Here is a 105,901-nt window from a genome sequence, read left to right as displayed (position 1 = left end):
GCTACAGGCCTGAGCTACCACACGCAGCTTATTTTTTAATATATCCACCAGTGGAATACCCTTCTTTGAAGGTCACTACTCCTAACCCAACCATACTGGCAGCTCCCTCATTTGCTGGCTCCTCACCTCCCCAAATCTAAACATAAGCATGTGTCAGTGCTCGGTCCTTGTACCTCTTCTCTGTCTGCATTCAATGCACAGTACTCTCCTGTCTCAGGATGATGCCGCCCCTGTGTAGCTCTCAGGCTGGGCCTTTCTCCTGAACTCGAGTCTGATACATGCTAATGCCTATGTGACACCCCCACTTGGAAGTCTAAAAGACATTTAAAACAATGTCTAAAACCAAAATTCCTCTGCACACAGCACCCCACCCCCAATCTATTCTTAAGTCTTTCCCAACTCAGCCAGTGGCCATTCCATTGTTCTGTCATTACTCAGCCAAAAACTTTGCAGGCATCCTTGACTCCTCACTTACCACACTACATCCAACCCATTCACAAGTCCTGTCCATTCTACCTTCAGCATGTCTCGAATCCAACTGCTTTCACCACCTCCACCAGCTTCAATCAGGTTCAGATCTCTACCACATCTCACCTGAATTATTCCAAGAGCCTTCTGGCTGGTAGCCTGCTTCCACCCCTGCCCTCTTATAGTCTATTCCCAACAAAGGAGTCTGAGAGATATTTTAGGTCACATTATGTGACTTTTCTGCCTCACTGGCTTCTCATTTAGAATAAAAATCAAATGCCTACACCCCCAACCTCTTTCCTTACCACTTTCTTCCCTCTTATCCCTCTCCAGCCACAGTGATCTACTCGGTGTTCCTTGAACCTGGCAGGAGAATCCTTTGTATATAGCATTTTCTCTTCTTACATCATTTTTTCTCACGGATAAATGTCCTTCTCTAACTTTCTGTAGGTTTCTGCTCAAATGCTTCCTTATCCCTGAGGCTTTCCCTGATCACCCTCTATAAAAATGGGGTGGGTGCACACACCTTCACTTTTTGTACATTACAAAAACTGTAACAGGATTCTTGACTGATTTTGTATATTCATAACAGTGTGCAGTACATAAAAATCATTTTTTTAAATTGCTGAACTAATCCATATTTATCACCATCTGACATACTCTAGATTTCTCTTCCTGCTGGAATGAAAACTTCAAGAACATAGAATAGCGCCTGGCGCCCAGTAATTGCTCAGTAAATACTCAGTGAATATAAATGATCTACTCTGAACTTTTAGTGTGTTCCTTTTTACTAAAAGCTTAATAGTAAAAGACCACATCTTAATCAAAGGTTGTTACTTACCACCCTCTTTTGGCAGTTCTATTAGCAAATGTCCAAGGTGATTTTTTAAAGACATGTAAATAAATCGTTTTACCTCTTTTCATGCAAATAGCGTAATTTTTCTTGCCAAAAAAAAAAAAAAATCACTTTTGAAAGTGAGCTGAAATGAAATCAGTTTTCTGTGGACCTGCAGCTTTCACTGACAAATGGGGGCGCTAAACCATTGCTGGTGGTATGAACATCCTGCCGTCAATCCAGCATCTATCTACTCTTCTATTGCTCCTTGCTTGCAAAGTGTAGAAATGCTTTGTAACCTGAGAGAAGCATTATAATTATTACCTTTTTGGGGCTCCCTGTGCCAGGCATATCGGCCTACACTGCGTAGGGCAGCAGTGAAGAGGGAGGACTGTTACAGATATAATTAAAGGCCAAACCACACATTGTCATATAGATTTTAATAGATTTTCTGATTAACTCATCACAGTAATAATTTTTACTGTAATGATATGCAGCTTTACTACACTAGTATAAATAAAAACAGATAAATACAGCTCTAGGCAACATTACAGATTAACTAAGCATTCTTCGTGAACCAAAACTGAAAACAATTATTAAGAAGAAGAGATGCTGACACCCTTGCCCATTCTCATCATACCTTCTCAAAAAGGGTATTCAAACAAGGCGCTACACTTATTATATTGGTAAATTAATTTGCCAATTAGCCAGGCACAACAATTTCATGGTCTCCACTATTTCATTATTTTGGTTGAAAAGGAGACACACTTCAATGTATGAAAAAGAAAAATGGAACAGATAACACCAAAGAAAACCACTAAATGCATTAAAAATACGGCACTTTTCCTGTATTTTAGCAGTAAGATAGAAACACTAGGGATAGAAATATACCAAAAAACAAAATTAATGCTTTAATTAATATCCACCCTGAAATGTCAGTCTCTGAAGCAAGATGGGCAATTAAAGGAGGAGCAGAAAAAAAGGGAAATATGATAAAATAAACTCCATGTGAAGTTTTACGAAGCTATCTGCAAAGAAACCGATTTGTCCTTTGAAGGCTATTAACTCAGGACAATTAAGTTATCCAGCAGCCATGCTGAGGAGTTCATAGTCTAGCAATACGTTGCACACAGGCAAATACACTTAAGACAAGTTGGAGACATACAGAACTATCATTTAGAAATGATTTTACTCTGGATGGCCCAAAAAACTTTGAAAGGGCTATGAAGAAAACTTGAAGTCTGTCAAAGGAGAGAAGTAATAAGGAATAATTTTAGGCAGATAGCACAGCTAAGAATGTTTCCCAAAATCCCGAAAATTTTGCTCAACTTTCAATCCTCATTCTTATATGGCTTCATGATCTTATAAGTCTTCAGGATCTTACAGATCTTAATAGGTATAGTATAATTAAGAACTAGGAAGTGAAGAATCACTTTCAAAATGTAAAAACAGCTCATTGCCAGTTGTGTTTCAGAAAATGTCTGTCTGGGCAAGGCGCAGTGGCCCACGCCTGTAATTCCACCACTTTGGGAGGCTCACGCAGGCAGATTGCTTGAGCTGAGGAGTTGAGACCAGCCTGGGCAGCATGGCAAAACCCCATCTCTACTAAAAATACAAAAAAATTAGCTGGGCATGGTGGCGTGTGCCCGTAGTGCCAGCTACTTGGGTGGCTGAGGCGGGACTATCACTTGAGCCCAGGTGGTCAACGCTGCAGTGAGCCAAGACCATGCCCCACTGCACTCCAGCCAAAAAAAAAGAAAATGTCTGTTTGCAAAAATTTCATTTTCCTATCAAAAATGCATAATTACAGAATATTTAGCCCAGTCCTTTGAGTAAACTGCCTTTGCCAATTGTGAATTAAGACTGTGATTAAAACAGACAATTCCAAAAACAAAAATCCCAAATATAATCCAGTGCATTTTAACTCATCCTGCAAAAAATGTTCAAACCATCATTGACCACTTCAAATATGGACGTAATCTAGCCCGAGATTCAAAGGTTATTTTCAGATTAAAATTTTAACTGCTATCTTTGCAATTCTATTGTTTTCAAATTTTTGGTTTGATTTTTTTTTTAAGAAGGTAAACACGAACTTTCGGTTTTATTCTCCAAAGTAATGTAGTTTTTCAACTTTCCAGTTAATGTAGTTTTTCAACTTTCCAGTTAATGGGTCAAAATGGACAGGTCAGAAGACATAATCCAGAGGATGGCAGTGAAAGATCAGAGAAAGGTTTATGTACACACTGGATCACAGAGAGAGAACCACAACCTTTTTTTAAACCTTTGTTCCCACTGTAAACTTTGTTCATATCTCTGTATTTGTAAGTCTGAATTATTCTATAAAAATCACATTAAAAAGGTAAAATTACTTAAGTGCAATATTAACTGATCTGTATTTTATAAATTTTAATCCATAAAAATATAAATAAGAATGGTAAATTTTTAAGAAAAAAAATATACATTTAGTGCAAGTTATGAATTACATTTCTTCTTCAGTGTCAGCCATGAGATATCTTGAGAAAAGAAAAGAATGACTGATCTAATTTCAATTTTAAAAATTCCAGTGTTTTAACATGCAATTAATACCAGATACAGCTACTCAGAATACTTCCTTCTCTTTACTGTCAAAGCAGCAGCATTTTATTTAATTATGCTGAACAGCACTTGTATATCATAGTAGTAGTTTTAGAAATAGAAAATTTGCATAAGACCCGGTCACATTATCCATAAAGTCTGAGAGGAAAACAAAAAAGAAAACTTTATCCTTTAAAACCAAGCTTCATTGTTTTCGGTTTTGAGCCACACGGCACACAATGAGAGATTTCGTTCTCGCTTCCTTCGAGATTTTACCTGTTTGATCAGCCTTTGTTGTGGTGCATGTGTACTGTTCCAAGCATTTAGTGATGGTACAAACTACATGGTTAATGGCACAAGAAACACTCCCTTCTTGTGATGAAACCTCAGTAAAATCACAGTACATCTCAATATGAGAAAGGACTGCTTCAAAAGGATACACCGATTTAAAGAGGCTTTGTTACAGCTCAGGGGAGAGAGAGAGAGAGAGAGAGAGAGAAATAAAGGCTCTTCTGGAATGTAGAAAGGTAATGCTTAACTATACAATTCATGAATTAAACAGAACAGTTTTGATTAAAAAAAAAGGGCAAGACCTTGCAGTTTTATAGATGGCTCAATTCAAAGTAATCCCTCTAGAAATAGGGACTGATAATGTGTCTTTGCAATGTTGGAGCAACAGGCCAGGTGCTCGAGGACTCTGCTGTCATCTCCGTTGAGGCGCAAGCCTGCACTATCAGGCACATCCTCAGCTGAATGCATCCAGTGCAGAACAATAGGAGTTGATACGCTGCTTTCTGTTAGACGGGAAATACCTCACTCCTTTCCTTCTCTCTCCTTTCCCTCCCCAAACAACTCCTCCATTCCACCAGCATTATTTGCAAATCACGTTGCAAAAACCCGGCTTTTATATTTCCTTTCTTTTTTTGTAAAGGAGGAAAAAAAAGTAGATGACTCCCTCAGGTTAAAGAGTTGTGCTATTCAACAAATAAACTTCCTCTTCCGTTTCTTCTCTCTCCTCATCTGTGAGATTCAGTTGAACATTATTGAAGCGGGGTCTTGGTTTGCCGTCTGGGCCATATGCCGGAGGATATCTTTTTTTGTTATAATGCCAAGGAGGCGCCTGAAAGGAATAAACAGAAGACTCCTATGAAATAAAAGGGAAAATAAAAGGAGAAGCTAAATCTATAGCTAAATCCTTTTTGTTGACAGGAATAGAGCAAAGCAAGCAGCCTGATTTGGTATTTCCAAAAAGTACTTTATTGGTAAAGATATTAAAATTATCCAGCAACCATCCTTTGGTATAAAAAGTTACTATGGTCACTAATAGTATGACAGCCTTTCCACCGAGAGTCTGAGGACTGCATGCCTCAATGAAGCAGAGCTATTTTGATTAATGTATGCCAACAAAAAAGTAACAAAAACTGGATGGATGTATGACTAGGAAATGATACTGATCCCATTTGAGAAGGAAAATTGATTTCCATCACATGAAGAGAGCAGTAAAATGATGACCAAATCCTCTCAATACTTTCTCTTTTTCATTTATTTATTTTTTTATTTTTTGAGACAGAGTCTCGCTCTGTAGCCCAGGCTGGAGTGCAGTGGCACGATCTCAGCTCACTGCAACCTCCGCCTCCTGGGTCCCCGGTTCAAGCAATTCTCCTGCCTCAGCTTCCCAAGTAGCTGGGATTACAGGCATGTGCCACCATGCCCCAATTATTTTCAGTAGAGACAGGGTTTCACCATGTTGGCCAGACTGGGCTTCAACTCCTGACCTTGTGATCCACCCGTCCCGGCCTCCCAAAGTGCTGGGGATTACAGGCGTGAGCCACTGCACCCAGCCACTTTCCCTTTTTTAACCAAAATTAACCAATTTTTCAAAGATAATTTAAGGATTGCCCACTTGTATCAGAATCTTCATGAAAGCACATACTATTAAGATAAAATGCATATAAAATGGTCAGCACAGAACGTCAATCCCAAACATCAGAGCCCCAAGAACAAATCTATAAAAGAATCCAAGTTTCTAGGACACTTATCAATGTTTTCCTTTTTTTGATTTAGGCCAGGAAAGTTAAGATACAGTGCTTTTATGAAAGTCTTAGTTGTTAATGCTTACATTAAAAGATAGGTGAAAAATCAGAAGGCAGTCCTAAAAGATTATTATAGGTGAAGCAGAAAGCAGAATGAATGAGTAGCTACGATAATATTCTGGTTAGTAGTTTTTTAAAAAAGGATGCATGAAACACTTGTGAAATATTAGCATACAACAGGAATACATAATCAGTTGTGCACTTAAGCAAACTGGGACAGGTTTCATACAGGTATGACAACTGCAGGGCAAAATAATTTCAGGCATTAATTGCTAAAGCCAGACATTTTTTATGTTATGCAGTAAGATAATTCAAATTTGTAGTCATGAAACCACTAGGACATAAAGCCAGTTAAAATGAATGCATTTGACTCTAAAAGCTGCTTATAGCATTCTAGAAACATCATACAAAAGGGGCACACACATAATCTAGGTACAATTCACTAATGAGATGGCAGGACACACACTGTGACTTTGAAGATATGCAGGGTATAGCAGAAAAAGAACTAATGCTATGATCACAAATAATATACACATTACACTCTAGTTAGTGTGCCCATTAAAAAATCCATTTAACTGTAAGCAGTTCTAATTGCTAAGCTCCTTTAAAATCCTTTAGGAGCTTAGATTTACCATAAGACTACCACAAGATCAGGAAACATTAAAAAAAAAAAAAAAAAAAAAAGGGCTTGCGGGGATGGGTCAGACATTTTTAACCAGTCAGGTGTCTTCTGAGACCGGTGTATCCACTGAGGTAGACAGATTTGCCATATTCACTTTAAGAATGTCCAATAATATTCACTTATTCCACTACCAAACTGTTTACAGTTCTGAAATTGTAATGAATGATTTGATGAGAGATGCTAACTTTTGCTTACTTTCTATAAATGGGATTTTACACATATCTAAATTTATCTTACAGACACATTTTATCAGATACAAATGTAATTGGCAGCATAGTAGGATATTTTTGTTCAGCAGATATCTGGGAAAGACAGAACTCAACAGTTCACAAGTTTCATGCTTCCTGACTTCTAAGGTGTCTAATGAGGAGATCTGATATATCTAATCACCAAGGGTTCGACGTGCTGCTTTAGTTGCTCGAGATGCTCTAATATGTTCTTCTTTGTGATGATCCCCAAGACAATCCTGAAACAGATTATTATGCTAATAACTGTGTGAGAAATTAAATTAAAAGAGGTTCCAATCATAATGATAAAGAATGAGAGAAAAAATAAAAACATGAACCATAAGAATGAGTCTCATGAACTTTAGAAAATAAAAAGAAAAATGATTTAAAGTTCCAGGTTCCTTTTGCATAAATTCTACTGACTTTCAAAAGTGACACAATACTAATCTTCAATATTGGTGGGTTATTTTTCTTTTTAAAGTAAAAATAATAATTATGAAACTTTGGAATGAAGATGACTACAAAGCAAAGTACAAAAGAAACTTAATATTGATACATACTATAGACCTCTGATATGTAGAGTTTCATTTCCAATGTTCTTTCCTCAGAGGAAAATATTTTTCTAATTTCTATGATGTCACAACACAGCAGTTATCATCTGGATCTACCTTGGTGAAAAGGTAGCAAAAGGCTGTGAGGAGACTTAAAAACTCCCGTGGATTTTACTATAATTTCAAATTCAAATTAAAGGCAATGTGCACTAAATACATAATGCTGACCAAAAGAAACACTCCCTAATGTTCAGGAGCTGTGACTGCCACTTCTTAAAGTAAGCTAATAAAATGTATTTATGATTAGGGATTAAAAGGACTTTCACTTTGTGCATTTTTTTCTAAATAACAATTGTTTCTCATTTAGCATGTCACTGTTATCACATCAAGCAAAGTGATGGACATAAATTCTCATAATGAGGATACATGAAAATAATTAGATTGCTAATTAAAACAAAACTATGGTTACTGGTTTTATAATGGAAATTAATGTGGCAATATAAACAGTGAAAATAAAAAAACCTTAAAAAAACTTTAATCTTTAAATTCTGGAAGCCCATCCAAAATACCCTTCAGGATGACTGGACATTTCCTTGATGATCTCATTAAGTCAACCTCCCTGTTAAACTGCCTTTGAACATTCAGACTTGAAGGATGTCACTAGGAGACTTCAAAGTAGCCTGTTCCTATAGCTATGTCCAGGTGTAAAATAGTTACTTAGCTTGATGGCTGGGGTGGGAGGTGGGGGAGCAGGAGGATAGAGAATGGGAATGACAGAAATGGGTTCTCTGCTCATGTTTTCTCATTATTATGTTAAAAATAATGTATTGATCCTTAAAAGTTCTCAGAGCATGGGAGCAACTTCCCCCTCCAAAAAAGCTCAGAAAATGCACTATATATAATGAACATTCACTCATTCAATAGATGTTCTTCATTGACTAAACATTTGAGATTTCTTTTTTTTAAGCCATCAATCCATTTGATTTTATTGTTGTAGTCAGGAAATGTGAAAATCTTGGCAATTAATTAAATATAATACCAATTGAATTCTTACTCATACTTTTCTATCCAATTATACAGAATGATTAATTTCAGTTAGTATCATCTATATTGGTAAACTCTGCCAAATCACAAAATATACTGTGAGGAAGGTTACAAATGTATAACGACCCAGTGGCAAATTTAGAATTTTACACAGTAATCTCTGTATTTATAAAGTAAAAACCCTAAAAGATGGAGAAACACACATTAATGGAGAAGAGCGATTTGAGCATAATAAGATCAGAGTGCTGCTTTAGTAATTTTACAGAGTGGAAGGAAAATCAACGCAAAATGTGGCTCATATAAAACATTATTTGCTGTTTCCTTTTGGGCTAAAAACTAATGATGTAAGAGTTAACAGGGCATAACCCAGCATTTCCAAAGCATGTTCCAAGAAACACCAGTTCCCATGAGTTCTTCTATATCCTTCCCTGCAACCCAAAAATAGTTGCATTTTCAAACAAGTCTAGAAAACCATGTATCCTATTACCCATCCCCTCATCTGGGAATCAAAGAATATCAACATATTATAAGTTCTGAGGAGTTCCATAGTAAAGAAACCTCAATTGTATTTAATCCAATACTTTCCAAACTTAGATAGTCACAAAATGTTTTTTTCTGAGTCACTCCTATTAACATCCTGCTAATTCCACCAAGATTAACTGATTTTGAAAAATTCTGCAGTTAAAATATAAAGTGCAGAAAACCAATAGCTAATTGAAATTTTTATAATTTACAAACATCTTTCCCTTTCATCTATTCTTTTTCTCCTTGCACCTAAGGTTCCAGATTTGTTATCTCTCTTCCTCCAAATAACTATTTTCCACTTCTAAAAATGCAGTATGAACTACACATCAATGATAGCTATGCAGAACTTCAGGGTCTCCTTTAAAAACCAGAAGATATCATTTCTTTTCTGGGTTTTAAATAATTTAAGTGAGAAAAAAAACACCCGACTTCCTAATACACTTCAAACAAAACAAAAAGTCCCATGAGCCACTTCCCTAAATGATCTCTTTTCTCCCCATATATGTATCAATTTATGTTCCTTGACAGACAGAAATAAGGAAAATATGATGAAAGCAATTAAATATATTCCCTTAGAAGAAAGTCCAACCCCTTTTTTCATATGAACAGGCAGGACCAGACAAAATTTTAATTAGCTATCCACCCCTCGCTCTATACACTTCGCTATTTTTACACTTTCTTTTAAATATTTTCCTTTCTAATATCTATGCTGCCAAATACCTGGGAATTAATCAACAAACTGAAATATGAAAATTAATCCCTAACAGTTCTGTGTTCATAGTTAACCATAACTCAATAGAATAACATTTATATTTGTCAGTACACAAAAGAAAAAGCCATGCCAGGAACAGAAAACAACTTGAAGCAAATAATAGTTTGTAACAACTCAGCTTAGGTTCCAGTTGAGCCATTTAACAAATAAAAGGGCTCAAGGACTAGCAAAGCTTTATGAAAAGTTGCCCCATTTAACTAGTACTGAGTTTTTAAACTTAATGAAGTCGGTGCCATCATTTAATCAAACAATATTACTCAAAGACAAATAGTAACAATAATAACTTATGAATACATCTCTTCTCCAATCAGTATCTAAATTATTAGAATTTAATAATTCTAAACTCCCTGCCTTTAAGGGCTTTATCTCTTTAATGATTTACTTCATATTCCTAAAGAGTTATTTTAATTAGCGCAGTGAAAAACACTAAACATAGATCTAATTCTCTAGTTTCATATTTCCATTCTTAACTCAATCTAATATATTGGCCAAGAAAACGTTTTAGTAGTTTAAGAAATCACAAAGAGGATTTCTATCAGTCACTTACAGTGCAAAATAGTAGCAAGAGGCTGGGTTTTAAAGTAGGAAAGACAGTCTGATTCCTTGAACCATGACTTGTTCACCACATGACTTTGGGCAAATTATTAAAGCTTCTTGAGCTTTAATTACTACATCTGTAAAGTAGGGCTATAACTACCTACTTTGCAGAGGTCCTGCAAAGTTAAATGAGAAAATATGAAGGTGTTCAATAAACAAATTTCCCTCCTTTCTGTTCTTTTTCTCTCCTTTCTCTGGACAGGAGTCATGTATTCTGTCACCAATGTGTTCTCTACAACATGTTAAAAAAAAAAAAACAAAAAAAAACTGCTATGATTCTCTGTTTAGAATTTCAACCAGCTTTACGCTGTTCAGGATTAGCCATCCAGTTTATGCATAATCCAAGAATACCCTCTGTTTTTTGGTATTTGCCTTCGGATAAAACAACATTCTTAAGTTCAACAAGAAAGAATATATAGTGGAAATGAAGGGTCCTAAAGAAAGAAGTGTGGAGAAACAGATCCCAGGTCCAGGAAAAGAGAGCAGTGGTGACGAAGTAGTGTATTTGCTAAATCAATTCTGTGCATTAAGGTCTCCACAACCCCCGTGACATCTGTTTCTTTCCTATATTCCTGTCAATGGAGAAACACTGGCAGTTCACGTGTAAAAGGTGGAAAAATAAATTATCAATGTATACATTTTAAATACATGAGTATTTATTTGTCCTTAGCAGTTATATAAATATAAAAGATTTGTGTATAGAGAAAGGTAGACAAAAGGAAACAAAGCATTTGTTAAAGGAGATTTTTAGCTCACTTACAAATTTCATTTAAGTATATATTCTTTCCTTCATTACATGATAAATCAAATATTGGCTGAAAGAGTAAATAGCAAAATATCTATAAACTTATTATTGTACTAGAAATTTATATACTAAAAATGAAACATTTACAAAAATAAAACAGGTTTTTGCAGTGCTCCATGCAGGTTAGGTCCACTCTTCCCTAGGAAAAGAAGCACTCTAAGCTCAACATGCTTTCATGCTGGAGATCTTTCAGCACCTCTTTTCCAACTTTGAGGTATTATTTACAAATGTCACTGTTTGGCAAAGAGCAGGCAGATGACATCTTTCTTATTCCTTAGTAAATGTGAAATTTGATTGACGGATCCTATATTTGTGACTATACCATAGGACAGACTTGCCCACCTGGGAGCTGACTCACATGCTCCCCTAATAACTATATAGATTCCACTAAAAAGGATCCTATATTCTAGCAAGTGAACTGATTCCTGTGGTACCAGACTTACCCATTGTGAGTTACAAGGCACTGCCTCAGTCCCAGCTTTCGGAAAATATCCACCACAATCTCCATTGGGGTGTGGTCTGTCACTGTAAAAGGGCTCATGTCAAGAATGCTTCGAAGCTTCAATGGCCGAGGACTTTCTGCTGGAAGAGATGGGGTGTGCTGTGCAAAACACACCCGAGAACTGCCAACGATACCTTCTTGTTTTTTCCTGGCACTTTCTGAAAAGAGAGAGAAGAGACCAACACTTTTAAACTGATAGATTTTTAAGTAGGCAACCTGTTTATTCAGAGATAAAAAAAAATTAATGTATCCTATGACTTCTGATCCCTTCATTTTTTCCTATCTTCTCCTTAACCAACAAAGGAGTCAACTGAAAAGCCATTTAGCAATTGTTTATATTTGATTGAATTAGAAGTCAACAATAATATATCGTCTTCATGGAAAGAAATTATTTTTTGGTAAAGTTGTATCATTGTACAATTTTCTTTACTGAAGCTGTTTTCTAACTTGGGGGCTAAGGAAGTGGGTTTGGAATATGGGATTTTAAAACCTGCACAAATTCTGAGTGCAGTTTATTATAGGAATCCATTATCAAATGAAACCTGCCTCTGCTGAATGTTACTTATTCTGCACTGGAGGTGGCACTAAAGAGAGTTTCATTCTTGCTTTGACTATGCTGTGTCCTCCATCCCTATGAATTAGCTGGTTCTTTTTCTTTTCTCATGTTAAAGTATAATTTTCTAGAAAAGTCATGAACATTACAGATGAGATGAAAGTACAATTATGCTCATAATGCACACACACAGACTGATATTGGGGGGTTGTTTTCTTCATAAAGGCTTTGTTAATTTCTCCTCTCCAGTGTGCTCTGCTTGAAGTTCTTCTGTCCTCTGCCTACTTCCACTCCACCACTGAAAGAACTAAAAAAAAATCTGAATGAAACTGCTGATAAAAAAAAATGCTGGACAAGAAGTGGCAAAGATGGAGAAAAGTTCAGAGATCACACAAGACGGAGAAGGAAACTCAATGGAGAGAATCTGAAAATAAAATAGTCATTCAGCTTTATGTTTCTACTTTAAGTTAGTATTAAAACTGAGTATATACAGATATGATATTTGTTATAGTGAAAATATTTTGGCCGGCCATGGTGGCTCAGGCTTGTAATCCTAACACTTTGGGAGGCCAAGGCAGGAGTATCACATGAGCCCTAAAGTTCAAGACCAGCCTGGGCAACATAGGGAAACCTTGTTTCTACAAAAAAAAAAAAAAAAAAAAAAATTCGGCCAAGCATGATGGTGGTCCCAACTAATTGGGAGGCTGAGGTGGAAAGATCACTTGAGCCCGGAAGGTCAGGGCTGCAGTCAGCCATGATCATACCACCGCACTCCAGCCTGGGTGAAAAAGCAAGACTCTGTCGCAAAAAGAAAAAAATATATATATTTTGAATACAAATTTTACTACAAAAACATTTAAGCCATAATAAGCATCAGTCCTAAATTGAGAAGCAGATATTACTACAAACACTGCACTGCTTTTTACTCCTTTTGAACACTACAGCCTTCTTAACTATGTTCTAACACATTTGAGTAGGAGGGCACTAAGTAAAGCCCCAGCAACTAGTACTTACTCAACCACCTTAAAAGCATGATCAGGCCAGGTGCAGTGGCTCACTTCTGTAATCCCAGCACTTTGGGAGGCCAAGGTGGGCAGATCAACTGAGGTCAGGAGTTCGAGACCAGCCTGGCCAACGTGGTGAAACCCTGTCTCTACTAAAAATACAAAATTAGCCGGCACGGTGGCACATGCCTGTAATCCCAGCTGAGGCAGGAGAATCGCTTGAACCCGGGAGGCGGAGGCTGCAGTGAGCCGAGGCCACGCCATTGCACTCCAGCCCAGGCAACAAGAGTGAAACTCTGTCTCAAAAATAAAAAAAGCATGATCATGGCATAGAAAAGAAGTCCATTAGCAATTGACATAAATGATTTTTGAAAAATACCCATTAAGTTGCTTTTAGCTCATAACAATCTAACAACTGAATGGTGTCTGACAACTGAATAGTGGAGTGTAAAAACTACTAGAAGTATCATTAATGGATTCACAAAATAAAAAGATGTAAAGTGTGACATCAATAGTATAAAATGTGGACGGGGGAGTAAAACTATGTAGTTTTTGTAAGCAACTGAAGTTAGGTTGTTATAAGAAATATATAGTCAAATTCATAATGCTCTAAAACTGCAATAGGGTTTGTAAATCATTTCTAACTCTAGTATAAAAGTTGAAAGACAAAAGAATTAAAAATAACTACAGCAGGCCAGGTACAGTGGCACACGTCTCTAATCCCATCTGCTCCGGAGGTTGAGGAGGGGATTGCTGAAGCCCAGGAGTTCAAGTCTACCCTGGGCAACATAGAAGACCTCATCTCTAAAACAGTAATAACTATAGCTTAAAGAATTCGTTAATAGATAAACAAAATAAAAAGACATGAAGTGTGACATTAAATAGAATAACATTCTGAATTAAAACTAACCCCAATTATCAATCTTAAACACCGACAAAATAACAAACACTGTATCAATGAAATTATACTGATTGTTTAAACATTTAATGACAAAATATGTAATTTTAGAAATTTTAAAAAAATTATTTAATGGAATGTTTCTCTTATATACAAAGTACCAGAAGTGAACATTCAATCTCTTTGACTTAAATTTGTCATTTAAAAAAATAACACTTTTCGCCAGGTATGGTGGCTCACACTTGTAATCCCAGCACTTCAGGAGGCTGAGGCAGGTGGATCGTTTGAGCCCAGGAGCTTGAAACCAGCCTGGGCAACATGGCAAAACCTTGCCTATACAAGAAATACAAAAATTAGCCAGTCATGGTGGTGCATGCCTGTAGTCCTAGCTAATTAGGAAAGTGAAGTGGGAGGATCACCGGATGCCAGGGAAGTCGAGGATCAAGTAAGCCAAGATCGTGCCACTGCATTCCAGCCTGAGAAACAGGGTGAGATGCTGTCTCAAAAAAATAAATCACTTTTATTCTTTCATTTCATTTGGAAACTGCTAAGGAGAGGGATTTTAGATATTCTCCCCACACACACAAAAAATCTGAGTTAATTAGCCTGATTTAACCATTCCACAATATATACATCACATACACATACATACAATTTTTATCAATTAAAAATAAAATTTAAAAAACAAGTATTACTTTTACATAAATACAGTTTTTGTTTGTTTGTTTGTTTTAGAGACAGGGTCTCACTCTGGACTCTAGAGTCCCAGGGATCCTCCTGCATCAGCGTTCCCAGTAGCTAGGAATACAGGTGGCACCACCACACCCAGCCAATTTTTTTTTTTTTTGGTAGAGACAAAGGTCTTGCTATGTTACCCAAGCTGGTCTTGATCTCCTGGTGCCAAACAAACCTCCCACCCTGGCCTCCCATTTAAAAATATTTTTGATGCTACTCATTCAAGGGCCTTTGAAATAAGGAACATTACAATTTTCATTTTCTTCATTTTTTAAAAAATATTTTTAGTGCTATTCATTCAAGGGCCTCTGAAACAGAGAACAACATTACAGTTTTCATTTGCTGATACAATTCAGGCTTTTTTTTTTTTTTTGAGACAGGGTTTTGCTCTTCGCCCAGGCTGGAGTGCAGTGGTGGGGCTTACTGCAATCTCCACCTCCCAGGTTCAAGTGATTCTCCTGCGTCAGCCTCCCAAGTAGCTGGAATCATAGGCATGCGTCACCACACCCATGTATTTTTTTTGTATTTTAGTAGAGGCGGGATTTCACCACATTGGCCAGGCTGGTCTCAAACTCCTGGCCTCAAGTGATCCACCTGCTTCAGCTTCCCAAAGTGCTGGGATTACAGGCATGAGCCACCATGCCCAGCCTCAGACTTTTTTTTTTTTTTTAAGTCTCAGCATTCCTGTTGAAATGGCCCTAATCTGAGACATCTCATTTGGATTTAATATTTTACAACATTCTGCTTTAGTATGAAACAGGAGAATCTATCTAGTTTAGCATATGTCAACCATCTTATTTTATGAGACAGCATGGAAATTTTTTCATCCTTCAATAAAGTATTTATCATTATATATATCAATTATATGTATTATATGATGTAACTATATATAACACATACATTTTTAATTTATATACAGATCTGTACACTAGGTTTTCTATATATATAATGTAATTATGTTAATATTTATATAATTAATTATAAATTAACATTTACATATATAATTTTCATATATAGATATGTATTTTTTATAGAGGATATAGAAATATATATCTCTCCCATATAAAAGTTACATATATAAACATATATATGTAATTTTAAATTTATATATATATATATAAAACCTAATATACAGGTCTGTTTTTCCCAGTTAAAAATTTAAAACTTTACAAAAACATACACGGTAAAACATTTAAGGTGTGCTTAAAAAGTCATGTGACTAACATTTCTGATGACATGGCTTGGCACCTCACCTACAGAAAGTACCCTCATTCCCTTAAACCAACATTATCTCCTATCTCAATATTCTCTCTCTCAAGACAGTAACAAAACTTTAAAAAACACATCCACACAATCAGTGGGATAATGAATAGTTCTTAATTTCCACACTTTAAAAACATGCCTGGCCTTTTCCCCTTAAATTTCTATGTAAATACCGAAATTCTGACCTCCTTTTTCTTTTCTTTGGCTGGCTACTAGTAAAAACTAGAGAATGGGAATCTTAAACAATGAAATTCTTTTCTGACTAGGTCTAGCCATGGTAATGGCTAAAAAACTAAAATGCTTGAATGGAACCAAGCATGACAGAATACTTTGTCATCAGCTCTGGCAACTACTATTGTATTAGCTAAGTAAAATTTAGAATGATGGGAATGCTAGGCCTTGAAAAATCCAAAGCTGTAGCCTGTTCCCAAACTGAACAGGGTGTTCTCTGTAGGATCTTTTTTCTTTTCCTTTCTTTTTTCTCTCTCTGCTTAACGGTTCTTACAAATTAAAGAGTTTCCAGTTTGATTTGAGAAACACTCCCCCACATACACTGTCTGGTCTTGTGCCATTCAAATGGCACAAAAATTATTTTTAAATCCTTTTGCAATGGCCACAGAGGTAAGCTGGAAGGGAGATGATATGTTCACAGGAATGACCTTTCAGACAGGCCAAAGGCTTGACACTTCCATTCAGGGTCTGGTACTAAAAACTGGGGAGTAACAAAGCAATGGCTTGATGTACCTATCCTCAGTCACTTTTTAGGGGTTGGAGGAAGAGATATAAGATTGTGTCAAAAAAATATTAAGTCTTAATGGTCTCCTCATCAATATTGCGGGACTATAAGGTAAAGAGAAAAACAAATTTTAGAGAAACAGAACTATAGAAAGTTTAATTTATCTCCAAGAAATACACTATGGCTAATACCTTTAAACAGTATTTTCAGGAAAGTCTGCATAAAACACAACAGGACTGATACGTTATACTTTTTCAACCTGGCATTTGATCAGAAATAAAAATCTCAGTGATTGTCACTTTAAATCAGGTATTATAAATTAATATTATAATTCTAACTCCAAAGACTTTTGATAAAGCAAAGCAGTGTTATTCTAATATGAAAGAGACTGATGAAGATGAGATTTTCAATAACTTGTATTCCAATAAGCCAACTTTATTAAATACAAGAATGTATTTGGCTGAATGCATTTAGCTAAGGTCTTATATTACATGCTGTTTTGAATAACCAAGATCAACTTATCAAGGCTTATCTGAGTGGGAAAATAATCTGACTCCAATTTCTGGTACAATGCCAGACCAAAAGACAAAACTGTATTTAGCAGAAAATCATCCACTGAAGCATACCTTCCTTTCCTAAAGAACAGAAGATTTTAAGGGACATAAAATAACGTCCCTTGCCCCCACAAATCCAACCCATTAAATGTTACTGCTTATTGCTTTCCTTTCTTCCAGAAATCCATCTCATATATACATATATATATTTTTGAAAGGGTACCTATTGCAATTGTCAGGTCTCTTCTGAGGGCAAATCCCACTAATCTCTGAGATTCTTTTGACATTATGACAGGAAATCCATTGTAGCTGGTTTCATTAATCATGTTTTCTATATCATCCACTGTCATATTGTCCTGTGTCAGGACAGCTAAGGGAGGATCATTCCTTCGAGGTCTCATAACGTCAGCAGCCAGGGTGGTATGAGTGAATTCTTCTTTTGCATCCAAGAAAGGGTATCCATTTAATCGGATGTGTGCTTCATAAATGCCTTCCCTGCCAAAGGCATCTCCAACCCATTTACTGGTCATGACTGCAGCCATAAGGGGAACAATATATTCCAAGCCTCCAGTAAGCTCAAAAACAATAACCACCAGGGAGACAGTCATTCTTGTCACACCACCTGAAAAAAGTAAGCACCCACTGGTCAGGAAGGACAGGATCCTCATCATTACATTTTATTAGAATTTTTGCACTAGGCAGTTAAAACTAAATGGCAAATAGAACTCAGGGAAAAGCATTAGCACCTAAAACTGCTACTCCTCTTTTAGGACAATAATCACTACTTTTAATAAGCTCTAGAGAAACACCAATTTTCTTTGTTTATAACAGAGAAGACTATTAAAATAACATTTTAAAAACCTGTTTATTTCATATTTAAAAAAATCAAAGCTTACCGACTAAAACAATTTTGCCATTTTGGTTTAGTGCTGTAGCAAAGACACACTTTCACCCTTATAAAAGCTTATTCTAATTATAAAGGAATTTAGTAAAGCACATCATGCTTTGCTACAATTTGCAAATTAAACTCATATATGGGTAGAATATTAATATAATAAATTTCTCCTCTAAATTTTTTTCAAAAAGAGTAAAATACTTTGATGCCTTTGATTTACATTAACGATGCAAGTAATATGCACTCACAGAAAACTATTTGGGCCAGGCACTGTGGCTCATGCCTGTAATCTCAGCACTTTGGGAGGCCAAGGCAGGAAGATCACTTAAGTCAAGGAGTTTGAGACCAGCCTGGGCAATACAGTGAGACCCTGTCTCTACAAAACTAAAAACTAAAAAAAGTAGTCATGCATGGTGGTGTATGTCTGTGTTCCCAGCTACTTGGGAGGCTGAGGTGGGAGGCTCGTTTGGGCGGGGGTTTGAGGCTGCAATGAGCTGCGTTCACAGTGCCTATGGTCCCTTTCTCGGTACTCTCACTGTTATCAACCCAGTCCAAGCCCTCATGACTTTATTCCTTTTTTACTTTGTATTTTTTAGGATTTGGGGTCTCACTTATTTGCCCAGGCTGGTCTCAAACTCCTGGACTCCCATGATCCTCCCACCTCAGCCTCTCCAGTAGCTGGCATTACACGCATGTGCCATCGTGCCTGGCTATTCCTTAATTATAATACCATTTTATCTTACCTCCTTGACTCCAGGCCCCATTACCACTGTATAAGCCATGTTCTCTTGTTAATCTTTCCTAAGTACTACTTTTACTGTGTTGCTCTTTTGCTCAAAAACCTACCAGGGCTTGTCAGTTCATACTGTATTAAGCTCAAGCTCTTCCTTTTGTTTTTCACCTAAAAATAGCAAGGAGACAGATCCTACCTACTATGTATTACATACCTACCCTATACCAGGCATGTCCTAAGCAGTTTACAAAGACTTGTTTTTAAAACTAGGCACTTATTTTACCAGGCACTATTATAACAGTTTTGCATGCATTTTATCTCATATAATCCTCAAAACAATCCTAGCAGATCACCAGCTGTTATTCCTTTTTATACACAGAAAATTAAAACTTCAAGAAGGAACTTTCTCAAAGTCATCAAACTAAAAATGGCAAAGCCAGGACTGCCATAAATCTGACCAACTTCAAATATAAAATCATCCTGACATTAATCAGGTTTCTTGTCTTTTCATAATCTGTTCCTTCTCACTAATCCAACTTCATTTCCCAAAAGTATCCAAAATGTACTCTCTAGAGTCAATTTCTTCAAAGCCTCATGAATACAAAATTTATTCCCATCCTCGTTCCTTTGTCTTCACATTATAATCTTCAACAAAGTCACCTTTTCCTTAAATTCTGCTAATCTTTTAAATAAAGCTCATGTTCTGCTCTTCCTGAAGTACTTCAGCTCTTTCTTCCCCTATATTCCTACCATACTTAGACTCTTTTAACCTTGTATATATTTGTTAGTATTCCTCACTATTGTATTCTCAGTGTTCATCTTGTCTCCTCAACTTGATTAGAGTTGAGATTGGGTCCATGTTCTTTTTGTATTATTCACTGTATCTAGCACAATGCTAAAAACAAAGTGGACATTTAATAAATACTTGCTACTTTGGTGAAAATGATTCTGTCCTTTCCTTTTAATTGATATTACATTTTTAAAGATCAATAATCACATAATTTTTATTCACTAAACAAAACTGGTCAAAATGGCAACCATTAATATTATAACCAGAGTGTAGCTGATATTTTAAATATGAAAAGCAATAACCATTTTTTCCTGCCCTAACAGACATTAAATAGACTCAAGTATTTAATGTAGGTATTTTGCTTTTCTTCTCATTAAAATGAATAGTTACCTTTTCTCATTTTGTTACAAATATACCTTAGATGATGGAGCATGGGTAAATACATCTTTTACTAAGGCTAACAATAAATCATTTCAGAACCAAAGTAAACCTACTCTGAAACTCTGTTGCAATGCTAATCTTGGGTATTATGCTATAGTTGTTATAGGTAAGCCAAGATCCTTAACAATGAAAGAATCAAAGACCTCTTTGGTCAGGATTCAAATTAAGCTTATGTTGTACTTAGATGGCTTCTGCCATAGTGTATTAAGTTATATTACAATATGCTAATGCCATTAAATTCTTGTATTAACAAATGTTGTAAGACAGAAAACCGGTACTGTATAATACCCTAATAGTACTACTGTTTCTTATCTGTTAATACATCTCCTCCCGGCACCCTCCTTTACTCAACCAATTTGCCCACCAATTAAGCAAGAATGTGTCCCACTTTCTCTTGGCTCTCTCAGACTTGCAAACATCCACACACAGGCAGACACAGCCATATTACCTAAGCATGCAGCAGCACCAACCATGGCATAAAGGCCAGGTGTAATGCAATCAGCCCCGACCTCACACCACTCCTTAAAGATAAACCAGTCGTGGTGATAGTAGGCAAGCTGCTCCACCGCAATCCCCACAATCCTTCCTGCGATCGCTCCAATGGCCATGCTGGGGATGAACAAGCCTGATGGAACCTATAACAACAACAGAACTCTTTATGGAGCAGAGATCCTCTACTCACATGCTGGAAACTTACATTCTATGCATTTATTTCTAACACTTTTGATTCTTTTCACATTGTATTAATATAGCAAAATCCTAGTACAAATAAAACTAAAGCAAAATCTTGTACCTTAACAATCCCATGAATTCAGTTACAAAACAAACCGCATTCTCTAGGCCAAACAGAAAAAAATTCAAGGGTTATTTCCTTTAGCTCAAGGTAGCTCAAGGGTGCCCTAATGTCAGTCCCTAATAAAATTTTCATTAGTCCATGGTGAAATGAAAAAAAAAAAAAAAAAAAGGACAATATGCTGGATACAATATATACTACTTGGGTGACAGTTGCAATAAAATCTTAGACTTCACCATTATAGAATTCATCCACGTAACCAAAACCACTTGTAACCCAAAAGCTATTGAAATTAAAAAATATATTTTTTTAAAAGTACAATATGAAGTATTTTTCATAAAACTTAACTGATTCAGTTTTAAGCATTGTCTTTTACTTCAAGATTATGTGATTATGTCCTCCTATATATTTACAAATGACGGAAATGGTAGATGCTATTCATCTTAAGTGGTACAATGTTAAGTGGACAGACTTATCAGAGTTGCCCAATATTTTGACTGATATACAGACATATCTTGTTTTACTATGCTTTGTGTTACTGTGCTTCACACATGTTGCAGTTTTCACAAATTGAGGTTTATTGACATCCCTGCATCAAGCTGGTCCATCAGCACTACTTTTCCAACAGCATGTGCTCACTTTGTGTCTCTGTATCATATTTTGCTAATTCTCTCAATGCTTTGAAAATTTTCACTATTATTATATGTTACAGTGCTCTGTGATTAATGATCTTTGATGTTCCTGTTACAATTGTTTTACTGCACCATGAACCATGCCCATAGAAGAAAGTGAACTTAATAAGTGTTGTATGTGGTCTGACTGCTCCACTAACTGGCTGTTCCCCTGTCTCTCCCTCTCCTCAGGCTTCCCTATTCCCTGAGACCCAATTATATTGAAATTAGTCCAACTAAGAACCCTACAATGGTCTCTAAGTGTACAACTGAAAGCAGAAGTCACGTCTCTTGGCTGGGCGTGATCCTGCCAACTCAGCCTCGTGAGTAGCTGGGACTACAGGCGTGCACCACCACACCTGGCTTTTTTTTTTTTTTTGTAGAGATGGGTCTTACTATGTTGCCCAGGTTAGTCTCTAACTCCTGACCTCAAGTGATCCTTCTGCCTTGGCCTCCCAAAGCATGGAGATTACAGGCGTGAGCCACAATACCTGGCCATTTTTAGCTGTTGATATAAAGTGAGAGACGTGACTTTTTTTTGAGAGTAATCAAAGACTTTTTTTTAAGTAATCCTTAAATTATGCCAATCTACTCTCTCTGTGCTCTATAAATGGAATAACAAAGCCTGGATAACAGTATATCTGTTTACAGCATGGTTTACTAACTATTTTAAGCCCACTGTTGAGACCTACTGCTCAGACAAAAAGATTCCTTTTAAAACATTACTCATCACTAATAATGCACCTGGTCTTCCAAGAGCTGTGATGGAGATGTACAAGGAGATTCATGTTGTTTTAAAGACTAATTTTGACTTTTAAGTTTTACTGAAGAAATGCATTTCCTATGGCTACAGCTACCATAGATAGTACTTTTGTTACAGCAGGTAGCTAGTCAGGCATGAGCAGGGCAGGACAGGCACCCTCCCAACCCCACCAGGAATGTCAGGCAACCATCAGATGATGATGGTGAGATAGCTCTCATGCTCTCTCTCTAAAGTAATAATTGGTTGCAGCCAGCATCAGGGAAAGGCCGTCTTCCAACAGATAGAAACACCTGAAACCAGCGATCGGCAGCTTTCCAATAAGATCCCAGGAGTTGGGTGAGTGGGCTCAAGCACGCACATTTAGAGGCAAAATCGCGGAGTTTATGAATATGACCTCCTAGGGACATTTGGCTGGTAAGCGACAAACACCTCAGGTAAGCATGCATACAACTCCAGTAAATACACTGTGCACACTCCCCTCCCAAGTGCTAGCAGGCCACTGAGCATGTGGGCAACTCACCCCAAAACAAGAATCAGTGGAATAGGGATGCAAGATGCCAGAAGTATGCCAACATATAAAACCCTAAGTCCAAGGTCAAATGGGGCACTTGTCTTCCAAGATGCCCACTTGGCCCTCTTTCAAGTGTATTTTAATTTCTTTTCATTCCCACTCTAAAGCTTTTTAATAATAAACTTTCACTCCTGCTCTAAAACTTGCCTCAGTCTCTTTTTCTGCCTTATGTCCCTCCGTAGAATTCTTTCCTCTGAGAAGGCAAGAGTTGAGGTTGCTGAAGATCTGTATGGTTCGCCCCTGACAACTTGGAAACCCACCACTGATAACAGCTTCTCTGATTGATCCGGGCAAAATAAATTGAAAATGTTCAAAAAGTAGTCACCATTCTAGATGCCATCCAGAACATTCATGTTTCATGGGAGGAGGTCAAAATATCAATATTAACAGGAGTTTGGAAGAAGTTGATTCCAACTCTCATGAATGACTCTGAGGGGTTCAAGACTTCAGTTGAAGAAGTAACTACAGACTGGTGGAAATAGCAAGAGAACTAGAATGATAAGTGTAGCCTAAAGATGTGACTGAATTGCTAGAATCTCATTTAAAAAACCTGAATGTATAAGGAGTTATTACTTCTTATGGATGAGCAAAGAAAGTGGTTTCTTGAGGTAGAATCCAGTCCTGGTAAAGATGTTGTGAACATTGTTAAAAGGACAAAAGATTTTGAATTTTCCTTAAACTTAGTTGATAAAGCAGTAGCAGGGTTTGAGAGGATGACTCTAATTTTGAAAAGAAGGTCTACTGTAGGTAAAATGGTATCAAACAGCATCACATGCTACAGAGAAATCTTTCATGAAAGGCAGTGTCAATCAATGCGGCAAATTTCACTGTTACCTTATTTTAAGAATTGCTACAGCCAGTCCTACCTCTAGCAACCACCAATATCAAGGCAAGACCCTACAGAAGCAAAACAGATTACAACTCACTGAAGACTCAGATTACTATTAGCATTTTTTAGCAATCAAGTATTTTTAAATTAAAGTATTACTTTTTTAAAAGACATAATGCTATTGTACACATAAGACTACAGCATAGTGTAAACAGAACTTTTATATGCACTAAGAAACTAAGACTTTTATGTGACTTGCCTTATTATGATATTCACTTTGTTGTGGTGCTCTGAACTGAACCTATATCTCTCAGGTAAGTCTATTTATATGAATCAATTAAAAAGAGAAAAATATTTATTGATTAAATTTAATAAGGATAATAAATAGGGATAAGAAGCACCATAAGCAAGATCATTTAAAGACTACTGAAAGAGGCCAGGTTCAGTGGCTCACGCCTATAATCCTAGCACTCTGGGAGGCCAAGGCCTCCCAAAGGATCACCTGAGTCAGGAGTTCCAGACCAGCCTGGCCAACATGGCAAAACCACATCTCTACTAAAAATACAAAAATTAGCCGGGTGTGATGGCCCACACCTGTAATCCCAGCTACTTGGGAGGCTGAGGCAGGAGAATCACTTGAACCTGGGAGGTGGAGGTTGCAGTGAGCCAAGACTGCAACACTGCCCTCTAGTCTGGGCAAAAAGGCGAGATCCTGTTTCAAAAAACAAACAAACGAACAAACAAACTACTGAAAGAGTAATAAACTCCTTTGAATATGAAATGAGCCAAACACAAAATGATGGCATGTACTCTTGAGTGTATTAGGATCATTAAAAGGATAAACAATAGAAGAAATCAAAGTGTGTTTTACACTCTCTTGCCAGGTATGATCCTTCAGCCAGAGCTGAGTCAAAGGTGGGACTTAACAAAGGCCTGCCAATTGCCTCCAGCTTCTTGTAGTTCAACCGACTATGAGAAAGTTGGGATTTACCCAACACTTACTGTAGGAAAAAGAGCTTTAACAGCTCTTTTAACTTGATTCCCTAAGAAAAAAGGTAAAACGTTAAGGCTTTTCTATTACTATTATTATTTTCTTCTTATTATTATTTTTTGAGACAGTGTCTTGCCCTGTTGCCTGGGCTGGAGTGCAGTGGTGTGATCTTGGCTCACTGCAACCTCCACCTCCTGGGTTTAAGTGATTCTCTTGCCTCAGCCTCCCGAGTAGCCAGGATTACAGACACTTGCCACCACACCTGGCTAATTTTTGTATTTTTAGTAAAGACGGGGTTTCACCGCGTTAGCCAGGATGGTCTCGATCTCCTGACATCGTGATCTGCCCGCCTCGGCCTCCCAAAGAGCTGGGATTACAGGTGTGAGCCACTGCGCCTGGCCAGGCTTTTCTATTATTTAACTCTTCATACTCAGTGGACTACAGACTTAGGACAAGAGAAAAGAGACCTTATTTCAAAAACTAAAACCACTCTAATTTTGTAGAAACAAAGCTGTTATTCCACATTAATTTATATCTGTAAAAGCACATCATCACTAGCAAATACTATTACATGAAGTACAGGGGTAGTAATTTAAAGAACAAGAATAAGCTGATATGTGCTTCCCCATATATATCACTGATAGTCACATAAGAAATTATATTTACTGATAGACCATTAATCAACAAATTTTGTTATTTTATAAATCCAAAAGAAGCAATGTCCCAGGGCATAAGGCCCAGCTGCCTTAATTTCTTGATGGAAAAAGGCATGTATTTATAGATCTAGTAATTTAACTGAGTCTGCAGTGTCCTTTAAAGCTAACACCCTATACTGGTATGAGGCAGAATAATGGCTCATCAAAGATGTCCATAACTTAATTCCCAGAACCTGTGATTACATTACGTTGCATGGCAAGGAGGAATCAAGGTGGCAGAAAGAAAGTTTCGAAGCAACTGACCTTGAAAAAGGAGATTATTTTCTGATTTATCCGGGTGGGCCTAAAGTAATCACAAAGGTTTTTCAAATGTGGAAGGGAGATTTAGCAGAGTTTGGGTCAGAGTGATGAGACAAGAGAAAGACTCGACCAGCCATTGCTGGCTTTGAAGATGCAAATAGACAGCCAGGAGCCAAGGAATGCTGGCAGCTTTTAATAGCCAGAAAAGGCAAAAAACAAGACTCTCTCCTACAGCCTCCAGAATGCCCTACGAACACCTTAATTTTAGCACAGTGAGATCCATTTCAGACTTTTGATTTGCAGAACTGTAAGATATTAAATTTGTGTGGCTTTTAAGCCATTAAGTTGTGGTAATTTATTACAGCAGCAATAGGAAACTAATAAAAGTGGTTTTAAAACATGATCATGAATTCTCTTACACTTGTCCCAGCAAGTGTATGTCCCTTCTCTGAATGTGGTCGGGCCTCTGTGACTGCCTCAATGAATAGAATAAAACAAGTCACGCTGCAAGACTTCTTTGGCTACATTAAAAACAGCCCTCTTGGGAATCCTGAGCTATAATATAAGAAATCCAATTCCCTGAGGCCACCACCCTAGAAAACCACAGAGAGAGAGGAAAAAGGAAGCGAGAGAAGGAGAGAGAGACAGCGGGAGTGAGCACAAGAGACAGAGTATGCGTGATTGATCCCAGGAGCCCAGGTGTCTGAATCTTTTTAGCCTAGGTGCTAGTCATGAATGAAGAAGTCTTTGAACTATATTCAATAATTTAATTGTACACTTAAAAATAATTTAGAGTATAATTGGATTGTTTGTAACACAAGGGATAAATGCTTGAGGTGATGGATACTCCATTTACCCTGAGATTATTATGCACTCCATGCCTCTATCAAAATACTTCATATACCCCAAAACTATATATAGCTACTGTGTACCCACAAAAACAGTTTTCTAAAAAGGAAATGAAAAAAAGAAGCTTTGAGATGATTAGCCCTCGCCACGTCTAATAACAACGATATGAAAGACCACAAGCAAAAATTGCCCAGTTGAGCCCTTCCCAAGTCGTTGACCCAATATCAAGAACAAAATAAGTAGTTACCTTAAGCTGCTAAGTTTTGGGGGGTAATTTGTTAAATAGCAACAGATAATATGGTCAACAATATATGCTAAGGAATTATCTTTTTCATTACTTAAAATTAAACTCAAAAGATAAGTACTTTTTTCAGTCATTTATGAAACAACAACCTCTCTCATTCCACATATAAGTTTTGAACATGCCAAAATTACCCAAATATCACCTCACATTAGCACTTACCTTGATGCCAAAAGTGAATACTGTCATTATGATTTTAAATATGAGTGCCAGGCATAACTGCCATATAGCTGAATATACTCCAATGCCTGCTGGACGATCAGGAATGTCATCGACAATTTTACTGGCATTCATGTCATTTCTGTAGTCACAAAGAGAAGAGGATTCCAGGGGACCACAGTCTGTAAAAAGCTCTTTGATCAGTTCACTGGTGTTTAGCCTAGTGTATGGATTAGGGAAGGCTATCACAGCAGTAATGGCTGCAACAATAATGACTTCCAGAACGGGATACTTTCCAAATTTCGTGGACTTGCGTCGACGACACCAGGCAATATTTGCCCTAATGAAAAAGGCTCCCCAAAGCCCTCCAAATACCCCTAGGAGAATAAAAGGAAACAGTTCAAAAAGGTACCATGGTGTATGATACTCCACATAAAAAAGGACCAGACGGCTGTTACCAAATGGATTGATGGACCTCAAAACAAATGCAGCCACTAAAGCAGCAAAAAATGATCTCCATAAAGTTTTGAGAGGAAAATAATAGCTAACCTAAAAAAAAGAAAAGGAAAAGAAAAATTAATGCTATAATTTTATAAGATGTTTCTGATATATTATAACTTCAATGGTAAATATCCTAGCTCTAAATTTTGCTGTAGTTAGAATTTACATGTAATGGATTTTACTGTAATAAGAAAAATTGATGTTATTATTATTTTTGGAGATGGTGATCATCATTACAAATTGACAGTATCAATTGATCATAAATGTCTAATAAATACTAATAGAATACCTAGCGCTGTTTTATATTCAAAGTGAGTTTCACATTCAATTCAATCATGGTAGTTAAAAATAAATGTACCATCACCAACTCCTGTTAACTTATAATGCATTTAATTTGCCTCTTCTACATTAAAAAAAGAAAAAAGAATACAAACAACTAAAAGAAAAAAGTAAATTTAAAAACATTCTTGAACTAAAAGAGTTAAATTCATAGAAGTAGAGAGTAGAATAGGGGTTACCAGAGGCTGGGGGTTGGGGAGGTGAACAGGGAAAGGGGAGACATTAGTCAACGGGTATGAACTTACAGAGGAGGAATAAGTTCTGGTGTTCTATTGCACAGTAAGATGACCACAGTTAATAATATGTATTATATATTTCAAAATAGCTAAAAGAGGATTTTAAATGTTCTCACCACAAGGATATAATAAATATTTGAGGGATTTGCTAATCACTCTGATTTGATTATTCCGCAATGTATACATGTATAGACACATCACATTATACCCCATAAACAAAAACAATTATTATTTGTCAAAAAAAGTTAAAAAAAAATCCCTGGTTACATTTTTATGTAAAAAGAAAAGTCTTAAACACCTATTAAGAAAACAAAAACAAAATAATCCACTGAAGTCACTAAAATTATTTTCTTAAACATCAGTAACTGTATCAGAAATAATCACATGGGAAAAACTTTAAAACACAACATAGGAATTGATTAAAATTTTTTAAACAAAAACTACTTGGGAGGCTGAGGCAGGAGAATCACTTGAACCCTGGAGGCAGAGGTTGCAGTGAGCCAAGATCACGCCATTGCACTCCAGCCTGGGCAACAAGAGTGAAACTCCGTCTCAAAAACAAAAACAAAACAAAACAAAACAAAAAAACCCCACAAAAAAACAGCCTGGCCAACATGGTGAAATTCCATCTCTACTAAAAATACAGAATTTAGCCAATGGAAATAGATTGTTTCACATGTCCTCTATTAAGTCAAATTCGCATCTTCTTACTTTTAAATATGTCAACAAAGTAAAGTTAGATTTTAAATAATTACTAACATTCATACATTAATAAATTTTTAAAAAGTTTCCTCCAGGTATGGAGCATGAAGAACATTTACTTTTTATTAAGAATGAGTGGAAAACAACTTTAGAAAAATAAATTTGAAAACAAAGTCTCTACCTATTACATCACCTATAAAACTGAAATGTGTGAAATATATTTGTAATGGTAATTATATATAATTTTAATTGTTGCATTCTTTTCACCTACCTCCTCCAGGCTAAAAAGAACTCCTCCAATTGGTGCACCAAAAGCTACAGAAACCCCTGCAGCTGAGGCAGCTGATAGCACCTAGAAAGAGGATATGGCTTATTTCATAATTTCATAGAAATTCAAACATACCAAATAAAAAGTCTTCATGTTACTTGAATTTTCCAAATGGATTTTCTGAACTTAACTTGCATGTTTCCTTGCTCCCTAAGCAAAGGGTAACTATTCATTTCTTCTATTAAGATTTGTTTCTTTCTCCTGTGCTTTAATTGAAAGGTCAGTCATGCATTTACTATTCAGTTAAAAAAACATTTTTGCCAGATACACTAATGTGAATAGGGTGTAAAGAAGAGGAGGAAATGAATATAGACAATTTTCAAGATGTATGTTTGTGTAGATAAGAGGGGAGGGCAGTAACTGGGATGGGGAGCTATTTTTAAATAGGATATCATTTCTTCAAATTTTAGAGCTAACTGCTCCACCATAAATACTCTATTCCAAATCCTAGCAAGATATGCAGGGAACCGAAGACCTTGTAAGATTCCCTATATTTTCACTACCCTATGCATTCTGAAATACTGCTAAAATACTATCAATCTAGAGAGCCTCATTCTGAAAGCACACACAACAGCTCCTCAAGTTACAGTCTCACCAACCAACACCTCTACAAAAAAATTAAAGGAAAAGAAAAATCCAAGGACACTCTTCCGTGTCCTCTCTCCAGCTCCCCAGTCTATCAGTTGGTAATGGTCTACTTCCCACCAGTAAGCAAACTACACCTATAATTTCACTAGGGTTTTATTTGTAATTATTTTTCTAAGAGTCTGTATTCCTTTATTTTTTTTGAGACAGAGTTTCTCTCTTGTCTCTCAGGCTGGAGTGCAATGGCGTGGTCTCAGCTCACTGCAACCTCCACCTCCTGGGTTCAAGTGATTCTCCTGCCTCAGCCTCCCGAGTAGCTGGGATTACAGGCGCCTGCCACCACGCCCGGCTAATTTTTGTATTTTTAGTAGAGACGGGGTTTCACCATGTTGGCCACACCGGTCTCGAATTCCTGACCTTAGGTGATCTGCCTGCCTCAACCTACCAAAATGCTGGGATTACAGGCGTGAGCCACCGCGCCCAGCCAAGTGTCTGTATTCCTTTCACTACTTTAATACAGCAAATATCCAAGGCTACCTAAAGTATTTCTTCAAATGGTCAATTGTTACATTTCCAGAAGAGAAATTATAAATAATAAAAATTAAGCTGTAAATGGTTAAGATCATGAACTCCATAGTCAGGCTGCTGTGTTGAAATCATGGCTCTGCTACTTACTAGCTGTATGGCTATGGGTAGATAACCTAACCTATATGTGCCTCAGTTTTCTCTAAAATGGAAATGTGATAATATTACTTAGCTCTTAAGGACTGAGTAAATATATAGAGAGTGCTTTAGAACAGTGCCTGGCACCAGTAAATACTTTATAAAAGTTTGGTGAATTAAAAATAAATAAATATTTGTTTTAATCAAATTGTTGGCATTAGAATGTAGACTCTGCTTATTTGGGGAGGAAAGGGAGCAAATTTAGCTTCTTTTTTTTTTTCCTCCACTAAAAGGAATGCAAACATATTTATTTGAATGTCCTGATCCTGAATTTACAACCAAACTAACACCTAGGTATCTATAACTCATATACATGTTTTAATCCATTTCACACGTATCTAAGAAGCATTTAATTTAAAAATATCAACGCTCTCCCCTCTTGTCTACACAAAACTATGGGACCTTAATGCTTTCAACTAACCGTGAATTCTTGCCATTTATATATACACTAAGGTGACAGAATAACAACGTATTAAACATTAACTAATCATTACAGTATGAACATTAAAATTTAGGTAAACTTAATTTCTCAAACATCTAATAAATTACATTTTTTGAACTTAGAATAAGTAAAAGTCTTACCAAAAAATATAAAGGTACAACAGAAAGTAATGGAATTGAATTGAGGAGGCAAATCCTCTAGCTTCATCTTAGCTCCTAACTTGCTACGCTACAGGATGGTTTTGAGTTTGTTTTGAACACACACAAATATATACCCACATAGTCGTAAAGGCAGTAATGTAAGTAGATAAGACCACAGACTTTGAAGTCAAAGAAAAATGAATTTTAACCCACGTTCCACCACTTACTAGGTATGTAGTCTCGGGCAAGTTAGTTAGCTGTTTTCAGCCCTAGTTTCCTAATCACTAAATGAGGATAACAGGGCCATATTACTAAATTACTGTGAAATTAAGTATTAAAATCCAAGTAAAGTATCTGCCACAGTACCAGATACACAGAAAGTAATCAATAATGCTAGCTATTTTTGTTATAAAGTACTGGAATCACAATTATCCAGAAATGAAACTATGACAATCTGAAGTATTCCACTTTTGGGATATCTACGTCCAATGCAAGGACAATATTTTAATGCGAACATTAAAATGTACTAGAATTATTTCAATTGAAGATTAAACAGTTTGATAAAATATTCTATTTTTTTGGTTACAGTACATTAAAAAACTCAACAAGATGAAAAGGTTCTGCCAGTATTTAATGAGATGTTTTTCAAAAAATCATATCTTAAAAACTCAAAGATCTCCGTACCATCTAGGGCTGTAGATTTAGATTTGGAAAATAGGAAGGGACTGGGCTCCCAAAGTCTAGAGCTAATATAAAGGATTCAGGAAAATGCCCAGAGCAATATGGAAACATCAGAGGAAATCCATAATATATATAAGGTTTCAAGGTCTTGTAGAAGATCTCAGGCTGGCCTAAAGAAATGGTAAAGGAAATTGCCTTAAACAATCAAATGAAAAGGATTTCCTGTTATCTCTTTAATGTGAATTTCTGATTTAAACTTCAAGAGCTTCTAAAGGCCCTCAGAACTTCCCCATAGCACTGGATAGCATTTTTCATATCACACACCACTTACACTGGCACCAGACACTGCCTCCAGGAGGAAAACACAGCTATTAAGATTTCCCAACCTCTTAATGTTGAAAGTAAGAGTGAAAAACAAAGCTAAGCTTAGAAAACACTTCAGAAGAGGAAAGATGTAAGGTAAAGTGGTAACAGGAAGATCTTCGTGAAATGCAGCTGAAACCCAATGGACACCAGCTGTGTATCTAAAGCTTCTCTAAAATGTAAGATGAACTGAGCAGCACTGCGAATGGATTCTAGAAAGATGTTATAGATTATTCAGGAAAAACAGAAACACAAATCTCAAAATTTTTTATCTGAATACAGAATTTATTATTTTACACTAAGAAATTCTTTACTTAAATAAATACTATATAATATATATTTTTCAGTCAAATTAACTACAAAAGACACTTACCTCCCTTTTTTTAGCTTCGTTTGTGCTATACTTTGGAAAGAGGTAGGAAAAGATATTTCCGCAGCAACAGGCAACATGTACCAGGGGACCTTCTTTTCCTAAACTCAAACCTGATGCCACAGCCAGGACTAATGTGATGGTTTTAATCATTAAAGTCCATTTTCCCAAGTAACCTCTGATGATGAATCCACTTAAAATAGTTTTAATCTACAAGGCAAAGATTAAGGCAGCTTAATGTCCTTTAAGAAACATGAGAATGTAACAAATCCAAGTTATTTTCTTGTTTTATGCACAAAAACAACCTTGCAAATTTTAGCAGCCTACAGAAAAATTTATAGTTAATTTTTCGAAAACTTTACCTATTATGCTACATATAATAAATTGATATTATAATCTAATTCTCTACCCAAGAAAGGAGAGAGGGCAACACTATCTCAGGAACAAAATCAAAATATCAGGCCATGTTAAAATGAATACAGACCTTAATTATAAGGATTATAATTACATAACCAAAAAAAGGGCGAATTTGAATGTTTCTGTTGTAAAAATAAGCATAATATTTTAAATATATTTTGGACATTATGTTAGAAATAAGAATATTATGTTTTCTCTGAGTACTGTAATTATGTGCAATAGTTTTTTATGTATCAAGAATGAATAACAACTGTTATATACTGCATGATATTGCTTTTTATGAAAGATATTCTTAATACAAACTTAAAGATCACAATTCCATTTTAAAAAGAAATGTATTAGGAAAAAGTTGGTAACTTATTTAACTACAGAAAAATAAAAGAGAAAAGAGATAAGTTCAAATCAAGTTCAATCAATCCTATGTATAACTCTACTTTATTGTGATGAAAAATAAAACCCAAAAGTTTGTACTGTTGACCCACTGTGATTAACTACTTTCTCAAAGCATAAAATGGCCAAATTCAAGAATAATTAACTTATCTAATCAAAAGGTAATTATAAAAAGTGAATGAATCAAAATCAGGGTCATAGCCAGGTGTGGTGGCTCACACCTGTAATCCCAGCACTTTGGGAGGCTGAGGCGTGTGATCACTTGAGGTTAGGAGTTTGAGACCAGCCTGGCCAACATGGTGAAACCCCATCTCTACTAAAAAAAAAAAACAAACAAAAAAATACAAAAATTAGCGGGGCATGGTGACACGTGCCTGTAATCGCAACTCCTCAGGAGGCTGAGACACAAGAATTGCTTGAGCCTGGGACACAGAGGTTGCAGTGAGCTGAGATTGCGCCACTGCACTCCAGTCTGGGCGACAGCACAAGACTCAGTCTCAAAAAAAAAAAATTCAGGGTCATAACAGCAAAGTAACAACTAACCCGTCAAAGAACATTAGGTCACAAGATACTTCTTCCAGGCTCTTGATGTTTAACTAAATAGTCTGAAAATTTGCCTACTCATGTGTTAAATTAGTGGTGAGAGAAAAAAAAAATCAGCCTTCACAGTAAATGACCAAATGACTATGGGGAACAATATTTTTCAATGATGTCTACCATCAGCTTATACTTAAAAAATTTTTTTTTTCATATTATGAACTATCCCCTCCCTCCAGAAAAGCCAACTTTTATTATCACTAAGGTCAAAAAGATAAGCATCATAATAATGTTTAATGACACTAAATATTACTTGGCTTACCTCTGGAATTCCAGAGCCACAGGCATATGGAGCAAATACCTTTACCAGGGAAACTGCAAGAAAGGCAAAACTCAAGGCCCAGAAGATGTACATTATGTAGTTCATGATATAAGAACCAGGACCCTAAAAAGAAAATAGTTCGAGAGTATGAATTTAATTTACATTGCACCTCTAATGCAAATGCTTGTCATAAGAAACTTCAGTAAACGGCCAGGCATGGTGGCTCACGCCTGTAATCCCAGCACTGGGAGGTTGAGGCGGGTGGATCACCTGAGGTCAGGAGTTCGAGACTAGCTTGGCCAACGTGGTGAAACCCTGTTGCTATTAAAAATACAAAAATTAGCTGGGCATGGTGACGCACACCTGTAATACCAGCTACTCGGGAGGCTGAGGTAGAAGAATCGCTTAAACCCCGGAAGCGGAGGTTGCAGGGAGCCGAGATCGTGCCACTGCACTCCAGCCTGGGCAACAGAGTGAGACTCCATCCCACTGGCCAAAAAAAAAAAAGAAAGAAAGAAAGAAAAGAAACTTCAGTAAAATGTGTAAAAGTCTCCTGGTTTATTTCCACAATAATAAAAACTTTATATAAACAAAATATTTAAGTAGAGTCCAAAAATTAATGCCTACATATACCAAGGAACCCTGAGCACATTTAATCTTTTTCCTAATCCCTAAAGTCTTGTTACCAACACATCTCAGCTATACTTCAATCTCTGCCTACAAACCACTTTTTGGAAACAGTGGAAACAAATTGCATCACCACTCAGATTTCACTCTGCTGCAACTTTCCAGATCATTAAACTCAATTCAATTAAGCCAGGTGAGAAACAGCATACTACTCATCTTACCGCAAATGTATACCTTTTAGTTCTAAAGTTCAGCTAAAACAAAATTTAAAAAATATATCCATGTCATCATGTAAAAAATATACATGTAACATCCTAAGTTCTAAAATGTTCTTTGTAGATCATAGTAAATCAATCATTTAAATGCTGTAATGCCACAAATAAAAATGTCTGATTATCTTCAATGTATCTCTACGTAGGTTGATTTTACTAAATTATTTGATAATACTTTCATAATTCAAACTTCCCAATCTTAGTAATATATTAGTTTTAATAACTTGACTTCTTAGTAACTTTACACAGATCTTACTGCAATAACTATCACTTCTTTTCTACTACAGCTCAAATATATTTGCACCACACTCCAGAGGATTTGTTATATGACTGACTATGCAGTTAACTAATAAAAAAGCTACTTGAAACAATATTGCACTTAATTCTTTCTTGCTGCAATGTGTTGAGGGTGGATCCATTTGATGTGTATGCAATCATCTAATATGTGATTAGTTCTATAATTAAATGAATTGGAAACATTTTGCTATATCAATTAGTAATTCATCTTGAGACAAAGCAAGACTTACCTCTGCTTGACCTATGATTAATTCTGCCCATGTTTTCCACTGTGGACATTTATCCCTCTCTTCAAATGTTGTTTCATTAGATCCCCAACAGCACTGTTCGTGGTTGTACCACAACGCACTAAGGCAAATGCCCTCCTTTAGGTCAGTCATCCAATCGGCAGCAATGTCTATTAATCCGGCCAGTGCCCCTATAAAAACATGTTGGAGATGGTAAAAAAAAAAAAAGTCAATTTTTTGGGAGTCGAGAACAATCTAGTTAAAAGGCAAGTGGAAAGCAGGAGACTCCTAAATAAAGGGTCATTTATGAACTACATATAAATTTAAGATTTTCAAATTTTAGTTATAAACTGTAAAGAGTTATTTTTTACAATAAAAGTGCTATTTTTGTTTGGAATTTTAAAAAGTCACATCATTCAAATTAATTGTGATCTGAAAAACAGTGTTTAAAAGATACTAAAATATCTTCAAAAGACAGCTACTTGGCAGGAGGTTCACAAATCTAATTTTCAATCGATAACTTAATTAACAGACTTATAAATGATGTCAATTTCATTAAAATTTAATGTCCATTAGAAATAATTATTGAAACTCATAGGAATAATATTTTCTTAAATTACAGAAAACCATATATCAAGATTACTTTATTGTGAGAATATAAAAAATACACAAATTTATGGTCAAATCTGGGTCCTTCTTATATAAAGAGATCAGTGGGTTACATACACAGAGGCCGTAAAATTACTATGCATGCCAATTAGAATTATCAGTACTTTATTCTCCACAAAAATTTTAATTTTTGTGGTCTTCTGAACATAATCTTCCGTCATGGAAGCTGAAAGTGATTATAACAGTGCTTAATATTTGTTTTCAGGTCCTCAACAGCTCTTTCTTAAAATCTCACACATTGGGACTTTGTGGCCACGCTGTATAGCAGGGTGATGAAGGGGATAGGTCTTGAGCTAGAAGGCTTTAATTCAAATCCTGGTTTAGCCATTTACTAAACTGTATGACCTCAGTCAAACTAAGTTACTTTTCTTCTGCTTCAGTCTCCTCATCTGCAAAATGGTGATAATGACAACACTGGTACCACAGGATTGCGGTGAGGTTTAAATACATGTCAAGTTTTTAGAACAGTGTACAACACATAGGAAGCACTCAATAAATATTAGCTATTTATTACGATGTTAATATCAAAAGATACTTTATTGATCATCTGATCCAAACCACTTATTTTACAGATATAGAAACTGAGTCCAGAAAGATCAACCAAGCTGGATAAACAAGTAAAGTGATAGAGCCAAGACTAGACTTGGAAGCCTCCTGCCTCCTAGTCTTATATTTAAGGAGATTTTTTGAAGAAGAGAAACAAATGCTTTTTAAAATCCAATGGTACCTGAAAAAAAATTGAGGGAAGGAGGGAAGAACAGTTTATACTTCTGTTAACTAAAAAAGGATTGCTTGAAAAATTTTCTTTACCTGATGCCAATCCTGTTAGTGTTACTACTAGCCATCCTGACCACGCATCATACAAACTTTTTGTCATTTCCCATGCTGATTCTTTCTTTTTACTGTTGATCTGAAATTAGAAATGTTTATGCTTCATTTTTCCAACTATGAATAGAAGCCACAGTTCTAGAATCTAGCAATTTTTCTCATTTACCATACATAGAACAGTAATTTCAGAACTAAATAATGGAAAAGGTAATTCTGGAGCAAAATCACTACATTACAGACAGTTGTTAATACCTGTAAACCAGACTACATGTCTTTACCCAAGATCTGCTTTTATTTTTTATTAAAAAAGTTTTTTTCTTTCAATGAGACTGGGCCTCGCTATGTTGGCCAGACTGGTCTTGAACTTCTGAGCTCAAATGATCTACCTGCCTTGGGCTCCCAAAGTGCTGGGATTACAGGTGTGAGCCACCGTGCCCAGCCAAGATCTGCATTTCAATAAGAACCTTGAGATTTGAGTGCAAAGGGTCCACAAACTATATAAAATCTGGCCTAGATTGTTTTAAATTGAATCAAATTTGAACCTCAATTGGTACACATAACTAACTATCTTTTATATATGTCTTCTGTAAGACAATATGGTTTGAATTATCGGTCATTCTCTGGTCCTAGCAGTTAAGTGGATTATAATGTTCTTTAAAAGACAGGATCTGTGTATAATAATACCATGTCCATAAATACAATGTATTACAGAACAATCATGTGGACAAAGGGACCCCCCAAAACTTATAGGCCTTTTAATACGCAGGTTTGGAGAGCTCTGATCCCATTGGTAGAGTCCAGAGGCTCTTTCTTTACTGTGTAAGGCAAAAGTGTCCTCTACTGGATATAGTGTAGGAAGTTAGGAGATTAATAAGAGTAATAGATTTGATCCAGATCTCACTATACTAAAACACAAGAAGGTAAGTCTCACCTCTCTTACTAAGAATGTACTTCTAAACCTAAATCCCTAACTAGTCAACACCTCTCTTCTGTTCTACTAGGATTGTTGCTTTAGAAACCCATATTTTTGGCCAGGTGTGGTGGCTCACGCTTGTAATCCCAGCACTTTGGGAGTCCAAAGCGGGTGGATCACGAGGTCAGAAGTTCAAGACCAGTCTGGCCAACACAGTGAAACCCCTTCTCTACTAAAAATACAAAAATTAGCTGGGTGTGGTGGCGGACGCCTGTAATCCCAGCTACTTGGGAAGCTGAGGAAGGAGAATCACTTGAACCCGGGAGGCGGAGGTGGCAGTGAGCAGAGATTGTGCCACTGCACTTCAGCCTGGGTGACAGAGCTAGACTCCATCTCAAAAAAAAAAAAAAAGTCAATTTTCAGCCCAGGACTTCAGTGCTCAACTGTTCTGAAGGAGGGCTACAGCTGGAATTCAATGACCCAGTCTATTTCTTTTTTTTTTTTTTATTATAAGTTTTAGGGTACATGTGCACAACGTGCAGGTTTGTTACATATGTATACATGTGCCATGATGGTGTGCTGCATCCATTAACTCGTCATTTAGCATTAGGTATATCTCCTAATGCTATCCCTCCCCATTCCCCCACCCCACAACAGTCCCCGGTGTGTGATGTTCCCCTTCCAGTGTCCATGTGTTCTCATTGTTCAATTCCCACCTATGAGTGAGAACATGCGATGTTTGGTTTTTTGTCCTTGTGACAGTTTGCTGAGAATGATGGTTTCCAGCTTCATCCATGTCCCTACAAAAGACATGGACCCAGTCTATTTCAAGAATCGGGTCTATTTGAAGTCACAACGCTCCACTAAAATGACACGGTAAGTTCTAAGTTGAATGAGGCAATTTTACCCCTTCTACCCTATAAGCAACCAAACACAGATATTAACCATTCTTTAGAATTAGAAATAGGTTATTTCTTTAAAAAATAATCACTAAACTCCATGTTGCTTTTCCTCAATAAAAATAATGTGTAAGAAAACATGATAATATTAAGCCGTTTTCAGGCTGAGTCACTGCTGTTTTCTTTATATAACTGCTTGCATAGCATCATAGTCAGTCACTTAAGTAGTTGCTTGATGGAGTGTGCCAAGTAAAAAAGATATATGTACAGAGAGTTCAATCATCACCGTTCCTAAAATCTGGAAATCATTTAAATGTTCATCAACATAGCATCAGATAAATTGCAGTATACCTATGTAATGAGAAATTCTGCAGCAATTAAAAAGAATGAGATATATTTAGCATTATACGGGAAAAAAGCAAGATGGCTAAAAGCATGCTAAAAGACAGGAATATAAATATTTATGCTTATATTTTTAAAAATCAGAAGATAAACCATAAGTTAAAAATGTAAATTATTACTTATAAGGGGAAGAAGACAATGGATTGGATGGGACAGAGATGGAAACTAGACTTCTTTGAACATGCCTGTTTTGTTCATTTAACTTTGGAACCGTGGAAATACTTCATATATGTATAATAAAACAAAACTAAATCTAAAAAGCAAACCTTAAAAATTGAAGTAAAGTTAAATGAATCAAAGGTGCATCTAACTGGTAACATAATGCCACAGAAGAAACTATTCCAAGGGACTTTACAACAAAGTAATTTGTATAAATAACTTTGGTGGAATAAATAAAGGATAGGCCAGACATGGTGGCTCAGTTCTGTAATCTCTGCACTTTGGAAGGCAAAGGCAGGAGGACTGTTAGAGGCCAGAAGTTTCAGACCAGCCTGAGTAACATAGCAAGACCCAGTCTCTTAAAAAAAAAAAAAAAAATTAGCCAGGCATGGTGGTGTGCACCTGCAGTCCCAGCTACCTGGGAGGCTGGAGACAGATTACCTAAAATTTTTCAGTAGGCATATTGTTGGAGATGGTGTTGGTACTGTTATACTGACAATGTTGTATGTGTGTATTGTGGGCTAAATGAAATGACTATGTTTGTGATGTTCAGATTTTTGGCATGACTTAAAGGAAATGCAGATTTAAGAACTAGAAGTTTAGTCCCATAGTTATGAATTCAAATTAGTAGAGTCATATAAACTTAGGAGGCTAGAAACAATAGCCAACCCAGAAGTAACAAGTATCACCTAGTGCCTAGATTGTACCTATATTATATTTTCCTTCAATGGAATCAGAGAGCTCCTTGAGAAATGGCTGATTCCAGGCTTGCTGCGGGAAATGTCTACGATGAATCAGGATTAGGATTAGGATTATCTAAGGACATGACGAAGGACACAGATAGCAAACCAAAAAAGCTCCCACTAATTTAAATAACATGAACATCAATAAGAATAATAACAGTGATGATTAAACCACAAATATACTTAAATCCATGAGTCCATGAAGACACAGAAAAAAACAACCAAACAAGCAAAAAATCTCATTGGTCAACTTTGAGGATGCTAAGGAACCTAGTATTTCAAGATTTCTCCCTTTCCTGTACCACCTTTACTTCAGGGAATCCAAATGGTTGATGTGGGGTAAACTCTCTATAGAAATATGCAAGCTAATAAATAAAAAAGGAACAACAATTAAACTGCAACCATTTTGTAAAATACTGAAATAGTAATATTTGAAATTACAGAATGACAATTTGCTTCGAAATAATCTGGGGTAGGAAGGCTACAAGTATAACAAAAAAGTTCATGGAAAAAAAGAATTAGGTTGGGTATATGCACTGACATAGAAAGGCTTTAAAAGTTAATGAAGGCCGGACGCAGTGGCTCCTACCTGTAATCCCAACATTTTGGGAGGCTGAGACAGGTGGATCACTTGAGGCCGGGAGTTTGAGACCAGCCTGGCCAACATGGCGAAACCACATCTCTACTTAAACTACAAAAATTAGCCAGTGTGGTGGCGTACGCCTGTAATCCCAGTTACTTGGGGTGCTGAAGCACGAGAATTGCTTGAGCCTGGAAGGCAGAGGTTGCAGGGAGTCGAGATCGCACCACTGAACTTCGGCCTGGGCAAAAGAGCAAGACTCTGCTTAAAAAAAAAAAAAAAAAATTAATTTTAAGAACAATAGTAAGTATATAAATGTGTGGAATTTTCCAGCTTTAAAAAATTTTGTTTATATAAGCATGGATCAAAATATTGAAAAATATTTTATTGGTCTAGGAAGAGATGATTGATAAAATTAGCTAGGACACATACTGGCTACTTCATATATTGCTATACCATTTGCAATGTTTTCAAGGACTGTACACTAACCATTTACATACTCAGAGAAAAAAGTGTTTTTTGTTTGTTTTGGAGGGTGACAGGGTCTTGCTCTATCACCTAGGTTGGAGGGCAGTGGTGCAATCATAATTCACTGTTACTTAGAACTCCCAGGCTCAAGGGATCCTCCCACCTCAGCTTTCCGAGTAGCTAGGACTACAGGCGCAAGACACTATACCCAGCTAATTTTTGTTTTGTTGTGTAGAGATAGTCTCCATATTTGCCCAGGCTGGTCTCAACCTGGGATCCAGCGATCCTCTGCCTCAACCTTCCAAAGCACTGGGATTACAGGCATGAGCCACTATGACCAGCCTGTTTTGGTTTCCTTTGATCTCAGTTTTCTCTAAAATTTTATGAACATAGTGTCACGGATACTCTCTAGGTACCACACTTTAAAATATACTTAAATCCCAACCTGAATACTGTTAATGTCTCTGAATGTATACTTCTAAGTACAAATGTATTTACCTAATGATCATACAAGACACAGGATTTATAGTGTGTCTGATCTAGGCACTTTGGATTAAAATAGTGATTTTCAAAGTACGGTCTACAGGCACCTTGGAGGATCCCCGAGACCTTTTCAAGGGTTCTGCAAGATAAAACTGTTTACAAAATAATACAAGACATTATGTGCCTTTTTCACTGTGTTGACATTTTTACTGAAAATGCAAAACCAGTGGCAAAATTGCTGACTCCTTAGCAAAAATCAGGCAGTGGCACTCAAATGTACTGGCAGTCATTACATTCTTGACTGCCATGCTTCCCAGTAAAATCAAATAAATAAATAATATTATGCCAGTTTCAAATAAGAGCATCTTTGATGAAGCAGTAAAAACTGCTACGTCTCAATCAGAGTCTTTTTAATATTTTGTGTGATGAAATAAGAACCATGCATAAGGAACTATGCATAACTACACACATCTGCTGCATGTGGAAGTATGTATGAAGTTATGTCCTAAAGAAAAGCACTTGCGTAATTTATTTGAGTTGCATAATAAACTAGACACTTCTTACATGGAATGCCATTTTTACTTGAAAGAGTGACATCAAACTATGGTTTTCCAGACTTGGGAATTTGACAGGTATTTTCTTAATAATGAAACCAAGTAATCCTGTCATTTTTAAGTTAAATAAATGTGTATTTGTTTCCAATGATAGAATTTGAGCTCTCCAGTAAAAATCAGAATTTTAGGAAACTTGTATCTATCACTGTAAGGATGATAGGTTCCCAATACTTAGAGTCTTTTCTGAATAGATCAAAGGTAAAATTAACAAATGTGATTTTTAAAATATTGTATTATATTATATAAGTGTCAACATTTAAAAGATCCACATAAATCAGTGAATCAATATTTTCTAAATGATCACTGCATAATGTTACAAAATCATATATTCAAAATCAATGGATTTTAATGTAACAGAAGACAAAGTTCATTGATGCAGTTTCAAAGTACACATTACAACTAATCTTTAAGAAACTAACAATTGTCACTTTAGTGTAGTATCAAAGAAGAATATTTGCAATAATCTTAAAGACTATTAAAATACTCATAGCTTTTCCAACTATATTATCTGTGTATGAGGTTGAATTTCTTCACATACTTCCATAAAAACAACATACAACATATTGACTGCAAAAGCAGATATGAGAATCCAGCAGTGTTTTATTAAGCCAGACAATAATGAGATTTATAACAAATGTAGCACAATGTCATTCTCTCACTAAATTTTTTTTGAAAATATAGTTTCGTAAAAATGTTATTTATGTTAACATGTAATGGGTTTTGTTACTGTTATTTTTAAATGAATTATTTTTTTTTAAATCCTCAGTTTCAGTGTCTAATATGGTAAATATCCATTGATAAAAACCACGTAAACAAAGCCTCCTTGGAGCTCTTCAGTATCTTTTAAGAGTTTAAAGGGGATCTGAGAGCAAAAAGTTTAAGAATCACTGGATTAAAGCACTGGATTTCATGTACTGTATTTTATTTTTAGATATGCCCTAAAGGTAAATATCATCTGATGAATCTCAGAAGCTGTACCTTTCATAAACAATATAATATAATTTGAATTTCAGGTTCACACACATATACATTAATATGGAAGCTTATAATTTGTGTAAATAGTCATTTTCATTGACAAGTAAATTTCCAACACCAAAATTATATAGGGCCTTTTGAGATTTGGAATTTTATTTTTCAAAAAGATTTTCTACTTTGGGAGGCTGAGGTCAGCCAATCACTTGAGGCCAGGAGTCCGAGACTAGCCTCGCCAACATGGCGAAACTTCATCTCTACTAAAAATACAAAAATTAGCTTGGCATGATGGCACACACCTATAATTCCAGCTACTCAGGAGGCTGAGTACAAGAATCGCTTGAACCTGGGAGGCAGAGGTTGCAGTGAGCCAAGATTGCACCACTGCACTCCAGTTTGGGCAACAGATTGGGCGACAGTCCCCCCACCTCCAAAAAAAAAAATTGTTTTTTAAAAAACGTATTTTGTATAAAAACTAGCCAGGCATGGTAGCATACGTTTGTAGTCCCAGCTACTCAGGAGGCTAACGCAGGAGCATCGCTTGAATCCATGAGGCGGAGGGTGCAGTGAGCCAATATCACACCACTATACTCCAGCATGGGCAGAAGACTGAGACTCCGTCTCAAAAATAAATAAATAAATACAAAATAAAAAATGTATTTTGGATTACATTATCAGTAAGTCACGACCACAAACAAAAAGGATCCATAAGTTGTACTTTTATATGTTAAAGCCATTTTTAAAAAAACAGTAAACCATTACAACACTCAATAAGCTTTATTTGGGAGCCAAATTGAGAAATATCTCAGAATCAAATACTGGGAAAGGAGATAAAAGAAAACAGCAAAATCCCACAAGACCATCTGCCCCCAGTAGATTTCTTCTTTTTCCATAGGTAAGAGCTATGCAATGAGTTTCCTTTTTTGCCTTAGCTGGTGGGCTGCTCAAAGCCCAAAATCATGCTGACCTCCATATCTGGAACTTAGCTTGTTCTTCCCCCCAACTCCTGTGCTGTATTTTTCCCTTTCCTTCTTATTTTGTCTTCTTATTGTATTTCCTTGTTTTTTAGCTACCTGAAATCCTTTCTGGAAAGTTACAGGGTATAAGTAAACTAAAAAAATTTAACATAGAAAAAGAAAAAAACATGTACCACATATGAAATGTAGACATTTACTTATATTAAATGTAAACATATTTTGGCAGCCTGAGATCATTGGCAGAAATATATTATTAAAGGATCTAATTATGCACTATGTTTTTAAAAATTTTTACTAAAAATACTTACCCGTCTATGCCTTTCTCTGTCTTTACATTTTTCTCGCACCCAATCAATAGTATGGAAATCATCATATGTACCAACACCTGGAATTGGTTCATCCAAAAGATCCAGTAAATGTGTAGAACTGTTAATGCTGCCTCCATTTGTCATTGTATAATGAGTTCCTACAGAAGAGAAAAGGAAAGATGAGTATGTTTTAGAAGAGACAACAGTGAGCTAAGTGACCTTCTTAGAAATTCATTATTAAGTCATACAGAAATAATCCCTCTCCCTCTCCCTCGTCTCCCCCTCTCCCTGGTCTCTGACTCCCGCCTTCCACGGTCTCCCTCTGTTGCCAAGGCTGGACTGTACTGCCGCGATCTCAGCTCACTGCAACCTCCCTGCCTGATTCTCCTGCCTCAGCCTTTGGAGTGCCTGGGATTGCAGGCACGCGCCGCCACGCCTGACTGATTTTTGTATTTTTTGGTGGAGATGGGGTTTCGCAGTGTTGGCCGGGCTGGTCTCCAGCTCCTGACCTCGAGTGATCTGCCCGCCTTGGCCTCCCGAGGTGCCGGGATTGCAGACGGAGTCTCACTCACTCAGTGCTCAATGTTGCCCAGGCTGGAGTGCAGTGGTGTGATCTCGGCTCGCTACAACCTCCACCTGCCAGCCGCCTGCCTTGGCCTCCCGAAGTGCTGAGATTGCAGCCTCTGCCCGGCCGCCACCCCGTCTAGGAAGTGAGGAGCGTCTCTGCCTGACCGCCCATCGTCTGGGATGTGAGGAGCCCCTCTGCCCCGCCGCCCAGTCTGGGAAGTGAGGAGCGCCTCTTCCCGGCCGCCATCCCCTCTAGGAAGTGAGGAGCATCTCTGCCCGGCCACCCATCGTCTGGGAGGTGAGGAGCGTCTCTGCCCGGCCGCCACCCCGTCTGGGAGGTGAGGAGCGTCTCTGCCCGGCCGCCACCCAGTCTGGGAGGTGAGGAACACCTCCGCCCGGCAGCCCAGTCTGGGAGGTGGGGGGCGCCCCCACCCGGCAGCCGCCCCATCTGGGATGTGAGGAGCCCCTCTGCCCGGCCGCCACCCTGTCTGGGAGGTGTACCCAACAGCTCATTGAGAACGGGCCATGACGACGATGGCAGTTTTGTCAAATAGAAAAGGGGGAAATATGGGGGAAAGAAAGAGAGATCAGATTGTTACTGTGTCTGTGTAGAAAGAAGTAGACATAGGAGACTCCATTTTGTTCTGTACTAAGAAAAATTCTTCTGCCTTGGGATGCTGTTATCTATAACCTTACCCCCAACCCCCTGCTCTCTGAAACATGTGCTGTGTCAACTCAGGGTTAAACGGATTAAGGGCGGTGCAAGATGTGCTTTGTTAAACAGATGCTTGAAGGCAGCATGCTCCTTAAGAGTCATCACCCCTCCCTAATCTCAAGTACCCAGGGACACAAACACTGCGGAAGGCCGTAGGGTCCTCTGCCTAGGAAAACCAGAGACCTTTGTTCACATATTTATCTGCTGACCTTCCCTCCACTATTGTCCTATGACCCTGCCAAATCCCCCTCTCCGAGAAACACCCAAGAATGATCAATAAATACTAAAAAAATTAAAAAAAAATCACTTGAAATCACTGCAATTAGAGAAAAATGTGTTAAGAAAAATTATCCAAAACTTGGAAATAAGGCCAAAAAATTATGGCATGTCCTCTTAAAGTCAAACCCGAGTGTCAACAATTAGCCTGCATAATAGTCACCTGATGCTCTGGAGAATTTTGAAGACTATTTACTACTGATTAGGGAATAGACTCTGTAAAATTAGAAAATGATTTGTAAAAGATAAATTGAAAATAGTAATTTTTATCTGGTAAAATGCAAATGAATTCTGTCCAGTAGAAACAATAACCCTTAGAGTTGTGGTTTTGTTTTTGCCCTGTAAGAATTTGCTTTCTTTCACTGATGATATACACTTCATCTCACACATCCTCTTCTCAATCAGCCTTGTCATCAGGCGGGTTCCCTCATTAGAGTCAAATAAATCTTTGACACATGTTCACCATATATCTTATATGAGTATCACAGACTTCAGAAATGTATCAGGAAGGACATTAAAAGATAGCTCAAGAAAAAGAAATACAAGTGGCTTTTAAATATGAAAATAAGCTCAACCTAACACATAAAAAGAAATGCAAATCAAATCCACAATATCATTTCCCTCTATCAGATTAGTAAAGATGAAGTGTGTGAATGCACTAATTTAGCAAAGCTATGGAGAAAGAAGTCCTATCACAAAATTAGTAGTTTAAGTATGAAATGGAATAATCCCTTTGGGAAGGCGAAAGCTAACAAAATTTAACATACACAGATGCTCTTCAACCTAGCAAGTTCACTTCTAGGTTTTTTTCTTGCAGCTACACTTGCATAAATCCTTGAATAAACCCATAAATTATGCACAATGTGGGCAGAACATCTTACTATGTGCTATAGAAAGAAAACAAAAACATAATAATGCCAAAATGCTCATAATCTAAAACGGGTTGGCAAAGAGCCAAAGAGTAAATATTTTAGGCTTTGGATGCCACGCAGTTGCAACAACTCAATTCTGCCATAGTAGCAGAAAAGAAATCATAGACAATATGTTCATGAATGAGTCTGAATGTGTTCTGATAAAACTTTATTTACAAAACAGATGAAGGGCAGGATTTGGCACATGGCTCATAGTTTGCCAATCCCTGATCTAAAGTCTGTACAGCAGACTTTACGACTGAAGACTTCTATAAAGAATTTTTTACATAAATAGCACTTTACAGTGTAGCAGATACAAAGATAATTAAAAAAAAAAACTGCCCCTAACTTCCAGGTGCAATATATTATAATATTGTTATAATATAACAAATTATATTTCAAAATAAAGTTCAAATACTGAAGTTCCAAGGTTCCAATATTCTTTGACTACAATTCTAGTCATGTTACCTATATTTAATTTGTTAAAAAGAAAGAAATCTTGGGACTGTAGCACCTGGAACTAGGTGGATTAATCTAAGAAAACTTCCTAAAAAACATGAATTTTAAATTGTAATATGAAATAAATTAGGCTATGGTTTCACAATGAGAATTATAGCTATACATTCCATGTTAGATACACTTAACACCTATTTCTGAAAGAAGAAACATATTATGAGTATAGTCTGTAAAAGACAATTTATATTGCTATTAGAAAAAGAGCTTTTGGGCCAGGTGCAGTGGCTCACGCTTGTAATCCCAGCATTTTGGGAGGCTGAGATGGGTGGATTGCTTGAGCTCAGGAATTTGAGACCAGCTTGGGCAACATGGCAAAACCTCATCTCTACTAAAAATACAAAAAAAAAAAAAAAAAAAATGCTGGGCATGGTGATATGTGTCTGTAGTCCCAGCTACTCAGTAGGCTAAGTTGAGAGAATTGCTTGAGCCCAGGTTGGTCGTCGTGCCACTGCATTTCAACCGGGCCACAGAGCAAGATGCTGTCTCAAAAAAAAAAAAAAAGAAAAGAAAAAGAGTTTAGAGTGTAAAAAACAGGCTGGGTAAGAAATATGATAATCCGAGTGAAAATTATTAGACCTGACAGTGGAAGTAAAGAGATACAAACATTTTGGGAAGAAATTTGGAAATACCTATCAAAATATAAGGGTTCTACGTCTAGGAATTAATTCTACAAGTGCACAAAAGCTTAAATATTTAATTGAACCATTATCTGTAATACTGAAAAGTTCAAACCAATGGAAATGTCTCATCTATTGGTAATGAATGAAATTATGTAATTTATATATAATGCAGCAGTTAAAAAGAATAAGGTTGATTAATATATACTGGTATAAAAAATTGGCCATAATAAATTGCAGTTTTTAAAAAAGGGCCAGGTGTAGATCAGCATTTTTCATATGCAAATTACTGTGTAAAATTTATACAGTAATACACAGAATACAGAGAAAACAGTATGACCAAACATGAGACAACATATTAATAACGGTTATCTCTGGGGATTACAATTGTCAAAAGCAGAAAATGAACTTTCATTTTCTACTTTGTACTTACAGATATACATATATGTATAAGCACACACACAGTATTTTCATAGAACCATAGAGACAGCTATGAAAATAGAGAAATTCTAACGAATCCAATAATCATTTAAGTAAACAGAGCAATGAACTGTTACCAAAAGGCCCAGATTCTAGTCCTCGACAGCTAACTTTAGACAAGTCTCCTTTAAATATTAAGTATCTATCAGCATCCTTGACAACTACATGATATATGCTACAGCTTATAATAAAGATACATAAACAAAGAAACATTTAAATTTTTTCCAAAGCACTATAAACTTTGAAAACCTCATACATAATTTCAAATAGGTGATTTTAGCATAAGTGATTATAAATTATATCCTCAAATTATTTTGTAATGCAGATTTTAATGCCAAAAATTACTGAGAGGTTATTATTGAAAATGTAGCTCATTATTTGATATAGAATATAAGAAGTGGCACTCTATACTAATGTTTAAAAAAATTGTAAAAATTAAACACAAGATATGTTTATTTTATTATAGGGCTTTTAAGGAATGGAGCAAAATTCCCAGACTACTCTTGCCATCTTTCTGGTTTAAACAAACTCATTCTCTTTGGTTTACAGATTAAAAAACAATTATATATGTTAAAGCCAGAATCTGAACTTCTCGTAATCACTATAAACATTCTTAGACTAGATCAAGAGATCATGTGAAATCAACTTGGGTTGGGATAAGGGAGGAATGCACAAAGAACCACGATGCCAATACTATTAACTAATTTTATTACTGCTGAGATATAAGCCAAATAAACTATAGAGTAGGTTTTTTGATAATTCTGAGAGGACATGAATATAGAAGGTGCTAATATTTTAAACAACGTAATAGTACTAATAAATGTTTGCTTCTACCAGGTCCAACAGGGTTCTTGCTTATCTCCCTATTTATTACATTTAAATGCCTGCCTTGGAAGCCGGGAGTGGTGGCCCACGCCTGTAATCCCAGTACTTTGGCAGGCTGAGGAGGATGGATAGATTGAGCTCAGGAGTTGGAGACCAGCCTGGGCAACATGGCAAAACCCCATCTCTACAAAAACTAGCTGGGCATGGTGGTGTGCACCTGTAATCCCAGCTACTCGGGAGGCTGAAGTGGAAGGACTGCTGGAGTCTGGGAAATAGAAGCTGAAGTGGGCTGTGATTGCGCCAATGCACTCCAGCCTGGGTGACAGAGCAAAACTCGTCTCCAAAAAAAAAAAAAGTGTACCTTGGAAAGGTGTAAAACTTCTAAAAGGAGAGTGGCACACTGATTTCAGTGTTTTAGCAGAAGTACTCCAAAAAATAAGAATAATAATAATTGATACCATTCTGGGCCAAAGGTTTAAAGGCCCAATCCCTGCATCAATGCCCACGTTCATTTACATACAACACATACTCAAAAGCTCAATCTTAAAGCTTTAATAAAGCTCTTCCCCACCCTCCCATCCTAAGTTATGTAGGAACTTCCACTTTGAAAAGCTAGCTGAAAGGCCACACATTTTCTTGAGAAAAAGCAATTGGAGAATAAATATAACAGGAATACTTATAATATCTTGACATATGTGAGAATCTCTGACTCTGCTTTCCATATAATATTAAAATTGATCATTTAGAAAATGCAAATGCCACTTATGGCTTTCTGGTAATATATACAGTACTTCTGTGGTATTCTGGCCAGAAATGCATAAAATGAATCTTATAAGGAAAAACCAGACACACCCAAACTAAGGGAAATTCTGCAAAATATATGGATTGTACTCTCCAAAAATGTCAAGGTTATAAAAGATAAAGAACTGAGGAACTGTTCTAGATTAAAACAACAAGATGTAACATGTGCTCCAGGATTAGCTCCTAGACCAGGAAAAAAAACTTTTTTCTTTTGTACTAAAGGACACAGTGGGACAACTGGCATATTGGAAAATGGTCTGCAGATCATGTCATAGTATGGTATCAGTGTAAATGTTCTGATTTTGAAAAGTGTAGAAGTGTACGGTAGCTATACAGAAGAAAATGCCCTTTCTTGAGGGAATACACACACTGAAGTATTTAGGAGTAAAAGCACGTCATGTCTGCGTTTTACTCTTTATGTGGCTCAGAAAAAAATATATAGTGCATACATGCCCTATGTCTATATAAAATGCTACATATTACATATAATGGCATATATCGTACTTGGAGAATACAGACATAATGAACAAATGTGGTAAAATATTAATATTTCAGGAATTGGGGTGACAGGTATATGGGATTCTTTGTACTATTTTTAAACTTCTGTAAGTCTGAAGTTACTTTAAGAAAAAGCCTACTATGAAATATTTTGCAAACTTCATTTTCCCTCCTACGTTGCCCTTCTCTGGGTAGAGCTGAAGAAATATGGACTACTGGTCTTGTTACTCTTTATGCAAAAAAAAAAAGCGAAATTTCTATACCACTTAACATGTATCCATAATACATCGCTAGCCCCACTTAAAGAATTTTCAAGCTATTTACAGCATGAAGATAATAAGCAAACAAAATATACATTTCTGCAATGGACTTACGAATGACGAAGTGGAAAAGTACAGACTGCTATTCTCATTTTTATGAGGTAGAAAAAGGTACAGTAGTGCAATAAACATTTACATTAGGCATGTGTCTTGCTTTCAGTGACTTTCAAATAATTACTCTGTGGAAACTACTCAACATCTTAATTTACACAACGATTCAGCAATTCAAAATCTCTGAAAACCAGAAAATTTTCAAACATTCAAACATTTACTTTAGTATGTGACATTTCAAATATTTTCTCTTATAATTTGTTCTGCCAAACATGCAAATCTGAATAGTATAAAGAAGGAGAAGAAAAGGAAAATTTCTATCCTAAACTGGGGAGAAGACACTATATTTCTAATGTGAAAAGGAATTTTAAAGGTATTATGTTTTCCGACAATAACAATGGTTTTAAAATAATCCTATTGCACTGTTTCTTTGCATATAATTCTCTGAATGAAACCTAGATTTGTGTAAGATATAACTTACAGCCGGGCGCGGTGGCTCCCGCTTGTAATCCTAGCACTTTGGGAGGCTAAGGCGCGTGGATCACAAGGTCAGGAGTTCAAGACCAGCTTAGCCAAGATGGTGAAACCCTGTCTCTACCAAAAATAAAAAAATTAGCTGGGCGCGGTGGCAGGCGCCTGTAATCCCAGCTATTCAGGAGGCTGAGGCAGGAGAATCGCTTGAATCCAGGAGGCGAAGGTTGCAGTGAGCCGAGATTGCACCACTGCACTCTAGCCTGGGTGACAGAGCAAGACTCTGTCTCAAACAAAACAAACAAACAAACAAAAAATATATATATAACTTATATAGGCTAAAATGAGATAAGTACAAAAAATTACATATACGTTAAAATTTTTTAAAAGCAACAGTATATCCAATTTTACCTCTCAATTTCATCTTACACATGAATAAAGGATGTATCTTTTAGGTACCGTCACAGCATAAATTAAAGTTCTCTTCTACATAAAGTACATCTCCTCTTTTTTCCTATAATAATATATCAAAGGCTGGGCGTGGTGACTCACACCTGTAATCCCAGCACTTCGGGAGGATGAGGCAGGCAGCTCACTTGAGACCAGGGGTTTGAGACTAAACTGGCTAACATGGTGAAACCCCGACTTCATTAAAAATACAAAAATTATCTGGGTGTGGTGGTGCACGACTGTAGTCCCAGATCCTCATTTTATCTATCTATCTATCTATCTATCTATCTATCTATCTATCTATCAATCATTTATTTTGAGATGGAGACTTGCTCTGTCACCCAGGCTGGAGTGCAGTGGTGAGATCTCGGCTCACTGCAAGCTCTGCCTCCCGGGTTCAGGCCATTCTCCTGCCTCAGCCTCCCGAGTAGCTGGGACTATAGGCGCCCACCACCACGCCCGGCTAATTTTTTTAATTTTTAGTAGAGACGGGGTTTCACGGTGTTAGCCAGGATGGTCTCAATCTCCTGACCTCGTGATCTGCCCGCCTCGGCCTCCCAAAGTGTCGAGATTACAGGCGTGAGCCACTGTGCCCACAGTTAGATTTTATTAACCTAAAATGACAGGATTTGCCTTGGATCAGCCATTTCTCAAAGCATATGCAGTTCTCACTTACCTGTGAAGACAGTAGTAGAGCTGTAGTGGAATACCTCCAGGAAAGACTAAGCAAGTTCCTTAGTCCATGCTATTTTCTTGACCTCTCCACACACCTTCCCCACACCAATTCAGTCAGAGACATCCATTGCCATAGGAAAAGAAATACACAGCAGAGCATGCAGAACACGATTCGATATTACGGTATCCCAGTTTCAAATGTAGGCTTCTGAAACCCACAGAGGAGAAAAATTCTTTTTTTAAAAATTTAAGTTCTGGGATACATGTCCAGAATGTGCAGGTTTGTTACATAGGTGCACATGTGCCATGGTGGTTTGCTGCACTTACCAACCCATCGTCTAGGTTTTAAACCCCAAATGCATTATGTATTTGTCCTAATGCTCTCCCTCCCCTTGTCCCCCACCCTCCGACAGGCCTTGGTGTGTGATGTTCCCCTCCCTGTGTCCATGTGCTCTCATTGTTCAACTCCCACTTATAAGTGAGAACATGCAGTGTTTGGCTTTCTATTTCTGTGTTAGTTTGCTGAGAATGATGGCTTCCAGCTTCATCCATGTCCCTGCAAAGGACATGATCTCATTCTTTTCTATGGCTGCATAGTATTCCATGGTATATATGTGCCACATTTTCTTTATCCAGTCTACCATTGATGGGTATTTGGGTTGGTTTCAAGTCTTTGCTATTGTAAATAGTGCTATAATAAACATACGTGTGCATGTGTCTTTATAGCAGAATGATTTATAATCCTTTGGGTATACACCCAGTAATGGGACTGCTGGGTCAAATGGTATTTCTGGTTCTAGATCCTTGAGGAATTGCCACACTGTCTTCCACAATGGTTGAACTAATTTACACTCCCACCAACAGTGTAAAAGCATTCCTATTTCTCCACAGCCTTACCCACATCTATTCTTTTTTGACTTTTTGTAATAATCACCATTTGACTGGCATGAGATGACATCTCATTGTGGTTTTGATTTTCATTTCTCTAATGATCAGTGATGATGAGTACAACTTAAAAGGAACGTGAAGGACCTGTTCAAGGAGAACTACAAACCACTGCCCAAGGAAATAAGAAACGACACAAACAAATGGAAAAACATTCCATGCTCATGGATAGGAAGAATCAATATCATGAAAATGGCCATACTGCCCAAAGTAATTTATAGATTCAATGCTATTCCCATCAAGCTACCATTGACTTTCCTCGCAAAATTAGAAAAACCTACTTTAAATTTCATATGGAACCAAAAAAGAGCCCGTATGGCCAAGACAATCCTAAGCAAAAATAACAAAGCTGGAGGCATCATACTACCTGACTTCAAACTATACTACAAGGCTCAGTAACCAAAACAGCATAGTACTGATACCAAAACACATATACAGACCAACGGAACAGAACAAAGACCTCAGAAATAACACCACACATCTACAATCATCTGATCTTCAGCAAACTAGACAAAAACAAGTAATGGGGAAAGGATTCCCTATTTAATATTAATAAATGGTGCTGGGAAAACTGGCTATCCATATGCAGAAAACTGGAACTGGACCCCTTCCTTACACCTTATACAAAAATTAACTCAAGATCGATTTGAGGCTTAAATGTAAAACCCAAAACCATGAAAACCTAGGCAATACCATTCAGGACATAGGCACTGGCAAAGACTTCATGACTGAAACACCAAAAGCAATGGCGACAAAAGCCAAAATTGACAAATAGGATCTAATTAAACTAAAGAGCTTCTGCACAGTAAAAGAAACTATCATCAGAATGAACAAGCAACCTACAGAATGGGAGAAAATTTTTGCAATCTATCCATCTGACATAGGTCTAATATCCAGAATCTACAAGGAACTTAAACAAATGTACAAGAAAAAAACAACCCCATCAAAAAGCGGGCAAAGTATATTAACAGACACTTCTCTGTTCATAAAAAGGAGACATTTATGCGGCCAACAAACATACAAAAAGACTAATTCTTAACAGTCAAAACTTTTGAATTCAAAAGATGGGTCTCTGGGTTTCAAAAAGCTTTAAGTAAAAAGGCTTAGGGGTTTCTGCAATAAGCCTGATGAAGAACCAACTTTACCTAACTATATGAGGATTGCTGGGGAGGAGAAAAAAGGGAATCAAGTAAACAAGAGGTTAGAACTATTAAACTGGTGACTGGCTTCAGCCTTTTATATTTTCTATAAGTGAGATACAGGTAAGATCATACTAGCCACACTTAAAAGTTGATTTTTTTCATTCATACTTCCTAAAAATTATTTCACATCATTAAATGCACACGCACATTTTCTGTGACTTCAGATAACTATATTTGTCATAACATATTATAATTTATTCATTTTACTTTATGTTTTTAGAGATGGGGTCTTGCTCTGCCACCTAGGCTGGAAAGCAGTGGTGGAAACATAGCTCACTGTAGCCTCAAACCTAGGCTCAAGCAATCATCCTGCCTCAGCCTCCCAAGTAGTTGGGACTGCAGGCAAGCACCACCACACCTGGCTACATACTACAATTTAAACAAATCTTCAGGTTGGTTTGCCATTATGAACATTATCTAACATATATGTATCTGCTCAGCCATCCTCTTTTCCAGTTAATTTTTACGATTTTAAGTCTTTTTTTATTCTCGACTTTTTCTCCAACCCCACTACCAGATATTCAATACTAATAACCAGGTATATTTCCAAACTTAAAATAATCATATTATCCATTTATTATCCTCACATTAGGGTTATTATTTATGTAATAGAACCTGATTGTTTTGCCCACTTGGTATCTCCTTCCCCTTCTTCCTATAACAGAACCCAATTATTTTAAGGAAACTTCTGTCCCTCACTGCATGCAGTCCTGGTGAAGGTATCAATCAAGGTACCTTCTCCTCCCCAGCTAAAGAAAACACACAGATCCAAGTTAGACCAATCAAACTGTGGCTCCTAGAAATGTAAATCTTGAGCACAGTGTTAATCAGAACCAATTAATTTTAACAGCTGAACCTTCAAGAGGACTTAGGATAATTCCATAGTTTCTGCTACCTAAATATCCAGCTCTTGGATGATAAGAAAGTATGACCTGAAAGTTAGTAGCTTCCAAGTTTAAGACAAAAAAAAAAAAAAAAAAAAATCAAAAACTTTTTTGGAGGGCTGACTACCGGATGCCAGTGACTACTATTCTACTACCTAACTCTACTATCTCCTGGCTGAAAAACAGTAACAAAAAAGTCTGGAAAAAAGATCACTTTTCTTCCAGGTAGCCTAGAAGAGAAATTCCATGACTTTACTGCACTTTGAGGTCAGAAAGACCTAGAGTCAAATTCCAGCCCTGCCTCCCGTTAGTTCTGTGATCCAGCACAAGTTACTTATTAACCTCTTTGAGTACCTTGGTTTTGTTACCCACTTCTACTAGAGTATTGTATGTGGACTGGAGACAAATTATGTAAAACATTTAATACTATACTTGACAGATAGTAGAAAAACAATAAACACAAGCTATTATTTCTGCTCAAATATTTGGGTATTTAAAATTTCATCAGGAAAGCCACGTGTAGTGGTGCACACCTGTAGTCCCAGCTAATCAGGACGCTGTGGCAGGAGGCTATATCGTTTGAGTCCAGGAGTTCAAGGGAGCCTGGGAAACACAGTGAGATCTCATCTCTATTTAAAAAATAAATAACAAACAAAAAACAACCCCCTCCCACACACACAATTCAGCATGTTGCATTATATTACTCATATGACTAAGTTATAATATCGCTTAACCAGAAGACTAACAATATGATAAAGACAGCAAAAAAAAAAAAAAAAAAAAAAAGTCTGGCCAGGCGTGGTGGCTCACGCCTGTAATCTCAGAACTTTGGGAGGCTGAGGCGGGTGGATCACGAGGTCAGGAGTTCAAGAGCAGCCTGGCCAATATGGTGAAACCCCATCTCTACTAAAAAAAATCAGGCGGGCATAGTGGCATACGCCTGTAGTCCCAGCTACTCGGCAAGCTGAGGCAGCAGAATCACTTGAACCCTGGAGGTGGAGGTTGCAGTGAGCGGAGATTGTGCCACTGCACTCCAACCTGAGTGACAGAGCAAGATCCATCTCAAAAAAAAAAAAAAGAAAAAAAGTCTTAAAAATTTTGACAATGAGTTCTTCTACAACTGTATATTGAGCAAAAATCCTGTATTTTTAACAGATAACTTAATTCATTATGCCTGGTATGGACACAGAAACAAATTCCTAAAATGCATCATTCATGCATCTCATAGTTCAGGTATTACCAATACTGAAATACCTCCAGCAAGCAGGAAAAATTATCCAATTGATGAACTAAAACTGGCTTGCAACTTTCTTGTAAAAATAACTCTACTAAGAAGATTGTTTTGCCTTATTTTATTTTTTCCAGAGACAGGGAACTTTATAAAGATCAAGCAAACCTATGGAATACAAATCCATTATTTCCTAATATGTGTAATCTAAACATAAAGACTTAATTTACCTGTAGGAAAATTACTTAAAATTATTCATTATTCTTTTTCCAAGTGAGTAACAGTGGTTAAAAAGAAAAAAAAGTATTCATTATTCTTTAAAGAAATATTTTTTCTAGTGAGGAAAGAATAGTGTTTTGAATAAATGATGCTGGGACAACTGGCTATTCACATGCAAAAGAATAAAACTGTACCCCTACCTCACACCATATATAAAAATTAACTAAAAATGGATCCTAGATCTAAAGAGCTAAAACTATAAAATACAGCAGTAAATTTTTGTGATCTTGAGTTAGGCAGGTTTTTTAGATATGACATCAATGCACAAGGGACAAAAATAAAAAAAATAGATAAACTGAACTACATCAGAATTAAAATAATCTTTCCCATGTAGAGGCCACTGTTATCTAGCTCGTGTCTAATAATAACAGTAAGAACAGCTAATTTTAATTAACTTAATGTGTGCCAGACATTGTTCTCAGGACATTACATATATTAGTTCATATAATCCTCACAACAACACAATGTGACAGATATTATTATCTCTACTTTATAAATTTGGAAAACAAGGTGTCAAGAGTTAAACAGGCCCAAGGTCACACTGCTAGCAAGTAGTAGAACAGGGATTCAAACTCTAGCACTTTGATTCTCAAGTCACTAAAATAATTTCATTGTTGGTTTACATGTATACTTTAAGAAATGTGGACAACCTTCTCTCAGAGTAGGTTAAGAACTATTACGTGATGCCTTCTCCCAAACACATATGTATATGCACTTAGCCTTTGGACAATAAATACAATCTTACCCTTCACCATCACCATCCCTCTTTGCCTTTGGTTGCAGTCCACTTTTTCCCATATTATTTAAAATGCTGCAATACAGCACTGCTTTGCTCCCAGCACTCACATCCTTATGCTTTAGCAGAAGTTTATGATAGTAGTGCATCCCCATTCTTACCCTCAGTTGTTCCCGACATCTTATGCCACAGGGTGTACCTTTACCCCAGGTGTACTTACAAACAGGTTTTCAAACTTTTTCTTAGCTTTTAAAATGTTTTTCAAACACGAAGCGGAGAAATGTTTCTCACTGACATAGTATATAGATATGTACTTAAATAAAACCAAAGTTTAGTAAACAATGCTTACTCTTACTAGTTGGTATATACTGATATTTTATTTTGTTTTTTTAATCTTTCCTTTTAAAATACTGGTCACAATTCAACTGGTTTCATGATCAACATGTTAAAACTTGAAGTCTGACAAACACTGAACTAGAAAAATATAGGCATTAATAAAATTGTCTGCTTTCCCATAAATACAAATATAATTTTACCCACAAGCTTTCCACATATATTTGCTGAACTGAACTTAAAAAAAAAAAACAAAACACAACCTTAATTGCTGCGTCTTAAACTGAGCTTATTAGTAAATATCACAGTGACACTGGCAGGAGCCTAAGCCTTTTCTCAAAGGGGTTTATCCAAATAATAGTTTTACATGAAAAATGATGCATATAGTTATTTAATAAGAGTTACTTATTAGCTCTGTGATCAATCTCCAAAGATGTGAAATGGTGATCCTTGTCATTTAAGTTCATAATGCAGATTACTGTTACATAAGACACACATAAAACATATGAACCTTTTTAAAAAAATTATGGAAGGAAGAGGCAGAAATCCAAAATACTATGTATTCCTTCACAACCTATTTGCTTCTGTATGTTAAGAGCAGGAAGTCTAGCCCCAGATGGTTTTTTTTTTTTCTCTCTCTGTGACTCTACTGATAAGAAATGGCCATCCTGGTAAGGGAGGGGAAAGTAAACGTTCTAAGTTGATAGTGGAAGTTCCAGACTGTTAGCAGACTCCAAATCAAAGATTAAAAAGGTAATGGCAAGAATAGTGCCTCACATTTAGCAGGTGGTCAATTAAATGTCTACTGGGTAAATAAATAGCAAAAAAGAAGCATATGCTATTAAAATTTGTTCGGCCATTCAGTCATATTTAACTGTCTAAACTGCAAAGACTTGCAAGTTAATGCCAAATCCCAAAGAAGTTTACCAAAGATACACAACCAGGCAGCAGCAATACTAAGCCCATTACTCAATTCACTGTTTTCTTTTCTGTTCTGTTGCCACCTCAAAGTAAAAAACCACATCCTTAGTTAGAGATGATAAGGTGGATATTAAGACATCTGTGTAATTGGAAACAAGTTCCACATTCAATTATTATGTCTGCATATATGATGAGCTGTACAATACATGAATAAAAAGATTTATAAAATTTGCTAAATTTCATATTTCATAAATTTATAACATTTGTTAGAGAAACTAGAGTAAATCCATTTTATGACCTAATTAAAGTTGCAAAGGGCTACAAAGAAACTAGAAATTAAACGTATGTTAACTTAAAAACAAGAAACAAAACCTTAAAGTACAATTTAAGCTACCAGTCTCCTGCATAAACACAAAGCAGAAACCTCGATGCTGGGAAAATAGCCAAAATTACAAACTTAATCAATGCGGCAGGAAATCCGTTCACACTTTGAAATCTTGATACAAAGCATTTCTGACAAGCCATGAGATGGCATAAAATTAACCATACTAAAGTGTCAGCTATTTTTAGAAAATCAAGCTAGAGGTAGTAATATGAACCAGATTTTATTGAAGATTTGAAATTCAGATACTGTGGGAAAAGTACATTTAAAAACAGGCTTTGTTTTATACTACTGTTGTAGAAACAAGGAGTTTCTGACACCAAATAAAGAATCTTTAGTTGTTCCTTTAATTTACAGACACTTAGATGGATTAATTTTTAAGAAGAGGTTTAATTTTCTAGTTGGATAAAATATTAGGGCCAATAAAAATATAATAAGTATCTGAATCCTAAAATCATTTTACAAAGAGCCTGCAGAATGTCCCTCTGGCAATAAGAATATCATATAACACCTGGATTTTCAAATAATGTGCAAAAAATGATACTTTTCAGAGGGAAGAAAAAGGAACAAACCTCTATTATAATAGAAACCCAAAAAAGCTTTATTTAGATACACTGCTGAGCTAATGAATGTCAAGAAATAATTTCAGGGAGAAACTTGAAAAAATAAGACCCCAGACTTTTATTTCAATGGCAAAGCTACACTTTTTGTGGTTTAAGCCCATCATTAGTCCTCCAGGATCTGCCACTCTTCCAACTTCCACCTTTCTACACTACCCTCTCTACTGACTCACAACAAAACTGCCTTTGTTATACCAAAACTAATCCAAGAGCAACACACTAGGCATTTCCTCCTGTCATCGCATTTACTCATTTTATTATATCCACCAGCAATGCCCTATTGAGTCCCCTTGTGTATGTGAGAACAGTCTACTTTGATAACACTTGTCAAAAGGAGACTAATCTGTTCTTCCCGCAAAGTCCCAATTTGGGACTTTGGGGGAAGAAGAGATTTCTATCATTTCTATCATTCACTAGAAATTTACTAACTTCCACAGGATTTTGTCTGTGTTTAAACTTCTTATGCTTCTACCAGACTTAAAACACAAGTTACTATGAAGATACGTGTAGTGAGAAGCAGTTTAGCCTCATGATTAAAGTATGAGCCAAATATCTGGATGGAATTCTGACTTTTCCTTAACAATTCCTTACCTCAGTCTTGTCAACTAGAAAATGGGGATTATGACAGTACCTACTTCATAAACTTGTGATGAGGATTTAAATAATTTCATACACATAAAGCACTTAGAACAAGCCAGGCACAGTGGCTCGCACCTGTAATCTCAGCTACTTGGGAGGCCAAGGAAGGAGGGTTGCTTGAGCCCAGGAGTTGGAGACCAGCCTGGACAACATAGTGAGACTCTCCCTAAAAAAAAAAAAATTTTTGTTTTTTAAATTAGCCAGGCAAGGTGTTGCAAGCCTGCAGTCCCAGGTACCAAGGAGGGTGAGACGGAGGATCTAAGCCCAGTAGTTCAAGGCTGCATTTGCTATAATCACTCCACTGCACTCCAGCCTGGGTGAAAGAGTGATACCTCTCTCTTAAGAAAACAACAACAACAACAACAAAAACCCACTTAGGACAGTATCCAGCTAACAGGAAATTCTAATAAATATTAACTATTATTAATATTACTATTTTTATAATTCTCCACAGCACCTAGGAGTGCCATATGTGTGTGTATATGTATATATATACACATATACACACACACACATATATATACACACACACACACACACACACACATATGCTCACTCTGAATGAAACAATTAAATATTTAAATAATTGGTAAAGGCCCCTCATGGAGTAAATGGAGGCTCAGGCCCAAAAGATCAAATCCATTATAAAGGGTTGGTAGAAGAAAGAAATTTGACCTCTAAAACTACTTAAACATCTTGAACAAATTAAGAAGAAAAAGTGTAAAACTAACAGTCCAGATAAGCCCAGTCTTTTTTCCTGATAAAAAAGGAAGAGACATTTTGAGAGAGCTTGATTGTTTCTACATAGGAAATCTACCCCTAAAGATGGCTATTTCTGAAATGTCATCTTATTTTCTAATCTATCAATAGTATATCAAACTAATTCTAATTTGAATCTACTTATACTTCCAGACTTGACATTATTTACTTAAATAGGAAGCTTCACCATTTACCATCTCACCTTGAAAAGTAGTATTAAATTCAATTTACTCAACAAAGGTAATCCTTGGCTATAGCACTCAGGGATTTACTAAACAGATCCATGTTTACTTTACTGATATCCTTCACAATTTTATACTTTATCTGCCTCTTCACTATCAGGCTGAAGATCAATTTTAATCATTATAGTTTTGTTCTTCCTCACAGGGAGGCTGACTCAGTTTTTTCTATTTGTTAGCTGCCTGTCTCCATCAATTCCATTGTGTTGACCCATGGCTACAACAGGTCATAAATTACGGACAACAAATAACATCTTATGCATAGACACTAGGATACTACAGTATGTTTGAGGTAATATAGTACAGTCACGCAAGCCTAATAACTGACTTATCTCTACTACACATACACAATGTTACTTTCAAATAACAATGACTTATATTAATAGAATAAGTCTCATCAAGGGATAAAGAACCTATTTGAGCTGCCAAGAGTGGGACTGATTTAGATCCTAAGCAAGATTCTTAAAGGATTATTTATGAAAGTATAATAGAAATAAAAAGCTTATGTTTAGGTAATATCAGTAACCATGCCTACTCTCACATAAGTTTTGACTTATTTCTTATTATTTGCATATTTTACACTAAGACAGTCCATAAGTAAGTTCTGTCAAAGACTGTTAAGATTCACAAAAGGAATTTAAATTTCTGAAGCCCAGGTATTCTGATTTATCATCATTAACAACCAAATGTTGTAATAGCATGAGGAAAATACAGTCTGTCTTGTTTTACAGTTTAATTACTGATTAGCAAATAATGTGACATTTGAACAGTCACTATTCATTCACCTTGCTTCCTGTTTAAAGAACTCCTTACCAGAAAACTGATAATCAGAACATAGGAAATAGAAGAATTTATGATCGTAACATTAAGAAAAAAAATTTAAAAAGCTCTGGGTGGTGTGATTACAAGAAATTATTTTCTTCTTTATGCTTTTAGATATTTCTTCCAAATGTTCTAACATATACATATACACATATATCAAAATTTTATTAAGAAGGTAACTCTGTAAGAGAAAGCACAATGTATGTAACATGATCCTTACACAGCTTTTCTCAAAATGTAAAAAGCAAGTTTTTACTAACTACAGAATACTACAAGATAAATAATGCTACAACTGTTCAGACCCTAAAATAGTGTGTAGCAGACACAACGCAACCAACAGACATTTGTTGAATACATTATGATGTTTAAATTATAGTGGAACTTAATACTAAAAAAAAAAGTGTTATCAGAACACAAAGTATATTTTAAATAAAGCAGGCTAATTATATTAGAAAAACATTATTAATTCCTTATATACTTACAAATAAAATTTGGGTTAAATCATAATGTGAGTTTATAATATCATGCAGTAATTCAAACTAATGTGGCTCAAAAATGAAGTAACATAAGCTAAGAGATTTTTCTTGAAGTTCAATTTTTTTCTAGGACAACAAATGTCAACCAGTCTGTTTTTCGAATAAGCAATTTAGCAAAAATGAAAAAAAGGGTAGTAATTAACACGCAATTAATTTTAAGGAGACTGAGGAAGTGCCTGCCAAAAGATTTACAGGCATGCTGGGTGCTCTTCTGCTTTTCACAAACCAATATTATTTTTTCTGACATTTAGTCAAATGTGTTTTATCATATCAAATTTCACAAGATACCTGTGGAAGACAATGTAGTATGTTACTCAGCCGAAATACATATTAAATAAAAAGTATTAATATAGAAATTATTCATCTTTACTGTCATTTTAAAATGTTCTAAAATGTAGGTAGAGCTTTTGCTATAAATTTACTTTGTGGTGTAAAATCTACATGGTAATTGGCAGCAGCTAAAATATAATGGTACATAGGCACCTGATTTCTCTGTGTAAATTAAAGGAAATGTAAATTTTCTGAAGGAAGAAAAACATTACTTTTTAGATGCCAACCAACACGACTTTAGTTGGCTGTAAAAGCAGATTAATTCATTTTCAGAGTTAGAAAGAAGATTTTCATGCAGAAGATGGAGTCGGAGCCCGACGTGATCTGAAGCAGTACTAATCTGCACAGAGAAAACAATCAGGGATGGCTACATAACCATTCAGAAGGTTGCATTTTCCCCTTACTAACAACCCAGGGCAACTAAACAACGTACTGCAGTATTTAAAGGACAAACGAGAACCAGTTTAAGCTAGAGGACCGCCCAGCCGCATGCAAAACATACCAACAGAGAATTCACAGCAAGGGGATGGTATTACCTCTTTTATGTAATTCCCTCAGGGGAATATTGTCTCCTCCCCCGTCATAAGGCAAATAAGGGTCGGAAGAAGCATCCATGATTAGAATTTTTAAAAAGAAGAAGAAAAAGAAAAAGAAAAGCTTGCTAGCTTAAAAAGAAAGTGACATTTCTTCCATCCCTGCTGCAGCAAGCAAGGGAGATGCCATATTTGATGAGGTTAGAACTGTAGTTCGACTCGCTGAAGCAACTGGGTTCTTCCACAGTGGATGATGTCATCAAAGGGAAATTATTGCAGCCTGGTTGCTAGTGGCTACAATCTAGCAAGGCTTAGAGGCGGCACAGCCTTCTTAATCAGGTCCTGCTACGTATGACGATGACTAAGCTCCAAGTATAACACACAAAACTGGTTTGAGAATTTTGAAACACTCACAATACAGCTTCGGTAGCATCAGTGGTAACTACAGTAAAACAATAGAAACATTATTTCTTTTGGTTTTAAGATAAATATAAAGGGGAAAAAGTAATACAGAGATGTAAAAAGGAAATTTTGAATGCAGACAATGCCCTTTTTCATTTCTAATGTAGAAAAATGAGAGCAGCACTCTAGTAAGTTTGTGTGGTTTTACGAGAGAATGTACTAGTTTTATACAGTAATGTCATGTGAGTCATAGCCATAAAAAAACTACAATATGCCAAAGGTTTCTCAAGAAACTTGGTTCTAAGTCTATTAAAAATAAAAAAATACTCTATAATACAGCAGCCTTTCATTGAGGATTTAAAAACCGAATAACTGAAGAGTTGAATAGTGTTTTATCCCACTCACCAATCTCTTCCAGCAGCTTCTTGTTTCCTTTCTTGAAGGAACTAGCTAGTAAGACATTGTAGCTTTTGAGGAGAAAGAAAACTATCAACGTACTAAGTAACTTTACTATTGTGTGTGTCTAAACTACGCAAAAAAGAGGTTTACTAAGCAGAGGACTTTCCTATCTCTACTAGCTTCCTATTTTATCTCATAAGGGTTTTGTGTTTTTAACTTTTAGCAAAAATGTGTCTCAAAGTGAGGTACTCAACTGTTCTAGAAATTGTTATAAAATTCAGAAATTGTCTCTTTAATAGAAATTTTTATGAAGTTCAGAAATAAAGCAACTTTCTTGTTTAAAACTGTCATTAAAAAAAAAAACAAAAACCGCACAATGCTTATTGAAGATCAGAGTTCAATATTTTATAGCTACCTCTGAGAGGATTCCTCTAGACTGGGAGATTCTCCTCCTGAAATGCCTGTTACACAGTGTCACTAAACAACAACAACAACAAAAGGTGTTGTTCATTAGAAGCAATTCCACAGAACTCAAGGGTTCTATAAAATTTGTTTTCCTAAAGTATCGAATGAGACAATCTCTAAGGTCCACTCGAACTGAAAGTGTTTACATGAAAATTGGAGGTGAGAGAAGGAAAGAGAAAACTCAGAGGGCAGTAAAGAGAAGAGAGAAATTCTCTTCAATTTGTGGAGTACTAAGTTTTACTTATTTGGGGTCTTTTTAAAAAACTGTATAGGTTAAGTCAAGTTTTTATATTTTAAATCTCAGATAAACAGAGCTTCTTATAAAAATCTCACCTGAAATTTGGGAGACAGGGTTCCAGGAAAGGAATATAGACTAGAATTACTGCCACAGGAATATTCTATCTTATCCTGATTCTAGCTATTAAAATTTTTGATAGGATAGTAGGTGATTTTTTCCTTTATTTTCTGTATTTTTCAAATATTCTTGGCAATTTTTTCTCCTATGCTCCTTCCTGCACACTGAGCCAATAGGTTTTTAAACAAGGAAAGCTTTGACAAAGGCTAACTGTACTAAATTAGCTCAATGTACATATAATTTTTCTAAATATATAATTGTATGGCATTTATAAAGGATTTTGTTTTTATACCATTCATGTTCTTATATGTCTTTACATAAAAAATGAAAATCTATCCACAAGTTTTCCCAGTATTTGTGGGCACTCTCTTAACTTGTTTTTCCTGATCTACAACTTGATCATAAAGAATGAAAATGACAGTCAGCACTCACTGATGGGGGAAATCCTCCCGGTAAAATAAATACTGACAATGCTTCATATTGTAAAAGTTTTGTAGCCATATTTGAATTATTTTTAAAGATAAACAATTGTGTGTATATATAATATATATCTATATAATTATATTTGTATAGAATTAAGTTTAGAATAAAACACATCAAGCCCTTAGCAATTGTTATCACTGAGACATAAGGTAGAGAGGTTGAGGAGTACATTCAGTGTTTATATAATTCCACACTGTTTAAACAAATATATTACTTTTGTAATAATAAACCTAAAAATCTTTAAAACTTCAGAAGTAAACACATCTCTTGTGTTTATGGGGTCCACAACTGCCACTTTCTTAAAGTAAAAGAATCAGTACACAGGTTAAGTCCAATCACAATTTAGAAAAGCACAAGGTAGACTGGAAGGTGTGGCAAAAGAGGACTTTGACACATAAGAGGACTTTGATAGAGACTTTTTATTACCATATTAACAAACTGAATTACAGTCAGGGTGGAGCCCAGATAGAGAGAGAGCAGAAGACAAATTCAAGAATTCCTAGGCATAGCTCTGGAAAAATGCTCAGGATGAATTCTAAAGAACCAAAATCACAAGTAGCACACATGAAGCCATCAAAATTCAAAAGAAGTTATTTTTACTTTCGAACGCACCCTCAACTGTAATCTCAACTTGATGTGGAAATCTGGATAAATCACAACCTCTCTGGGATGTCTCTGTATCTACAAACCAGGAAGGCAGAATAGATGACAATAATATTTTAAGAGTTCTACCTTTAAGCCCCTTGTAACAGTAATGATCTGAGTACTTAAATTTTAAAACAATAAAAATAAATTTTAAACAATTTTTTGCCTTTAAATCTACCAACTTATAGAAAATACAGGAGGAGAGAAACATGTTAAATGATAGCTCAAAAATGTAATCAGGAAAAAACCAAACTAGGAAACAAATGACCTGTTTTCTTCAACAAATACAATTTAGTAAGGAAAAAGGGAGAGAGGGAAACCTACAGAATTTTTTTAAAAAGACTTAAAAGATACAGCAATACAATTTTTTAAGAAACAATTGGGGAAATGGGAAACACAAGATATTTGATTTTAAGGAATTATTCATATTTTAAAATAATGACCTTTAAAAGAATCTTAATCTTTTAGAAATACACAATATACATGTATATCTACCTACCTATATAAATGACACAATGTTTCAGATTACAACATAATTGAGGGAGTAGAAATGAAACAAAATTGGCTATGAATTGATAATTAATTAAAGTAAGTGACCAGGATGAAAAGGTACACAATATTCTTCTCCATATGTTTCCATGTTTTAAAATTTCTTCCATAATGAAAAGATTTTTTATTTGTATTTATTATTTTAGAGACAGGGTCTCACTCCAACGTCCAGGCTGGAGTACAGTGGCATGATCATAGCTCACTGAAGCTTCGACCTCCTAGCTCAAGCGATCCTCTCACCTCAGCCTCCCCAATAGCAGGGAATACACACGTGTGTGCCACCATGCCTGGCTAATTTTTTAATTTCTTTTTTTGTAGAGATAGGTCTTACAACGTTGTCCAGGCCCACCCAACACTGTCCACTGCACCAAGCCAAAAAGATTTTTAGAAGAATGCTTATAAATAAAATCACTTACATGAGATAAACATTAATAAAAAATTACAACCTTTACCCCTCTAATTAATAGAAGCAGGTTAAAAACTGTAGTTTACAATCCATCAGTATGGTTGTAATATGGTTTGGATCTGTATCCTCACCCAAATCTCATGTTGCATTGTAATCCACAATGTTGGAGGCGGGGCCTGGAGGGAGGTAACTGGATCATGGTGTGGAGCCTACATGAAAGGTTTAGCACCATCCACTTGGTGCTATCTCATTATAGAGTACTCATGAGATCTGGTTCTTTAAAAGTGTGTAGCACCTCCCTCACTGCCCTCCTTGCTCTTGCTCTGGCCATGTAAGACATGCTAGCTTCTCCTTCATCTTCCGCCATGAATGTAAGTTTCCTGAGGCCTCCCCAGAAGACGCTATGCTTCGCGTACAGCGTGCAGAACTGTGAGCCAATTACATCTCTTTTCTTTATAAATTACCCAGTCTCACGTATTTCTTTATAGCATCATGAGAAGGGACTAATACAGGCTGCTTTAAGTTTACATTTGGACACACTATATGGCACTAAACCTTAACTTGCATTGTCAGTCATTCTCCGAATCAAAATGCATCAGAGAAAAAAAAAAAGATACAGCAAAGCTTTTCTGGGGGACAATCAATAAACTACACAATTAGTTGTAAAGTTATTGAAGCCCTAAAGAAAGAAGAGGTGGAAATTCTTAAAACTGACAAGCCAGAAAATAAATGGAAAAAACAAAATGGTTTTATAATATTCATACCTCATAAACATAAGAAGTTTTAGTTTCCAATATAGCTATCCGGTTACCCAAATAACATATCACAGGAATAAAAATATGAAGAGTTTGCTTTCACAGACATCACACAATTGGCCCAGGCATGGCGGCTCATGCCTATAATCCCTGCACTCTGGAGGCTGAGGCAGGAGGATCACTTGAAGCCAGGAGTTCAAGACCAGACTGGGTAACATAGGGAGATTCCCAGATTCCCGTCTCTACAAAAAATTTTTAAAAATTAGCTGGACATAGTGGCACATGCCTGCGGTCCTAGCTACGCAGGAGGCTGAAGTAGGAGGATCACTTGGGCCCTGGAGGTCAAGGCTGCAATGAGTCATGATTGCACTACTGCACTTTGGCCTGGGCAATAGAGCAAGACCCCATCTTAGAAACAAAAACAAAAAACATCACACGATGAACAATTTTTCAAAATCAGAACCAAAACCGGCAAACCTGTTTTAATGCCTAAACAATTCCTTTTGAAGGAGTTTCTCAAATATTCAGGCATGAACATAAGCTAATATAAAGACTAAGCAAAAAAAGATTTTAAGAGTTCTAAATTTTAGAAATATTTAAATCCAAATATGCCACTATTTACCTTAAGTGGAACCAAACTAAATGCTCCAATTAGAAAATAAATGCTACCTAATTGGATTTGAAAGTTCAACTATACAGTTCAAGAGTTTCAACAAAACAAACAGATGCAGAAAGACTGAAAGTAAAGAGGATAAAAACAGTATAGTATGCAAACTCTAATCCAAAGAATATTGGGAGTTATATTAATATCAAAGTAGATTGTAAGATAAAAAACTATAATTAGAAATAGAGTTATTTAAAAAATAAAAGTGGTTCAATTCACCAGGAAGATATAACCTAATAACATAAGATCAAAGTATATAAAGCAAAAATTGACAGAATGACAAGAAGCAGTAGATAAATGTGCAAATACAGTGAAAATTTTTTAAATACTTAATAGAAACAAGCAAGGAGAATAATCAGTAAAGAAACAGAGTATTTTAATAGATTAACAAACTTTACCTAATGGACATGGAGAGAACACCATAACCGAAAACTTCACATTATGTATTCTTATAGCATACATGGAACATTTACAAAAGTTGACTTTTTTTCTGGGCCACAATGCAAGTTGCAAAAAATTTCAACACACTGTAATTACATAATGCATATTCCCGGACCGCAATGCAATAATGTTATAAATAATTAAAAACAGCCAGAAATTCCTCATGTGTTGGAAATTATAAACTGAACTTCTAAATAACCTATAGCCCAAAGTAGACTCATTATAAACGTTAAAAATGATTTTTAAATAGTGATAATAAAAAAGGCATATGGCATAGAAATAAAACAGTATCTGAAAAAAAATTTATAGCTTTAAATGCACTTAAAGGAAAAGGCAAGTTAACTGAAGAGCTAACCATCCAGTTCAAGAAATTAGAAAAAAAACTCATCAAAATAAACTCAAAGAAAGTAGAAGGAAATAAGATCAGAAATTAATGAAACAGAAAAGAAATACATAATAGAAAAGAACAAAAAAGGCAAACCAATTCATTGGAAAACCTAACTATTGATAAATCTACAGTGACACAGATTAAGATGGGGGAGGGCAAGGGGAGAGAAAGGAGAACAAGAGAGAGGAAGAAGGGAAAGGAGGAGGGAAGGAGAGGAGGGAAGGAGAGGAGGGAATAGGAGAAAGGAAAGGAGACGGATAAGAAGAATTGGGAAAAAGAGAAGAAAAAGACACATAACCATTATCAGGATGAAAAACCAATAGTACAAAATGGGGAGTCTAGAAATAGGCCCTCCTATATATAATGAGCCCTTCATATATATATCAGAGGTGGCACTGTACAAGAGTGGGTAAAAAATTGTTTTCTAGTAATTGATGTTGGGACAACTGGCTATCTGATATGGTTTGGTTGTTTTGTCCCCTCCAAATCTCATGTTGAAATGCGATTTCCAGTGTTAGAAGTGGGCTTAGTGGGTGTTTGTTTCATGGAGGTGGACCCTTCATGAATGGCTTGGTGCCCTCACCATGATAATGAGTGACTTCTTGCTCTGTTAGTTCACAACAAAGCTGGTTGTTTAAAGGAGCCCGGCATCTCTCTCATGCTGCCTCTCTCACCATGTGACACGCCTGCTTCCACTTCAGCTTCTATCATGATTGGAAGCTTCCTGAGGCCCTCACCAGACAGAAGCAAATGCCAGCACTATGCTTCCTATACAGCCTGCACGACCTCTTTTCTTTCCTTTTTTTTTTTTTTTTTTTTGAGATGGAGTCTCACTCTGTCACCCAGCCTGGAATGCGGTGGCATGATCTAGGCTCACTGCAACCTCCACCCTCCGGGTTCAAGTGATTCTCCTGCCTCAGCCTCCTGAGTAGGTGGGATTACAGGCGCCCACCACCACGCCTGACTAATTTTTTGTATTTTTAGTAGAGACAGGGTTTTATCATATTGGCCAGGCTGGTTTCTAATTCTTGACCTCAGGTGATCCACCCACATGGGCCTCCCAAAGTGCAGGGATTACAGGCTTGAGCCACCACACCCGGCCAACCTCTTTTCTTTATAAATTGTCTGGCCTCAAGTATTCCTTTACAGCAATGCAAAACAGACTAACACACTATCTACATGAGAAAAAAATGAATACACTCACACATACACACACACACACATATACAAATCAGATGACTACACAACTAAATGTAAACAGCAAAGCTCTTACAAAATAATATAGAAAAATGTCTTCATAACATCAGGGTAGGGACGTTTTTTAAAATTAAGATACAAAAAGCCTTGGCCATAAAGCAAAAGATTAACACATAGGACCACATTACAACTAAGAATATTTGTTCATAATTTGTCCATTAGAAGAGTGAAATGCACTCCATAGAAGATAGCTGTAACACATTTATCCAACAAAAAGTTTGTGTCTAGAAAATAAAGAACTTCTACAAATCTGTAAGATAGGCACTCCAATAGAAAAATGAGTAAATGACCCAAACTGGTACTCTGAAAAGGATTTCCAAATAGACATGAAAAGATGCTACATCTCTTTGACTACAAAGAAAATGCAAATTAAAACCACAATCAAAATCCATACATAGCTAGCACACTGACAAAATTAAAAGTGTGACAATATCAAGTGGTTAGTGAACGTGAAGCAATGGAAGCTCTCATACATTCTTGGTCTGAATGTATACTGAAACACTACTGTGGAAAACATGACCTATGACCCAACAAGTTCACATCTAGGACAAATAAAATTTGTGCACCTAAGGACCTAAGTACCACACAAGTACATGCATAATATTCAAAGTAGCATTGTTAGTAACCACCAAAACCTGTTAGGAGCTTCAAGATCCATCAAAAGTAAAATGAATAGGTAAACTGTAGTAAATTCATTTTTTAAAAAATGATATATAATAGTTTAGAGCAACCACACAGCTACTACCTGCAACAACATGCCTGATTCTTGAAAGCCACATTGTGTGAAACCAAGAAACAAAGACATATACACTATATGATTCCATTTACTTAACTTTCAAAAACAGGCAATGCTAAATTATATACTTCTTTTTTCAACACACCATTTCTGGCTTGAATGAATTATATTCTTAAGGATGCATACCTAGATGAGCAAACCACAAAGTAAAGCAAGAAAGTGATAGACAAAGAGAAAATAGTATTTACCTTCAGAGGGAAAGGAAGGGTTGTGATTAGGAACGTACGCAGGAGGCTTCTGGAATATGGTTATGCTTTATTTTCTTAACCTGAGTGGGCTACAAAGATGCTTGCTTTGTAATAACTAATTAAACTACACAATTACGTTTTATGCATTTTCTGATGTGTTATGTCACAATTCAAAAGTCTTTAAGTTAAAAACATATCCTAAGTATCTCTAATTCTATTAATATCTAATGTGGATTTCTTCTTTTTTTCCCTACCTAAACCCTTCTAGTTTAATCTTATTTACAGTCTCAATCAGTTGTAGGTAACAAATTTCATAAGCATCTAAACTGACTTCAATGTGTTCTAAGGTGCTGCTTTTTCCAAGGAATTTCCTCTGTATTTCAGAACTGTGTAAAATAGGTCCATAGACTTATTATTTTATGTATAATCAATCTTCTGTATCCAGGGATTCTACATCTGTGGTTTCCACATATGTGGATTCAACCAACTATGGCTTGAAAATATTTGGGAAACAAATGGATGGTTGTTCTGTACTGAACATGAACAGGCTTCTTCTTCTTGTCATGATTCCCTGAGCAATACAGTAGCACAACTATTTACACATTTACATTTTATCAGGTATCATAAGTAATCTACAGACAATTTAAAGCATATAAGAGGATGTGTGTAGGTGATATGCAATTACTATGTCATTTTATATAGGGGACTTGAAAATCCATGCATTTTGGTACCTGAGGGGCTCCTGGAGCCAAACTCTCACAAATACCAAGAAACGACTATATTTACTTCAGCTTATGATTTTACAGGCTTAGCACGTAACTCCTCCAGCCCTTTTCAACTGAAATTCTTCACCAGGACCACAACACAAAACATGAAGCTTGAAAATTTTCTCAATTCTCCCAAGGACAGTTCATAGGTAATATTCTACATGCACAGAAGAAAAGTTAATTTGTCACATCATGATATTAGGGTGAGAAAGGTAGAGTGAAGAGGTAATCATTTTAGTTAACTTTCTTTGAAATTTTTTTAAGAAGAAAAATTTTTTTTGCAGTGCAATGACAATAATTAAGGTGGTAAGTGAGGTATAAACCACCAGTTTCTGTATATTATAAAATTAAGCTGATTTCTTTCCAATGACCTTTCTGATGATATCTATCCAGTACTTGATTGACTTTCCACTGGCATCTTAGGCTAATTTTATCAAGGCACCAGTTTATTATTAATACCAACTTCTTTCCTAGTTCATTAGTAACATCTGAATTACAGCATTTCATAAACCTAGTATGAGTTTGTCTTCCCTAAATGCATTACCTTACTCTTATATAAACCCACAAATTTGGGCAGTCTCCTACTCCCTCATATAAGTATAATAGGTTAACTAAGTTGCTCTGGCTGAAGCAGTCTGGGGACACAGGTGTAGAAATGTTTACAAAGTAGTTGGCAACAGAATGTGAAGTGTCAAATGTATTAAGAACATGACCCTGCTTAGAATAAATATCAGATGAACTTTAGAATTATTTGTTTATTTCTAAAAATAATTCAGAGTAGAGCATTTAAAAGAGCTCTGACCTTTTCCCAACAGACAGACATTAAATGGTAGCAGTGTTGTGTTAACTTCATTTAAGAATTTCTTAGAAAAACTCTGCCAAAGATTTACAATGTAACCACCATTCTATACTTTCTAAACTGGCTTAAGAATATATGTTGTCAAATTTGACTTTAGAGTCAAATGTCTTACTCATTAGAATACTACCAATGTTATTGGAAAATGCCAGATAAAACAATAAAACTAAAATCAACTTGTCATCTACTGAAGACAATATGCGCACACATAACCTTTGAAACTCTGTAGCAAAGCCAAATTCTTCTAACTAAGAATACTTTTCTTGGAGCTATACCACAACTTTATACTGTTGGAAATTTTTCTGTGCTTATAAATCTACATACGAGAATACTGTGTTTCCTAAAACACCTTTCTTGGATTGTTTTATTAATGTTTTCTACCAGCAGTTAATATCAAACAAAGAGCTTCATTATTCTTAGTCACAGAAAGAACCAACTCAACTGTTTTATCAGCACTCAGACTATCTTTAGCAACAATTCCACCACTCATTTTTTTTTTTTCTCTTAGATAGGGTCTCGCTCTGTCACCCAGGCTGGATGGAGTCCAGAGGCATGATCATGGCTCACTGCAGCCTTAACTTCCCAGGCTCCAGTAATGGTCACGTCCCAGCCTCCCAAGTAGCTGGGACTACAGCCGTGCACCACCATGCCCCAGCTAATTTTTATATTTTTTGTAGAGACAAGGCCTTGCCATGTTGCCCAGACTGGTCTCAAGCTCTTGGGCTCAAGCAGTCTGCCCGCTTCGGCCTCCCAAAGTGCTGGGATTATAGGCATGAGCCACCGCGCCCAGCCTTTCACCACTAATTTTCAAAACATCATATTCACTACACATTAACAGATGTTTTATTTCTGGGAACTGAAAATACATTTGTGTATCTGATTATTATGCAACCATTAAAAATGATTAAGCTCTTGCACCATAAGGCAGTGCTTTATATATTAAAAACTCTCTGCCTTATAAATGGCACTACCAACTGCATGTGCTAGAAATACAGAACATTTATCCTTATACTGCCTCATTCTACACCAAAACAATCAGTATATCTGGCTGATTTTACTCCTAAATCTATTTTGAATCTCTCTACTCTCTATCACTACCTATAGTCCTAGACACTATAATTTCTTTTCTGAACTATTATATTTACCTCCATACTCTCACCACCTAACAGTCCATTTGCCCACATGGCCTCTGAATGATCTTTTTAAATTACAAAGTTCGTATGATTCCCTTGATTCAAAAATCTTCAGTGGTTTCCCACCACTCTTGGGGAAAAGTACCAAAAACTTTACATGTATTATTTAGACCTTGCTTAGCTACGTCTTCAGCCTCAGTCCCTTGCTTTCTAGTTATCATTCTCTGCACTCCAGACATTTTACCTCTAACGCTCCAAGCTCCTTCCCTCTGCCTGCAACTGCACCTGTACAAGCTCCTAGCACCTCCAATGCCCTGCTTCCTTCTTTCACATGCCTGACTTGTATTCATTTTTCAGTTCTCATCTTAAATAATACATATTCAATTTTGATTTCCCCACTTATATGTTCTCACATTCATACTTTTTTTTTTTTTTTAAGATATTCTCACTTTATCACCCAGGCTGGAATACAGTGGCACCATCTCAGCTTACTGCAACCTCTGCCTCCTGGATTCAAGCGACTCTCGTGCCTCAGTCTCCCGAGTAGCTGGGATTACAGGTGTGCACCACCACACCTGGCTAATTTTTGTATTTTTAGTAGAGACAGGGTTTAGTCACATTGCCTGGGCTGGTCTCGAACTCCTGGCTTCAAGTGATCCATCTATCTTGGCTTCCCAAAGTGCTGGGATTATAGGCATAAGCCACTGTGCCTGGCTGACATTCATACTTCTTTACAGCCCTTATCGTATCACAGTTGTAACTTTTTTTGTGAGATTGTTTAATAGTACTCTCTATCACTAGAGTATAAGCTCCATAAGAGAAGGACACATCATTCTTCTTCACTGCTCTATCATTAGCACCTACCAAGATGTCTGGTCCACAAAGGAGTCTAATAATTATTTGCTGAGTGAAATACACATAGAATTAAGTCTAGAAAAAGACATATCCAAATAATCAGTTATCTCTGGGTGGTAGGATTATGGGTAGTTTTCATTTTCTACCTTATATTTTTCATCATTTATATTTTCTACAATAAGCACATTTTGCTTTTATTATTTAAAAGTTAACTCCAGTCCATTTTTAAAAATAAACTTCATTTTGGAATAATTTTAGATTTATGAAAGTTGCAAAGATAGTACAGAGATGTCCCAAATACCTCTCATTCATAGTTTCCCCAATTGTTAACACGTTACATTTCCATGATACATTTGTCAAAACGAAGAAACTTGACATTTGTATATTAAGTAAACTCCAGACTTTACATAGATTTCAGCACCTTTTCCATGAGTGTCCTCTTTCTATTCCAGGTCCCAATACAGGATCCACATTGCATTTAGCTATCTTGTCTCCCTGAACTCCTTTGGTCTTAGTTTTTCAGTCTTTCCTAGTTTTCATGATCTTGACTAGTCAGGTATCCTGTAAAATGTCATTCAGTCTAAGCTCATCAGTTGCTTTTCTTATGATTAGACTAGGATTATGGGTCTTTGGAAACACTATCGCAAAGGTGACATGCTCTTCTTGTCACATATCAAGAGTACATGATATCTATGATTTATCTCTGGTGATATTAATGTTCACTATTTGGCTAAGATAGTGTTTTCCAGGTTTTTCCCTACTCTATTCTTTGGAAGTAAGTCACTAAGTCCAGTCCACCCTCAAGGGAGGTAGGAATTGAGCTTCTCCTCCATAGAATGGAATGGGTACATAAATTATTTGATGGGAGATTTGTCTCTTTTGCCTCATATTTATTCAATCCTTTATGTCAACTTATATCCTTTATATCATATATATGGGATTATTTTATACTTTGAGTTATAATTCACGCTACATTATTTTTGTTGCTCAAATTATTCCAGCTTTGACCCTTGGGAGCTTCTTCAGGTAAGTTCCTGTGTTCCTCTGATGTGCCCCCATCCTTTGTTTTATGAGTACTTCTTCACTCCTGGTACTACAAGACACTCTGGCCACATCTTGTATTTCTACTCTCTCAGTCCTAGACTCTGCCATTTCTCCTAGGCAATCCAAGTCATTACTAAGACCTAAAGTTAACTATATAAGATTTTTTTTTCTTGAGATGGGGTCTTGCTCTGTCACCCAGGCTGGAGTGCAGTGGCTGATCTCGGCTAACTGCAGCCTTGACCTCCCCAGGCTCAAGTGATCTTCCCATCTCAGCCTCCTGCATATTGAGGACCACAGACAAGCACCATCATGTCCAGCTAATTTTTCTATTTTTTGTAGAGACAGGGTTTCGCCATATTGCCCAGGCTGGTCTCGAATTCCTGGGATCAAGAGATCCATCCACCCACCTCAGCCTCCCAAAGTGTTGGCATTACAGGCATGAGCCACCACGCCCAGCCAACCATATAAGATTTTTATGAACCCAGGATAATCTATCTGAATGTCATGATGTAGGTAGTCTGTTTGATAGCTGCAGAAAGTATAAGTAAGTTTAAACTTTGGGCACTCAGGCTAAAATTATCATAAAGGACTCTCACATATAATATTAAATAGCAACACTTCCATCATTTCTTCTACCGTATTCTTTTGTTTCCAAAACTAATCTGAATCAGGTAGGTAGAATAGATATGTTTCCCTTCATTTTTTAGATGAGAAAATCTAAAAGGGTGTGATGACACTGACTAATGTCAGGCAGGTAGCCATTTTCCTCTGTGGTTTTCTCCTGGCTTTCTATTCTATCCCTATTTCCTTCTGGATTACACTACCATTTTGGTGGGCCCTTATGCAATACAGTTTAACAATATAGATAAGTGGCTTATATCCTGCTACTCTACTGAATAACCCACCAGTTTAGTGTCCAGCTAAACCAAAACTTTATATAACTGTATTAGTTCGATAATTTAAAAGGTCTGAGTGCTGTGGCTCACGCCTGTAATCCCAGCATTTTGGAAGGCCGAGGGGGGCAGATCATTTGAGGTCAAGAATTCGAGACCAGCCTGGCCAACATAGCAAAACCCATCTCTACTGAAAAAAAAAAGTATAAAAACTTAGCTGGGCATGGTGGCACATGCCTGTAGTCCCAGCTACTCGGAAGGCTGAGGCACGAGAATCACTTCAACACTCCACCTGGGAGGCAGAGGTTGTAGTGAGCCAAAGTATCACCAGGGCACTCTAGCCTGAATGACAGAGTGAGACTCTGTCTCAAAAATAATAATTAAAAAGGAAAAAAGACTCCTAAAAGGTATAAAATATGAGCAGTGAATATGTTGAATAGACGACTATTTTACAAAGAAGTAAACTCTTAACGAGCTCCTACTCTATGCATGCCAATATATTAGACATTTGTAAGAAGGAAGGATAAAATAAACAGTATATATGGCTGCCCATTATATATGAATATCCCTTCCCCACAAAACTTGGAAATAGAAAAAAATAAGAATGCTCATCAAGTGTTAAACTATGTAATCAAAACGTAATGAATCAGCTCTAAACAGAACTATGTACATAGGAAAATAAATTACTTACAAACTAACAGAAATTACTAGGATAATTTTACTGAAAAAAATGTGTTGCTCAATTTAGGAGGAGGGCAGGCTATAAACAAGTAAGACAAATACAGATAAAGTCAAGAATGCAAGCACAATAGAAGCAACACCCAATTTACTACATACGAGGGGCCCTTAACTTTAACTGAGTAGTAAGGTAAGGCTTACTAAAGGGACTGAGGGCTAATTTAAGAAGCAAAGTGAAAGTAGTACTTTAGCACTACTTGGTATTGGAATACTATTAGTATTCTAGACAAAGGACCATGTATAAAGACCTGGAAAAATGACAGCCAGGCACAAGCTCAAACCTAACATTTACAAGGGCCAGGGCAATAGTACAACAGAAGGCCCAATTACCATATGGACAAAATATTTAGTTATACATCAAGTTTAAACTATTAATATGTTCTATCCTATATACAAATATACCTCGGAATGACCTGGAAGTTTAAATTCAGTTTTATAATTCTGCAGCCAAATTGCTGACAATTTGGAAAATACTGAAAGTATAAAGAAAAATTATAAATCCCCAAATTCCATCATGAAGAAAAAGCACATTATTTTGGTGTATTTTCCTCCAATGTTTTTTCTGTGTGTGTATATAATATTTGAAGAGAATTGGGAAATCATATATGTAGATTTTACCCTTTTTATATAAACCCTTCACTCTTAAAGTTTTTAATACAATATAACAAGTCACCTTATTCGTGTACCCAGTGTGCATTTGGCAGCTAGCTTATCTTAGAATTCTCAAAGTGTGGTCAAGAATTGTCGAGAGACCCCAAAAATCTTTCTCAGGGGTCCATAAGGTTAAAAACAACGCTTTCGATAATACTAAGATATCCGTGTCCGATTCCTACTGCTATCGTAACACACTGCCGTAAACTTAGTAGCTTAAAACAACACAAATTTATTTTCTTATAGTTCTGGAGACCAGAAGTCTAAGATCAAGGTGTGTCAGCAGGGCAGTGTTCCTTTTGGAGGCTTCAGGGGAGAATCTGTTTCCTCGCCTTTTCTAGCTTCCAAAGGCCACTTTCATTCCTCGGATTATGGCCTTTTTCTCACATCACTTCTTGTTTCCATTATCATGTCTGCTACCACTAACTCTGATCCTCCTGCCTCCCTCTTTTAAGGACCCTTGTGATTACATCAGAGATACCCAGATAATCCAGGATAATCACTCCATCTCTAGATATTTAATCACAAAGTCCATTTTAAAATGAAAGGTAACATATTTACAGGTTTTGGGAATTCGGGTGTGGGGATGGCCATTATTAAGCAGACCATAACATTCTTTGTCTTGTTCATTGTATTGGCCTTTCATTTATAGTACAAAAGCAATAGTGACGAAGACAGCTTGATATCTAGCATAAATCAAAACAGTGGCACCAAAATTTACTAGAACTTGTTGTATTGGCCAGGCACGGTGGCTCACGCCTGTAATCCCAACACTTTGGGAGGCTGAGGCGGGCGGATCACTTGAAATCAGGAGTTCAAGACTAGCCTGGCCATCTCTACTAAAAAGACAAAAATCAGCCAGGCGTGGTGGTGTACATCTGTAATCCCAGCTACTCAGAAGGCCAAAGCACGAGAATTGCTTGAACCCGGGAGGCGGAGGTTGCAGTGAGCCAAGATCGTGCTCCGGCCTGGGCAACAGAGGGAGACTCCGTCTCAAAAAAAAAAAAAAAAAGAAAAAAAAAAGCAGTTGTTATATTTTTCACCAACATGAATTTGCAGAAAACAAAAGTCTGTTTCACTTCCAAATGTTCTTGATAAAACAGTAAGTATTCATTTTATTAAATCACAACTCTTGAGTACACATCTTTTTAATATTCTGTGTAACAAAGTAGAAAGAACGAACAGAACACTTTCGCTCATACTGTTGTACAATGTTCCGTCCTGAGGAAAAGCACTTATCTGAATATTTGAGTTGTGGGCCGAACGTTTTTCATGGTACACCATTTTTCTTTGAAAGAAAAACTGACACACTCACTTTAGTTATTTAGGCTAAAGATTTTGCCAGACATTTTCTCAACCTGTCTTTTCAAGTAAAACAACTGACAGTATATTGTTGCCAATAAAAAAAATTTGAGCTCTCAAGCAAAAACCAAATTTTGGAAAACTTGTATTCACCACTGTGAGCCAGACAGCTTCCCAACACTTTGGAAGGCCGAGATGGGAGGATCACTTGAGCCCAGGAGTTCGACATCAGCCTGAGCAACATAGTGAGATACCCCATCTCTACAAAAAAATTAAAAATTAGCTGGGTGTGGTAGTATATGCCTATAGTCCCAGCTACTTGGGAGGCTGAGGTGAGAGGATCACTCAAGTCCACGGAGGTCGAGGCTGCAGTGAGCTGTGATCATGCCACTGCACCCCAGCCTGGATGACAGAATGAGACCCTGAATTTTTTTTAAAAAATTATTTTGAGGCCAGGCGCAGTGGTGCACGCCTGTAATCCTAACACTTTGGGAGGCCGAGGCGGGTGGATAACCTGAGGTCAGGAGTTTGAGACCAGCTTGACTAACATGGTGAAACCCCGTCTCTACTAAATACAAAAAATTAGCCAGGCATGGTGGTGTGTGCCTGTAATCCCAGCTACTTGGGAGGCTGAAGCAGAAGAATTGCTTGAACCTAGGAGGCAGAGGTTGCAGTGAGCAGAGATTGTGCCATTGCACTCCAGCTTGGGCAACAAGAGCAAAACTCTGTCTCAAAAATATATATATATTTTATTTTGAATGAAGACTCCTGACTTTGCCCATTGGCATAGCCTTTACTTTTCATTAGGATGACTTCTGGTGGCTTCTATTCAGTCTTACATTCAGCTGGGTTGTGTTCTGTTGCTAAAGAAAAACTAGCTAAATGTAAATAATACACTCTTTTATAATATAGCTCTGTTATAATTCTAAAATCACTGTTACCTAATATATATCAAACCTCAGAAAAAATATACATTGATGACCTCCTGAAACTCTCTATACAGTCCATCTATTCGAAGATAGTCTAAAATACACCTATGAATCCTGCCAGAACATCACAAATAATCAATGTTTATACTATATAATAATGGTGTCATTGTGGAATCTTGTGATTCAAGTAGGAGATATTGAAGAATGTTAATAATAAAAGCCCTGTGAGGACGGGCACGGTGGCTTACGCCTGTAATCCCAGCACTTTGAAAGGCCAAGGCAGGTAGATTGCTTGAGCCCAGGAGTTGCAGACCAGCCTGAGCAACATGGAGAAACCCCGTCTCTACAAACAAAATACAAAACAATTAGCCAGGTGTGGTGGTGCACACCTGTAGTCCCAGCTACTCAGGAGGCTGAGGTGGGAGGATGGCTTGAGCCTGCGAGGCAGAGGTTGCAATGAGCTGAGATCGTGCCACTGGGTGTGACAGAGTCAGACCCCTGTCTGGCAAGAGAGCCTGGGCAACAGAGCCAGATCCCATCTCAAAAACAAAAAACAAAAAACAAATCCCTGTGAAATTTTACTGCTTACTCCAAGCATATTCCTAAAAATCACTGTTTCATACACTAGCTAGTAAACACTTCATAATGTCACCGGAGATTTATCTTAATATTAGTAATAGGGTGTCTGCTGAACAATTGGTTAGGTTTTTGTTTTATAAACACTTTGAATCATTTAACTAAACAGGTTCTTTTATTTACTTGCTGCTATGAAGTTTAGAGGCAAATTTGTAGTCTCCTCTCAAGAAGTATATTGGTAAATCGGGCGTGGTGGATCACACTTATAATCCCACCACTTTGGGAGGCTGAGGCAGGAGGAGAGCTTGCGGCCAGGAGTTTGAGACTAGCCTGGTCAACATAGTGAGATCCCATCTCTACAAAACATTTTTTAAAGTTAAAAAAAAAATACATTTTAAAATGTATATTGGTAACTTTTATTGGTCTCATATCTACATTTTACGTCACCTCAAGTTGTTTTCCCTTTGCTTCATCTGTGTCAAATACTTATGTAAATGATTGAATTCTGTTTATCCTTTTAAGTTGCTTTATATCCTTTTTTGGAATGAAGTAGATTATTAGTATATTTCTCACTATAAATACATTTGTATTATGGTTTTACCTAATGAGATCTAAAACCCTAGTTAATATGAATCCGCCTCTTAGAGACAGCTAGTTTCATGTTGATGCCATGTTTCTGCGTTTACAGGAGGAAAGGCTGGACCCTGTATTTGTGTTGTGTACCCTCACTCTAGGAGGTGTCTTCACACTAAGAGATGGCCACTCAGCTTCTGGCATTATCACTCTGCATCTACTTTGCCAAGCTTCTTCTTTTGAAATGTCTTGTGTAGGCAGTAGTTATGAATATGCCACCCAGAAGAATATCAGATGAATAAACTTACAAATATTTTGAATAAAGCTCAATCTAACAATAGATATTTGAATGAAAATACTGGAATCTCTTGTAATAGCTCAGAAGGTAGCTTAAGTTTTAGCACAGGTGGTAGGATCACAACACCTTGACCAGGACAGTCCACCTCTGAGCCTCGTCTACTATGTGGTTTCTGAGTTCTGAAGCTCAGAATGTTACATATATGGGAAGTAGAATACAATAATCTATGTAATTTCTCTGGATTCCATTCCCAGTTATCACATGCCCCAAGATTTCCAATAAATCAGAAAACCTCACATTTGCATTTTAGTATTTCCAAAGGTTTTTTATTTTTATTTAGAGACTGGGTTTCACTGTTGCCTAGGCCAGAGTGCAGGGGCTATTCACAGGTGCGATCATAGCACCCCACAGCCTTGAATACCTGGGCTCAAGCAATCCTCTTGCCTCAGCCTCCCAAGCAGCTGGGACTACAGGCACCCAGCTTCCAAGGCTGTTTTTATTTTTATTTTTTTAAAGTTATGTATAGATAGGAAATCAAACACTTAGGAGTGAGCCCTCTCAACTCTTACTCCTCTCACATTTCCCTCTCAGTCTATACATAATCAGAAACCTGGGAGACCCTTGATGTTGTCAAGTAAACATTTCAGGTGTGATAAAAAAGGATATAGGCGCCTAAATTTTAAACTTACTAGCATAATCACGTTATCAACATAAATTAACTACTGAAAGTTAATTTGCTTAAACATGGCTGATTACAGTTTTTACCCCATCAGTCAATCTCAATAACTTCTCTTACTTCAAGTGAAGATAGTACCATCTATTATAAGAATAATTCTAAAGCTGCACTCATGAACAGTCATGTGCTTCATTTTCAATGAGTCAAGAGCCATATGGTTCTCTTTAATGAATACAACTCTGGCAACAAAATCTTGGCTCTCCCTTCCTGTTACTTGCATTAAAAAAATTTTGCATTTTCCATGGAATCTGAATTATTGACCAAAATGACTCATTCAAATTAGATATACCTAATATAAACACATTTCAGGCCTACTTTTTCAGCTTTTTGCTAGCTGAAATTTCTGACTGATACTACTAGTCATCATTATACAGAATAACTTCTATTTTTTAATCAGTGTACTCTAGATTGTTTAGCACTCACTCTGAGCAGATTGATTACATTTTTGAGATTATTAAGTACACATAGTTACTTTCAAAGCAAGGGCTATGCAACAGATATCTACTGAAGTCAGTAGATTCCAAAGCAGTTTATCTCTGACAAGCTAAATCCTAATCCAGATGTCATATTTGAGTTCTAGAGCTACAGCTTTTCATTAATACTAGTAGAGATGTTACTGACATCTCATTTGAACATGAACATAAAAGAAAACTGCTTATGTTGGGGGTACAGAGTCTAACATATCCAAAGGGAAAGTAATCTAGAAGAAAACAGAAACAGCTACTATTTAGTGAGTCCTTACCATAAGCCAGTCACACTGCTAAGGATTCTATATGCATTATTTGTTAAGATCTCTATATGCATTTAATTCTCAGAGCAATCATTTAAAGACTTTATTATTTAGGAGTTTACTACTATGTTGTACATGGGAATAAACTGAAGTATAAACAGGCTATGTGACTTGCCAAAAGTTAGAGAGAGAATAACTGACAGAACCAGGATGTAAATTCAGGTCACCAACTTGAAAGCCACTGAACATCATGGATTTTCATTCAACACATATTCAAAAAAACACTATCAGTACCTTCTGGTAATAGTTATTTTTTGGTATGCTAAAAAGATATGGAGTCACGAAGAATTACTGCTTGACTTACTAACCACTTCCATACTCCCCAGATACTGAGCAGAAACAGAAATAAGTTTTTTTCCTCTGAAATCTGCCTTAACCCACAGTGAGAGACCTAATGTGAGGCTCCAACTTCTTCCAAGACATTCCCCTCCCTGCTACTGTTAACAGAAGAATATCAGCTATGTTGAAAGAAAGAATATTCACTGTCTTAAAAAAGGACATTCACTGTTTCACATATATAATAATTATCCCTATTGCTGGATCTTCATGCATTATCTTCCCTTTACAACCTTCCCAATTCTAAAGGGATATCAAAATGATATCTTTTTTTGGTGAGATGTAACATTTGGAACTGTACCACCGAATTTAAAACTCACACAGTTATTTTTGACTGCTACTCCATAACTTATACCTTCAACTACACTAACTTTGAGGACAGAATCTTTATATAAACTACCAATAGACTGGGCACAGTGGCTCATGCCTGTAATCCCAGCACTTTGGGAGGCCAAGGCAAGAGGATCGTTCGAACCTAAAAGTTCAAAACCAGCCTGGGCAACACAGTGAGACCCCATTGTTACAAAAAATTTTTAAAAATTAGCTGGGTCTAGTGGTGTGCAACTGTGGTCCTAGCTACTCAGAAGGCTGAGGCACAAGTATCTCTTGAGCCCAGGAGGTAAAGGCTGTAGTTAGCCATCATTGTGCCACCGCACTCCAGACTAGGCAAAAGAGCGAGACTCTGTCTCCAAAAAAAGAAAAGAAAACACCAATGGTTGCCTACGCTATAGTCATTCCAACTTTATACTTGCTAATTGGGCCTTCCTCTTGTTTGCATGTTAAAGTGCCTAATTTCAGAGAAGGAATCATAATTGTCCTAACCAATCAGTAATTTCATTCCCCTTTGCCAGTTATCAGTCTTGGGGTGGGCATGTGACCCAATTATGGCCAGTGACACATAAGGAAGTCTAATGATAAGGTTCTAGAAAAATTATCCTCCCTGATAAAAGAGCAACACAAATAGATCCTTTTTATGCCCTTGCCCCATCCTTACTGCTTGGCACTCTCTCCTGTTGAAGACCATGAGTAAAGACATCACCAGCACTTGATGGCAACGTGGGAAGGTGGAAGGAGTCAGCTCTTTCTATATCTTTCTACTTCCTGGAGTTAATTTTCTGCCTCACATAAAGGGCTAAAGAGCTATTTAAACACAGAAAAAATGGGTATGCTATTAATTTCACCTAATGTTTCAAATTATGAATATATGTATTTTTCTTGTTTATAATTTTGTCATTAAAATTAGAAAAAAAAATCTGTGATAAAGACAGCAAATGACGAATAACAGCAAAATATTGTATTTTAAACCAGTAAATATCCAAGGGAGCCAGAACTTGAAGTGTCAATATTCTGAAAAGAAGTGAAACAAAGAAAGGTAAAACCCAATAGTCTCAACCATTTTCATTCTTGACCTATTTCCTGGTGAGAAAATGGTAAGGAAGCAGAAAGGGGTAAAAAGAGGTAAAGTATTCTGAAGTCCCTGCATTTTCCATGAAGTGGTAAAAGTACCAATGCCTAGAACTAATAAATCAAGGATACATGTAATAATCTCTAGGGTAGCCTACTGAACAAAAAATAAGAGAACATATAACAAGGTTTTGAAGGTAACAGAAATAAGGGGAGAGGAAAGAACAGATGTGACAAACAGAAAACAAATAGAGGATGGTCTGAAACCAAACATATTGGTGATTATGTTAAATGCAAACAGACTATAAATCAATAAAAGACAAAAACAAATTTAAAAAACAAAACTCATATATATCCTGGGCATTGGCATACGGATAAGACAATTATTTCAATGTAACACAGTAGAAAGTCCAGAAACAGATCTACAAAAATATAGCCACTTGATACATGACAAAGATGTCACTATAGTACATTAGAAAAAGCAAAGTTTTTTCCAACAAATGGTGTGGGGTCAACTAGTTATTCATATGGGAAAAAAATGAATCTGAACTCTTAACCCACATCATATTTAAAAAATTAACTGCAGGTAGGTAGATCTAAATGTGAATACACAAAAATAAAACTTCTAGAACAAAACAGGAGAATATCTTTGTGACCTTGAGGTATGGGAAGACTTGTTAAACAGAACAAAAAAAAACACTAAGAATAAAGGAAAAGAAAAAGTTTTTGTTGTTGGTGGTGGTGGTGGTGGTGGTGTTTGTTTGGTTTTTGAGACGGGGTTTTGCTCTGGTGCCTAGCAGGAGTGCAGTGGTGCAATCAAAGCTAATTTTTTTTCTTTTCCATTTTTATTGTAGAGACAGAGTCTCACTTTGTTGCCCAGGTTGGTCTCAAACTCCTGGCCTCGAGCAATCCTCCTGCCTCAGCCTTCCAAAGTGCTGGGATTGCAGGCATAAGTGACTGAGACTGGCTTAGAATAAAGGAAAAGATTAGCTGGATTTCATTAGAATTGATGATATCTTCACCAAAAGATTCCTTTAAGAGAGTAAAAAAAATACCACAGAATGAGAGAAGATAACTGCAATACTGTACATGTATCTGAAAAAGGATTCATAATCCGAATGCATAATGAACTCCTATAAAACAGGGAAAAGGACTGAATAGGTGCTTTAAAAGAGGCAATCTAAAAAGCCAATAAACACACAAAAAGGCATTTAAACTCATAAATCATCAAGTAAACATAAATTGAAACCAAAATGAGACTACTGCAACCACACTGGAATAGCCAATTTTTTAAAAACTGTTATCATGTATAGGTGAAGATGTGGAGTAACTAGTATTCTCACACATTGCTAGTAGAAATGTACATGCTATATCCACTTTGGTAGTATCTTTGAATAGGGTAACTGACAAAAAAAAAAGAAATGGAAATATCTCTGATAGTATCTGATAATGCTGAGATATACATATTCTATGATCTAAGCATTCCATTCTGTGATATAAATCATACAGAACTGTGTACATAATGTGCACTAAAACATATGCACATGACAATTCATAGTGGCACTGTTAGCAATAGCCAAAATATGAAAAAAAAAACAACTAAATAATGAAATATCAGTGTAGAATAACTAAATAAATTGAAGCATGTTCACACAATGGGGCACTACACCAACAATGAAAATACGTTAACTATTGCTATACACAACAATATAGATGATTTTGAAACGTAAGTAAAAGCCACAGACATAAAAGAGTACACAGTATGAATTCCACATACATAAAGTTTAAATACTTGCAAAATTAATCTAGATAGAAATCAAAATAATATTGAAACTGAAGGTGGAACAAGGAAGGATTCTGAAACTACTGGTAATGTTTTACTTCTTGATTGAGGAGTAGTTATATAATAAATGTTCACTTTGTAGGAATTCATCAATTTCCACACTAAGATGTGATGACTGCACACCTCTCTGTATTACATTATATTTAAAAGCTTACCCTTAAATGTAGTAGTTTCTTTTGGGGTGGTGAGAATGTTTGGAACGAGATAGAAACGGTAGTTGCACAACACTGTGAATGTGCTAAATGCCACTCAATTCCACACTTTACAATGGTTAAGTTTATGTTATGTAAATTTGATCTCAAATTTTTAAAGTTACTGAAAAATTCAACCTCAATAAAATAGTGTACATATTTATTAGTGGATATTCATGAATACAAACATTAGGCTGTCATGCTGAACTTACCAACTGCAGTGTCACCATCTAATAAATTGTCATCTTCAGATGTTTGAAAGTCCATAATAACACCTGCTCCATCTAAAAGTTCCTCATCACTACTTGCACTTGTTATACTGTTGTAGCTGTTTCTATAGTAGCCTCTATGGAACAGCTGCTCAGACTCCATTTAGCTGTCTGATTATCTGTGGGGGGGAAAAAGTAGTTTTAACATTTTTCAAACATACAATAAAAATCATCTAGTTTAACATCACAAAAGGAAAGTTATGATCTATGTGCTAAAAAAAATTAAGCGTATTCACTGTAACAATAGTTACCTTTATTAAGTATTTTGGGGTGAGGTAATAATTTTATTCTCATTATACAGTTGTAAAAAAGAATGAAGAATTTCTCCAGGTAGATCTCCAATTGTTAAGTTGAAAAATGTAACGTATATTTACATTTTTGCTTGTGTATGTATAGATTTGTCTCAGGAGAGAGTTCCAAGTAAGTTGCCCAAAGGGTAGGGAACAAGATGGCTGAAGTACAAGGTTTGAAAGACAGACTGCCCCTTTTGAATATTTTATCAGGTGTAAGAGGTGTAAGTACAACCTGATTTTAAAAATAAATACTACAATTAAAAATTTTAAAATATTTATTTCATTCTCCTTTCATCATTTTAAAATTTAAATCTTCAGAGCCTATGGTCAAACATTAGCCACTGATAAAATGGTAACATGCAACAAATCAAAAAAGGGTATGTTTTCATTGTTCTTACTCTCCATATTCTTAAATCTGTATTACTCCTAACTAGTTTGATTTTTAAATACATCCACTTACTTACTCAACACCAAAATAAGAGTTCAACATAAGTATGGGGACATTAGTAATAGACTTTTAAGCTGCATGTGTGGGATTTGAAAGATGCAGTCATAAAAGCAGTCAAACCAGTAAGCCTTGTAAAACAAGACTTAGCAGATATGGCCTAGTAAGTACACACAGAAAATGACAGATGAAGACTAAAGTAAGCACAGTTCAATTCCAGTGCTGAATTCTAGCAGTGAATTCTAATACTGAAGACGGGGAGTGTTTTAAGACAATCTCTTCTACTCAGTAAATTTTCCTTCTGCAAATGGAAAAATAACCTCAAAGAGCTTTAATAACAAAAAGGTATTTATGAAGTTTTAGAAAACTAGACTATTACTGACAATAAATATCTTTTAAACAGATTATATAAATTTCCTAACTTAAAGATCACTTTGAAAAAGGTGAAGTTTTGAGAGCTCCTTGAGAGCATGCCTCTGCTCTCCACATCTGGCATAATGACTGGCACAGTGTAAGAACAACAAATGTCAAACTATTCAATTAATGAGGTCAAAAAGAGAAATGTATTCAGTTTTCAATTTAAAAAAAATCCTCTCTCCAAGAGTATTAAACTGTTCTTGGAGGAATAACCAAAATTAGCAAATTAAAAAAGAAAAATGTAAATACTTGCTGCTTTGCAACTTTATGAATGTTTTATAGTTATCGCTACCAAAGATGGCATATTATACTGAGATGAGATTTGTTAGAGTATATTAATTAAAACAATAGGAAAGTATGAAAGTAGTTGTTCATACTAAGAAATCTGCAGTTCCATAGAAGCAAACAAATTAAATATTATGTGGCTTTTGAGAAAATTACCAAAAGGCTTTTAAAAACATAAACATTAATAGCTTAAGAATCATTTAATTTTGATGTATCAAAGCATGTATGCTAAGATTTTTGTGAAGAACACAGACACTCTGTTTTTATTTCTTTACAGAATAGAAGGGCTTAATACATATGATAACATTTCAGTGAACATTAGCTAGAGGCTACACAGCACTGAGAAATCTCTGTAAAATCATTAAACCTTTTTATGTGTTAATACTTCAATCAGCAAATTCCAATATATCTCCTCCATTTTATTCCTAAAAGTCTCTCAAAAATCGTAAGTGGTAACTGGAAATTTAACTATTTCCGTTAAAAAAATTAATTTCATAATACCTTTGAGACACCTAGCCTGCAGATCATTCTTTATAACACGAGCATGCAACTCTGCTCCAAATAAACCAATTAAACCCAGGCCTGCATGGGTTTCTATTTCTATAAATTTGATAACTTAAGATAAAAAAAAAAACTATTCCACGTATTAACCCAGAAACCTATAGAGCTGTACTGACTGATGCAGCAGCCAGCATACATACGGCTATCGAGCCATTGAAACATGGCTGGTCCAAACTGAAATGTGCTCTAAGTGTAAAATACCTACCAGATTTCTAAGACTTAATATTTAAAAAGGATGTCAAATATTTGACTAGAAATTTTATACTGATTACATGTTGAAATATTTTAGATCCATTGGGTTAAATAAAATATATTTGAAATGAATCTCACAACTTTCTTTTTACCTTTTTAATGTGGCTACTGAAAAATTAAAAATTACCTATGTGGCTTGCATTTGCAGCACTAACACTTTTATTGAACAGCACTGCTATAAAATATTCAAATTTCTATAGTAGCATAAAGGACATATAACAGAAGGAAATCTGAACACTAGTGTTAAATATTTTCAGGTTCTAAACCCAATTCCCAGGCTTGGGCACAAAAGGCTATTTAGACTCTAACACAGCAGATGAAATTTTACATATTTAAAAAAAAATAATGCAAAGTCACCTTTTCCATTTTAATCACCAAAAAATATACTTATAATCATTTCAAAACATTGTAATAGATACACAGTAGCTTGTAAATATATTCTTACAAAATTATAAAAATTAGAGATAAGCTGGGTGTGGTGGCGCATGCCTGTAGTTCCAGCACTTCGGGAGGCCGAGGCAGCTGGATCGCTCGAGGTCAAGAGCTCAAGACCCACCTGGCCATGGTGGTGAACCCCATCTCTATTAAAAATAAAAAATTAGCCGGGCGTGGTGGCAGCCGCCTGTAACCCCAGCTACTAAGGAGCCTGAGGCATGAAAATCGCTTGAGCCAGAGAGGCGGCAGTTGCAGTGAGCTGAGATTATGCCACTGCACTCCAGCCTGGGAAACAGAGTGAGACTCTGTCTCAAAGAAAGTAATAATCATAATCAGAGATAAACTATGAAAACTTCCAGTAATAAGGCCTCGTTTACCTCATAAATTCCTATATTATCTACGTGCAATTATTTTGCTTCCTTCGAATCTGATGACACTGCAGCCAGCACAGTTTTTTTTTTCCAAAAAGTAAGTTTGCTCATAATCTCTCTCCATTCCATGTTAACATCTCTTAATCATTTCCTGCTACCCTTAAGAAACAAACTCTTTAATATAGCAGAAAAAGTTCTATGCAGCCCAACCCCTGCTAGTTCCCCAGCATTTTTTTTTTTTTTTTTTTTTTGAGATGGAGTCTCGCTCTGTCACCCAGGCTGGAGTGCAGTGGCGCGATCGCTGCTCACTGCAAACTCCGCCTCCTGGGTTCAGGCCATTCTCCTGCCTCAGCCTCCCGAGTACCTGGGACTACAGGCGCCCGCCACTGCGCCCGGCTAATTTTTTGTGTTTTTAGTAGAGACGGGGTTTCACCATGGTCTCAATCTCCTGACCTCGTGATCCGCCCGCCTCGGCCTCCCAAATTGCTGGGATTACAGGCCTGAGCCACCGCGCCTGGCCCCAGCTTCTTTTAATAGCCATTCTGACTGGCGTGAGATGGTGTCTCACTGTGGTTTTGATTTCCATTTCGCTAATCATTAGTGATGTTGAGCATTTTTTCACATGCTTGTTGGCCAGTTGTATATCTTACTTTGAGAAGTATGTACTTCCTGAAGTACTCTAGACTCACTGATCTTTCAATCTCTCAGTCCTATCAAGCTCTTTCCTGACTCCTGCCCCAAGGCCTTTGTTGCTCCCTCTGCCTGGATCATACCCTCTTCTCTTTAACAACTCACTCTCTTAATATTTTGTTGAAGGTTTTTACATCTATGTTCATCAGGGATATTGACCTGTACTTTTCCTTTTTCATTGTGTCTTTGCCAGGTTTTGGTATTGGGGTGAAGCTGGAATGAGTTAAGGAGGAGCCCCTCCTCATTTTTTGGAGTCGTTTCAGTAGAATTGGTACCAGCTTTCTTTGTACATCTGATAGAATTCAGCTATGAATACATCTGGTCCAGGGCTTTTCTGGTTGGTAGATTTTTTATTACCGATTCCATTTTGGAACTCGATATTGGTCTGTTCAGGATTTCAATTTCATCCTGATTTAATCTTGGGAGGTTGTTTCCAGAATTTATCCATTTCCTCTAGATTTTCTAGTTCGTGTTTACAGATGTGTTCATAATAGTCTCTGGGGATCTTTTGTATTTCCATGGGATTGGTTGTAATGTCACCTTTGTTGTTTCTGATTGTGTGGTGATTTGGATCTTGTCTCTTTCTCTGTTAATCTAGCTAACGTCTGACAAAGGTCTAATATCTACAATCTACAAGAAGCAAACAATTCAACAAGCAAAAAACAACATTATTAAAAAGTGGGCAAAGACGGCCGGGCGCGGTGGCTCACGCCTGTAACCCCAGCACTTTGGGAGGCCTAGGTGCGCGGATCACGAGGTCAGGAGATCAAGACCATCCTGGCTAACATGGTGAAACCCCGTCTCTACTAAAAATACAAAAAAAATTAGCCGGGCGTGGTGGCGGGCGCCTGTAGTCCCAGCTACTCGGGAGGCTGGGGCAGGAGAATGGCGTGAAACCAGGAGGCGGAGCTTGCAGTGAGCCGAGATTGCGCCACTGCACTCCAGCCTGGGCGACAACAGAGCAAGACTCCGTCTCCAACAAACAAACAAAAAAAGTAGGCAAGGACATGAACAGATACTTCTCAAATTAAGATATACAACTGTCCAACAAGCAGATGAAAAAATGCCCAACATCACTAATCATTAGAGAAATGGAAATCAAAACCACAATGAGACACCATCTCACACCAGTCAGGATGGCTATTATTAAAAAGCCAAAAAACAACAGATGCTGGCAAGGCTATGGAATGCTTATACACTGTCAGTGGGAATGTAAATTGGCTCAGCCCCTGTGGAAAGCAGTTTGGAGATTTATCAAAGAACTTAAAACAGAAATACCATTTGACCCAGCAATGCCATTACTGGGTATATACCCAAAAGAAAATAAATTGTTCTACATAAAAGACACATGTGCTTATATGTTCATCACAGCACTACCCACAATAGCAAAAACACAGAATCAACCTAGGTGCTCATCAATAGTGGACTGGATAAAGAAAATATGGTACAGGCTGGGTGCGGTGGCTCACGCCTGTAATCCCAGCACTTTGGGAGGTCAAGGCGGGCGGATCACCTGAAGTCAGAAGTTCAAGACCAACCTGGCCAACATGGTGAAACCCTGTACTAAAAAAATACAAAAATTAGCCGGGAGTGATGGCAGGTGTCTGTAATTCCAGCTACTCGGGAGGCTGAGGCAGGAGAATTGCTTGAACCTGGAAGGCAGAGTTTGCAGTGAGCCAAGATCGTGCCACTGCACTCCAGCCTGGGCGACAGAACAAGACTCTGTCTCAAAAAAAAATAAAAATAAAAAAAGGAAAGAAAAGAAAATATGGTACATATACACCATGGAACACTACACAGCCATAAAAAGAATAAAATCAAGTCCTTTGCAGCAATGGGGATGCTGCTGGAGACCATTATCCTGAGTGAATTAACACAGTAACAGAAAACCAAATACAGCATGTTCTCATTTTAAGTGGGAGCTTTAACATCAGGTACTCACAGACATACAGATGGCAACAATAGTCACTGAGGACTACTAGAGCGGGAAATGTAGGGAAGGAAGCAAGGGCTGAAAAACTGTTGAGCACTATACCCACTTCCTGGGTAACGGGTACAACTGTACCCCAAACCGCAGCATCATGCTATATACCCATGGAATAAACCTGCACATCTAAAATAAAAGTAGAAATTGTAAAAATAAAAAAGAATTAACTCTCCTACTCATTTTTCAGGTCTTACAAGTATCCCTTTATTTAACAAACTCTTAACCAGAGCTTACTACATGCTAGGCAATATCTTAAGCCCTTTACAAATTCATTCATTTAATATTCATATTAAATATATGACAACCTTAAAGAATAGGTGCTATTATTGTCCCCACTAAAAATGAGGAACTGAGGCACAAAGCATGTAAATAACTCGCCCAAAGTCATGCAGTTAGTAAGCAAATCTTCGCTGACCCACTTACTATCTGGATCAAATTTTCTCATTATTAGTTCTTATAGCTCTCTTTTACAGCACTTACCACAGTTGAATATTAAATTTATTTATGTGATTATTTAATATGTCTGCCATTGTAGAACGTGTCATGAGGTCTGACACTCAATTTTTGCTCAACACTGCATACTCAATGGTTAGCAAAATATGTCACATTAGACCAGGCGCAGTGGCTCACAGCTGTAATCTCGGCACTTTAAGAGGCCCAGGAGGGCAGATCACCTGAGGTCAGGAGTTCAAGACCAGCATAGCCAACATGGTGAAACCCCGTCTCTACTAAAAATACAAAAATTAGGCGGGCATAGTGGTGAGTGCCTGTAATCCCAGCTACTCAGGAGGCCGAGGCAGAAGAATCACTTGAGCCCAGGAGGCAGAAGAATCACTTGAGCCCAGGAGGCAGAGGTTGCAGTGAGCTGAGATCACACCACTCACTGCACTCCAGCCTGGGCAACTGAGCAAGATCTGCCTCAAAAAAAAAAATGTGTCACAGTAGATGTTCAATTTTTTTAATTAAATTTTTATTTTGAGATAATTGTGGTTCCACATGTAGTTACAATAAATAATACAGAAAAAAATCCTGTATATCTTTTACCCAGTTTCCATTAATGGGAACATCTCGCAAAACTATAGTACAATATCACAATCAAGATAACGACATTGATACAGTCAAGATACAGAATATTCCATCACCACAGGTATCTCTCATGTTGCCGTTTTACAGCCATCCCTCCTTAACCCCTAGCAACCCATAGTCTGTTTTCTACTTCAATAATTTTGCCAGTTCAAGAATGTTATATAAATGATATGATATGGGGATTAACTCTTTGTTCTCAGCACAATTCTCTGGAGATTCATCCAGGGTGTTACATGTGTCAATAGTTCCTTCCTTTTTATCAGAGTAGTCTATGATAACAGATATGCCACAGTTTGTTTAACCATTCACCCACTGAAGAACATCTGGCTTGTTTCTATGTTTTGGTGACTATGAATAAAGCTGCTACAAACATGCATGTACAGGTTTTTGAAAATGAATAGCCTTCATTTCTTTGGGCTAAATGTCAGAGTACAATAGTTGAGTCATACAGTAGTCACATATTTGGTTTTTAAAGAAACTGCCAAATTGTTTTCCAGAGTGGCTGTACCATTGTACATTTCTACCAACAATGTATGAGTGATCCAGTTTCTTGACCTCGTTGCCAGCATTTGGTGTTGTCACTATTTCTTATTTTAGCTATTCTGATAGATGTACGGTAGTATCTTGTTGCTTTAATCTGCATCTCCCTAATGGGTAATGATGCTGAACATTTTTTATGTGCTCATTTGCTATATGTGTAATCCTCTTCAGTGAAATGACTATGTCTTTTGTCCGTTTTCTAGCTGGACTGCTTTCATACTGTTGACTTTTAAGAGTTCTTTATATATTACAGATACTAGTTATTTGTCAGTTGTGTTGTCTGCAAATATTTTCTCCCCTCTCTAGTTTATCTTTTCATCTTTTTAACAGGGTCTATAACAGAGCAAAAATACTTAATTTTGATGAAGTTTAATTTATCAATTTTGCCTTTAAGGAGTATTCTTTTGGTGGCAAGTCAAAGAAACATATGCCTAACCCTACCTCCCCAAAATTTTCTTCTATTTTTCCTAAAGTTTTATAGTTTAATATTTTTATATTTCAGTCTGTGATCCATTTTAATTTGTGCATGCACAGGGTATGAGACATAGGTTGAGGTTCCTTTATTGGGGGGTTGGGAATGGGACAGTGTATGGATGTCTAATTGCTCCAGTACCAACTGTTGAAAAAGTTATCTACCTCCGTTGAACTGTTTCATACTTTTGACAAAAACTAGGTATATTTATGTGGATCTATTTCAGAGTTCTCTGTTCTGTTCCACGGATCTGTGTCTTTATCTATGCCCATACCACACAGTCTTGATTACTGTAACTACATAATAAGTCTTGAAATTGAGTAGATTGATCTTTCACACCTTATTCTTCTTTTTCATTGCCTTTTCATGTAAATTTTAGAATAATCTTGTCCATATCTAAAAAAAATCTTGTTGGGTTAATTATATTGTATGAATAAATAACAAATGTATAAGAAATAAATGGTACATGTCTTCCTTGATGTTGTAAAAGAGCTAAAATTCAACAAGACCTAAACTAAATAAATATTTGCCCCAAAAGTCCTTGTCCTCCTACTTTTCCTATCTCAGTTTACAGGATCACCATTTATCTAGTATTCAAAGCTAGTTTTTGGAGTCATTTATTAATTTATTTGATAATCATTGACTGCACACTTAGCATGTACCAGGCACAAAGCCAGATGCTAGGGTAATGAATAAGATATGGTTCCTGTTCCTAAGGCAGTGAAGGTGACAGACATCAACAAGTAACAACAATATGGTATGATACACATCACAGGAGAGGTACATACAATGTATTTGATAAACCTGAGAAAAGTAAGCAAGCTGGCTGGCAAACAGCCCATAAGCACTTAATAGAGGGAATATTTTAGCAAAATATTGAAGAATTAGGATAAATTAATTGGGCTATGAGGTAAAAAGTCAATACAGGCACACACACAAAAAAAGTATGCGCAACAGCATAAAAGCATCATAGTAAAACCTGCTTGGGTAGCTTATGTAAGAGGTAAAGGACCAGAGAGTAGCTACAGAGGCAGACATAGGCCAGATCATGAAGGGGAGGGGTTCATGTGTCACACTAAGAAACTTACATACTCATCTATACACAGGGGAAACCATGAAGAACTTTAGAGAAATCACATGATCAGACATGAATTTTAGTAAGCCAACACTAGCAGCAGTGTGAAAGCCAGATAAGAAGGGTAAGAGACTGAAGGACTACAGATAGAGAAGCTGGAGATGAGACTAGACGTCTGAACAATTCTGAACGTAAGATAGGGCATAACTGAATTAAGAGTGATATGATATATATTGGTTTTCATCCATGGTTCCTGGTTTATAAGTCCCACAGCTCTTATTACATTCTTTTTTAATATTAAATTTAATTTTATATAAGTAGAGACAGGATTTCACTATGTTGGCCAGGCTGGTCTCGAACTCCTGGCCTCAAGTGATCCGCCCACATCGGCCTTCCAAAGTGATGGGATTACAGAGGTAAGCCACTGTGCCTGGCCTTACTACAGTCTTTTGTATAATGTTGGGGCACATTAAACCTCAGAAAACAGAATCTCTTCTCTTGCTGACCTTTTCCTGCCCTCCTTTCCACCAACCCAAGGCAGAACTCTAATCTTCCACAGCCTGTCTGACTGTGGGTCATAAGACCTTCCCTTTAGAAGGGAGCTTGCCCCAGACCCTGGAAGAAGGAATGCTGCAGACAGGCAGAAGAATTTGGACAGGCAGGCCTTGCTGGGTTTCCCCACTGGGTCTATTAGTGCTGTTAGGTCATACTCTTTTTGTCCAATCACATTTCTACACAGTTGTTGACTGTGCCTATGTAATGAAGCCTCCATAAAAACCCAAAAGGAGTGGATTCAGAGAGCTTCCGGATAGCTGAATATTGGAGGCTCCTGGAAGGTGGCGCACCATGGGAAGGCATGGAAGCTCCATGCTCTTTCCCCTATCTCCCCCTATGCATCTGTTCATCTGTATCCTTTGAACATCCTTTATAATAAACCGGTAAGTGTTTCTCTGAGTTCTGTGAGCTGCTCTAGCACATTAATTGAACCCAAGGACGTAAGGAGTGGGGGGGGTCATGGGATCCCTGATTTATAGCCAGTGTTATCAGAAGCACAGGCAAAATCAAAATAACCTGGGGCTTGCGATTAGCACTGGAAGTGGGGGAAGTCTTTTGGGAACTGCCCTCAACCAGTGGTGTCTGACACTACCTCCAGGTACACCGTATTGGAACCGGGGGGCACCCAGTTGGTATCTGCTGCAGAACTAACTGGTTGGTTGCTGTGGGGGGAGAAACCCCCAAGCATCTGGTCACAGAAGTCTTCTGTGTTAATTATTGTTGTGTTGAGTGAGAGAATTAAAAAATACTTTGGCTGTGATTTTACCCTGCTCACTAAGACACATCAATATTGAGAAGCAGAGAGAGTTTGAAGAAATATTTAAGAGGACCTGGTAATTAATAAGATATAGGGAATGGTAAAGAAGAATCTAAGATATCCACTAAGGTTCCAACTTGATTAACTGAAAACAGTTGGCAGAAACAAATTTCAGTCTCCTGCAACTCACAGAACTCAAGACCAGCATGTTCTTTCCAACTTTAGGATTATAGGTCGAGGCTTTAGTTTCTATTCCAGGTCAGACTATAAAGAAGGTTACCTCCATTACACTGACCTGAGCCCCAAAACTGCAAACACTAAGCAATATGCCACCAGAATTTGGGGAGGGGAGCAAAAATAGGAAAACCATGGAAATGGGTGGCGAAAGGATCCACAGCCTGAGATATGCACACTAATTTTTCATGGTTCCCAACAAAGTTTTGTCTCTCCCATAAAGGAGACTGACTGGGTACAGCTGAGGACCACATCTAATTCTCAAAGGTGTGTCAGTCAACTCTCCGTTAAGCTAAAAAGAAAAGTAGATATAAACTGGGTGAAAGAAGAAAAAGATTGTCAATGTCAGCAACTAGAGAGATGGAACAAAAGTCTCAAGAGCAACGATGGCAGAGAGGTGAAAATCTGAGCTAGCCATTTGTATGTAAGGAGCATTTTCATATAAATATTGTAAAAACTGTGCTAAGTACTAGTCACAGATTGAAACGTGAAAAGAGGCTAGGTGCAGTGGCTCACGCCTGTAATTCCAGCACTTTGGGAGGCCGAAGTGGGCAGATCACCTGGGTCAGGAGTTCAAGAACAGCCTGGCCAACATGGGGAAACCCCGTCTCTAATAAAAGCACAAAAATTAGCCGGGCATGGTGGCGGGCACCTGTAATCCCAGCTACTCAGGAGGCTGAGGCAGAAGAATAGCTTGAACCCAGGAGGCAGAGGCTGAGGATAGCTGAGATCGCGCCACTGCACTCCAGCCTGGGCAACAAGAGCAAGACTGAGCCTCAAACAAAAGAAAAAAAAATGTGAAAAGGAATTTCAACATAACTTATTCATTTACTAACATTTATAGAATAGCTAACAATGTACCAGAAATTATAATAAATATGAACACAGTTTTTATTGTATTAATGCCATTATATTTGTATAGGCCCTACAGCTTTCAGTAGACTTCAGCATAAATTACATTATACATTTTCCTCAAGAGGGATGCTGTAATAGCTTTCTAAAAATTAGTATGTATTCCAGCCCAGTGCAGTGGCTCATGCCTGTAATCCCAACACTTTGGGATGCCGAGGTGGGCAGATCACATGAGGTCAGGAGTTTGAGACCAGTCTGGCCAACAGGGTGAAACCCTGTCCCTACTAAAAATACAAAAATTGGCTCGGCACGGTGGCTCATGCCTGTAATCCCAGCACTTTGGGTGGCCGAGGCGGGTCGATCACCTCAGGTCAGGAGTTCAAGACCAGCCTGGCCAACATGGTAAAACCTTGTCTCTGCTAAAAAGACAAAAATTAGCCAGGAGTGGTGGCGCGTGCCTGTAATCCCAGCTACTCCAGAGGCTGAGGCATGAGAATCGCTTGAACCCAGGAGGCAGAGGTTGCAGTGAGCAGAGATTGCACCACTACACTCCAGCTGGGGTAACAGAACAAGAGTCTATCTCAAAAAAAAAGTCACTACTATACCATAGGAATTAGTGTGGTCTACTGATTACATTAGCACTGGGCAAGGTTCAGTTTAAATCAAGTTCTCAAAGTACCCAAAGTAAAATCAACATATCTAATCCTTGCTATACTGACCTAATTTTAAACTGATTTTATAGGATTACTTTTCTTTCTTCCAATACAGTGATTCATCTTCTGCATTTAAGGTCGATATTAGAGATATCTAAAAGGATCTATGATGAATGGATAAAGAAAATGTAATATATATACAGAATGGAATACCATACAGCCTTTAAAAGGAAGAAAATTATGTCATTTTCAAAAACGTAGATTAACCCGGAGGACATAATGCTAAGTGAAATAAATAAGACACAAAAAAACAAATACTGCATGATCTCACATATGTGTAAAATCTTAAAAAAAAAGTCAAACTCAGGGAGGCAGAGAGCAGAATGGTGGTCTACAAAGGCTAGGGAGAAGGGGGAAAAAGGAAAGGAGAGAGGTTAGTCCAAGAATACCAAGTTTCAGTTAGAGGAGTAAGTTTTAGAGATCTATTGCATGCCACGTTGACTATAATTAATAATAATGTACTATATACCTCAAAATTGCTAAAAGTTAATTTTAAACGTTCTCACCACAAACAAATGGCAAGTAGGTGATATGATGGACATGTTAATTATGTTAATTTGCTTGATTTAACCTTTCTACAAAATATACATTTATCAAAACATCACATTGAACCCCAAAAATATACACAATGATTATCTGTCAATTAAAAATAAATAAAAACAGACAAAAAAACCCAAATTCCTCAGGGGCAGCGGGTATAAATGCTAGAGGCTTTCAAGAGGACAACGGAATAAACACACATACAAATATAACACTCAGATTATAACAAGGAAGAAAGATAAAACAATAAACCAATAAAAAGTTGCTGTGGAAGACAGAAACTTTGAAAACTAAATAGTCTTCATGATTTTAAAAGATAGAAACTGTTCAATTATTTCTCACAAGAAATAGCAGGAAATATATTTATTTAACTTGGTTCCAGTCAAAGTTGCAGATCAAATCTCTCTGGATTTCAACAATGAAAGTGAGGCAGTGGGGTTCAATCTCCATATTAAACTTCACTGAAGATTTATCTTTAAGAACCAAAATGAATCACAGCTACAATGTTTATGTACAGATGTGAATGTGCATATTTAAAAAATTAAAATGTTTATTAGAGTAGTAAGATTATGAGTATTCCTTTTAAAAACACTGTTTCCCAGACTCTCTGTAATTTTACATTGCTTTTATAATTGAACCTACAAGCCACGTCCCTCCTTGTTTTTCTCTAGCATTTTGACTATTCTAAACTACACTATGGTGCAGCAGAGAGCAGGAACTCTGAAATCATACTCCCAGGCTTCAGTCTCAGTTCTGACAGTTACTGTAGGGCAAGTTAGTTAAATTTTCTGTGCCTCAGTTTCTACGAACGTAAAACGGGATTAGTGAAAGTACCTACTTCGTGGGGTTGGTGTGAAAATTGAGATAATTCACAAAAATTACTTGGAAAAGAGCCTGAAAACACAGAATGCATTCAACAAATATTAACACTTATTATAAAATATTATACATTTTAGATCACTGCTGACAAGTTTGACTACCAAACTAAGTTGGAAGTTCTACAAAACAGTGATAGTGGCCAAACCCCACAGGATACTGCTTTGATATAAAACCCACCACAGAGATCAAATCTGGCTTCCTGAGCCGTCTGAAAATTATGACCAACATGTCACAACAGGAAATGGAAAGCCTACCACTAACATGACCTGGAAAATAGCCAATTTACTAACACAAACCCACAACATCAACAAATCTGTTTCCCTGAACCACATCTATCCAAAAGTAGTTTAAATATTTACATTCTTAATGAGCTATGTATGACTGATAACACATACTGAAGTACAATTTCCAAGTAAAAATGTAGGTACTATACATTCATATTGACTTCTTAAAATAATGTGACTCATCATTCAAGCAAAGCAGCAAGTTTTCGAGGTGCTGAGGGGAGTAAGGGGTGGGAAGGGTATGCAATCTGTGATGAATTCTGCCAACAGTGGCTGTCTGTATTAACCAGAGGCCATATACGCATATTCAAGTTGAGAAAATATCTGTAGGTCACACACATGGTTTTTAAAGCCATATTATAGAACAAGACACTGAATAGCAGCAGCACCTTTTAAGATGAAAGTCAACAATTTATACACAAGCACTTTAATTCCCATATGTACTCCTGAACTGAACAAATATTATTTTGTAGTGACTCACAAAGGGACGTAGTTATTTCCATACCGACCTCATAAAAAAAAATCTTCTAAATTAACTCTTTAAAGATGAAAGTAAAAGCATTTCTGGAAAGATTCAACAATTATACAAGCCATAATGATGCTGCAGTAACTGAACTGCATAGCTCCAAAAGTTTACGTTTGTAGAACTGAACTTTTGAATTATATATCTATGTAAAAGGTATGGTCGCTGTTGATTCAATTCCATGAACAGGAATTTCTTTCTAAAGGAAACAGAAATCTCAGTTTCTAATATGCACAATGCATATGTAATTATCTTCTATATGCTCCGCAGTTTTAAAATGCCATACAAACAAAGCATACCACATGCAAAGTCAATTTCTGAGATTCTAAGGCAGTTTCTGGTCAAGTTTAAGATCAAACCACAAATATATATACACAAAAAATATTTTACATACATATATATCTAAAGATAGAAAAACTGAATATTATTTTTAAATTGGGGAAAATTCAGCGAAAGTAAAACCCACTCCTCTAAGTTTAAAGTTAATCTTCTCCTGGAACCCACTTCCATTTTATTCAGAGGTCCTTCGACGGTTCCTGAAGCAGATGTGTGAAATTTTAAAGAATGTCTGAGGGTATATACCTAATCAGGATGGGTTAGCATCCCAATTCATGATGTACCTTTCAACATTATGTAGGTACATTATAAGAGAAACCAAGATGAGCGCTGTGGCCTCACAGTTGACCCAAAATCTGTGAACAGGAGAGCTGACGACTCTTCGCTCATACAATGCAACTCACCTCGCAGCTCAGAGACATAGCAAAATCGGTGGCTGTTTTCTGCGCTGCCTTTGGATTCTGCATCTGTTTCAAACCTAGAACCTAGCTACCCTCGGAGCTCCACCGAAGAAAGCCTGACACAACGAAAACTATCGCGATTTAAAAGATACCTGACGTTTTCTACCGCAGAGGTTACGGAAATTTTGCCCGGTGGGACTTTTATTGTCCTCCTTCAAACACGGGAGCAACATGAAGTTAAATCCTCTCGCTCTGGAGATCCCTAGAGTCAACCTGCTTCTGCCCAAAATTAAAAATAAAAATCTCCAATCTCACTTCCCCCTTAAGACTAAAACTGAATCCATGCTCTAACTCGGGAGTAAAGTAGGATGGCTTTCAACCCACCACACCCTCCTTGCTCATTATTCCGGGTCGCGGGCGAACTAGAACACTGGGAAAGGGGCTGCAGGTTCCGGACCGGACCGGCCCTGACCCACGGAAGGGGAAGAGAAGCGGCAGGAGTCAGGAGCCCGACAGGTACGCCCCAGCGTCGACGCGTGACGTCACTACGTTGTCGTGAACGGCCGTTCAGCGTCCGGCCGTCCCAACACCTCCTCCTCCGGCCACTCGCTGAGTCGCGTCGGCGCCTATTGGGCGGCGTGGGAACGGTGGGCGGGCCGGGACTGCGTCTCGAGGAGGAGGAGCGGTGCGAGGTGCCTGGCTCTGAGGGCCGCCGGGGCTGTGAAGCCTGTCATTAGCGATTAGCTCACGTCAGTCACTCACGCATCCCTGTTTGCCCTGCTGCTGACCTCGCGCGAGGCGGCCACCTTGTGGGAGATGTTTTCGTGAGGCAACAGACGCTGGCCGTTCCCAGCGTCACGCAGAGTTCGGATCCACTCTAGCGAGAGACCACAGCGTCCGGGAGCAGCTTGTGAAACTCTGGCGAGCGTCAGCCTTGAAAATAAAAAGTATTGGCAGCCGTCGACGAGCACAGGTTCCTAAAACTTAGATCGAAGAGAAGTACCAGCCTTCGAAAATAAACCAGCACCAAAAGCCCCCTGTGCTTATAGGTGACGTGCGGGCTGGGAGTGCAGTGGTGTCACCTCGCCTTGTATGTCATCGCCGGTTGTGTGCCTAACATACATACAAAAAGGATAACTCGAATTTAGCCATCACGCATTTTCAAAAATACTGCTTGGAAATTGAATGTTTGGAGAAAAGATATAATCTGGGGTTTCTACACGGTCTGAATTGGGTTCATTTCCGTTTAGCAAACATTTATTGAGCTCCCAGCGTGGGTCACAGAATTCAGTAAACCTGATCCCGTGTTCAAGGTGCTATATTCCGATGCAGGGGCAGGGCGATGCAGTGAAAGAATGGTGGCCACAGCAGTAGCATGCTAATAGCCTGGTGGGCAGGTACAGGTTTTGCATTTCTTTGGCGAGATCACTTTTGAGTGTCTCCACTGGGTGGCAGAATTAAGACCCGTGAACGTTTAATATCTCCTGTATATTTAGTATGTTATGAATATATACTGATTAATGAATATTAAGTGCGTGTTGTATATCTTGTGCCTCATGAATATTAAATATGACCTGGTCTTGCCAGCGTTTTCTATTTTTACATATACGTGCTCCACCGACTGTTTTGCAGGCTAGGAACACGTGAGTTTTGTTCTCCTATTTCTTCTAGGGCAGAATTGAATATTCTCAAAGACAGTTCTGGGCTTCAGAGCTAGTATAGTGCCCATGGTGGTGATCACAGTGCGGTCAAGCTTCTTAGAACCTCTTTCATTACTTTTATCCAGGTAGAGTTTGTAGAACTATGGAAATACCCAAGCACGATTTTCTCTTACCTGGGACACTGTTGGCCAAGATCTTTAGATTCTTCTTAGAGAATGTGGAAAAGCAGGCAAAAATTTTTCCAAACCAAGTGGAATTTTTCACAAGACATTTACTCACATTTTTTTTCTCTCTCACTGTAGTTACGTAGCTAATTTTGGAAAGGCACATGGATTTTGAGAATGTAGACAGTAGTTGTGGTCTATTAGTCAATCTTACCTGCTTTCTATAAGGATGAAAAATTATTTCATGGTAGTGTCGTAGTTTCTTAATGGAGGATTGTTCCAAGGATCTCTCTTAAGTGTGCAAAAACAAGTCTATTTGTACGTTTGGTTTTTTGTAATATTATCCCTATTATGTACTACCTTATTCCTTTATAAGAACTTAAAGTCATGGTTTCTGGCATACATAGTCATCGCACCAGTAGTTCTCAATCTTCACTTTGCATCAGAGCCATCTAGGGAGCTTCAGAAAAATATCCTTGCT

At 36.9% G+C, this 105,901-nt stretch overlaps 1 protein-coding gene across 10 annotated transcripts; it reads right to left on the bottom strand.

The window, feature by feature from the left end:
* Window positions 1-1,728: 1,728 nt before the first annotated feature.
* Window positions 1,729-104,454, bottom strand: CLCN3 (chloride voltage-gated channel 3). Of its 10 annotated transcripts, XM_063809201.1 has the most exons (15): window positions 103,599-104,426; window positions 88,556-88,731; window positions 52,849-53,055; window positions 44,675-44,832; window positions 37,139-37,238; window positions 35,663-35,850; window positions 34,237-34,359; window positions 32,574-32,780; window positions 29,210-29,290; window positions 27,164-27,709; window positions 20,726-20,912; window positions 17,642-18,040; window positions 11,617-11,833; window positions 7,043-7,118; window positions 1,729-4,997 (listed from the first exon to the last, which is right to left on the bottom strand). In XM_063809201.1, exons 4-15 carry the CDS (start codon window positions 44,816-44,818, stop codon window positions 4,839-4,841), a joined length of 2,427 nt encoding a protein of 808 aa, XP_063665271.1. In that variant the 5' UTR covers window positions 44,819-44,832; window positions 52,849-53,055; window positions 88,556-88,731; window positions 103,599-104,426; the 3' UTR covers window positions 1,729-4,838. The 10 variants fall into 10 exon arrangements, with proteins under 10 accessions (XP_063665271.1, XP_063665272.1, XP_001153846.1 ...); XM_063809202.1 differs by lacking the exon at window positions 7,043-7,118; XM_001153846.7 differs by lacking the exon at window positions 52,849-53,055 and having other exon boundaries at window positions 103,599-104,406.
* Window positions 104,455-105,901: the final 1,447 nt, after the last annotated feature.

This window comes from Pan troglodytes, chromosome 3 (assembly GCF_028858775.2).
Source record: "Pan troglodytes isolate AG18354 chromosome 3, NHGRI_mPanTro3-v2.0_pri, whole genome shotgun sequence".
Lineage (NCBI taxonomy): Eukaryota > Metazoa > Chordata > Mammalia > Primates > Hominidae > Pan > Pan troglodytes.
Note: the sequence above shows the minus strand (reverse complement) of the source record. Positions and strands in the feature narration are given on the sequence as shown.

Coding starts and splice junctions, on each gene's coding strand:
- CLCN3 (XM_001153846.7), bottom strand. CDS start 88,715: ATGGAGTCTGAGCAGCTGTTCCATAGAGGCTACTATAGAAACAGCTAC. Junction 29,291..32,573: donor ACGAAGCTAAAAAAAGGGAG/GTAAGTGTCTTT, acceptor TCCTCTTTCTAG/GTGCTATCAGCTGCCTCAGC. Junction 27,710..29,209: donor TTCTTTTTAGCCTGGAGGAG/GTAGGTGAAAAG, acceptor TCTTTTTTTTAG/GTTAGCTATTATTTTCCTCT.